The sequence below is a fragment of the Sus scrofa genome, chromosome 15, assembly GCF_054392235.1.
Source record: "Sus scrofa isolate SSC_HxYL_T2T_F1_AM1 chromosome 15, Sscrofa_HxYL_maternal_Yorkshire_Landrace_v2.0, whole genome shotgun sequence".
NCBI classification, from domain to species: domain Eukaryota; kingdom Metazoa; phylum Chordata; class Mammalia; order Artiodactyla; family Suidae; genus Sus; species Sus scrofa.
In genome coordinates this window covers 138,421,514-138,556,271 of record NC_139397.1, presented here as the reverse complement: position 1 = coordinate 138,556,271, position 134,758 = coordinate 138,421,514, and the positions used below count along the sequence as shown (strand labels likewise).

At 41.8% G+C, this 134,758-nt stretch overlaps 1 protein-coding gene across 2 annotated transcripts; it reads left to right on the top strand.

Annotated features, from left to right (window-relative positions):
- The first annotated feature begins 15,070 nt into the window (after positions 1-15,070).
- On the top strand, positions 15,071-114,029 carry PAX3 (paired box 3). Of its 2 annotated transcripts, none has more exons than XM_021075358.2 (9): positions 15,071-15,542; positions 16,804-17,039; positions 18,392-18,518; positions 19,663-19,797; positions 80,496-80,701; positions 90,302-90,467; positions 91,893-92,107; positions 111,749-111,995; positions 112,493-114,029. In XM_021075358.2, exons 1-9 carry the CDS (start codon positions 15,458-15,460, stop codon positions 112,525-112,527), a joined length of 1,452 nt encoding a protein of 483 aa, XP_020931017.1. In that variant the 5' UTR covers positions 15,071-15,457; the 3' UTR covers positions 112,528-114,029. The 2 variants fall into 2 exon arrangements, with proteins under 2 accessions (XP_020931017.1, XP_020931016.1); XM_021075357.2 differs by having other exon boundaries at positions 18,389-18,518.
- The last annotated feature ends 20,729 nt before the right edge of the window (positions 114,030-134,758 follow it).

The window sequence follows — 134,758 nt, the reverse complement described above, 5'->3', positions numbered from 1 at the left end:
ATCACTATGAGAACAGAACACTTTTATTTCAACATTTATTTTGAACGCTTTTATTATCAACAAATGATCACCAACGTTTCAAGAACCACAGTAATCGTTGAGTGGCTCAGCTACCTCTTACAATGACAGAGTACTCTCCATCATATGGAAATGATACTTTGGTAAGATTTATATGTCTACTGTGTGTTCATTTAGAAATAATTTGTAGTCAAACTTGAGAGGTAGAGAGCAATTGCACCTGGTTGCAGTTGGGGTGGGGATTAAGTGTGAAGTAGAAAGTTTTTGTTTGGAAGAAAATCTAGGACTGAACTCTGCAAGGACGAGAATTGTCCCTAGAGCCCATTTCTTATTAAATTCACACACATTAACCTTATTTCCTGATTGCAGCCTTAGAGGAGGTTCTCAACGCAGGCTTCGGGTTAGAATTACCTGGAGAGCTTAAGGAAAAAAAAAAAAAATGCGGAAGCAGGCGACCCACCCCTGCAGACAGTATTTAATTGGTCTGAGAGTGGGGGTGGGGTGAAGAGAGGAGGCGCATCAGTATTTTTAAAAGGCGCCCCAGGTGACTATACAGAGCAGCAAGATTTGAAAGCCATTATACTTCACAACGTTTTTTTTATTGAAAAATGACGCTCCCCCTAATCTTACTTTAATGAACCAACGCTGCCAGGTTTCTTAGAAACCGGGCGACGGTGGACCAATGCCCACAATTTGGAAGTGGCCCCAATTTGGATAACTATTTGATCGTTGCTCTCGTCTCTTACAGGTCTCACTCTCTCTCTCTCACACACACGCACCGAGTCACACTCTTGTTGACTTTGTAGTCCCAGGAAAGTTAGGTAAATATTTGCATCCCCTTTCAGCGCCTGTGATCTTTGCTAAGGTGGCCAGGGTGACTGCAGCGCTCCCGCACCTTACGGGGCTTTTCCATGGGTGCCCCTCTGCCCCTCAAAGTAAGTGTGTGCTTGCCAAATCCCGTGAGTTATCAAAATTCAGTGACAATGTGGGGATCTGAGGGAGGGTTATGTGGGTAACCGGGAAGTCTCGAGATTAACAAAACCTCGCCAGTTGACAGCTATGGGTGTCATCGTCTGTAACAGCAGAGAGTGAAATTGCTGGTGGCCAGTAGGTGTGGACGAGCGAGTAGATCCACCGCAGAGAGTCATGTTTTAAAATATTCACAGGAGAGTTATTAAATTATTTTAAAAGATCCTTGTGAGTAGCGGTTCAGCGTGCAAATTAATTCCACGCTTTTGGATCCAGGTGTAAAGGGATTTGCACCGAAACTGGGCAGCCTGCGGGCGGTGGGAGGCTGGGGATTACCTCGATTTCTCTCCGTTTGGACGCAGACGCCAGGAGTGGCTCTTAGCGCAAGAACTCTCCGAGGAATAGCGGGGGCGCGCGGGGCGTTGAAGCTCCCCCTGCGGTCATTCGCCGAAATAGTTTTCCCAGAGGCTTCTGAGCGGGAGGGGTGGAATCTGCATTATGGGGCTGGCCTGTGCCCGCATCCTCGCAGCCTTCTGAGCAGGAGAGAAATCGAAGCAGCCTAGGGCGACAGGCTGGTTCCCAAACTGGGCCAACGACAACTACTCCAGCGTGTCCCTTTGGCAGCCCCCAGCCCCAATTCCCAGCCTGGGAGCCACTGCATGTGCGATCCCGAAGGGCAGGAACCGGCCAGGGAGAAACCAAAGGCACAAGAATGCTGTCAGCTGCCCACTCATGGCTCTCAGGCAGACCCGCTGGCACGATATCGTGTCACACCGTCTAGCCACTCAACATCGCCGTTTAGCTTGTTGGTTTGTTTTGTCTTTTCATGGAAACTGGCCTTTAGCCCTAACTCCACGGATTTTGCGGCACTCCGATTTCAGGGTCTGAAGGTCTACGATCCAAAATCCACTCCTGGATGTCCCAGGGCCCCTCCCTGCGCCCTCCCCAAGGCTCAGCGTTCGCATCTATTCTTAAAAATAGCAGGGAAGCCCCAAACACGCAGGTTAAGAAGAAAGAGACACCCAGTGCAGTGACGGCGGGGGCGCGGAATTGCTTGCCTGTCCTTCGTTTCTCTGCTGCTTTTGGCGCCCAACCCGGTTTCTCCGAGAATCCCAAACCCTCCGGGCTCTGAAAACCCGGGCCCGCTTCCACAAAGCCTTTCAAAGATGCAAAAGGTGTCCCGACACGCCTTCCCACTGTCCGGGGGAGGGCTGGCGAGACGTGGACAGGAAGGGTTGGGGGCTTGGAAATACCTTAGGCGTCTTCAGGTTTCCTTTTGGAAAATCTTCGCAGTTCCAAGGGGCGGCGCGAGCATCCCACCCCAGACCTTCCACCACCACCCACGAGATAGTCCGGAAGAAGGCAAAGTTCACCACCCAACTAGGCAGGTGTCTAGGAGGACCTCAAGAAGCCCGGCACTTGGCATGTTCCAAATCTAGCGCTGATTCTCAGGAAGGCAGGAAGGTTTGGATTCTGTCTGCAAATGTTCATCAGCTGCCTGCCGCGTGTCCGGCCCCGAAATAGAGGCGGCTGAATGATGCTAATGTGTGTCAGATTCTTCTCCGAATGGAAATATAGGCTAAGAAACTCCCTGAAAGTAAGAAATAGGTTGTTTAAAATAAGCAAAAATTTTAAAGTGAGCTTATATCATGGGCTGTGTTTTAAAAGAGAACTGAAATGGAGTAAATTTCCTAATTATTTTCAATGGAGATAAAACAGACCAGTGCCTCCCAGAGGCATTAAAGTTAACTTTTGTTGAAATTATTAGCAATAAAGAGAGGTAAAGTGTTTAATAAGGCAAAAGATGAGAGATGTTTAACGAGCTCCCAGATCTCATTCCTTTGGGGTGTGATTGAGTGTTAGAAGACTGTAGGACTTTCTAACTGAACATGCATGGTGACACCACATTGTTGGGGGGAGTGTAATTTCTAGTTTAGCTGCTTCCTAGCTGTGTGACCCAGACCAAGTTAAGTAACCTCTCTGGTCCTCTTTTTTTTTTTTCACTTTTTAACTAAACACAATCTAGTTGTTTTGAGCTGTAAATAAATTAATCTTTACAAAGGGCTGAGAATAATGCCAGTACCTATGAAGTGCTCAATAAATATATGCTATTACTCTTAGAGAATCTTATATTACTCGTATAAGTATATAATGATAATGTGCTGTTGTCACCACATAACCAATTTCTCCAATTCTCCCAATATAGTATATTCAAGATGGGGAACACAAGCTGCTGGACCAAGGGGTACCAGGCCCTCTGAGCACCCATGCTGCCAACTGCAGAACACTGGGAGTGTTCTGAGAGAAAGCCCCTGGAAAGTGGGGTTCAATTCCTAGGAGGGAGGATGCCCAGAAGTGGTGATGGAGAGATGGCTTAGCAGCCAATGGTGGTGGGCAGAGGATGGTGGCTTCAGAAAAACCCGACTTCCCCACCCTGCTCTCCTCACTCTGGCACACTGACAACTGATTTTTGAAAGGATTTGTTTCAAGTCTTGATTTTATCCATCCTTGCCCCCACCACCTTACACTTCTATAGTGCGTGAGCTGGCAAAGTCCAATCTCTATTTCTCATTATTTTTTAAAAAACATAAATGAATTTTAAAACCTTGGGAGCAAACTACATGACTAAAGTCAATATTAGGTAAGGATGTGTGTGATGTGCACATAGTAGGGTCATAACTATTGTATTTTTCTTCCTAATAGTTTTTTCTTCATCTCAAACCTGCTGCATCCTGCTCTCCCCTAGAATACAAGTATCTCCCCCCACACGCATAGCCTGGAACAGTGCAATAGGGATTCAAATGACTTCTGTCCTTCAAATCAGAAACAGTTGTTCCTTGTCTCCTACAAACTCCCTTTAACTGACATCAATTAGGATTCTTTTTATTGGAAATATCTTAATCATAGTATTTCTTTAGTATTTTATCATTCTCTTTCCCTCTCCCCTTTTCAGTCTTAAAGCAATCGTCTCTTCTAGGAGTTTTCATTTTCTTCTCTCTCATACTTTTTTTTTTCTTTCTCTGAAACCCTCCATTTTTAAGATACAATCCTGCTTTTTGAGCTCAGAAATCTTAGATTTCTCCCTGCCCACGCCTTCCACAGAGTTCCCAATGCCCTAGGATCTAGTTCCTGCCTTCCTGGGTCCCCATCCTTCCCAGTGAAACCCTACCTTCTGCTCTTCTGAAACGGGGCTTCCTCCCCCTCCCCGACCTGAAAATGTGACTTTGTTCTGAGGGACCAGTGATTATCCGTTTCTATTACAGGGATGAGTCTTGGGATCTCTGGGCTCTCTGAGAACCTCCTCAGCCTGCTTCAGAGATAGAAAACTTAGGTCTGAGGTGCTTTCCACTTGACCTTCTCACCTCTGCTGCAGGTGCACAGTTTCTGTCTCTCTCCCCTAAGTAGTAGCTCCAAAATCTAGCAAAACTTAAAAAAAAAATCTAGTAAAACTTTGCTCAATCAATATTTTTCCTGACAAGTAAGAACTGCTGCCTCTGGCTGAGAATTATTTCCACATACTGTTTTGGGGAAGCCTGTGGCCTGTGGCCACCACCTCATCTGCTGGGTCCCTTGAAAGCAGCAGGTGCCTTCAAAGCCTACCTATTAATAATTCATGAAGCCTTGTGAAGACTTTCTCTTCTGAGTGGTCCTGCTGGTTTCTCTCCCACTTACAAAACCTTTAGCTTGGGAGTGATGATGGTTCGCTAGGGTCTTGGGCTCTCCTGGAGGAGTTCTTCAGAGTGGTGCCAGCTGTCAGGATGACACCCACACCTGCCGTCCCTGTGAGGTGCAGGGCTTTTCTAGTCACCCCAACATTTCTCCTGCCTGGAAGGAATTTTCTCCTGTTTGGGGGATGGGACTGACAGGTGCCAGTGACTGGGGGAGGGGGACTGGACACCAAGGAGTTGGGCCTTTCTTTCTTTATTTTATTTTATTTTTTGTCTTTTTGCTATTTCTTGGGCCACTCCTGCGGCATATGGAGGTTCCCAGGCCAGGGGTCGAATCGGAGCTGTAGCCACCAGTCTACGCCAGAGCCACAGCAATGCTGGATCCGAGCCGAATCTGCAACCTACACCACAGCTCATGGCAACGCCGGATCATTAACCCACTGAGCAAGGGCAGGGATCGAACCCGCAACCTCATGGTTCCTAGTTGGATTCGTTAACCACTGCGCCACGACGGGAACTCCAAGCCTTTCTTTTCTTTTTTTTTAATTCAATGAATTTTATTGTATTTATAGTTGTACAACCATTATCACAACCTAATTTTAGAACATTGCCATCCCAAACCCCCAGTCTCCACCTCCCCCCACCAACCTGTCTGCTTTGGTAATCATGAGTTTTTCAAACTCTCTGAGTCTGTCTCTGTTCTGCAAATAGTTTTATTTATATCCCTTTAAATTTTATTTCTTTTCATTTTGTTTTATTTTATTTTTAAAATTTATTTGGGGGGGCTTCATTTTCTTTTAAATAAAATTGCAGTTTCCAGACAACAGACACTGAGAGGAAGATGCCTAAGTCTGTGCTGGATTTCTGAGCCACAGACATGGGAAGGGAGGGGTCGGGGATATCTGGATCTCCTGACCTCCAATGGTGACATGTGACATGTGCTTCCTCGTAGAGGTGTGTGTGGGGGGGGTGGGGGGTAGCTTCAAGGACGTCCTTCTGTTGGTGGGAAGTTTCAGTAGTCACCATTCCAAGAAGCCTAAACCAAGTACCTTTAGAAAAAGGACAGGGGGAATCATTTGGAGGGACTAGGAGTCCCAAGGGGACCTAACAGGTGCCTCATTCTAGGCAGAGCACCTCTGCAGGTTTGGCTGCCCAGGCCCTGCCCTGAGTTGGACAGGACTTCATGGTGTAATAATTCTTTAAGATGTCCACCTAAAAAGCTCCTTCACTTTCTTCCTTCACCTTTTTCCTTCCTCCAGCAACCATTCCTTCCTACCTCCTTTTTGGGCAGGAACCTCTGCTGAGCCTGCTCAGACTGTATCCACTGAAATAGAAATGCCCTCCCCCCATCCCAGCTTTGCATGCCCCCCTCCCCCCTTGAGCTTCTCCAGAGCTGAGCTGCACCCTTAAAATCTCCTGACAGGTTGCATTCATATTCTTTGGGGTCATTTTCTGGAAAGTAGGCCCTGCCAGGATGAGGGCCGTGGTGTATTCCCACCAAAAGTGCAGCCCCCCCACACCCCGGCCACCGCCCCTTGGAACAGCAAGTAGAAGCTTAGCAAGTTTGTGTGGAATGAACGCTGCCAGAGGGGCAGCTCTGGGAAGGTGGTGGGAAGACAGGCTGACCATTCAGGGGGGGAGGGAAGGGTAGAGTAAGATCCTGACAACTACCCCTGGAAAATGCTTCAAAGGCCAGGTTTGCAAGTGTCTCTGGTTCTGGGGGCAACTCGTGAGTAAAGGACCTTTACTGAAAGGAAATTTTAATGAAAATTTTCACAGGAGGGAATGAATGATTGAGAGAGTGTCAGACAGAGAGAGTGCCCAGCCTCCACCAGGAGGAAGCAGCAAGAAAGAGGGCACCGCTCCAGGTGAACCTAAGGCCAGGAGGGTGGTGCTAGCTCACCTCTGCCTCTCTCACCTCTTGGCTCCACAAGCGTAGCCCAAAGTAGGACAGTAGGCTAGGCTTCTCCTCAGGCCATCAGGTCCCCATGGTCGCGTGCCAGTTCTGGGTAGCTCCAGGAACCGGGCTCATGGGAGAAGCTCAGATTTCAGTGAGACTTTCTGCCTCCTGGGGAGGCTCTGAAAGGCCTCTGGGCCAAGGAAGCCCAAGAATGCAAGAGCCCATGGCCCAGTCCTTTAGAGCAGAGTAGGCTGAGGGCCTTCCAGTGCCAGGCTTGAGATGGCAAAACCAAGAGAGGCAACTACTCAGGGTGGGATCTTTGCTGTCCCACTCCGAGAGGCCAAGAAGAGAGCTTGTTCAGCACCTGCCTCATCCACTATGGCCTCGAAATAGTTGGGTTTGGGTCCTGAACACACACACACACACACAACCCGTCTTTTTATATTTAATCTTAAATAACTTTTTTTTTTTTTAAAGGCCCACACCTGTGGCATATGGAGGTTCCCAGGCCAGGGGTCGAATGGAAGCTGCAGCCGCCCGCTTAGCCACAGCTATCGCAACGTGGGATCCGATCCTGGTCTGGGACCTACACCACAGCTCAGGGCAACACCAGATCCTTAACCCACAGAGCGAAGCTAGGGATCCAACCAGCGTTCTCATGGATCCTAGTCCGATTAGTTAACCGCTACGCCACTAAGGGAACTCCTGTCCTCTTGCACCCGCCAACGCAGGGGAGGAGTTGGCCTCCTGCGTGCTTTTAAGGCCTTCCCTGCCCCGCCCCCAAAAGGCAGCTCTAAGGGGCGTTCTTTGTGCGGCAGGACCGGTTTTACGCTCTCCACCCCAATCGCTTGGCCCCTGGGGTAAAGTGAGTCTCTCCCTGGATCGCTGTTGAGCAGGGATTTGGGCTCCACAGAATCGATTTCTGTCGGGCCCCTCCCCGGAGCATCCCAGGGAAGAGGAAGGTTGGGAGGTGTGTGGGGCCAGCGGGAGCGGGGAAGGGGAGGGCAGAGGAAACGGCTAGTGGGTGTCTGCACGTGAGTTTCTGTGTGTGTAAACCAGCGAGTGTCCAGATTGGGGAAGTATGTGAGCGAGGGACTTGCAGGCTCCGGTGGGGTTCTAGGAACCGTCGGGTAGGCGTGCAGCAGGTTCTGGGCTCTGGCAAAGGCCAGGCAGGTGTAGCCCGGAGAACAGCGTTTCCTCTGGCCGCCGCCAGCCGGGAAAGGTGGACCGATGCGCGCGAAGCCTCCTTCTCCTTCCCCAAGGGCGCCGGGGAAGGGATTACGCTTCCGCAGTACTTTCGCTTTGGGCCTGATTAATGCCAACCGCGCACTGAGGGCTGCGTAATTAATAAAGATTACGCCGGTTTTGTCGAAACGTCTCTCTTAATTAATGGAACGGAGGACGGGAAGGGTGATTTACTTGCATTTGGAAAATTCCCTTGGCGGTGCGGGCTTTGCGGTGGAGGCGGCCGCTGGGACCCAAGCCACAACCGTCCTGAGGCGCTTCTCTTTACGGATCGAAGTGTCCCCCATCCCGTTCCCCTCGCCTCGCGGTCTCGGGGACCCACTCCCTAGCGCTCAATGTCCACATCTCCCCTCACTCCCCTCCCCTGCTCTGCAGCCACTCTAGTCCCGGGCGGTCCTCTTTTCTCTCGAGAGCAGCACTCCCCTCTCCCGCTCCTCCCCGCATGCTCCCGGCTGCGCCTCCTTACCGCTGTCCCCTGAATGGCCGGGGGCGGGGGTGGGGGGTGGCGGTTGGGGATCTCTGGGAGCCGGGATCACTAACTCTGACTCCGGGGCTCTGCCGGGGCTCCCGTTGGTGCTCTTGGAGAGGGGGCCTCGGGAAGGAAAGAAGCCCCAGCTTCGCGTCCCTAAGGCTAAGGACGCGCAGGGAATTCTCCCAACACACCCCCTTGCTTGTGAATGTCCCTGTGTGAGTGTGTCTGTGTGTCCATATATACCTAGGGATGGATTTTGTGTCTCTGTGGCTGTATATGCCTGTGTGTGGATTTCTATGTGTCTGCGCGTGTGCGAAGGGGTGCGACTGTGTATGTCCCCGTGTGAGTCTTCTGTGCTTGTGATTCTAAGTATCTCAGTGGTGCGTTTTGATAAAATACCACTCTCTCTTTCTCCCTCGCTCTCTCTCTCCCTACTGTCCACCTGCTACAGCCTACGGAAAGAAAAAAAAAAAAAGTGCCTCCTCTCTGTCTGGAGCATCTACCTCTTAAATCACTCTGGCTTCAGCTGGTCACTTATCCTCTGGGTGGGGGACACGTGTATCCCAACCAGCACAGGTTCGGTGCAGGCAGGTGGGGGACGCTGAATGCAGGAGTGGAGGGCCAAAGATCCGGGAAGCAGCTTCAAAGGTTTCGGTAACGACTTTTCAGCCTTTATTTATGCCCCTATTAATACAATATCCATCATGTAGATATTGATCTTTATCCTTTAAACTGATACGCTGAGAATCAATTAGCCATGCAGATTACATTTCCTACATATCCAAATGTTAATCTTTCAGACCCTGGGCCAGTGATATATATATTTGCAGCCAGATAGTATTAAATTTCGTTTAGAAATGAAAAGAAGAAGAAAGGCTCTCTGAAGCTCATACCTCTTGGGGCTACTTGTCTTAACTCTTGCTCAGGGCTGGGCGATAGGGGTCCAGAGACCCAGACAGTGGGGGTTGGGGGGGAGGCCACATTGGTAACCCTCAAACAGGGCTGTAGAGAAAACCAGGGGCAAATTTCTGTGACAGGGCTCTGGGCAGCCGGTTAGCACTGCGTCTGCACTTTTGTCCAGCACTTGCTCTAGTTCAGCCTTTGGGTGGCCAGCTCCTTTCCATCACTTTTGGAGTCTGAGATGGTCAATTTTCTTCTTTTCAGAGTTTTCTCTCAATGTTCTCCCATCTGAAGTTCTAAGTCAAAATATTTCTTCCACTTCCTGTCCCCCACCAACCCAAGATTAGTTTAAAGGTTCATCTCCAGAAGGACAAACTTTGCTTAGAAGAAGAAATAGATGTTTTCCTGTGGGAAGGGTGTTGGAGAGAAAGTTTAAGATCTAGGAAGGAATTTAGTGCAATCGTTACTACCTAGAGATTGGAAGGGATAAGGCAAGCTATTTTGGTTGTGGTGATGAAAGAGGGAAAGAAAGAAAGAAAAAGAAAGAAAGAAAGAAAGAAAGAAAGAAAGAAAGAAAGAAAGAAAGAAAGAAAGAAAGAAAGAAAGAAAGAAAGAAAGAAAGAAAAAGGAAAGAAGGAAGGAAGAAAAAGAAAGAAAAGAAAGGACATCACATTTGAAAGTGTAGAGGGGGTCAGGAGAAGACCTCAGGGGGTCAGGGACCCCCTCCTCTCCTTCATACCTGATCAACTCCCAGAGGCTGCCCAACAGGGTGAGGGTGGTTGGAAGGCAGGGTGCATGCAACACTCTGCCCTTTTTTGGGGGGGCCATGCCTGGGGAATGCAGAAGTTCCTGGGCCAGGGATTGAAACACTGTATCCTTAACCCACTGCACCACAAGGGAACTTCTAATAATCTCCTAACTTCTAATAATCTCTAATAATCTCTTCTAATAATCTCTTATTAATAATTATTAATAAGGTAGCTCCAGTCCCTACCTGTGCTCCTCAGGACTTTGGTGAAATCATGCCCTGCACTCAGTTGGTGGAGACCTGGACTTCTCCAGCTCCCCTACCTGTTGCATTTACTCTGCCAAGTTGGCTGCATGGTCCCCGACTCTGGAAGCACTTTTAAAACCTGAGGACCACAAGTTCAGGGCTCACTCACAGCTCTGCTGCCCTAGGCTCCTGGGACTCCATTGTGGCTCAGCTGGAGACCCTGGGTTTGATCAGTTACCCAGATCTCTCTTGCTCCTTATGTCTCCTGCCTCTCATTTCTCCCTCTGAAATCCACCTGTGTGATTGAAAGGAGTCAGGCAGGGAGGCAATGCACTGGGACCACGTGGAGTCAGAGAAAGATTTGGCCTGATCAAAGCAAAGGCCTATTAATTCACTGCCCACCGTCTCCTTCCCCTCCCACCCCCTTCACTTCTTTCCCATATCCCCCCCCCCCCAATGCACAGTCTTGGTACTGCACGGCCAGAGACCCAGGCATCCTGAGGCAGGAGTTCCTGAAGTGGTCATTTGCCTTTCTGCTCCAGAGGTCAAAGAAACTCAGCAGACCTCCCATGTCTCTGAGCAGTCACATCCATGTTCCCAGCTCTGCTTCCTCCCCACTTCAGATTCCTGCCTGGTCTGCACACTTCCTCTTTTCTTCAGGACCCAGGCTACCTAACCCCAATACCAGCCAGCCCTCCTTCCCAAGACTCCTCAATCTTTACCTCCCCCCCACAGGATCCCTTCACAGGGCCCTGCCTGCTGGCATAGCAAACACACCAGCAGAGCAGTTACTGAGTTTCTTTTCTAAATGTCAACACCCCCCCCCCCATACTCTTACTGAGTTGGGCAGAATATTTTTTGAAGATGAGAAAGTACTTATTCTTTTTTAAAAAATGTGATCCCCCCCCATTAGGCTCAGACATCTTGTCTTCCTTATTTGCAAAAATACAATTTTTGTTGAACCAAATGAATGCCTATAGGAGACAAATTGCTGTGAAATTCATTCTCTCTCTCCCTCACTACCTTTAAAAAAAATTTTTTTTTACATCTCTCTTTCTCTTCCTTTTTGTGTCCTTTCCTTTTCCCTTCTTCCTTCTTTTCTCACAAACCATATGTTCTTTATTGAGAACCCACTCATACGTTCTGGGGCAGCTCCCCCAGCTGCAGCGGCACCGCAGGGACAAAAACCACTGCGGCAGCCCCACACCACATTTCAGTTCCTAAATCCGACCCCATCCTGACGGATTTTCCAATGGGGGAGAATAGCGGCGCCAAAGCTTTTGACAAACAACTGCAGGGGGCCTGATGACAGTCGTTAAGCCAGGCACTGGGAAGGGCCATGGGTTTAACCCGAGCAATCGCCAATCCGGTATGGCCAAGAAGCGGGTGGTCAGGACCCAGCATTTTGATTTCTTCCCATTGAACGAGGGAAAGAAAGCCTTTCTGCGGAATTCAGGTTTTTGCTCAAACTTCGGACTTTCTCCTTAGAGTGAAGTCTGGGGTCAGGCGGGCAGCTAGGTGCATCCCCGAGGCTCTGCCCTCCAGACAAGGCAGAAAGACCAGCCAGGCAGCAGATGCCCCCCACCTCCGGTGCAGGGACATTATTTTATATAGATTATAATTTCCTCTTAAGGCCCATGTCTGCTTAGAATGAGGCCATCTCTCAGAGCCCCAAGAGGTCTGTGGGCCATGAAATGCTTATGTCTGGGGCCCACAAGTGTGGGAGCTGTGTGCTGAAGGATGTTCCCTGGCCGGAGGAACAGACTCCACTCAACCCAACTCCAATGGACTGGACCGACACATGCAAAGTGGCTGGGAGGGAGAGCCTTCTAGTGAACCAGGCATTCTTGGAGGAGCAGCTACTATTTCACTTGAAGTGCCTCTGAAACTGGGGGCAGAGAAAGCAGCCACAAGTTATTTTCCTTTTTTGTCAAATTATTCTGCTATTGTCTTCATTTTGCACATGCATTAGTGCAGGTGGACACTGCATTTGTTCACAAAACTGTGATGGAGACTCTCCTGGCTGCTTTCTGGGTGACATGTCAGTCTAGGAAAATGATGCAGCCTCCCAAACCCAGGCTCAGGGCTATGGGCTCCGGCACCCGCCTTCCAGGCCCACTGCAGTGTTGCTCCTTTGCCAATTAGTGGACTGGGTACTCAGTGGCCCGCAGGTTCTGGGAGGGGGAAGAGGCATGCTGGATACTCCCTTCTAGCTCCAGGAAGTTGGGATGTGGGAGTTAGTTTTGGCTTCAGGAGGGAGTTTGGAATGAAGTGAGGGGACATCCAAGTTTCCAAGATAAGGAAGGAGTGGATGGAAGGGAGAATCGCTGTGGTGCGTTTTTCAAAACCAGTCTTGGAAACGGAACCATCAGTCTTCTGGTGACCTGTTGCGCACAGTGCCTGAATTCCTGCTCTGGGCCTGGTCTGGCCTGGCTGTGACTGGGTGACACCGACTAGGGAACTTCAGCCAGCATCCCTGTCTTGGCTCTCTGAGGTTGGATTTCAGGGATAACAACCTCAGGGAATTTGGACTCTGGGGAATTCAGAAGGGATCCCGCAGCCCTACCTTCCACCCATCTCTGGGTCTCGGGCCCTCTGGCTGCTGCCAGGGTGGGGAAGGGCCGAGTTAATCTTCTGGCTGCAGGGAGAGCTCAGAGCGCTCCAGTAGGGGAAAGGCCGGGAGAGGCTCCTGAGCTGCAGGCCCCCACCCCACACAGCCTCGTCTACGTTTGTACATTTTATAGCAAGGGGTGGTGGATTTTTGGATGCGCGGAATGGATCGGCACTCAGGGACACCCGAAAGCCATTTCGCCCGCAGTACTCTGTTCAAAGATCCTCCTGACTGCACCACTTCGAGGACGCGAAACCCGGGAGAAAGAGTCCGGGGCAAGCGCGTCTCTTCACTCACCCGCAGGAAAGAGAACGCCCGGCGGGAAGAGCGCCGGGTCTAGCGGGAGGTCTTGGAGACGCAGCCCTCCGCTCCAGAACAAATGAGACTCAGCCCTGAACGTTCCTTAACCCGTCGCTGCCGCAGTTCCTTTTAACTGAGACGCGCCCTCTTGAAATATATTTTAGGTACCTCCCTCCTCTAACAAGGACCGCTGACCCTCGAAAGCGCTCTGGCTGTTCCCACTCAATCTTTGGAAATAGAAAACTTGGAAAAAGCCTAGCTCTCGAGAAGTAGCTTAGGAAACAAGACAGAGGTTTTGGTGGCCCTAAGTGTGCAAAAAGGAAATGAGACAGTTTTCTCCTTGGCAAATTCAATCATTTTATGCAAAACCAGGTTAAGCAGGGCTGCATTCTAAGCAGTGTCCCTCCTGTGTCCCATGAATGTATGTGGGGCCCTCCTGCTTGGTTGGGTGGGGGGATGAACAGGCTTTTTCGGGTGTCTCCAGAGGCCTGCCTCTGTTGCTCAGAGGGTCAACCAAAACTTTTAACTTTGGGCAGAGAAGAAAGCTGCCTGCTTTTTCCTCTCACGAGTGGATTTTTAAAGAGCCAACTCACAGAATAGCTATACTCCCCTGCCCTAATCTTGCTTTCTTAGTTTTCCTTAATTAGGGGGTGGGGAGTTGGAGTTGGGGGCCCGAGTTCATGTAAAAACTGTCAAGTGAGTTGGGGGGCGGGGAGAGTGGAGAACTCCAGCGCAGAAAAAATTCAAAAAATCGTAAAAGGAAAAGGGGGAACTTGAAGCCCAGAAGTCATTGTTTTCTTTATTTCAAAGGGAAAAACCTGCCTGATTCTCATCCTTTTGATTGATTAAGGCCCTGAATACCTCACAGCCCCGGAGTGACAGTCCCTGAATAGACTCGAGCGAATAAAGCGCAGTGCAGAGTGCGGGGCTGGCACTCGGGGGTGTAAAGGAGGCGAGTTCGCTGGCACTTACCAAGTTATAAATAAAAGGCTATGCACAATAGCACCTTCTCTAAGGACAGACAGTCTTTACAACACTCCTGGCGTCATATCCTGCTGGGGACACTTCAGCTCCTAGCCAAGACTTCGCTCCTTTTATTTTTCCAGCAGTTTAGTCTGAATACCATAATAAATTCCTGAGAACAAACGCTGCAGCCGGGCAAAACTTTAACATATAGACGCATCTCTGCTGAGGCATTGGGGGATCTATACCTCCAGATTTAGAGCGAGGGCTTCCTAGAGAGTGTTTTTCAGTCATGGAGAGGAGATGCCTTTCTCCCACTTTCCTCTTCCCCAGCCTTCCACTAGCCAGTCCTGGGGCCTCTGGCCACTACCTAAACTTCACACCATCCCTGCCTCCAGACTGAGAGGACAAAGAACGTATCAGCACACCCTGGACTCCTTCTAGGAGAGATTTCATAGGGAAGGACCCCCCCCCCCCCAATAATAAGCCTAGGCCCAGGGCCATGGACCAGAGGAAGGAAGGCTAAACCTGTCTGGGGGCTCCAATGCCTTCTTATTGGAATGCTGCTCCCTTCATTGGCAATAAGCCAAGAAAAATGAGAGAGTCATGAATAGAAAAGTAGACATAGAGACACACAGAGAGATAGAATGAAAGAGTCAGAGACAGAGAAAGACACAGAGATACACACAGAGAAATAGAAAGTCCAGGAGAGAGACACAGATAGAGCGACAGCCAGAGAGACGAGGACCCCTCTCCGGTCTCAGCAGCTGCCCGTCTCCCTCGGACTGTCTCTCCGGGTTTCCGTGGGTCTATCCTTCTCTCCCCGGGGAAGGGGCGCAGCGCGGGTTCCTCTCCGGGCCGGCGGAGGCCTGGGCACCGCCGGGGATGGGAAGAGAAAGTGGCCGCTGTCGCCCAATCAGCGCGTGTCTCCGCCACCCGGGACGGTCTCCCCGTCGGCCAATCGCAGCTCAGGGCTCCTGACCAAGCTTTGGGTGAAAGAACTAATAAATGCTCCCGAGCCCGGATCCCCGCACTCGGTGTCACGACGGGAGGAGACTCAGGCCGGCCGCGCTCCCGCCCACACCCCTCCTCCCAGGCTCGTAGCGGCGCTCGGAGCCCCCTCCCCAGCGCTCCCTGCCGCTGGGCCGCCCGCCCAGACTCGCACCAAACTTTTCCGCCCTGGTCTCGGCATCGTAGACTCGGGGGCCTCCCCGCCCGCCCCTTTCCCCGGTTCCACCTCGAGCCTCTCCCTGGACTAGGAGCGAGCAACCCCCCTCCCCGCGTCCCTCCCTCTCTTTCCATCCTTTTTGGGGAGGGGCTCTCCACTCGGGGGAATTGCCGAGGGTCACAAGCTCCGCGCTCGTCTTTCTATTTCGCCTTCACCTGGATATAATTTCCAAGCGAAGCTGCCTCCAGGATGACCACGCTGGCCGGAGCCGTGCCCAGGATGATGCGGCCGGGCCCAGGGCAGAACTACCCGCGCAGCGGGTTCCCGCTGGAAGGTAAGAAAGGGCCTCCGCGTCGCCGGGATCCCGAGGCCTCGGCCGGGCTGCTCCACCCAACCCGGAGTCTCCACAGGCTCGTTCGGCGAGTCCAGGAGCCCATTCTCAGGATACCCCCACCCCCAGAAGGAAACAAGGGCGAGACCACTTGATTTTCTCTGAGCTAACGAAGCGCCCTTCTCTCCGCAAGGGCCCGCGGAGCTTTGCGGCCCGGCCTGAGTCCGGGCCGGTCGCCTTTCCCCTGTTGTTTCGGAAATGCCCTGGTAGGGAAGAAATCAACCGGCTTCTGAACAGCAGAAAGAAACTTCTTAGCATTTTGTCCACCAAGGATCTTGCAAAACTGTCCCAGCTGCTCCCGGTGTTTGCTAAACTCTTGTTCATCCCAAAAGAATTTTCTCGCCGGTGCAAAGTTGTGGTAGCGCCCGCCACTGCAGCATCGTGCTTGGAAATTTTAGTATTAATTGACTCATTAATTAGAATTCCATTCATCTCCATGGTCCTCTCAAGTGTTCAGAACCCATTTGGGGAAGGACCCTTCGGTCAGCCTGATGGTTCTGGAACCCCAGCAAGGCAGGAGAAGGTACAAGCCCAAGACTTTCTAGACCGTTGGCGAGGTTGGGGCGCCCGAGGCGGGATGCTGACCAGGCGACGTCTGGCCCTGGACCTCAGTCCAGAGTAGAATGTACCCAGAGCACCAGCCCAGGCGAGAGGGCCTGCCAGGGGACTCTTGCCTTTCTTCAAGGTGTAACAGGTGACATGAGCTGCCGCCCTCGGCCAGCTTTTAGAACCCTCTTGACCTTTGGCTGAGGCACTCTTAGGTGGAAACCTGAAGGGCTGTTAGCTCCTCCAAGTTGCTTAGAAAGTAAGCCACCCCAACTAGAGAGAGTTTGAGAAAGCCAGAGCCCCGGTGAACTTCTCCATGCCTGGAGGCTGTTCCTTGACCAGCCTCAGGGTCACCCACCACAAACTGTCCCCTCTCCTGGGCCCAAAGGAAAGGCAATTTCACTGGAGCAAGTTATTGTGCCCTGGTTGCTCCCTTCATACAAGATTATCTGCCCCTAAACTGCTGACTAATTTGAACAAATGTGGTTGAAGTAGGGTCTGGGGCAGGGAGCCTGAATCAAGCAGTTTCAGTGCTGAGGCAGTCACCTGCCAATTGGTCAGAAGAGTGCAAAATTAGGTTCGTTCATCTTTGGGGCTGCTCTCTGTGCTCCCAAAATGACACTCTGTTTTTGCCTCTCTTTTCACCTCCTGCTCCCAGTGTCCACTCCCCTTGGCCAGGGCCGGGTCAACCAGCTCGGTGGTGTATTTATCAATGGCAGGCCACTACCCAACCACATCCGCCACAAGATCGTGGAGATGGCTCACCACGGCATCCGGCCCTGTGTCATCTCCCGCCAGCTGCGTGTGTCCCACGGCTGTGTCTCTAAGATCCTGTGCAGGTATCAAGAGACAGGCTCCATCCGGCCTGGTGCCATCGGCGGCAGTAAGCCCAAGGTGAGTGCGTGGCCTGTCTCTGGAGGCCTCCTGGCTGCAGTGTCCAGAGTTAGAAAAGGGTGGCTGAGGGCAAGGACTACCATCCAGGGCTTCCCAAAGAGTTTTTTTCTCACATCCAAGAAGGTGTGTGTGTGTGTGTGTGTGTGTGTGTGTGTGTGTGTGTCTGTTGGGGGTGAAGGGAGGGGGTTAGAGAGCTGTTTGAGCTGGTGCTCCTTGATAAATGCTAAGGAAAAACTATAGCCTTTTTATTTTTATTTTGCAAAGGAGATAAAGCATTTGTTTTTATGCCTTAAATCCCAGAGTCCTCATCAAGTTATTTTAATAGGCAAACACCTCAAGAGTGCAAGGCGTATATGCCCACCTGTTGCTTGTTTCTTTCCTAAGTATCTTTCCAGCTCCCAGCTACTGCACTGCCCTTTCCAAAACTAACCCAAGGAGCCTCTTTTGGTTTTCTAATGGCTTCTTTCCCAACTCCCATCCTCAATCACCTCCCGTGCGAACTGTCCTCGAGGAGTCAAAAGCTAGGGTGATTTGTTGCTTATGCAATGAGCCAATGATATGGCTTTTAAAAGTTTGGTGCTATCCTCCAACTATTTCAGTTCTTCTTAAAAAAAAAAAAAGGGAAAGAGAGTCACACTGGTTAGGACTAAGTAGAAGGGGATTATATAAGGTCTGCCTTTTCTTCTGGATGTGGGGAAAATCTAAAGTAATTTTCTAGTTGCCACAGTGCAAAATTAAAAGGAGAGTTCTGGTAAACTGAAAACTTCCAAACAACAGCCTCTCCTCCCATGCCAACCCTCTTTGAATCTCTGAAAACGTTTTTTATTGGGGGAAAAAAGAGCCAGTCTCTCAAATGATCCATATTTGCTATCCATTCTAATACTTAAAACCTAGATACTCACCTTTTGCATTTCATTTTGCTCTTCACTTTAGCTAAAATCTCGTGCACCTTTGGAAAGGCACAAGTTACAGATTTCACTGGATGCTTCTGCCCCTCTTTCAAGCGTTCCTTTTTTAGTTTCGTTTTCCAGTGGACTCAGTGTAAAGAGTTACATTTCTTTATTCACATGGATCAGAAGGTACACCCCCTGTAATGTGTTGTACCTTTTCTTAAATTATCCTAATTGTGGGAGCTCACTGGGGGAGAAGAGTTCCCAGGCTGCTGCAGGCTGGGATGGTTTTCTCTCTGCCCCTTTTAAACTGCCTTGGGGTGTCAGGGTCCTTTTTGCTAACCAGGGGGACCTTCCCAGGGGTTGCAAGGAGCATCCCGTCAGGCCCGCAGACAGTGAGGCTTCGACATCTGGCCCAGAGGACTGGGTACCAACGCTTGCCTGCCTGTTCTCTTAAAGCAGGTGACAACGCCTGACGTGGAGAAGAAAATTGAGGAATATAAAAGAGAGAACCCCGGCATGTTCAGCTGGGAAATTCGAGACAAACTACTCAAGGACGCGGTCTGTGATCGAAACACCGTACCCTCAGGTACGAGGCCCATTAAACGTCTTCCTGAGACAAGACGTCAGCCGCCGTTCCCAGCCGAACCATAATCACCCCGCTGGTCGATCTGGGGATAGGCGGGCAGCCCCTCCCAGGGCTCTGAAATATTTACGAACTAGACATTTTTGGTGTTTTATGGAGGAATGATGAGCTGCTTGTCCTGGGGTTGAGAGACTGCCGCTGAGGGCTCCCCAAAGAGAATTTCTGTCGTGCAGGCAGGGCAGGAAACGCGAGGCAGAGGCCAAACGTTTATTAATATTGATGTTCCCTTTTAAAAAGAAACAAATGTTTGGGTAACCCCAACTGAAGGGAGATGGGGCCGCGCCAAAGGAGACTTCGCTGGGTGCTCATAGGAAGGAAGGCTTCGGCAACCGCCAAGATTTTTTTTCTGGGAGAGTCCCAGGGATCATCCGGCGCCCCCGGCGGCCAGGGGGAGGCGGACAGAGAAGAGGGGCGAGTGCAGGGCGAGCGCGAGGGCGCACGGGTTTGTTTTTAATTAAAAGGAAACTCCCTTACCCCCCCCCCTGCGAGAACGAGATATTTCAGAGCATGGATTTGTTTACCAGACTGGAATCTGGAAAAAATAAATGGGGAGAGTGCATTTTCTTTTGATTTTTACAATAGGAAACGATTCCGCAGTTGAAATTTAAACCCTTTATAGCCTCAAAAAAAGTTGAATTGCAGGGAACGGGTCCTCTCTGGTTCTGCCTCCCTTAATGTGAACTGTGGGGCGCAATGCTTTCCGGCTGAGGGGGTGCAGGATGGGCCAGTGGGAGAATTTCCTTAGATTGGAGATCTAGAGACCTGTCTTTGGAATCAAGGAGGGAAACGCTTCCTACTGGGGAGAGAGGACGGAGACGGCGGTCCCTGGCCCTAACTTGAAGGCTCAAACTTTCCAGGCTCCCGGTTCCCTGTTCCCTAGAAGCCGATAAGGCGACGGGGGATTTCAGGAGGGGAAGAGTCTAGAAAGGTGAGGATGCCCAAAGATGCTGGAGGAGACCAAAGCAAGCTGTTCATGGCAGGCCTTCTAGGCCCCTCATTCCTACCCCGACTGGGGACTGGTGGGCCCCTTCCAGCAGGGCCCTACAAGTCTCAGTCCTATGCGCTCCCTTCCTCCTCCCGCCCCCAGTGAGTTCCATCAGCCGCATCCTGAGGAGTAAATTCGGGAAAGGCGAAGAGGAGGAGGCCGATCTGGAGAGAAAGGAGGCTGAGGAGAGCGAGAAGAAGACGAAACACAGCATCGACGGCATCCTAAGCGAGCGAGGTAAGCGGCGGCGCGCTGGGCGGCGCCCTGTCGTCCTGCGCCTCGGCAAACATCCGCGCTCTGACGTTGGGGGCCTTGAGGGCAGCGCAGCCCCGGCTCGTGTCAAGGTGCCTCCTTGCTCATATCTACTGCATCCGGCTAAGAGCATTCAAGGGAAGGACCAGAGACGCACTTGCAGGGAACACAAAAATCTTTTAGGGTCTGTTTTTTGTCTTTTTTTTTTCTCTTCTATTTTATCTATTTTCCTGCCGCACCACTCTCAGTCCTTGGGAGTCTGGAACTGCGAATTGTGCTCTAGGTGTGGGGCTACTCTCTCGCCCTCAGGCATAAGGCACTGGGCATCTCTGAATGGGGGGGGGGGGGGCTAAGGGCAGTCCGTGAGCCTCCGGAGATTAAAGGGACTTTTGCGCCCTTAGGAAAGGCCCGGATCTCCAGAGTCTTTCCCACAGCAGAGTAGGGAGGGGAGCGAGGGAGAGAGGGTGGGGGACAGGGTTCTGGAGAGGAAGAGACTCAAAACTCTTTTAGGCAGAAGGGTGCCAAAGTTGTATGGCGCTGACTGTCATAGATATATATGTGTAGATTGGCTTTTTTTTCCCTTTTAAATTGGTTTCCAAATGCGGTAGGATTTGAGCTGTGTGTCTCTGGAAAGTAAAACAAGCCTAAGCTCTGGGCTACAAACTGAAGAGATCCGGGTTCTTGGGCACGCGGTGCTGGCACCCTTTCTCCGCCCTGGGGAGCGGACTAATGGCTTCTTGTTGGCTGCGAACTGCCAGCCTCAAGAGAAAAATCTCCCCCGTGGAGCCATAAGTGCAGCTTGCTTCCCTTTTACCAGCTGCGGGTTATCTCCAGATTCTAAAGGTAACCCCCTCCCACAAAAAAGTCGACCCTTTGGGAACTGAACCCCAAAGCGTTCACAGCCTCAGGAGAGTCTCAGCACTTTCGGCCTTGGGGAAGATTGCACCTCTTCAAAGACGCAAAGTGTCTGGAGTCGCGCCCCCCACCCCGCCCACGCGTGGCCTTCCCTCGCCTGGGGCCGAGACTTGGTTAGACTGAGTTGACTTTTGAGTTCACCAGGTGAGCTTGAAGCGGTCACCCACTTCGACCAATTGGGTCTCAGACCCCAGCCAGTGGCGTCCGGGGCAGGATTGTGGGTAGGGAAGCCGATCATTTGCCCAACCACGGGGCGAACCGCTGTCCCTCCGGGGCAGCAGCTTTACAAATCAATGCAAACTCTGTACACGACCTCGAAGGGACATAGATTTAGATGCAGCGTGGAGATGCTGGGGAGGGAGGAGGGCGAGAAACCAGCCCACCCCAAACCCAACGGACCCCAGCAGGCAGCGGGGCCATAAGCCCAGCGGGTAGGGGAGGCTCAGGAAGGGGGATGGAGGGTGGCAAGGCTTTGCTACTTGTTGCTGGAGGCGCCTGCGCGGCAGATCGGCAGCTCCCTCGCAGCTACCGGCAACCGAGGCCCAGGAGACAAAACGCCCCAAATGAGCTGGTCAAACATTTGTACAACTTTTCCAGCTTTTACAAAGAAGGCCTTCTCTACACAATCTACACTTGGAGATGAACTTGGGAGACAAAGCCTGGAGAGTCCATTGAAACTCACACTTTAGCTCGGCCCAGACAAAGCTCCAGCTCGCAGCAGCTTGATGTGAACAAAGGAAGGCAACCTTTTTATAATTCAAGGAGAAAAGAAGAGAAAACAGCCCCACAAAGGGCTGAGAATAGACATTATGGGCTTGCAATGAGGGATGAATTATTCAATGAGCCCCAATAGCTGCTGCACCAGGAAGTTTTATGGACTCTCCAGCGTGGAAAAAGTGGCCATTTCACCTACAAAATGTTTCTAGTCTTTTGGGCCATCTAGTCGGGCCCGCTGCCATTGAAGGGCAATTGCTACCATTTAAAAAAATCAGAGTATTTTCCCCAGCGGGGGCTGAATCGTTGAAAACACATATACACACACCTCAGAGGCGAAGTCTAATTTAATTTGGGCTTGTCAAGGACGATGCAGCGTCAGTCTCTCCAGCGCCTCTAGCTCCCTTTACAGATGAGCCCTGGAGGGCAAAGGCGGCCCAGAGAAAGGAGAGAGTGGGGTGGAGTTTGAAGAGAAGTTTAGAAAATTCAAAAAAAAAAAATTCCCTCCGTTGTTTGGGCTTCAACAATACCAGGGTGCCCTGGTATCAGAATGAAAGTTGATAAAGGGCCCTGAGCCTCAGGCGGGGCGGTTGGGTGTTCTGACCAGGGTGTCGCGTTCTCAGTGGACGTTCCAGCTTCCTTTCCGGTCTGTCGGATGTTGCTGAGACTGGTTTTCGCAGGTACATCTTTCTATTTGTCAGACACTAAGACACAGGGAGAGAGGTACCCTAAAAGAAGTTAGAACCGCCCTCACTCTTCTCTCCGGGGTCTCTCCCATTCTTTTCGCCCGCCCCTTTCACCTTCCCAACTTTCCCTTGTCCCTCGCCCAATCCTAGAGCAGCGCGACAGGCCGACCGGGTGCGCTCAGCTGTATGCGCCGTGGCGCGCAATAGATGCTGTGCGCCACTCCTGGGTTTATCCTTCCAGCTCTTTCTCCCGAGTGGAAGGAGAGAGAGTCGGGTGGCCAGGAACCACCCCCTCCACCCTCCCAGAACTGGCCCCCTGCACCGACCCCGCAACACCCTCCTCCGCCCCTAGTCAGCGCCGAGAGCAGAGTAGGCGCAGCCGGAGGAACCAAGCCCCGGTCGGGGCAGCGGGGGCGGTGGGCACGGCCCGCGCTGCGGCCACTCAATGGGCGCCTCTGTTCCTCCCCCGGCGCGGCAGAGCTGGCCCGCGGGCGCCGCCACAATGGGCCGGCCCCCACTCCTGCGATCTGCGCCAAAGCGCCGCGCCGCGCCGCCCCCTCCCCTGCGCTCCGGCCGGCTCGCAGCTTAGCTCGCCGGGCTGCAGCCGACTCAATTGCCTCCTTTATGTCCTTCTTACTTTCATCTAGACACAGCCCGCCTCCCCCCTTCTTCTCCTCTTTTTTTCCCCCTTCCTTGCCTGAGGCTCACATTAGTGAAATTTCTGCAACCTCCCCCCATTTTTTTCTTCTTATTTTAAAGAAAGCCCTTAACACAAAAGCAGTGACTAATCAATAGAAACTGCTCCTTCATCAGCTCCTCCTCCTCCTCCTTCTCCTCCTCCTCCTCCTTCTCCACCACCACCACCACCACCAGCAGGGTGACGCTTTTCCTGTTTGTGAGTTTTGGGAAACATTTTTGCTTTGTGCCGTAATGGAATTAGAGGACAGATGAGGACTGTAAATGGACACGCGACTGCGAGACTCTCGCTTAAATATTTGGATGCAAAGTTACAATTACTGACTTGTTGCAGAGGCTTTGAAGTGGCAGTGCGGGAGTGCAGGGGGAGAGAGGCCAGATTGCCAAATTGATGTTTTGATTGGGGCTGGAGATACACTTTCATAGGACTCTACTCCTTTTAAGAATCATCAGTGAGCGTGGGAGGTTTGCAACAGTTTCAAAGATTGAGCCAAGAGACCCGAAGCATAGGTCGGTTGGAGCTTATCTTCCTTTCATATCGCTCGCTTTCAATTGGACATTTAGGAAAAAACGTGTCTTTTTTTTTTTTTTTGAGAAAGTAAAAAATGACAATTTGCTAGGGTTTGTAAACTTAGGAGCTTTTCAAACATGAACGAGGACGACATCAACTTTTCAGCAGGGCATAAGAGAAAGCCATTAAAAAGGCGCAGGCGTTTTAAAGGTCCCGGAAGTATTTCATTTCCAGTAGAATCATAAAAAGAGCATTTTATCATTAACGGGAGAGCTACTGAAGTCGAGGGGAAGGGAAGGCTGTTTCCCCCCACCCCCACCCCACCCCCAGTTAACCGGGAGGGACATTTTGGCGCGAGGCTAAGGGCGCGGGGGACAGGCGGTGGGAGGGGGGGAGGAACTTTCCCACAGATTAAAATCATGGGCTATAAGATCTTTTAGGTTTGTGGCATCCGAACCTTTATTAAAGTGGACAGCCCACTCTCCAAGTCCATTTGTCGGAATCACGAATCTGACCCCAATGTCGTCTCTAGTCTTTTTGGTAAATTTTGTGTTTTCTGAAGCCCTTACAATACTCAGCGAGGAACGATCACCCATTTTTAAATGTACTGGAAATATCAGAACTTGAATTAAATGAAAACACCACGCCGCGTTCTTTTCCAGGATATAGCGGTTACGATTTTTCTGTTGGACTGATTAAAAAGGAAACGGCAGAGTTCGGGTCGTAGCTTTCCTTTTCCGCTGGTTTGTTTGGTGACTGCTGTATGCTTACTTTCTAGCCTCATTGGAAACATGCAGATTTTCTAATTAATGCTTGAAATTGTATGTTTATTTTGAAGTTTGATTTGATTGTTGATAGCACCGGAACGGGGATGTAAGGGGCTTCAAGTGCGTAATAATTACTGAAGGGTCATTTAAGAGTCCCCAGGGCTGAGCATAAAACCCATCGGGGCGGTGAGGCGGAACCAGCAAGTGCGCCTCGGTTCAGGGAGTGGAATATGCGGAAATCAATCAGGTGACTAGGGGAGATGCCACTGAACCCAGGTTCAACGTTCATGAATAAGTATATTTTGAGGACACACACACACACACACACACATCCACCTCCCCCAAAACAAACAAAAAAAACAAAAAACCTTCCTAACCTTGAGATTAAATGTTTAAGTTGTACCTAAATAAACAGTCAATGAATATTAAAAGCAACAAACAAATGGTAAGAAGTTCATCCAGGGCTGGGACAGAGAAGGTTCAGTTTGGGGAGGGAGTTCCTACAGACAGGTAACTTATGCGGGTAAATAAAGATTAAAGAACCATTAAGAATGTACATACATAACTAACAAGACATTAAAAGGCAATTAAGCAGTCAGTTTAATGCCTTATCTCACTGGCTGTTGGGGGGTTGTTTTACAACTAGGAATTAAAATCTGAAAAGAAAGTTTTCAGCAGCTCTGGCCAAATATTGATTAAGTAGCTGTTTGTTGATACCATTGTTACGCATTAAAAGGCCAGGATCTCGGCCCCTCAGTGGCCATCTTCCATTGTGAGGGATTCTTAACCACTGAGATCAAAGCGGGATCATTTCAACTTATCTGTCTTGGAAAATCCTCCTTTTCCTCTGAAACCTCTAAGGAGGATTGACCAAATTCTCTTTAAGAAATAGGAAGCGAAACCAGTTACATGTCCTATGTTTGTAGAGAAGAGATTCATGGGGTGTTTTTAATTATCCTATGGTGATTTCTTGTTTGGAACTTAGGCTAAGATGGTGAATTTATCATCAAATATATTCTCCTTTGGGGGAGGTGGCTGGAGGCATGGAGAGTAAGATCCGCATGTCACTAAATTCTTAAATATGGAAGTTTCACTGGAGTTGCCTTCCAAGCTGGAATGATATAAAGGAAAGCTGTTGAAGTTTTATGTAATACTAGGTGGGGAATAATTAAATACACAGGACACTGGGAGTTATACTGACTGCATTTCTCTACACATGTTTCTGTAATTTTTGTGTTTATGGATGGTTAGATGAGTCACATGTATATTTTTAAATGTCCTATAATGTAGAAGCAGATATGTGTTTGTTTGTGTGTATACTTTGTGCATCGTTAAAGTTTATTTATAAGTCAGTCACTATGAATTATCCTGGCAGTAAACTATACCCAGTTGCACATACACAAAAAGGTTTATTTGTCCTATGGATTACACTTTTTAGAGTTATCAGAACTTGAGGTAACATCGCAGCTTCCCAATTCATATTTAGCTTTGCGGTTGAATACTGGAAAACTAGTTTCCTGAATAATTTAATGACTTTTGGGGCTGCTGATTTTTTGATGAACTATTAGGCTTTCTTCTTCTCGCTCTCTCTTTGGTTTTAGAATTCAATATTTTTGGATAGATTTTCCTTTTATTATGCTGAAACTCCTGCAAGGGCTCTTTTGGAAATACCATCTCTGTGCTTAATTTGCAAATTCCAACAAATCACTCTGAGGTTGTGAAATTTATGCCAGATTCAGGCTTTGAATATTCAACTGAGCATCATGGAGCTGCCCGTGTGGGGAGGGGTTTCTGAATCCCTTTCTCTGACTCTGCTCATTTCACTACTAAATAATTGTGCATTAAAAATTTTTTTTGTTTTATTTTTTTACTATTTCTTGTTCACTCTTGAACAAAATGAATCTTGACATACAGAGTCAGGATGAGTCGCAGGTATTTTCTACTATAATCTCCCCAATAATTAATAGTCTACCTGTGCTCAAATGCTCTTTGAAATAGTCCCAGCCAATGCAATGTGGGACAACTGCCTGAAATTGATTAAGCTGGAAGTGTGAGTCAGCTCAGATCTATTATGATTACCTTGTCCTGGGTCCAGATGCAGCATTAGAGAGTTCTTTGTTGCATTTTCCATGTACATGTATATTTATATACATGCAGAGTTAAAGTGACTTTTCCCCTTTGGGTATCAGGCTATGTGTTTTGTATAGTCCCAGGGGGACAGCAGAGTCATGCTCTGAGTGGGGTCTGATCTCAGAATTACTGACCCAACAACTGACTTATGTCAATTACACCTCAATAAGGCTGGAAGAAATAAATTAAAAATTGATATTATTGTAAAAACATAAAACTGGCTGCCTTTAGCTGGGAAAATGTGATCAAAGAAAGTGAAAGGGAATTTCACAAGTTGCCATTCTCTCGGTACACTAAAATGGGAACAGAGGACTATCTTCTGCTCTGCTGGGAAAGATTTTCTTACCTCCTTCATTCCAGTCTCTGGTAGAAAGTGGCACAGCTCAGCTGTCAGCACTTCCTTGCAGTGTTGGGCCAAACACTGAGCTCCAGTAGTATTAAGCCTTGATGAAATGGGGATATCTTTCCTCTAAAAGCTTTCCCTCACATTATCTGTGATGGTCTTATGCTCTCAAATAACAGAATGTATATAATTTCCAGTTTGTAACTAGAACAGACACCATTATAAGAATGCTTATTATCATTATAAAACATTTACTTAAGAGGGATGAGTTAGAAACTTCACCACTGGCAAAGGAAGCTGTAAACACATGGGAAGTCATTGTTGAAGACACTTGAGAAATAGTAGGCTTTATGAAGTCTTATCCTCAGTGTCTATTTTCCTCCCTTCCTGATGAAACTAAGAAGAGACTGACAGATAATTTCTATCATGGAAATGACTACTTTTCTGTAAAGATATAATTGTATTTTAATAAAGGGCAATAGTGTAAAATTTAGAATTTGATTGGATGCACATTTCTCTTAGAAAAAAAAAAACCTGAGAGTTTTACTTTGCACATTGCATATTGCAAAATATATTAGCATTTAGGTTTTTGCTGCAGGATTTTAAATTAAAAAAAGACAAAAACAACAAAGAACCCCTTTTCTTTTGTTGAAGCAACTCGATCAGAGTAAGTAGTCTGAGATTTTATGTCCTTCTTATTGAGGAATGAATCTTCCCCAAACAGATTTGAACTCATGATAGGCAATAGCAAACTAGCTGTATTTGTCTCCTTAAACCCATTTAGTTATTCCTTGACTCTTATGTACTTTTATTTGGCCAGATTTACTGCATCTACAATAATATATTATTATAAACTCTCTAGGAGCCAATTTCCCACTCATTCTGGATTTAATTCCATTGGATTCTATTTTAAAACCTCTGATCAAAATGCTTTGTGACAAGAATGGGAGACTCTTTTTGGCTGTCTAACACAAGATTGAGGAAGAGGAAATACCACTAATTTTCAGCATTTCAAAAATTTCCAGGATCATATTGAGAATTCAAACAGTGTAGTTTTATGGAGGCTTGCTTAAACATAAGTTTAAAAAAATATGTAATTGAATGGTGGACATATTTCAGGAACAAACTGCACAATTAAATGTACTGACCTTATGTCATTAGATGGAAACAATAAGTGAGTTAGGACAGAATGGCTAAGAAAGTTAATTGCTGTGTGCAGTTGATCTTGAAAGATGGAATTGGTTTTTGTATACTTTCATAGTCAATGCTTATATGGTCACATACAAATTTACATTTTTAACAGAAAGCCTACATTTTTAGGCTTGTGTTTTCCACAGGTACACAGAGAAGCTAAAAGTACAGCCACCATACCCATTATATCTTACTTTTTGGCAAACCCTAATATAGGCATTAACTTACCCAGTCAATGGTCACTTAGGCATTGTCCAGGGGTATTAACATCATTTTTGTTTCCTTTATAGTGTCTATCTTTAAAAAAAAAAAAAACCTATTTTTAAACAATTGTAGACTCATAGAGCCTATCTTCAAATGTGTATTTTCAAATTCTTCCAATTTTCAAATATCCTACCATGATTAAGAAAATCTTGGCCAGAGGATGAGTGCATGTATATGTCTCTCAATTACTGTGGTTGAGCACAACCTGAACTAAAGAAAATTAATTATTCCAATTCATTTTATTATAACAAAAGCAACAGGTTCTTTCTTTCTGAATCCCTACTTGGCTGGTTTCCTGATTGAGGTTCACTAAAGCAATTGAGTGTTACTTGTATGACTTAAAACACACCCCCAAAGTCCTTTTTCATGTTTTTGCTTACCTGATAAGAGCATAGCACGCAAGGTAAAAGTGGTCTACTTGCATCACCAATGTTACTCTAAAATTGAGACCAAGCACATTTAAGGTGCAACCCCTTGAATTTCCATTTTGATGTCTGGTAAGGTGGGGGCACATCATACCAATTTCCCAGGGTAATTGGGAAAAAAAAAAAAAGGAGATGTAAGTTACATGCAAGTTTCACTTATCTCACAGGAAAACTCAAAATCTTGGGGGGAAAAACCCTCTGAACATGCAGAAAGTGACTAGCCTACCAGCAGATGGGCTCTGCCTAAGGGCAGATAAAAGCTTAATTCAGGCTTAAGAGCAACAATAAAGACCAACACCCATACATGCACACATGCACGCACGCATGCTCACACACACCACAAAGTCTGCTTTCGCTGAGCCAAAAGATTGAGTTTATAAGAAACTCTTTAATAGAGTTTATTGACTTAATAGAAATGAAAAAATAAAATTTGAAAATCATTCACTGAGATATCAAAAGATATTTTTAAATTACTTTCTCTCCCAGTCTGTAAAGATGGCTTTTGTCTCTTAGACTAACTTGGTTATTTAAGACGCTTCTACATTTATCTTTTCTTTGTTTTGTTTGTGTATTTGTTTGCACAAGTTTTTCTTCCCATGGGATTGTCAGGCACGTTGCTTTTTGAAAACAGATCTCACACAGGAGTTCTTACTCCTGCAATCCTGGTACAATCCTTCATCTCATAGAATCGGGTTGGTATAATTTCTCATCACATCCCTTCTTCAGCTTGCTTCGTTGCTTTAAATGCCTTTATAGCTCCAAACGGGAGATTGTGTGCGTTCTTCTTTCTTTCTGCAGGATTCTTTATAATCCCTCCTTTAAAATTTGAATTCAGAAACATTAAGGAAACTTTCCAGAACAGCCTTCATTAAGCTGGAGGATACATTTCAATGATCTCTCTATTCAGTTTCCCCTCTCTCCAACCCTCAAAGCTTGGGACGTCTGTGTGGTTGTGGGTGCGATCCGAGGTTGAAAAGTAAGTTGCCTGGCTTGTAAGACTTGTGGAGGCTGGAGAGCTCCTGCCCCACAGTTCTCCCGCTGGAACAGCCGCTGGAGAGAGGGAAGGTTGTTTTCTTATCCCCGCGTGCACTGGGCTGACCTGTCTCTGAAATAGGTCAGGCTGGGGCACCGCCAGTTTATGCAGCTGTCACGGCTTAGGCGTCGCAGCGGGCAGCCTGGGCTCCTTGGCCAGGCCAGCCCCCAGTGAACTGATAAAAATTCGCTGGCGAGCCCTGGACCTTCCTTCTGGACTGTGCTGGCCCCCTAAAGGCTTTTAGAGGCAAGGGGACTCCTGGATTACAGGGGGCCAGCTCTCAACCTCAAAAGGGAAGAGTTCTTTTATTCCCAGGATTGCCCTCCTGTCCATCCAAACACTCAAGTGAAAAATATGTGCTTTGTCAGATTGTATTTGTAAAGCATCATATTTATTTTTTGACTGGGTAAAACCTTCATTCGGCGCATAATTCAAAAGATAGAAGAGAATGTACAGTGACAAGATTTCTTCCCATTTGGTCCCTCGGTACCTTGGCTGTCTTTCTAGAGAGTTTTTTCATAAACAAGTAATCATATTTCTTGCTCTCTGTTAAAAGTACTCTCTTTGCATAAATGCGAAGCCCACTGTAGAAACTGTTCTGTGCCTTGCTTTTTTTTTTTCTCCACCTTAGAATATATCTCTGCAATTATTCCACATTAGGGCCTGGGGGACTTTCCAGCCTGTTTGTATAGCTGCATAGTATTCCATCCCATTGGCAAATGATGATTAATTTACAGCATTTAGTGTTTCTCATCTAAAAGCCCCATTTGGCACATATGTCCCTTTATTTGTAAAATAATTAATCTGTGGTGGAGACCAAGGGAATGGCACTTGTGATTTTGATAGCTTTGGTGGAATTTGGGTTCTGCCTTGGGAACAAATGGTGAAGGAAAGCTTAGTAAACAGGGAGTATGCAGATGTTTGCCTTTGTACTTTGGCACACAAGTACATAGGTAGGAGCATAGGTTTTGAAATTTCTGCTTAGGAAATTCCTCCAGTATTTCAGTATTTCTCCAAACGCAACATCTCTAAATCCAAGGAAAGCTTTTTGCTTTGACTTCGTGATTCCTCTTTTCATTCTTTTCTTCTTACTTACTATTTATTTCACTTCATCTCCATCAAAAACAGAATATTTATATTAAGCATTCTTACCTGTTTTTCTTTCTGTGATGGAAAATTTGGGGATAGTTTTAGAACAATTCATAGACAACTTATTCCTTAGCTGAAAAGGAGAAATTGTCTTTCAGGGTTTACAAATTATGTTCGAACTAGTGAGAGAGCAGATTATGAATAATAAAACATAGCTTTCTATTTCTAATTTTTGAAAAGCGCTGGCCTGATGCTCTAGGGGTTTCTTGAGTTTGCTAAAGGCTAACTTTCAATTTTCTGAACTTTGAGGGGGCTTGTATCCACTCCCTCTAGGCACAAAAGACTTTTTATGTTTTTGCACATACCTTGCCTCCCTCAAATCATTTCAGCCTATTTTCCCTTAAATTTGATGCTCAGGAATTCAGTTGTTGATGCTACTGAGTACCTGGCTTACCTAAGCTAGAAGTCGGAGGCTGCGAAATGAGCCAGAAAGAACCGTGTTCCAACTATGTGAGAAAAACAACCCTCTCCACCCCCAGGCCCCCACTGAGAAAACTGGAGATATGAACGCCAATAAATATTATAAAGTCAATATTTCAGGTCGTTCCTTCTTAGGACTGGGCCTTTCAGAAAGAGGAGAACAAGTTAGGGGCTAAGAATTTATTTTTTGAAAATCAAAATCTTGATTTCGGTTTTAAAAAAATAACAGAAAAACAAGTCTTCTTTCTTGACTGTTGCTGGAGCCAGCTCCACAGCGTGTAGCACTGTTTTATCAGGCACGAGGCAGGAAGGTGCATTCTGCTAATGCTAGAACTTTTGTTTGTGCTTTGAGAGAAATAGCTAGCTGAGTGCTTTGCTTCTCCTTCTGCTTCCCCTCTGATTGGCTTATGGCACTGTAAAGGAGCCAGTTGGGGATGTAAACAGGCTTGGCATTTAGATCATCTGCAAAGAGCTGAGAAGAATCAAAAGAAGCCCCCCCCCAAGCCCCAGCTCTGTGCATAATTTGGATTGAATCAGGCCCATAATTTGTGACATCTGATTACTACCTGCAAAAGTATGCTGCTCTCCGAATAGGAAGAGAGGTCTTGGGAAAGTTAATCCCAATGGGGAAAACTGTGATTTGTTTGTCAGGTTGCTGTGATGTTCCCCACAGAAATTTAGACCATATAAAATAAGTGGTTTTCGGGTCCATATCAACAGGGTAACCACACTTTAGATTTTCAATGCACTCTGTCATTTTTTTCATCACACAGGTGAAGGAGTAGCAGGCAGAGGCATTCCCTGGGGAACTGAGTGACCATCAGGGAGCAGGGGTTTGAGTAGGAGGGCGGCCCATTGTCTTTTGATATTTAGATATGCAACTTTTTTAAATAAAAAGAGACCCATGAATTCATACAGGGGAACACTTCAATTTTCCATTGCAAGATTCCCAAGTGAATGGGATCTCAGCGTCTGGAATTGTTGGTTATATTTTAGAAATTTTTAGAACTTATCCTCTCAGACCATTTCTAAGGGAGCTAGGGGGTCCATTTCAGGAGGTCAGGGGGATACCTGGGGTCTCCTCACAGTGCATCTGGGCAACCTTCAATAAGCCGGGGCAGAATATGATCTGGGGAGCTATGGGGTGGAAACTTTCCAGGTAGTAGATTTGCTTGGCTGGTTTGCAGACGGGACACATCCGGGGCTTGTATGCATGCAACACACATTTATCAGAAGGCGGTAGAAAGGCAACCTCTATAGTTTCTCACTAGAAGCCAATGTCTGCTTGTGGTCACAGGCCCTGCCAAGCTCTCAATACTTGTCGAATTGTCTGAGAGAAGAAAGCAAGTGGAGGACTAGGGGTTTAGCATCAGCTCAGAAACTGCAAAGAGCCTGGCTTTGGAGTTCAGGGACCAGGGAGCTGCCTGGGTAGTGGAACATCCACTGTTCTACAGGGAACCAGCTCTGGGTAAGAAGACTGGAGTAGAAACTCAAGGCCTGGCCTATTATGGATTCAGTTTCTGGGCTTTTGTCAGTGAACTTTTTGGGGCCTTGACTTCTTTCTATGTGTCTTCTTCCTGTGGAAAGTGATAGCTGGGGTTTCTCTGAGCAGCCTGCATGCAAAGCCCGTAGGGGGCTGGGAAGGCCACCTCATCTTGTTTTCATCAGAGGCTCAATCCCTGGTCAGAGAATGCAGAAATACAGATTTTGTCGGGTTAAAGTACTCATTCCTTGGCACCTTTGTGTCATGTGGTCTGTCCTTTTTAGAAAAATTGAAATGAAAAGCCACTATGGCAGGCTTTTATTCCTGTGGCACACTAGCCCATACCTTGGGCAGATAAGGAGAGGGACAATATACTTACTATAAAATACAAATAACATAGAGAACCAAATTTGGTCTGAATCTTTGCTGGCTGGTTAACTTTCATCATCTTATTGAATTACTATAATTTAATGTTATTCATTTAAAGTAATGATTTTTTTCCCCCTGCAATGAATCCTTTTTATTTATTTATGTTTAAAATTGAAGGCCCAAATTAAATTCATCAGAAAAGACAATGGCTGTCTTTCACATTGACATTTCTGGTACTTGGAAAATCCTTTTGGAAAAACTGTACGAGGTGGTTACTCAGACGGTAGTTTATAGGACATGATGTTACCAGAACAAATTTGTTTTTTTTTTTTAAGGGGAAATTTGAACATTTCCCTGTCTCCAACCCTCTGTTCCCAAACCGTTTCGAAAATGTTTTTCCCACTTTCCTTCTACAGGGGGCTCTATGGCCTGACCTTAGGTAAAAAGGTCTGTCTTGGAGGCTGTACCCTTCCTGTCTCCCTGTCACTGTGCTTCTATCTGCCTTACTCTCCCCTTGTGCAGCCAGTTTCACACACACACATATCATTGCTTCCACAGAGCTATACCTCATTCGCATTAAGAAACAACTGGTTGCCCTTCTGCAGGATGTTTGCAGTTTCCAAAAAACCCCTGGGAGCTGATCATCTGGCATGGAAGAATGAATCCCTAATGGCAGGACTCTAGGGGCCCAAATAGGAAAGCTTTTTGGTGGGGGCAAGAGATATGTTTATTTCTTTCTTCCTCCCTTCCCTGCTCTGTTCCTCTCTTTTCTTTCTTTTTTCTTTTTATGGCCTCACCTGCAGCATATGGAAGTTCCCAGGCTAGGGTTCCAACTGGAGATGCAGCTGCAGGCCTACACCACAGCTGTGGCAACATTGCATCTGAGCCGCATCTGTGACTTCCACTGAAGCTGCAGCTTTTCAGCAATGCTGGGTCCTTCACCCACCGAGCAAGGCCAGGGATTGAACGCACATCCTCACAGACACTGTCTGGTTCTTAACCCGCTGAACCACAACAGGAACTGCCAAGAGTTAGGTTTCTGATGGCCTTCAGATCACACCCCAGTGGATTCCAGCTTCACTGTGCATGTTTCTGCTATAAGGAAGCTCTCTGCTGGCGAGCACGACCTGCCAGGGTTGGTATCCCATTGAGCTATCCAGGAGGAAGCAGAGCCAGGCAGGGGTCCAAGAGCATTCTCCCTGGCGGGTAGATTTTCTGCACTTCCTGGAGGCTAGGAAAGGGCCTTGTTTGTGTCCTTTGGGCTTCTTGGCAAAAAGTAGGGCCAGAAGAAGGACATACAGGGTCTGTTCTGGCTTAGAGCCATAGACATGGAAGGCACTTTGGGGGTTCATCTTCTTTCAGAACTCCAAAACTTCCCAGGGAGCAGAGATCTGATCTGAGTATTCAAACTTCAAGTGGCCCCTAGTCCATTGTCAGAAGTCAGAAGTGAGGGGCATCCATGATGGATGTGCTGGCTAAGAGAGCTTCTGGAAAGTGATCTGAAGCACTTCTACAAGACTTCTGGAAGGCCAGAGGCTCCTGAACTCTCAGTGCTGGGGTCCTGGATCGTCTCAGAAACACATTGCTTTGGAGGGTATAAGCCACTAGGGTCCCAGGGAAACAGCAGGCATTTATTCTACCTGTGATAGATGGGGTACAGGGACAGTCTGCTGTATTTATAGACTCTAATAATCTTGTGTTCCTGCTGAGTCCCCAGAGTTGGCACGTAGACTTGACTGAGGATTTGTAAGCATTAGGTAAAGAGAGTAGACATAAGCATCTAGAAATAGCCCGAATCTGCCCCAAGCCCTCTCAAGTAGAGGATGGAAAAGGAGTCCTTCGGTGAAGTGGTTCACCATTGAGCTAATGAACCTTCAGTTCCAGGGTGTCCCTTCTCTCCCTAAATTATAGAAGCTTTAGGCCCACAAAACTCTATCTACCCTTGTCCTCATTCCATTTAGGGTGGGAAAGGTAGAGGTGAGGACACATGGGCTCCTTGTGCATGGAGTATGGGTCTGGCACACTGTGTGTGAGAGCAAAATTGATAATAACAAAAATGATGATAACAACAACCACAACAATAATAACGCTGATACTCAGTTACCTTCCAGCTGTGTCTTAGACTTTAGAGTTTCCAGAATGCTTCCCCATTTCTTAGGTTCTTATTTACTTACAGAGCCAAAGTCTGGGTCTGACAACCCAGAGCTGCTGAGAATCTACCCATGTAGCCCACATGCTACATAGCATCCTCAGTCCTTGCAAGGATCCCCTTAGGGGAATTATGGACCAATTCCTCCCAAGAAGATAAGGAACCTCCATCCACTTATTGGATATGGGCAGGTGGCTAAGACCCTTAATTCTGGGGGGCGTTGGTTCCCTCAGCTGTGAAGGGTATATTAGGCAATTTTGGGATGTAGGTCTCTGAAAGTATCACTGTGACCAGGGTTGCTTTCCTTCTCTCCACCTCATGCCCCCTTCCTCTGAAAAATGGAAGGACCGGCCTGGTGAAGGTACTCCCAGCTCTGGAAGGCTGTGGCCACTATAGCCAAGCCTGGCTCTTGGTGGATTTTGGCAAGCCCTAGGCAGCTGTTGGAGGAAACAGTGAGGCCTCAGGCCCTTGGGAATCAGGGCAAGAATGGAGAAGTCTGTGGCCCCTGGATGTCTTAGAGGGTAAATGACCCCTACCTGTACTGTCTCTGGGGGAAGGATGCCCTAAGGTGCTGGAATAGTGAGGGTGGGGATTTGCTGGACTCTTGGACAGGCGGACACACTGGCTCTTCCCCATCCATATGAGGAAATGCATGCTTTTCTACATCTCCCTCCCATCATAGCAGGGGCTTCCAAATGAGGCTGGAAAGGCCTGGGGGTATTAGTTAGAGAACTCCTTAAGTTAGAGTTGCTGAAGCAGGATGGTAACATTCCTTCTTTCAAATCATCTGTGCCCAGACATTTCCCCCTGTGTCCAGAGAAGGACACACAGGATTTCTGGCAGCTGATGGAGTCAAAGCTAGAAACTATCTGGGCTCGAGGAGAGAGAATCATTGGCGCATGCACTTTTCACTGGATTCTGTGTCCTATCTTAAACTTAAATTAGCTCCCTCACTAGTAGTTCTCAGAAACTCATTTGGATAAAGTCCCAAGATTTTTTTTTTTTTTTTGCCTCTAAGTTAAAATATGTTCATAGACACATACAAATTTTAAAAATTGTATTTGAATCAATTAGAAATTTTCATGCAACACAGAATTTGTGAGAAAACTCAAAGATTAAGTGGGAGAAAATTTCAAATTTAAAAATGTTTATTTTTTTTTTCTAGAACTTTGTTAGTAAGCATTTTAGGAAGTTGAAGAGAATGTAAGAAATATTTTTTGTTGCATTGAAAAGTATTGAAGGCAAGGTGTCATAGCCTAGCAAGAGGAGATTTTGTTATTTTTTTCTTCACTTTTTTCCTCTATTATTTTTGTGGAGGAAAATTATTTCAAAAGTCAACATCTACTACACATCAAGTTTTTAATATATATTCTGCAAGTAGAAAATGGTTCATTCAAATGCTGCAGTCCTTAATTACAAAGGCTAAATTATAAAATTAAGAATGTAGAATGCATTGAGAAAAGTCTTTTTTTTTTTTTTTTTTGTTGCTGAGGAATTTGTAAAGCAGAGAAAATACCCAATCTAATATTTGCATGCAAAATTTTTCTTATGTATCTGATACCTGTGACTCAAATGTTGTAGTTTTCTGTATTTTAAACAAATAGATTTGTGGAAAAGTAGTAAGCAAATACTGCTACAAAATATCTATCAATCTTTAAAAATAGAAGCTGAACATTATAAAAGGAGAACATCAGGAAGAGAAACTGTATCCCTTTATACATTCAGGGTAATAACTATTACTGTTTACCATATGAAAGAGTTTATTTCTATTTTTCTTAGTGATTATCCTGTACTCAGATCAAATGCATTGCAATTTTGAACGCTGAATCACAAATTAAAACTTTTATTTGATAAGAGAGAAAGTCACTACTTGACCTAAAGATTAAAGAAGAAATCTGATCTCAGCTACTTTTAGTCAACACTAGAATTTTTGTTGAGTAACTCCATACAAAGCAAAACAATTCAAATTATTGACTCCCCTTCCTGTAGCCATAAGCAAACCTCTGACTTAGACTGCCACACGAATTGGGTTCCAACAGGTTTGAAGACGTTGAATTTGTGAGAGTTGTGGCCTTCATTTGTGTAATACAGTTTGGATAGCAAGATAACTTTATAACTTTTAAAATGGCAGGCATGTATAATGCTTTGCCAAGTTTGGGGTGGTGAGCAGTCCTCGATCTGAGTATTTGATTTCCTGTACTTATTTTTTTTTCATGTTTTCTTAGGGAAGTGCTAGTTGAGATTCGAAGAAGAGTTGTTATTCTGTTTAACTATATAAAAACATTAAAACATTTTAGGGAATGCAAAAATACATATGCTTCAGGTTAAAATATTGAGACATCTTGGATATTTTAGTAACATTTCCACCATAAAGTTGTAAAAGCAGACTTTTTAAAAACTTCCTTTATGCAGGTTACATTTGCTGATTAAAGTAATTTGAATACTTTGAAAGGACACTTCAACTTTTTGGTGGCTAAGACATTTATTGTTTTCCATGTTGCTGTTAAAATAAGCTTTTTTTTTTGTGTGTATTTACAGGTAGAGTGCCATTATGATTATTTTTGTAATTGTTCATCAAGGCAATTTTTAAAAGTCAATGTGAATGCAAATTTATACAAATTAAAATGAAATCAACAAATGCTGAAACTAAACTGTAGAATGACATCTGATCATACAAAGTAAATATATATTCCACTGAAAGTATTTATATGAATGTTTAAAGACTTTGTTGTACAGTTCAGTTTGGATGCTTGAGATTAAAAATATCCCTTTAGAATTTGTAGAAATTGCAACAGTTGCTATTTGTGAGGCAAGGGACCAGCAGAGCAGAACATTTTCTAGAGAGTACTTATTCCAAGTTCTTTAAACACCAAAAATTCTGTATATTTTATTCCATAAGCGCTTTGTGAAGCTGATTTCTCATGTTAAGATTTAAGAGGTAATTTCCTCAAAACCCCCCAAAAACAAAAAACAAAACAAAATAACCCCCAAACCACCAAACTCCAAATTCACTTGCAGGAGAGATTACAATTTCGACTTGGTTTTATTCAATGATGAGAATTTTCTAATGAAGGAAGTGAGCTGAGGAACACATTCAAGAAATTATAGCACCTACTTTGTTATATTGTGGTTGAATCTTTTTTCTATTACAGTCCCAAGAGCCGTCAAATTACCTAAAGGGAACAATGAGTTTCTCAAACCGGGGGTGGGGGGGTGTGAAAAAAAAAAATTACCCAGAAATGCTGCAACTTCCAAAACAATCATTCTTACTAAGCTTTGTGCAGCTTTAAATACACTTGAATATTAATTCTATCAGACTTAGTTGACTTAAAAGCTAGGATGAATCAGGAGCTGATTTTTGGCATTCCTTCATTTTTCCACCCTTTTGTTCACTTGACACACAGCTTTTATACACCGGCTTTGCAGGAACTACTGGCGTGATCTCCGAACAATCTGTAGGAGGAGGAAAAGCGCTCCTCCAACCAGCAGTCAGGGTTTTAATTAAATACTGTGCATCCTGTCCATCTCAAACAGCTGAAGAAATAGCTGTGGGCGTCAAGGTACCAATGAACTTATGTTCTCCGGTGCTAATAGGGCACCTTCTTGATGGTTAAAGAAACCCCTCCGAAATCCCCTCCCCTCAACATCATGTGATTATTATTTTTTAAGTGAAGAAGAATCTCATCGAAGCAACAGTTCCATTCGGTGGAGCTAGACTCAGTATCACGTTGAAAGGGACATGCGGGTTGAAGAAATTATTTTGTTTACTAATTCAGGTTACATGTCCTGCCAGGCTGGCTGTATGAGAAAGGAAAGAGAGGTGTAACTTTTAAGCACACACTGATTTGTTCTTATTACATAACAAAAGTCTATTTCTTTATCATGTTATCATTCAGTTAATAAAAATTAGCTACAATAACAGCATCAACTTAAAAACCCCTCAAAGTCCAGGGGATTTTCTTTCACAATGAACATGAATACTGTTCAGAAATACAAACAGTCAAAGGATAACTTTAGGTCTGAAAGAGAAACCTGGCAAGGGTAATTGAATAAGCCTGGGTCCCTTGACTGTGTCATGGTGAGGGCAGTCAACATGTCATAATTAGGTTTATTGAGGGCCATTCTAACAATCTGCTTCTATTCTTCCTGCCTTATTGTCCACAGCTAGGCAAATAGCCAAGGGACAAAAGGAATCAAGTGCTGACAAAACATGAAAGAGGAAAAAGATTTAGCTGCTTTTATCAAAGAAACTGAGAAGGACTTTGTGTAAATAAAATAAGTGACTGGCCATCCTGCATTTAGGCAATGCCGTTTTCATTAGAATTAATTCTTGACATATTGGAAGAGTTCCAAGGGAAGGATTTCTACTTCTGACAAGTTTAATTTGTAAATTAAAAACAGTTGGTTAAACATGAGCCTCCATCAACAAAACTTAACCAAAGCCATACACGGCAAAGGGCTAAGCAGGTGAAAAAGAGAATGACTTTGAAAACAAAGTCTTCCCCAAAATTATGCAAATTCTTATTACTTCATAACAAATGTTTCCCATTGAAGCCTACAGCAGGATGTCTGCTCAGAGAGGTTTGTTTAGATCACATTTTCTTCCCCTTTAAGCCTCTTTAGTTGACATAACACTTACTCCTGGCTTGGGTATCGTGCTGATTCTTGGGAGACGTGGCAGCAAGAACAGAAGAGGTAGACTGACATTTTTAAAGAAGTCAAGCTAATGCCACTTTTGTAAGTCTATGAAGTTCAGCACAGCTCGCTCTGATTTTTCTTCATGGAAGGTGAGAGATTCTTCCAAGTGTGCTTTTGATTCCTAATGGGAATAAACAGTGGAGACTACTATGCAGTGTTTTCTGAACTGAATAATCGTCAGATCGCACATTAGCGTTGTCTGCTTGGAGGGATGCTGGCAGCGTTATGGTTAGGAGTTGATGACTAAAGAAAGTGAAAACCTTCAGGAGAGAGATTTAGCCGGCATCTGGACAAGGCTTTCTTTTAAGTCTAGAAAGCCCTTTAATAAAACAGCTATTAGTGAAGTTGGAATACTTTTCCTGTTGCATTTTTTTTTCAGCTTGCAGTTTAAGTATCAGAGAGGGGTCTTTAGCATGGACTTGAATTCAGAAGCTGCAAATGAGAAGGTGGCTAGAAAAAAGAATGCTATCATGAAAGATTTGTCCCTTGGGAATACAAATTGTACTTGGGTATCAAGTGCCCCTTGGTTTTCTTGAGAGTTATGTAGGCAATAAGAAACCTGTTGCTTGGGTAGCTTCAGAGACTAGGCTGTATAGATTTGAAAACCTCACATTGCTTTACTACACCTGACATTATATGCCATATTCCTTGGCATTTGAAATTGAAGTGGAAAAAAAGTTTTTTCTTTTTTCTCATTGCAAAGAATCCTTTAATTTCATCGGATAGTGGGAATGGAAAACACTTAAAAAAATTTTTTTTTGTCTTTGCCTTTTTCTTGGGGTGCTCTCACGGCATATGGAGGTTCCCAGGCTAGGGGGTCTAATCTGAGCTGTAGCCGCCAGCCTACACCAGAGCCACAGCAACGTGGGGATCCGAGCCGCGTCTGCAACCTACACCACAGCTCACGGCAACACTGGATCCTTAACCCACTGAGCAAGGCCAGGGATCGAACCCACAACCTCATGGTTCCTAGTTGGATTTGTTAACCACTGTGCCACGATGGGAACTCCAAAACACTTTGAGAAGAGTAAAGCCCTAGACAAATGCAAGATATACTCATTATCATCAACAGTAACATTATCATCAGCATCAGTACCAACATGGTTGCTGTGTTTGAATGCAGCTTATCAATGGTTATATTTATATGACTGTAGCATCCTGGGGAAGCATTGAAATATATGGTCTGAACACTTTTCTTGTGGCTCATTAAGCCGGATCTGCAGCATCTTAAAGTTTATTCCACTTGCGGATTTTGGTAATGAAACCACAGCACATTGGACTGCCAGTCTAATTCTGCACCAGATGTAACTGTGGTTTTATGAAGGGTTTTTTGGTTAAAAGACTGTGTTTGGTCTCAGTTCAACCTCTAGCTAGCTGTGTAATGAAGGGAAACTTACCAGCCATTCTGAGCGGGATTCCTCCCACGTGGGGGTGACAATAACTTGCTCCACTATTTCAGAAGATGGTTGGGCCATATTAGTGACCCTGAACACATTTGAAGTTCCGAGCAAGCAGGGAGTGTTCTCTACTTAAAATATGTCCATTGTTTTTTTGCTCAGTGAAACAAGATTTTGTTGCTGATTTGCCTCAAGGCTTTCTTAGAGTCAAATAAGAATTAAGTGGATCTTCCTGTAATCAGTCCAGACTACCCCAAAGTCATTCTGTATCCAGGACCTACGGGACCTTGTTGCTGGGGTAGCAGTGCCTTATTGCGAAGCAGAGCGCTGGTGCACATCTAATGGAAAAGTGGTATGGGAGAAACTGCGTTTAAGGGCTTGGATGTGGGCAAAATAAGTCTTTTGATTTCCACATTGTTCCAATGCCTGTTGGCCCATGTCACAAAATCGGAAGGCCCAGCAGGCCAGGAAGGAGTTTCTCTGGAAGGAGCTGGAGATTTATGCAGATTGGCTGCCTCTCTGACATTTATTTGCTGCCCTTTTCTCACTCTATTTTGGCAACTCTGAACCAGATGGACAAGCTCATGGAAAAGAAGGCCAGTGAAGAGAAGATGCTTTTGATTTCTTCAAAGATAAGGGAGAAGGCTTTCTTTCTTTCTTTTAACATAGCAGTGGCGATTTTATGTGCACGAATCCAAAACTGGCAAGTCACTTTTGGAGACTGATTGAAACATTTGAACAAGGACCTTCCTTGTTACGTCATTGAGAGTAACATACACTCTGTTTACCCAGGCAGCCATGAAGGGCGATGTCCAGGCCATGGTCCAAATGTTATGTCTACCCGAGGCCAACCATCTACTTTGTAGCTGGGCACCAAGAATGTTGTCTGAGCTTTAGCTAAGATGATAATTCACCAGGACTGAAATCCTTCCTTAATCACCAACCTCTCCAAAAGGAGAATGATGAAGAGGGGAAGCAGGGCTTACTGTTTCACTCTGTAATCATTTATGATTTGAGCTGCATTTTACCTTACGATGACCTCCGGTGCTGTGAGTTATTATTCACTCTATACTTGCAGCTACACTATTACAAGGGGACCATGAAGACAATGGCCACTAAATGGCGATGTCTCTGGGAGAAGTGGAAAACATAGCCTTAGTGCATAAAGAGATACATAGATCTGTTTTACTCTTCTAGGCTCAAACGGGATTCTCCCTACTGAAAGATGTAGTGAATAATAAATAACCTAAGCACAAAGGTTCATATCCAAAGTCATTTTGGCTTGAGCACTGGGACATTTTTGGAAAGTGACATTTCTTTCCTGCATTGCAAAGTCGTCACGTTGTCCCTCTGCGTTACCCCTGCAGAAAATACAAAATACTTTATCGCAGGCATGTGGCTGAACCCTGTGCTTGGAATTTCAGTGTTGAAATATGGGATTAAAAATGGTGAATGGATTTGCTAATTAGGTGAAGCTTTTCTTTTCTTTCTTTCTTTTTTTTTTTTTTAAAGGGAAGTATGGGGGGTGCGTGCAGCTCCTGTTTTTTCGTCTTATTATTTATTGTACGTTGTCGCTGTCTGTGGACTTTTTCTTTTATTTGTTTACTCTTGTTTGTTTGAACTAATCACTGCTTAAGGAATAGTCCTCTGCGGACGGCCTCCTCTTCCCGATGCCTGTAGCCGCGGTGACCATTCAGGCATAAAAACGTGCTTATCTGCAAATGAATGGTAGCTCTTTGCTTCATTAAAGCCCCTTTCTCTTTTGGCACTCGCATTGTGACCCTTTGATATTAATTCAAAGGGCAATTAAAGAATGCGGCTCATCTTTGAAGTAAGGCATTCAGGGCAAGGGTAGGGATGAACCTGGGCCTCTGATGGACTGTGTGTATTCAACAGGCCTTTTCAAGACAGTTTGAAGTGAGTCAAAGAAAATGGGCAGGAGAAGGTCAAAGAGAAAAAAAGGGCTAAAGAAACAGTCTGTATTTGTTCGGAGTATTAGCCAAGCAAACTGCAAATAGCAACAAAATGAAACAGTTAATAGAGCAGCCAGACAGAGCCATGTCAATCACTTAACTTGAACAGCATTAGGCCTAGGAAGCTCCCTCCACTGTGTTACCTAATTATCTTGGGAAAGGCAGTAACTGGAAGTAATGGTATTGTATTTCTTTCTGCTTACTGCCCAGAAAAGGTGATAAATACTCACTGCTCCATAATTATGCAACATATATACATAAAGGAGTAGGAGGGGGTGGGAGGGGGCTGAAGGGGGGCGGGGGCTCACTGGGGTTGCAAAGGACCAAATATGGCTCAAATATGGCATTTTCAAACATTAGCATGCTGGAGAATCACTTAACTCGTTTCATCTGGAGCTGGCTGAAATATGCATGATTTCTCTTTTAACAACCCTTAAAGACAAACACGTTTACCCATCCAAGAAAGTTCTTTTTTAGGAAAAAAAAAATTAACCTGCAAAAGCTGTGCTGAAATAATGTGAAGGACTGAGCCGAGAGTCCCCTTTGCCTCCTTGGAAGCCGAGGCCGGCACTTGGATCCCAGCTTTCCCCACCGTGCCTGCTTGTTGACACACCCTAGCAGGGAGGCGTCCAGAAAGCCCTCCTCCAACTGAGCCGAGAGCTCCCGACGTTACCTAGACCCCGGGGAGGAGGGCGGGGGTGAAGGCAGGCGGCCGGACTCCGAAGGGGGGTGCGCGAGAGGAGGCAGCAGGACTGGGGACCTGATTGGAGGCAGGATCGGTTTCTCTTCGTGCGGTTAGGACGGATATTTTTGGATTCCACTTTTATTGGTCATTATAAAAAAAACAAAAGAACAGCATCAACCACACGCTTCTTAGAATGCGTGAGCAAACCGATTTTAAAAAAGATTTCCAGCCCCCTCAGGGGTGTATGAATAAGAGATGGGGAGACACCAAGCACCCCTGGGAATGTCTGCAGATAGGTCGAACTTCCCCTGAATTGAAAAACCTGGCCGCTTTTTAAAGGGGCCCCGAGGGAGGACTGCACATTTGCAACGTGGGCTGGAGCAGCTTGCTGTTTGATGTCGGGTTTGTGCGTAATGGGTTTTGTTTGGAGGGACAGTAATAGATCTGAAGGGTCTGTTATGCAGCTTTTGGACATACTGTTCCAGAATGTATCTATTAATATAAAAGTTTCTGCCTTTGTAAAAAGCCCAGGATTGAAGGAGGACACCATTGCTCTGCGCTTTCACACACCAGTCCTGCACTGGAACTTAACTTTCTTCTTAAAAAAAAAAAAAGTGATTTGAGTGTCATCCAGGGTGAATTGTATACAAAGCTAGGAAAACAAATTATATGGTTAATTTTTGAACATATTAATAAGACCAGCTATTTAGTAGAGCCAATGCAGACATTCCCTCCTGCCCTGTTTAATGCTACATAGGACAGAACAGTGTTTGAGAAGTTAGGCGGTATTTCTACTCCGAAGCAAAGTTAGCAGAGAGCAGTAGGTGCTTAAGGAATTGGAATTCCTTAGGTGTCCTGGGAGAAAAGTATCACCAAATGCCCAAAATAACAATGAAAACCTAAAGAGTAATTGTCAAGTAAGGGGAAAATCGACCAATAGAAATAGGACATTTTCACCAATAGACACGATGGAACCTTTTCCAATTATACAAAGAGGGACTTTTTTTAATACTAATTTTTTTTTTTTTTTTTTTTTTTGGTCTTTTTGCCATTTCTTGGGCCGCTCCCGCGGCATATGGAGGTTCCCAGGCTAGGGGTCAAATCGGAGCTGCAGCCACTGGCCCATGCCAGAGCCACAGCAATGCAGGATCTGAGCCGAGTCTGCGACCTACACCACAGCTCACCACAACGCCAGATCTTTAACCCACTGAGCAAGAGCAGGGATCGAACCTGCAACCTCATGGTTCCTAGTTGGATTCATTAACCACTGCGCCACGACGGGAGCGCCTATACTAATTTTGAAAAGTTGTTTTTATCTTAGTTTTAAAGTTTCAGAGCTCATTTTTATGTTCTTTTACTGGATGACTAAAAACGCACAGGATCTGGAAATATTAGGAGATGTCCATGATCCTAGAATTCTGAAAAATTGACATAATTTCCAGACCAAAATTAGCTCGAAGTGAGAAAAAAGACTGGGAGCATTTTTGTTATTCTTTGCGTTCTTCCTACTGCTGGGTGATTTGCAAATTTCCACCAACTTTTACCCTTCTAGCCTCTTTTTTTCCCCTCAAACCCTAACTTTTTGTTGCACGTGAAGGCTGGGGATCAGTGGAGGGGAGGAAAAACTGGGGTTTCCTTTTGTTTCTCATGTTAACTTTGTCCATCTTCCTGAACAGAGCACAATCTCTAGGCAAGACTGTGGTTCAGAAGACACAAGATAAATTTTATCTTTTTCTCCGCCTATATCTGGGAGACTTTGAATTGCAATGGCTGAATCTAGCTTACACAGCAGCATTATAGTAATTACTCCTGTAGTTCTGTTCAACGCCATAACCTTTCATCAGTTTACAGTGCAAGGAACCCCGTTCTGTCATTCCCTGAGCTGCTTCCTAGAAGTACGCAACACCTGGAATCTGTATGATCTTTGGGATTTCATGGTTTTAGTGATTCCCCCCAATCAGAATTGATCCTTGGATCAACAGTCAGCCATTCAAGGGCGAGACAGAGAACAACAAGGCAACAATGTAATGTACTTCCTATTTTCTTTCTAAAGAGTCAGAAGTTTAGAGAGGATGAGTAACACAGCTTGTAAAAGCAGAGCTGGACACGGAATCCTGAACGTGCACTCAACTGCCACACTGTGTCACTGAGTTGTAGCTTCCAGGAAGGCAAGTGATATTAAGAAAGTATTGAGAAGAGGATCTGTTTTCAGAGAGTGTGCCTAGCAGCTCTGCAGCTGGTAGGTCTATGAAGTGGGGCCAATAGCAGTAGTTGCCTTATAAAATAGTGATAAAAACTATGTAAGAGAATACACAGGGGCACAAATGCCCCTCAATAAACATCAGATATTGTCCTTGTTAATCTTCTTTGTGGAGTGTAGCTCAGAAGTGGATTTCCCAGGAAGCTAATAAAGCTTCAAGTTGAGAGCTCTTACAGTGCAAGAATGCTTGAGAGTGCTGGGAGTTTGCTGGGGGCTGTAGAGTGCTTTGGGTGGGGAGAGGAAATCAGGCTGTGTTTCTCTGTAAGCTTTCCTAGTAAGTCACCTTGAGAAATGAACACAAAATGTAGCTCCAGTAACTTGCTGAAACTTTCCCCCATTCCAGACAATATTTAGGACTTCCCTTTTATGGCTCACAACATAACTATGAGGTGCCTTGCTTCTGCAGGGACTGTGGCTCCACCCCTGGCTCAGGAACTTCCAAACATTTACTTTGTACCTGCTGTTTGCAACTGTAAAATTATATTCTTCTTAAGACGATCCCCCAAACCTGGATCAGCTACTTCCTGCAGCCCCACTACTGAGGTGTTGGCTGTGCTTTAAAACCCTTGGAGAGAGATAACCTGTCCAGGCACTGGTCAGTCAAGGTCTGGCATGAGGTAGGAGATGGTTACTTTACTCATTGGTTAGTGAAGAGTTTGACTCATTCATAGACCTTAACTGAGAATTCTACCTGTTCTGACAGATTCTATGTGCATGCACTACAGAAGTCACCATCTTATTCTGGAATTGTTTGAAGTCTGGCTTGCTAAATGCTCTAGTTCCCAGTATCCTGGAAGACTTGGAGGAAAAATCTTGCCCCAAGTCTTAAGAATCCACAGGAGGCTGACTTAGAACAACTAGGAAAGTATAGAACCTAGGGAATTGGAATTCATTTTAAAGCAAAAGTAACAGATTCTATATGAGTAAAGAGATAAGCACTTGTTCAGAAACCAATTCAGCCTGTTTTATGAGAAACGCACAACAATCAGCACACACCAACGACACTTACCAAATGCCTACTAACTTACCGTAGAGAAAAATGATTAACAATATCCCCCCGCCGCCCCCCTCCCCACCCCTGCCCTCTTCTCCAGCAGCTTATAGCCTGGAAGAGAAGACAGTGCATGAGCAGATCAAACCAGTCTGAGGTGTTGAAGTGCTATTAAAGTCCAGGACACCAAGGGAATACAGGGCAAGGTCATCTTCAGGTTCAGAGATGCTTCCTGGAGGAGAAGATCTTAGAGCTGAGTGTGAGAGGATGACTAGGAGTTGATCACCATGAGAAGGACCAGAGGAAAGGCATTGCAGGTAGAGGGAACAGCCTGAGAAAAGGCACAGAGCAGTCAAACCTGTGGTGTATGTGGGGATTGGCAAACAGCTGAAGACAAGTGTCCTGTCACCAGATTTGCTCAGTCTTGAAAGGCAAAATAAGCCCCCCTTTCATCTTTCTCCTGTTAAAAATGAACGAGCGATACAGCACAACCACCTGTTCAAAAGGCTAGGTAGGTTGCTTTTCCCTCGCCCCCCAGCTTTATTGAGATATATTCACATATAACACGGAGTGAGTATAAAGTACTCAATATGTTGATTTGATACACTTATATGTTGCAAAATGATTTCCACCAAAGCCTTAGCTAATGCCTACATCACATCACATAATTAATATTTCTTTTTTTTTTTTTGTGGTGAGAACATTGAAGATCTATTTTCCTAATAACTTTCAAGTATACAATACAGGAGTTCCCGTCGTGGTGCAGTGGTTAATGAATCCGACTAGGAACCATGAGGTTGAGGGTTCAATCCCTGGCCTTGCTCAGTGGGCCCACGATCCTCTGGCGTGCTGTGAGCTGTGGTGTAGGTTGCAGACGCGGCTCAGATCTGGCATTGTTGTGGCTGTGGCGTAGGCCGGTGGCTACAGCTCTGATTAGACCCCTAGCCTGGGAACCTCCATATACTGTGGGAGTGGCCCTAGAAAAGACAAAACAAAACAAAACAAAACAAAACAAAAATCAAGTATACAATACAGTATAGATCCAGAACTGCTTTTTCTTTTTCTTTGTTTTCTTTTTATGGCCCCACCTGTGGCATATGGAAATTCCCAGGCTAGGGACTGACTTGGAACTACAGCTAAGGCCTATGGCACAGCCACAGCAACACCAGATCTGAACCACATCTGCAGCCTACACTGCAGCTTGCTGCCATGCTGTTCCTTAACCTACTAAGCCACAATGGGAACTCCGTATTCTTCTTATAAATGGAAGTTTGTACCCTTTGACCAAGATCTCCCCTTTCCACCCACCCTCCAGCTCCTGGCAACCACCATTCCAGTCTCTCTTTCTATGAATTTGGCTTTAAAAAAAATTTTTTTTAAAGATTCCATACATAAGTGAGATCATACAGTATTTGTCTTTCTCTGACTAATTTCACTTAATATAATGCTTTCATGTGTGTGTACATTTTGTCAAAATCGGCCTCTGTAACATTTGTTATTAAGTGTTGTTCGAAAAGAAATTGTATTTCATATACTTGAGTTCCCTTTTTTTATGGAATAGAAAATTTTCCCACTATGCATGACCATTTTGTAGAAGTATTTTTGGGAAGAACAGAGCTGGATGCACAGAAGTGGGTAGCCCTCTGGAATGTAACAACCTAACTCTAATTCTTCCTTTACACTTTGTACAAGGATGTGATCTGAGCATGGAGTTATACAGCCCTACTTTTTTTTTCTAGATTCCCTCTTTTTGTGACTTAACTTTGTATTTTGAAATTATCATATAATACAATAGGCTTAAATTTTTTATATCAAGGTGAAGTTCATATGAACCATTTATTTATTTTTTGGTCTTTTTGCCATTTCTTGGGCTGCTCCCGCGGCATATGGAGGTTCCCGGGCTAGGGGTCGAATCGGAGCTGCAGCTGCCAGCCTACGCCAGAGCCACAGCAACGCAGAATCTGAGCCGCGTCTGCGACCTACACCACAGCTCACGGCAACGCCGGAACCCTGACCCACTGAGCAAGGGCAGGGATAGAACCCTCAACCTCATGGTTCCTAGTCGGATTCGTTAACCACTGTGCCACGACAGGAACTCCATATGAACCATTTTTAAGTGAACAATTCAGTGGCATTTAGTATATTCACAATGTAATGCAGCTACCAGATCTACCTAGTTCTAAAACATTTCATTATCCCCAAAGGAAATCCTGTTCCCACTAAGCAATTGCTCCCCATTCCTTCACCCCCCAGATACCACCAATCTGTGTTCTGTTTCTATGGATTTAATACTTCTGGTTATTTCATATGAACAGAATCATGCAATATGTGACCTTTCGTGTCTGTCTTCTGACCTTTAGCATAATGTTTGAGAGGTTCATTTACATTGTAGCCTGTTTCAGAACTTCATTCCTTTTGATGGCAGAATAATACTCCATTTTATGCTTATGACACCATTTATCTATTCATCCACTGGTGGACCTTTGGGCTGTTTCATCTTTTGGCTATTATGAATAGCACTTCTATGAACCTGCATGTACATATATTTTTCCTTTTTTTTTTTTTGGTCTTTTTGCCTTTTCCTAGGGCCACTCCCTCAGCATATGGAGGTTCCCAGGCTAGGGGTCTAATCGGAGCTGTAGCCACCAGCCTATACCAGAGACACAGCAACGTGGGATCTGAGCTATGTCTGCAAACTATACCACAGCTCACGGCAACGCCAGATCCTTAACCCACTGAGCAAGGGCAGGGGTCAAACCTGCAACCTCATGGTTCCTAGTCAGATTCGTTAACCACGGAGCCATGACGGGAACTCCCCTATTTTTCCTTTTTGAAATTTTAACACGAGTCTAAATTCATGTAAAGACCATTATAATTAGCATTGGTATAGTTCCAGCACCTCTCTAAACACCCTCATGCTGTCTCTTTGAAATGACACCCATCTCCCACTCCCAGGTCTTGGCAACCACTTGGCAACCAATCTGTTCTCTACTTTTGTTCTCTTAAGAATAACATAAAATTGATTGGAGTTCCTGTGGTGGCTCAGTGGTTGACGAATCCGACTAGGAGCCATGGGGTTGCAGGTTTGATCCCTGGCCTTGCTCAGTGGGTTAAGGATCCAGTGTTGCAGTATGTTGTGGTGTGGGTTTCGGACATGGCTCAGATCCTGCATTGCTGTGGCTCTGGTGTAGGCCGGCAGCTACAGCTCCAATTAGACCCCTTGCCTGGGAAACTCCATGTGCTGCAGGATGGCCATAGAAAAGGCAAAAAGACAAAAAAAAAAAAAAAAAAAAAAGAATAACATAAAATTGAATCATACAATAGGTAACTCTTTGAGTTTGTCTTCTCTCGTTCAGTATAATTATTCTGAGATTCATCCAAACCATTGAATGTGTCACTATTTCATTCCTTTTTAATTGATGAATAGTATTCTATTGAATGGATGTGTCACAGTTTATTTATTCATTCATCTATTGAGGAACATTTAAGCTATGTCCAGTTTTTGTTCATTATCAATAGAACTGGCATAGACATTTGTATAAGTTTTGTTTGAACACAGAATTTCATTTCTCTAGAGTAATTTTGTTTGAACACAAAATTTCATTCTCTAGAATAAATTCCACTCTTGGGAGTGGAATTGCTAGGTCATAGGTTGGTTGGTTGTTAGTTTGTTTGTTTTTGGCTCTGGGTATTTTGAAGTTCCCAGGCTCGGGATTGAATCTGAGCCACAGTTGACGTACACCACAGCTGTGGCAACTTGAAATCCTTAACCCACTGCACTGGGCAGGGGATTGAACCCATGTCTCTGCAGTGACCAGAGATGCTACAGTTAGATCCTTAGCCCACTGTGCCATGGTGGAAACTCTGCTAGGTCAGAGTATATATTTAACTTTATTAAAGTTAAATATTAACTTTAAGTATATATTTAACTTTATAAGAAACTGCCAAACTTTATAAGAAACTGCCAAACTATTTTCCACAGTGGCTGTACCATTCTGTATTCCACCAGCAATGGATGAGAGCTCCCATTGCTATGCATTGGTGCCAACCTTGATATTATCAGTATTTTTAATTTTATCTACTCTGAATAGATGTGTAGAGTTATCTAATCATGATTTAACACACTTTTCCCTAATGGCTGATGATATTGAATATCTTTTTTTGGTGTGTTTATTTATCATTCATGTATCTTTTTGGGTGAGGTATCTTTTCAATTGTCTTGCTCATTTGAAAGTTACATTGCTTTCTTATTGTTGCATATTTGAGTCCTTTTTATATTCTAGATACAATTCCTTTGTCATATATGTGATTTGCAAATATTTCCTCTCAGTCTTTAGCTTGTCTTTTCATTCCTCTGACAGTGTCTTTTACGGAACCAAAGATTTTGATTGCAATGAAGTCAAATTTGCTACATTTTTCTTTTATGGTTGTGCTTTTGGGTATCATGTCTAAGAACTTTGTGCATCAGCCCTTTCTTTTATAGGATTTTCTCCTGTTAAAATATAGATTTTACATTTAGGTCTGTGATCCATTTTCAGTTAATTTTTGTATGTGGTTTTATGTTTAGGACAAGGTTTATTTATTTTTACCCATGGATATCTAATTGTTCCAGCACCAGTTGTTGAAAAGATTGTCCTTTCTCCATTGAACTGCATTTGCACTTTCGTCAAATTCAACTGGTGGTGTTTGTGTGGGTCTGTTTCTGAACTCTATTCTGTTCAGTTGATTCATTTGCCTATTCCTTTGCCAATACCATGTCTTCATCACTGTAGTTTTGTAGTAATTCTTAAAATCCAGTAATGTGATTTCTCCAAACTTATTCTTCTTTTTCAAAATTGTTTTTAACTATTCTAATACTTTTCCACCTACATTTTAGAATCAGTTTACCTATGCCTATCAAAATTCCTGCCGAGAAAAATTTAATTTTTGAAAGGTGTTTTGTTTTTGTTTTGAAGAGTTTTGGAAATAGGAGAGTGATAGTAAAGTGAATCTATTTCTATTACATGCAAAATTAATGAAATTACCTACCAAGTTGAGGATCTTATTCTGTGACAAATTCTTCCTCTATATAAGTGCTCAGTTTTAGTGAAATGGCTGGCTACAAGTCAGAGAAATCGAGCAAAGTCATGTCTTCACCAGAGATAAATTTTGAATCAACACACATTTAACCTGCTTTCTGAATTGGTCACGCAAGTCTCTAAATCAGTCTCAGAGAATAAGGAAGTCATACGTAAAACATTTAATGTATGTTCATGAAGAACAGGTCAGCCTGCCCTTGGCTTGTGTGTCATTTATTTAATTTATAAAGGTTTAGGCCTTTGGGTCCTTTCAAAAACGTTTGCAAATGTGCAATATTATAGGGTTTTCAGGCCAATGTTCTGTCCCATGAATTAAAAATTAGAATATTGAGAACTCAGGGAGGAAAGTAGAAAATAGGAAATTTTACTTTCTTTTTCTGCTTTGAATGAAGAAAAAATGCACGCCCTGCTCTGCTTCAGAAGGGGATACTTAGATGCCATACTCTCCTTGGCACCTTTTCCTCTGAGTTTAGAATTTCACTGCAAAGTTCCAATGTACTTTGATTGCCATGTCGTAATGTTTTATACAAATTGACGTGTGTGTCAGGTATTTAGAATGTTTTTCCTACTCGTTTTCTAACATTTAGAAAAAAATTAACGTTTAACACTTACAAAATCAATGTGAGCATTATGAAAAATTAGCTTAAAATATCATCAAGGATTCAACAAGTACATCTCAAATTTGGCAGAGGTTGCCTGGAAAACTCTTGATTTTCTGAAGGATGCTGTTAAAATCAGTCATCTTGGACCCCTTGGCAGCTCACTATGTGCATACCAGCTCTGCCACAGTAGTTCAGTTTGTCGATCTAAATTTGGAAACTTTGGGTTAGAGTCTGCTTATTTTAGGTTACGCCTTAAAAACTCTATATTGAGATGAATAGCTAAGGTTAAAATTTATCAGTTAAATAATTTAAGGAATTTTGCATTGAGACTGCACTGCACTGAATGTCCATTCAATGTGGCTGAACATTTCTGGCTACTTGAGTTTTTTCATTATTTATACAAAGCCTGAGGTGGCTCTAAGTAATTCTTCTATGGTTACAAAGAGAGGGTTATTTTTAAATTTTGTGCTTCCAGAAATATTTTTTTCATTCTTCCATCAGGACCTTATGGTGATTACACGTAGCCATGTGTATATGAAAGTTAGTTCTTTGATTTCTTAGCTAAAGAACAGATAGAAATATTGGTCTGCAAAATTAACACAATTCAGCAAACAGCAATTATAGTATTTTATTTTTCTACAGATCTTTTATAAGTAGTTTTTATTTGCCACTTCATGAGGCGTGGCGTTCCCTACCTCAGATGAAAGCAAAGCCTCAGAGAAGTGGCTGATCCAAGGCCACTGAGCTGGTAGAAAATAGCAGAATCAGCATGAGAATCTCATTCTCCTCAGGCCATTTAACTTTTAGAGGAAACAAATCCCCACCATAGATCTGTGAGAAGAGGGGAAAGATAACTCCAAGGTACTGAACTTTTGATTCTAAGGCAAAAGTAATGAGATAGTTTTTGATTTTTTTTCCATTAAAACTAAAAGAAAAGACAAAAATGCTGGATTCTGTAGCACCAGCTCTGGCTTTGAAATATTAAAAAAAAAAATAAATAGGGATTTGCATTTATCTTTCTCTAAACACAGTGTTATTTCCCGGTGTAATTTCTCTGTTTGGACTAGTAATTATAAACCCTTGCATTTGGATGTTCTTAATAGATGTTGATTGATATCATGCTATGCCTAATTTTTGTATTTGAAATATCAGAAAGTACCTGCAAAGTGCTTATTTGCTTTGTACAATCTTTTGGTCTTACTTTTGATCTAGATATAAAACAGGCAGAAGCAATGTGATTCCTGCCTTTAATGTAATAAGATTCTGGGAATTAGAAATTTCCATTTCAGAAAGTATCAGGAAGTGGGGAATGGGGTTATTCAACAATGATGATCTGGATATGTTGTGTTGGTTTTCGTGTGTGTGTGTGTGTGTGTGTGTGTGTGTGTGTGTGTGTGTGTTCATTTAGAAGCAGTAAGAGTAGGTTTTCCCTCTCCCAACAAACCGGTCTTGGAAGGTAGACGTTAGCAGCGGTAGAAGAGGCAACATATAAATAAATTTGGTTTAGGAAAATTTAAAATTTAAGATTAAAAAAGGAAGTTATAGACGTGCAAATCTGCAGGACGAAGTTTTCTTATTCCAATTCCCTGTTGAGGCCGGTTTAGCGGCTCACTTCGCAGTATGCCTCAGGGTTTGAGATTTTTATAGTGTGTATAAAATCAGTGCCATGCAGTCAATCCCAGATTTGACCCAAGAGAATAAGATTCAGGTGGAAAAAAAAAAATCCCTCAGCATTACCATTAAGAGAACTTTTAAAAAGTACTGAATTTTAGATCCCCACTTTAGAAAGATACAGTTAGCACCCAATAAAACTCAGATTAAAAAGACTTCTCCATCTGCCCCAAATATTCTCTAATTGCAAACAATATGCAAAGTTTAGGAATCAAGTCCAAAGGTTAAAGGTTCTTGCTGGCAAGTGAAAGAGGGAGGAAAGAGGTATATTGATGTATGTCAGTTTCCAGATTCTGGGGTCAAGCTCTCCTGCCGAAAAGGAACAAGGCATCTTTAGAAAAAGTGTGATTATCAAACAACAGGGCAAAGTTTATCTCTAGGTCAATGAAAAGGGGGGAGGGTCATCACTCAGGTTCTGAATATAAGCTTTGTTTTTAAATAAATTTGCGCAAGATATTGTTTTTAGAAAATTGCCCTATAGTGTTTATTAAATATTATTTAATAATGCAATCAGAAAATTGTTCTTATAATTAATATGGAATAATAATAATAATAATACATTTTCCATACATAATTTAATCCTCAAAACAGTGCTGTGAGGTACATATTAATATTCCCACTTTGTAGGCTTGGACACACACGTACCTCTTCTAAGATCATAGTAAGGGACAGATAAATTTACTGTTTTTTTCCACCACTATTCTTCAAAAAAAAAAAACAAACAAACCAAACAACTAGATGGTGTGATAAGAATTAGTCCCAGTTTGATTCAACATAAAATATAAATGTTCTCGAGAGGCCATCAGAAAACTACGTTGGTTTTAGGATGGAAGGGTGTCTCGAATATCCCCCTGCCTTGAGGCTGTTCTTCGTGTCCCTTTACTCCAGAAGGGTTTGCTGTCCGTTCGTTACAAAGCCCTTTCTGTCCCCCGCTTGGACGTTGTCCCACCCGCTGTGGTGGTGCGGGGACTCAGAGTTTGCCTGGGACCGGGATGTAGTCAGCAGCGGTGGCAGGGCGATGCGGGGAGGGCCCGCTGGACACAAAAGTGTCCCTTTCCTTTGAGATGTCTGCCCTCCTCTCAGATGCGAATTGCCCTCCACTCTTCAGGATGCCTCCCTGGTTGTTTTAGGAAAATACTGCGGTGGGCGTTAGGACTGCTGATTGCAGACATTCTGATCAGCATTCGAAAAGATGAACAGAGACACATAGTTCATATGATAACTTTTTCTACACAAAATGAGGGACAGTTTTGAAACAATGCCTGGAAAATAGACCATTTCCCAGTGGAAGTCGTTGAGAGGGGAAAGTCTCCACAATTAGGGTGGCAAAACCCTCAAATATTTATTGAAGAAAAAAAATCACAAGCAATGCTGGTTTTAATATTCTAGCAGCTGCAGAGGCAGATAAATAATTGTTCTAGCCTATCACTGATGCTTAAAACATAAAAGCCAATTATTAATCCGCTGTTTGGCTGTATAAGTTAAAAGTAAAGGAAAACGCAGTAGACCTTGAAGTACTATGACGTCATAAATCCAATAGTCAGGCAAACAGTGCAGGACTTAAATATTATCTGGAGGCCTGAAAATGCTGAGCCCTTTCAACAACAAATATTTATTGTGTTTATGTTAAAAGAAAGCACCTTGAGAAATTCAAGCCAAGTGTAGACAATTTAAAATGTATACCTATGTAGAAGTTTATTTTTTTTTTCCTCGTTTAGTAGTTTTTCCTCACCAAAAAAGAGCCCGTGGCATGGTGTGCCTGTGTGTGCCCATTTGGGGAATATTTCCAGATTTTATCAGCATGTTATATAGCACATTATAACTATTACTAGTTATATTTACTACTTCGGTTTGCCTTATTAAACAAAACTGTCTCACAATTGCAGGGTCCACTTCCCTGGTGAAGGTTGCATGGCCATATCTGTGCTTTTAGAGGTAGAGCCGGTCCAGGGACAGTGTAAAATTTCAGAATGGAAAGAGAGCCAATCCATCAAATTCTACGCCTGCCTTCGGAGTTGGAGTCAAGTTACGGTCCCTGAAACAAGTCGTAGAGTTGAAGCATAACTTTAAGAACCCGGCCTTCGCGTTCACGTTCTGACTTTTAGGAAAAGGGAATTTAAAAGATGATTCGTTTAAACGTCGCCGTTACGTACAGTATTTCATTTTGGATTCCTGAGAAATTGAGACTTCCAGGCTACTAGTAAAGAAAAGTTAATTCCCTGCAGTAGAGAAATCAAAGCGCAGTTTCCGAGTCTCCCGGGCTGAGGGCCTGGAGGAGGTTAGGGGGCTTTTGTGCCCGGGGGATTGTCTCGGTGGGAGTGGAGCGGGAGAGGGAGAGATCAGGAAGTGCCTGCCCTGGTGGGAGCCCCAGGGATCAAGGAGGGACCGCAGGGGGCTCTGAGAGGGAGGGGTGGCATTAGCGGGCGCGAGGAGGTCCTGCGCGGATCAGGGAATCTTCCAGGCGATGATGGTGAGCGGTCGGAGGGAAAGAATGGTTTTCTGCGGGCAGAGAGAGTCCGTCGAGGAAAGTCTGAAAACGTTGAAGAGGCTCTGCCTCAAGTCAGTTTGCCCGCATGGGGATTGATTCCGGCACACTCCCGGTCCCAGAAGAAAGAAGAGCGTCCAGGGATTCTGAAGCTTCCAAGCTCAGGTCTGGCACAAGCCACAGGGAAGAGGTTGCTCATTTTCAAGGTGGGCTCTCAGGACACAAGTGGAGAATGTGACCGGGCTGGTCTTTGTTGCGACGTTTCCTTAAGTGCCCATGAGCGCCCTCTGTAAGATAGCACGGCCTCCATCAGGTCTTGGCGGAGCTCTGGCTCGCTTCCTCTGGGTGAGTTATAGGTATCAGAAATGCCATCATCACAACACCACGCAAAATAGGAATTATTACCCCTGCTTTACCCATGAGTTTCACATTGCTGGAAAAATGGCAGATACTGGATCTGACTCCATGTGCCTCTTTTACCAAAATCTAGCCCAGGGTCCAACTTCACAGAACCTAAGAGCCATACCTAGAGAACCTGCATTAGTATATATTTAAATTCTCAAGAATTTTGACCATGTGGTAAAAGCAAGATAAGTACATTATTGCAATTAACTTCTGAGTTTCTTGAATATTTCTGGGATCATCTTTAAGTAATTTTGATTTTGCAGATCTGTGGTGGAGCTCAGAAATCATCATTTTTAACAAACACCTCAGGTGATTCTGATTCAGATGCTGGTAGATGATTTGCATGATATGCCCATTTAATAGTAGTGCTAAGACTTTATCACTTAATGAGGTCTCTGCAGCTGGATACTCCTGCCAGCTTCTTGAAGCCTTGACTATATTTTAGGCAGGGTAGACATTTCCCACCCCTAACCTCAAGAGTAAGACTGCCTCACTTGTTCTCAGTATTAAAGTCAGATCTTATGACTCATGTTTTTGAAGACCATACATACATTCCCTCTTTCTCTCCATGAAATCTGTGAATGATTTTGCCTATTGAACAAAACAAAATCTCTATTTCTCTTAATGGTGCAACTTGCCCAACTGAGTTGAGAATAGAAAGTTTAAGGATAAACCTTTAGTATACAAGAGTTTATGATAAATGCATATTGATATTAACTGAGATATCTTACATACTTACATTTAAAATAAGAAAATAAGATCTCTGAGAGAGGGTCCAGTGGTCTCAGCCAGCCACAATACTTTCTTCCCTCTTAAATAATCATTACCTTGATGGAGATGTCAGTTTAGGGGCAGACCCTGAGATGGCTCAGAGATGCATTTGAGATAAAGTAATATTCAGAGACTCTGGGAAATCCAGATTTCCAAAGGTCTTTCTGGATGTCTAGGAGACCCTGAATTTTAAACCTGCGGAAGAACCATTTATGTCTGAAGCATTGACAATGCTTATTGCAGGAGGAAGCATGTCAGGATAGACAACCATATTTCAGTACAACAAAAGCAATCTAAATGTAAGGTGACAAAAGACTGACAAAATGTAAGGTGAAAGAATATGGTGACAGCCTCCCCCCCCCCCAGGCAAATAATATATCCACTAAACACAAAGTGGGATTAAACGTCCAGCTGTTATCTAGTAAACCATCTAACATGTCTGGCTGAAACTCTCCATTAAAAAAAAAATTGCAATTGGCATTTCCTGGAGATTGGATGTCAGATTTTTAAAAAAATTGGTATTTTTTTAAACTGTGAGCTCTGTTCTGTTCACCTTTTTGCATGCACTGCTTTGCACAGATCTGGACATGGAGTGGGTACTAAACAAATATTTGGTGAATAAATAAATGAGGAGTTAGAGAAAAATTTTGTGATGAGGTTATTAAAAACTTTGACCCCTGTTTTCTTTTCTGGGAAAGAAAATATATGTCTAAATGTATGTACGATGTAGGTTATGTCCTGTTGTAGGGATTCTGGTGGTATCTTTGACAACTTGTTTTATGACTGTTTCTGGTGTGCATCATTGAGGTTTATTCATATAAACAGGGGCTTGGTTAGCATGAAGTTTTGGATCCTGAATCACACCCCAGAATGTCTTCAGTGTTTGAGAAATTAGCATACTAAAGTAAAACCGGGATACATATTTTATACTTCAAAACTATAACTTATTTTATTTTAAATTTCTATGGTACTCTACACTTTTCAAAGTCTATTCATACCCCTGTAAATCTGTTCCTTATAATCACCTACACATCTTTATTACCTCTTAACAGATGGTGAATCTGAGGGTGATACAATCTAGGCAACTGTTTCCTCAAGTCCTTGGAGTAGAATTCCAGTTCTTTCATTTGTGCTTCCTTTGGCTTCCTCTTTACCAAATAGGTAACTTTGCTGCTCTGGTGATGGCCATTTAGATAAAACAGATATGAGGGGTATATGGGGCATCAGGGGGTAAGAGTGGGGAGTGAGGTGACCACTACGGTTCTAGCATTTCTGTGGGTGTAGAGGTCACTGAGTTCATGGCATGAAGATCCAAGACAATCCAAGAATCTGAAGTCAAAGCCAAAGTCAACATTAAGCTAAAGGAACCATAGCAGTAAGACTTCAGACGACCAGGGAAACTGTTGTCCAGTTAGAAGAGTTTCCTGGTTCCCTATCTCCTTGTGAACTGAGTCATGACTTTGGTTCTTGGAGGGTATTAATTCATGAATTAGGTTTGGCACCTGCTCTGTAAAGTTGAGTAACATCATGGGGACCTGGGCCCTCCTGGGAAAAAAAGATCCCCCCTAGGATGGCTTCATTCATGCATGGATATGGGGGATGACAGCAGCAGAAGACAGGGCAAAGCATCCCCCACCCATATTTCGGGGGGATGGGACTTGCATCACGTTATGGGAAAGTGAGAATTCGAGTTTCACATTTTGTCTGCCCCTGGATGATGACAGTGGTGGTGGGTTTTGGTGGTGATGGGGAATGGGAGGATGCAATTTGACATAGAATTCACAAATGCGAGCATCTGCATGAGAAAGATATTATATCAAATCCACTTCCATGCCATACTCTGTGCCTCAGTTTTTTCTTCTGTAAAATGGGGGACAACAATCATGTTATTTTGAAGATTAGATGAATGAAAGCAAGTAAAAATGTTTGATGGTACCTGGTGCTTATAAAATGTTGGTTATTGTATAAACCAGTTACTCTTGTATAAACCTTTTTCTATAAAGGGCTATGTGGTGAATATTTGTGGTTTTATGGATCATTGGTTACTGTTACAACTACTCAGTTTGCCTTCGTAGCATGTAGTCGTAAAAATACATAAATGAGGAGTTCCCTGGTGGCTCAGCAGGTGAAGGATCTGGCATTGACACTGCTGTGGCATGGGTTTGATCCCTAGCCTGAGAACTACTGTATGCCTCAGGTGCGGACAAAATAAATAAATAAACAAACAAATAAATAAATAAATGGGCATGGCTATGTTCTGATAAACTGTATTTATGGACACCAAGGTTTCATTTAGTTTTCATGTGTCGATGTTATTCTTCTTTTAATTTGTTTCAACTAGTGAACAATGTAAAAACCATTCTTAGATCACAGGTCATGCGAAGACAGGCATTAGATCATGTCTGGCTGACCCCTGGTACAGACTTTCACACCTTCAATTTGAAGTATGATTTTTATTTCCTAATACCACATCTGTTTGTGGAAATTCCCATTATTAGAGTTCTGTTGGCAACTTCTGGTTCTGCAGCAAAGCAGGTAATGGTGTGCTGATCATTCACTGGAGATTGGATATACCCACAAAGTAGACCACTTCGAGGAGACAATTGAAGTGATGGGATAGGTGGTCCTTTAAATGCAAATGTACTTTTTCAATTTTGTGGAGTCTTGGCAAAATTTCCTGTTTAAGGAATATTTCTCAAATTATAATGTGTTAGAACTACTGAGATCAATGAAAATTAGTGCTTGATCTAGTTAAGTGTGAAGAAGCATAAAGACATTTAGTTCTAAATAAGTCATTTGGTGTAAAACTGTGTGAGGTCCTATGTCATATTTGGAATTTAAGAAATCGCAGATGAGATTTAAATCAGATGCAATTAAAGGAGAAATGCAGGGTAATATTTTGGTTAGTGAAATCATAAGGCACTTGTCCTGAAACAGCCATTTCATTTAAATAAAATCATTATTTTTCCTTACAGTTTTGTAATTGCCCCATTTCTTCCCCTTCAATTTCTAGAGGACTACATCTGGCCCAAGTCTGGTACAAGTCCCTCTTTCTTTTCATAGTATTTTTTTTCCAAATTTCTGTAGTGCCAATATTTTCCTCTGCAAGATGTGACGACATTAATTAAAATGTATAGAATTTTAAGTTGTGTTTATGATTATTATTCTGATTTTTTTCAAGTTTGAGAGGGTGCTAGTAGTGTATTCTTTTAGGCCCAAAAAGATTTCACATGCTGTGGCTAAAATGTTGAGTTGACTCAAGGTTGTTTGCAGATTCTCATGAAAATACCCAAGCTTTTTGGAGTGTTATTTCTTTTTTGGTTAATTTATTTTAAGATTTTTATTAAAGTGTAGTGATTTACAGTGTTATGCTAATTTCTGCTGTATGTACAGCAAAGTGACCCAGTCATAATATACATACCTTTTATCTTTTTCTTTTTTTTTTTCTTTTTTGTCTTTTCTAGGGCCACTCCTGCGGCATGTGGATGTTCCCAGGCTAGGGGGTCTAATTGGAGCTGTAGCCGCTGGCCTATGCCAGAGCCACAGTGACGCAGGATCCAAGCCTCATCTGTGACCTACACCACAGCTCATGGCAACGCTGGATCCACCCACTGAGCAAGGCCAGGGATCGAACCTGAAACCTCATGGTTCCTAGTCAGATTCATTAACCATTGTGCCATGATGGGAACTCCATCTTTTTCTTATATTATCTTCCATCATGGTTTATCCCAAGAGACTGGATATAGTTCCCTGTGTACACAGTAGGACCTCATTGCTTATCCATACTAAATGTAATAGTTTGCATCTACTATGGGGGTTACTTCATAATACTGGGACGATTTCCATTAATATAAAACTAATACATATTCATCGCAGAAAAAATAATATTTAAACAATTCACAAGTTGTTTGAACTGCATTCCTTTTGAGTGTAAGGAATATGCATATGGAAGAATCACATTCAAGGTAGTGATTTCATGAGGGTGTCACAAACCTCATGAGATTCCCTACCTAGGACATGTTTGCAAGGTATTTCTGTCCCCCCACCCCCCTTTTGGCTACACCTGTGGCAAGCAAAATTCCTAGGCATGGGACTGAACCCGTGCCACAGCAGTGATAACACTGGACCCTTAACCCACTGAGCCAACTGGGAACTCCAAGATATTTATTTAAGGTTTGAAAACAAAGGAAAATGCATTCTGTAATTATCATGATGTGCTCTGGACTATCCATGACTTACATGATTCTGTTATCATTGTTTATAGAATGGGCTTTGCTCATAGGCTGAGGAAATGTCTACTACCCCTGATGGTTGATTTCACTGGAGTTAAGAAAGAAGCCCCATGTCCTCATGCAAGACTTCAGGTAGCTGACAGTCATGAGACTTGTCTGTCCTTGCTATGTGGGGGATAGACCGAGGTGTCATTGCTGTTGTTTAGGGATGTTTATACTATGTGTAATACGACAGGAAGTCTGGACATAGAAAGAGTCTTTCTCTTGTGCACCAAACTTAGGGACTCCGGTTTTACCAGAGGTTCGTGAGCAAAAGCGGTTTTACAGTGAAGTTAACGTCAGAGCCCTTATTGGCAATGACTCCTTCCAAATGGGCCCCCCCAAATGTGTCACATGGACCTGTGCTTTTATCCAAAAGTAAGCGAATGTTGTGTCTCTGTCGTTTTTTAAAAGAACTCTGTTCCTCCTGAACCATAAAATCTTCAGACTTCACAAAACATGGATCTGTATTTTGCAGGCTGGGACTTAAACCTTTTTGGAAGGGCAGAAGAAAAGCATCTTTGTTGGAAGATATGTAGAATTCTGAAAGTTGGGGGTAAATCTTCCCTAAGGCCTAAGACCGAAAAAGACATTATGGAAAGGAAAGTCTTTCTCGGGGAAAAGGGCATGAAGCTGAGCGAGGAGTGACATTGTTGGTATCTTCCTGTCTTAAAAAAAATCAAGATGTTTGAGAAAGAGAAGAGCAAGTGTCTTTAGCTGATCAGACAAGAACCTCATACACTCCTGTTTTTATTTTCTGTAGAAAGTGAAATGCTTAACACAATGTCCCTTTAATTTAATACTGGCTATTAAAGCTTTGTGCCGCATTGTCTACTGTAATAACGATGATGCTATGGCAGTAATGATGAAGGTAAAAACACGTATGTTACATGAATGTTGCAGTTTGCAAAACACTTTCACCTGTTTCTCTCACTGGTAACCACTGAAGCTGAGAGAGTCTCTTTGTTCATGGCCTTTGGATGCCTCCAAAATTAACTGGAATCCTGTGAGAGACTGAGGTAGAATAGTCTCTATGCTCCTCTTAATTATTCTTTCCTTATGTTGTGATAAAGCCATGACACCATTAGTCAGTTTCTCTTCTTTTGTGCCTTCTTCAGCATCAAGGCAGTCAAAATAACCACTGAACTTTGACACACAAAGCCATTTCTCTTCAAATGACCTCTAATTTTTCGCTTGCAAAACGACTCAACTGGCAGGCAGAGAATCAAGTTCCCTCAAAACCTGCTCTTAGTAAGGCGATGTTTGCATTCGTTAGATTCGTCTGTATAAACTTACTGGTTGCTTTGCTGACCTCTGACTGTTTGACCCTTTAAAGGAAAAGGCACCACTGGGACACAACTAAATTTGTACACATTCAAGGAAGTGGTCAATCAGAGAAATGTGTGGTTGAAAGGAGTTGACCTGAAAGTTTAGTCAATAGTTCAATTTAAGAAGGAAACGTGCTGACAGAATGGAAATGATGAAGGACTCCTGCAGTTTCAGAGAAAGGAAAGGTATTTGGGATTGCGAGGTTCAGGGGAGCTTTCATGGAACCGGGGTTTGAGTCCTGCCATTGCGTGAAGATGGGCAGAAAGGGCATTCTAGGTAGGACAGACAGTGAGTTAAGGTGGAAAAGTCAATGTTTGACCTATCCTTGGTCCGTTCTGGCAAGCACATGGGATTCTGGCAAGTAGGTTTGTTTCCATCCAGTGGAAACTTTGAGCTCCACTCAATGAATTCTTAGCAGATATTTGTGTATATGTTCAACTTCATGTTTTCTTTCTTTTTTTTTTTTAAAACTCTAGATATCTGGAATTCTTTATCTTTGAATTTTATTGGGGTGTAGTTGATTTACAATGTTGTATTAGCTTCAGGGTTGACAGCAAAGTGATTCAGCTACACATATACGCATATCTGCTCTTATTTCCCATATAGGTTAGTAAAGAACTTTGAGTAGGTCTCCCTGTGCTATACAGTAGTTATCTGTTTTACATATAGTTAGTTAGTTATCTGTTTTACATATAGTGGTGTATATGTGTTAATTCCATCCTCCCAATTTATCCCTCCTCCCAGGGTTTCCCTTTTGGGTTCCCCTAAGTTTGATTTCAAAATCTGTGAGTTTGTTTTATAGATACATTCTTTTGTATTATTTTTATTAGATTCCACATGTAAGTGATATCATAGGATATTTGTCTTCCTCTCTCTGACTCACCTCCCTTAATGTGATGTGTTAATAGCTTTTGACATTTTAAAACTGATTTACTCAGGAATACATTAAGCATTATTTCTTGTAAACTTGGTTATTAGTGCTTGGTATTTGAATATACATGTTACTTGAGAAAAGAAATTTGTGCATGACGCTAAGAAACAGGTGATCTAGAAATCATTTTTATGCATTTTTAGAGTGAAAAGTATTCTCTTCTTTTGGGGGGGAGGCTGCACCTGTAGCATATGGAAGTTCCCAGGCTAGGGGTTCAATCAAGGCTGTAGCTGCTGGCCTACACAGGATCTGAGCTGTGTCTGTGACCTATACCACAGCTCACAGCAATGCTGGATCCTTAACTCACTGAGCAAGGCCAGGATTGACCCTGTGTTCTCATGGATACTACTCCGATTTGTTTCCGCTGAGTCACGGCGGGAACTCCAGTGTTATCTTCTTAACTCAAACACCTATGCGACTTGCTGAGATTTGAGTAGGTCCTTTTAAACACTCTGAGTATCAATTTCATTTGAAAAACAAGGATAATTATATCTAAATCACAGAACTGTTATAAAAATATAATGACGTAAAGAACTTCAATAATCAGAAACAAAACCAGCATCATATAATGGTTAAGTGTACATATAACGGTTGAAAAGCTAGATGTTACTTTTTCTCCCCCTCTGAGCCCAATTTGAGCCCAAAGTGCTTCATCTCATTTTCATTAATTTTTGGATTCAGTGTGTCTGGGGGGGAGGACTCTAGTTACCATAGTTGATTGGAAAATAGAAGTCATTTCATTCACAGATCCACAGAATATTATGAGTTGATAGTGAGTTACAGAGGAAAGAAGCAGAATTTAGACTTTGAAGATCTAGGTTTGAGATTTAACTCTGCCAATAACAAACCAGGAGATAATAGAGGTATCGTTTCATTCATTTGAAACAGACTTATTATTTTGTTACCTATAAGGTAAAGTGTGGTCTGATTTTTTTCATTATTTTATTTTATTTTTTTTGCTTTTTAGGGCCACATCCGTGGCATATGGAGGTTCCCAGGCTAGGGGTCAAATCGGAGCTATGGCTGCCAGCCTACACCACACCCACAGCAATGCTGGATCCTTAACCCACTGAACGAGGCCAGGGATTGAACCCGAAACCCCATGGCTACTAGTCGAATTTGTTTCTGCTGTGCCACAGGGGGCTCTCCCTGTGATCTTTAAAGTGGTTTCCAGCTTTTAAAATTCTAGGCTGAATGTTTAACACAAAACATGAACAACTCTAGCAAGTAGTGGGAAAAATACTTTAAAGATTCCCAGTCTTTTCCCCTGCCTTTTATATTGTTAGTTACCCAGAACGTCATCTTCCTGTGTTTCAGCTGATTTTCTTTTGTCATTTTTTTTTTTTTTTCTTCAGCCACTGTCTCTCTGTATGCCCAGTCTGATGCTCAGGCATTTACACATTGATCCTGCTCTGGCATCTTATACCAAGAAGAAGAGAGCATTTTAAGGGCCCCTCTTACTCAATTGCATCATGGCTAGAAATGAGGATGAGGATTTGGGAGGATTGCTGAGTAAGGACACCCACCTCTGACACCTCAGGTCTTTGACAAACTTTTTTAAAACTGTGGCTTATTTATTTTGAGAGTGGAGAGAGAGGTGTATGAAGAGGCTTCAAAGCTTGTTTGAAAGAATTATATAACTGCTTTTTGTGAATACACGTCATTTATCTCAGTCCTTGTATATAAAGATGGGCAAATGCTTATTTTTGTGTATTCAAATGTCAAATGTGTTTACAAGTGTAGATGAGCAAATTGGAAGCACCGTACATGAACTCAGAACTCAAGTGAAATTTTTACACATCAACAATACTACCAACCAACCAATTTTTTGTTATTACTGAAACAAAGATAAATTCATTGGACTACTTGCTGTAGGAAATAGTATAAATAGTTTTTTATTGTAATAGCTAATCTGGAAAGATTTTTAAAAAACGTATACTTTGGGAATTCTTGTCATGGCTCAGTGGAAATGAATCTGACTAGCATCCATGAGGATGCAGGTTCGGTCCCTGCCCTTGCTCAGTGGGTTAAGGATCTGGCATTGCCATGAGCTATGGTGTAGATCACAGACATGACTCAGATCCCACATTGCTGTGACTGTGGCATAGGCCGGCGGCTACAGCTCCAATTGGACCCATAGCCTGGGAACCTCCATGTGCCGCAGGTGCAGCCCTAAAAAGACAGACACACATAAATATCAGGAATATTTTCAGACCTTCACTCTCAGCCTTCCCCAGTGCTTCAGAGCAGGCATTCCTAACTCAACAATACTTGTCATCAGAGCCATTTGGAGAAAGGAATGCCTGGGGTCAACCTACTGACTCTGAAATCACTTCTTGCTTTATTACTGTTCTTTGCTAGGAAGGAAAGTTGACCCTCTTCTCTTCCATTCTTTCCTCTCCCCTCCTCCCTCCCTTACTCTTTCCTACCCAGCTCTTTATTCACTTCCTTTCAGCTCTGCAAGATAGTTCCTGGAAAGCTAATATGGAAAGCCAAGGCAATTGCCCAACAATTCACATAGAAGGCTGCTTTTGAAGGAGTTCTTGATTTTTTTTCCCCCTAGAATTGGGTGCCTGATGTATTCACATTGGCTGTGGATCCCAATCAAAATGAGCAGACAGTGAATTGCTCAAAACTACACCAGTGAATTGCTCAAAACTACACTTCACTTTGCCAGTATAGATTCCTATCAGTAGGCAAAAACGAAGATGAGAATTTGCCTCCAAGCAACCATACCCAAAGTTGTTCTCCATGGAAACCAAAATGAATGTTGGTGTAAAGGAGAGACCACATATACTTAATTTCTTTTAGGCTATTTGCCTGATTTTTGTTAAACTCATCCTTCTTGTTTAAGCCCTGAGGTGTTTGGGAGCACAGAATTTATTTACTTTCGTAGTTACCTTAGTTATAGATCCCACAGCACGGACATGTGTCCTGGGCCAGGAGGAGTAGAGAAACCTGGCCTAAATTTTATTTTTTTAAGGCAATTAGTAATGGAGCAATAGCTGAATATCCTTTTTAAGCGGATACATGTATATTGGCTGGTTATGGGCGGGAGCTTCAGAAGAGGAAGAAGACAGGAGATTGGATGATGCTCTTTTCACAAATTCAGGAAATTCTACCAACTTCTTCAAAGTTTTGGTGGTCGTTTTTCTCTCTCTCTGTTTTAGAACATAGAGAACATTTTTCTCATGCCATTTTTTTTTCTTTTTTCTTTTTTTTTGGTGACTGGCGGCGTTGGGTAATATGAAGGCAAAGGGATGGAGAGGGTTGCATTTTCGGAGGGTATCCACACATCTGGAACTGTTCGGTGCTTTAAGAACTCTTCTTTCCTCAAAAGCAGTCTTTGAAGCAGGTGTTTTAAACCACATTTTTACTAATGAAAAGACTATTTCAGAGGCCCCAAATCTGAGAGGAAGAGGCCAGGTGGGCATTTGAAGTAGATTGGCTTGTCTCTAGATTGAGGTCGTCCCCCATGACTCACAGCTTTGTTTGCCCAATTCTTTGGTGTCTCCTCTTCTGAGTTCAATGACGATTGTGGTTCAGATGTAAAGAGAAGAAGACAAAATTTCAAAAAGCAGCTGTCCCTATTTGACTAAGGGCAGTGATAAATTATTCACATCATCTGCTTAGTCATCTTGACTGGTTTGCCAGTTCCTTCTGGGGGTCCTCTGGTAAGCTCTGACACTAACCTTCCAGACCTGAGCGTAATACCTGTGCAGGATGGAGGAGAGAAATCCCACTCTCTTCTTCATTATCCCTTTCTGCCCAGTCACTAGCAAAGTACTGCTTACCCAGTAGGTGTCCCATGAACGATTTCTGATGATGACCTTGATGCGTTTGCCAGCGAGAATTAAGCTCAGCCTTCTTTTTTGCCTTCAGGAAAAGTTTCCTCTTTCATTTATGTTCAGTTATTACCGCTTTCTATCTTCCAACAAGCAATAATTGACCCAGATAAGATTTGGATTTTCAAAACAAGCTTCCTGTGCTGCCCCTTTTCTTCTTTATGGAACCCAATAGAAAATGGAAAGCAAAGAAGCAATCTTGAAATGCCATATGGGAGGTGTCAGTTAAAGCATTTATGTATTAATTTGATCTCTATATTAAAGATCACAGGCTCACAGAATCTATGGCTCTGTTATTTACTGAATAATGTATCTAGGTTTTTCAGCCTTGAGAGACCATTTAATCTTTGTGTTGCTGTGGGGCACAGCTGGTTTATCTTCCATATATACAGATACTTTGCTTTGACTCAGTGGAAAGAGCACTGGAGTGGGAGTGAGGTGATTTGAGTTTTACTTTCTGAGTTTAAGCTCCATGCATTATTCATATTTGCATCCTTCGTGCCAAGGACAGTATCAATCGTATCTTAGGCACTCAGTGAATGTTTTCTGAAACACATGTGATTTGAGGCAACCTCATTTGTTCTCTCTGAACTTCAACTGCCAAATGAAGGAATTGGCCTTAAGTTTTTTCTGATGACTCTGCAATTCTGTAAATGTTTTGCCTGTGTATTTCAGGTCTCTTAGTATTTATCTTCTTACCTTCTTTGGTAGGTTTCTGGCACAAAAGTGTAGTATTTAACTTTCTTCTTAAATCTGCTTTTCTTCTCGCTTCCAAACATCTGCAATCATGCCAATCCTGACAAAGTTTAGCTGTGGCTAAAGCTCTTTAGGTTTTGTGTGTCTTTGAGTTCTCTTGTCTTAATAAGGGTGGCAAAAGCATTCTTTTGTTTTCTACCCTCTGAAAGGCTCTCTGTGTAACTTGTCGCCTCTTTTCTATATTCAGCCTTAGTTTATTTTTTGACTTCTAAATGACCGATACACATAATAGCAAAAATATTTGGTAGTGGAAAATAAAAATGGAGTCAGGATGGCTTTGTCTTTGACCATTGTTCACTAGTCTAATTGTGTCTTCTTTAAAGCTCTGTAAATACAGCTAAGGTTCAGGTTTCATAACCAGGATTCTTTCTTAGCAACTGTACATAACATAATTTCACTTACACCAACCACCATGGAAAATATCACTCACCTTTTATGGTCATAATTTCACAAGTGATTTACAGGGTTGACCGTGACCAGGAGGAAAAAAAAATGTGATGATACTGGCCACAGTTTTTTTTTTTTTTTTAAATCCACGTCAATGTTTGAACCAACCTATTCCTTACAATGTTGATAAGATTGTATATTTGATATATATTTGGGTAGACCCTCTTAGTTCTCACGGATCAGGTAGGCTACATTACTACCTTATTTTTCCCCATCTGTAAGATGGGTCTGACAGTACTGCAGTAGATCTTTGGTAAGGATGAGAGAAAATGCACATAAAGAACTCTGGAAGCAGAGGTTGGCTATAGTAAGCTGTCAGTAAGTCAATGAACAGCAGCTTAAATCATTATTACTAGCATCGAGTTAATTTTACCCAGAGCTTGGAAGGAACTATCACAAGAAGGGTTTTGAGAGATCTGTGTTCTGCCTCAAGTTAACCAGTTTACATAGAAATGACTTCAGAATTAAGTTGTTCTACATGGCAGTGGATGAACCACACTTGGACCAAAAAATGTGGTTTCAATTCAGATACAGTAACAAAAACATAAGCTAAATCTCCTCATAAAGTGGGTGTTTTGCAACATGGTTTTTTCTTTCCCTATTAAAGAAATATTTTTCCAAAGGAGGAGAGGAAGGTGAGGATGATTGGGAAAGTAAGGTGGAGAGACAATTTTTCTGAAGTCGATATTACTGATTAGTGATGAACAGGAGCATTTCTGATATTCTACGATTCTGAATAAACAGGGTACAAATGGAAGAAAGGTATATGCTACTGCATGGAACATGATTGTATGTTCCATTACGTCAGATTTATTTTTTTCATTCATCGCATCTTAGAAATGCATATTTAATCCTGAGAGATTAAAAATGCCCATTGTTCTTTCAAATAGTTTGCTGTGTCCTGATTTTCTTTCCTAACTCAATTCCATTGACTATATCTGTGAGTTGCCACATTTTCAGTAAGGAATAACTGTGTCAAGCTGTGCTGACAAAATATCCCAACATAACTGTTAATAAGCATTGTCATTTTAAGCATGAAACAGTTTAGCTAATGATTTATCTCTTATAATGCAGCACTTGGGGCAGCTGTATGATTTGTCTCTTTAGCAAGTCAAGTAATTTCTTTAACAAAATGTTAAGCACAGATGGGCCATAAGCTGTCAGTTAACTATTATTGTGTCTGCATCTGCTTGCTTTCAATGCACTGTTTTATGTATTCAGTCAGTTACTTAGCTGCAGCTCCGTGAAAAGCTGAACCTACTCTGATTGGCAAATAAAATGTTCATTTGTCTCTTCTTCCTATTGTTTTGTTTTGGTAACACATGTCAGCAGCTCAATTACCCAGTTCATTAACAGCTCCCAAAGGACATGATGGCCAGCCCGTGATAAGAGGGCAATTGTGGCACATATGGTCAATAATGGCCTCTCTCTTGGCAATTGTAAATAAAAGTCACTTGGCCCTTTTCCTTTCACGAGAACTACTGTTTTCCTGTCCCCCTTCAGTGTGCAAATTACCTTTCTTTGCTCCCTGCAATCCAATCCCAGTAAACCAAAACCTAGCTTACTGCTTTTTTAGAGAGTGGAGACTTCAGCACAGAGAGAGCTCAGGCTCTTCATTTTAATTATGAATGACTTTTAAGCTCTTGAGGGAGGAAAGTTCTTATCAGGGGAGACGATTCTTAGAAAGCTGTTAGCTGATTAATTAGTTAACTAATCAGTTTTCCTAATTGAATAGCAACACATTTTCTTGGGGGGCTTCCACCTCTTTTTCTCTTTGAAATCCTCTGGTGGTGGTTACCGTGGAGTTAAAAACAGCAACAACAACAAAACATTTAAAACAAAAAATTGCCAATAGAAATCATTTGCCGGGGTGTGTGGAAGTGTGACTTCATCTTTGCTTGATGAGAGAGATTCATTTCGTTAACGAAATTCTTGTTACACACATCTACGTGTCAAAATAAAGGGGTTACAAAGCCACTGGGTTAATTTGGGTCACTGTCAGGGTCCCCAAAACTAGTGATGACTCCTACCCTTTATGCCTTTGGAAGGAGGTGCTGAAACGGTAGTTTGCTTGGGATATTTTTGGGTGTATGTGGCTACCTTAAAATGTTGCTTGTAAGCAGGGGAGGAGAAAGGACACGAGCATGTTTTTAATTAAAATATCAAAGAATACAGCTACTAAAAATAATCACTAGCAGGGCTGTAATGAACGAAGGAGAAATAAGTCTTTCTGGCTTTGTTGTCACAAAGGAGGCTTTTTAAGTGACTAATGGTAAGGTGGTGGCTCCCAAGTACATTTCCTCAATGGATAGAAATCTATCATGCACCTGAGATTCAAAGTTATTGGAACCTTAGTTTCCAGGGGTCTTTGGGGGCCACTCAGCTCAATGCCTCGTGGCCTTTCGAGCAGCCTCTGCTTGTCAGCCCTTATCTTAAATACACACCCAAGGGTCCATGTTGTGCATTTCAAGTCACTCCTGGCCCTGGAGTGCACGCGGGCCCCTCTGGACTGCCCCGCAGCCCGCCATATTCATAACCAATCTGTATTCTCCTCCCAGGGCAGCAGGGACTCGGGGAGTTGTTGAGTGTCAGGGTTTATTTGTGCTATTTTGATTAGCACCAACCTGGCAGGAGCTTATTTTCCTTCTAATGACCCCGTGCTGTGAGAAGGCGGCTTCCGAGGGAAGGGCTTGGGTCAGAGGGGAGGGGGGAATAGCGTTACGTTTCTGTTCCTACAGACCCCAAATGGGGACTGCTGGGCAGGTGAATGGCTGGAGGGTCTTAATTAGATTTAGAGTTCTTAAAAGAACCTTTCCGAGAGAGAAAGCCAAGAATATCCTTGTCGTTAAACTGTCCTGTTTCTTTTGCACTTGCTAAAAGAGTCTTGGGGGGGCGCATTTGGGGGGAGAAGTTGCAGAGGCAATGAAAACCAAACAGGACCCCTTCCCCCTCCCCCAAGAGGCCACCGATCAGGTTATAAACTAAGTTTCCTAGTTTGTCAATGAACACAGTCACGTTTACTCACATCCGAGTTCTGAGTCAGGAATTCCGGGGAGTTCAGTTGATGGCTTGAGAGTTTGTTAGGTCACTTACACTTTCTAGATCTACCTTAGGGCTTTGCTGTAAATCTTTGGTTTGTTCCTTTCCTTTCTTCTCTCTCTCTCTCTCTCTCTCTCTCTCTCTCTCTCTCTCTATATATATATATATATATATATATATATATGTGTATATATACAATTTAAAAACATTAAAAAATAAGGTCGCCGATTACTTCTTAGCTTGTGAAATAATGTGGAAGAGAGGTTTCCAGGTGCTGAAGTCTCTCAACTGGCTTGGATTAACCCCTACTGTGCATCCATTTCAACCTCCCCCTCCTCCCTCCTCTGGAAAAAAAAAAAAAAACCACAAAACAAAAAACACCCAACCTCCCCTTTCTCATCCACTCCGGCTTTCTTTGTGTCTGCTGCTCCCTGCCAGGCAGGTGTCAGAGCCCTGAATGAGGGTAAACGCTCCGTTGATGGATTCCACAGATGGAGCGTGGAAATCGGTCGAATAGGCCTCGGCCACAGGCCATTTCTTGGGATCCAACAAAAGCCTCCAAATAAGTCAACAAAAATCCCAAAGATCACAAAGGGAAAATGTCATTTGTCATTTACTCTGGGTCTGTGAGGGAATATCAGGCTCCTCCCGGCTTTCACCCGAGTAAACACGAGAGAGGTCATTCACATCTCTCTCAGTGGAAAAGGGCCACTTCAGATCAGAAAACAGTTAGTTGTCCCATTGTCCCCTTCTTGTTGAATGGTAAAACTCACAAACACAGGAGACATTCTACAATTAGCCAAGTAAGTGCGTCCAACTTCAAGTTGACCTGTTAAAGACCTCATGGAATATACTTCTGAAACACCCTTACGCTGGCAGACACCAGGTGAAACCGCCTCCTGGGGCTCCCAGGAACACTTTTTATTTTTATCTTGCTCATTTATCAGAGAAACAGAGCTTTGAGTCCCAATGCAGGCTTAGCTCCGAAAGATTAGTACGGACCGGAAGACCCTCTGATTTTGTCTGAGGCCATCTTAGAATAGATGACCACTGACCAAGGCAGGTTTGGCCTCAAAACCCGCGGGGAGAGATGCCCCCCTACCTCCTCCGTATCTCCACATTGTATTGTCTCTGGGGCAAATGTAGTGTTTGCATAGTTGTCATGTTTTGCCTTTTTTTCTTTTTTCCTTTTAGGGCCGCACCCATGGCATATGGAAGTTCCCAGGCCAGGGGTTGAATTGGAGCTGCAGCTGCCAGCCTACACCACAGCCACAGCCATGCTGGATCTGAGCCGCCTCTTCCACCTACACCACAGCTCATGGCAAAGCCGGCTCCTTAACACCTTGAGCGAGGCCAGGGATGGAACCCACAACCCCATGGATGCTAGTTGGGTTTGTTAACTGCTGAGCCACGATGGGAACTCCATGTTTTGATTCTTTAATTATTTAAAGGAAAGGTCTTGCTGAGAAGAAGGACAGTGTGCCACGTGTAAGCTTGTGAATTATTTTGTTTCTCCATTTGTTTGCCTGTCTCCCATCGCTAAATTATACTGGTCTGGAAATTGATAAGTATAGAGTTCTATGTGACCAAATCCCTCTAAAACTGAGGTAAGAGCTCATGTATAATAGCGTTAACTAGGATGAAATATTTCCTGAGGCTAGAGAAGAGGTCACAAAGGGTTAACGGACAAAGACATACTCTCTAATTCTGTAATTCCTTCTTTAATTAAACTTCATGGTTGGTCCGCTGGTGGTAATACTTCTTTCTGCCTTCTCCCAATTTGATTTGTTTCCAAAGGAAGAATTTGTAATCCTTTAGGGTATGATTGTTGCCTATACTTGATCTTTTTTTTTTTTTTTTTTTTTTTTAAAGCTGAAAATGTCCATTTTCCTAAGGTTGATTTTGGAAGTTAATGTGAGATAATTGGGATAACTAAAATTTTGCTCCTAAGACCTAAAAGTAGCTTGGCATAGAAAAAGAAGAAACGAACTTTTAAAATTAAGATTAAAGCGCAAGAGCTGAAACACTCGGGCATTTGGTAAAATGTGACATTTTCCTGTGATCACTCTGAGGTTTTTTGAATAACTTGTGACTGTCCCCACAGATTTCAAGTGATTGATCCCTGCACTTTTGTCTAAAAAGAATTGAGGTTCCTTGGCAGCTCTTGATATCTTTTCACTAAGGTGCCTTTAGTATCGAAAAATAAGATTTTCATAAAGATATAAACTGAGTGATCATTTCAATTGTTTGTGATCAGTAGTTTTTTCCAGATTGACCCTGGATTTAGGTCCAAGCCTCTGTAATGATTATTAATGGAGACAGCAAATGGCCAGACTTGTTCAATTTCTTACATAAATCCACTCAATATCTTGGAAAACTTTTTCATTCCTTAGTGCTTTATTGTTGTTAAACAACTATACCTTGACTCTATAAAAATTCAGTAAATATTTGTTGAATTAAATTTATTTGGGAAATTGATTTAGTGTTTGATATGAATGAAACTTGTATTTCTGTAAATTTTATTTTATTCTAAGAAGTTTTGAAAATTTGGGACAATTGAAAATAGTAGTGGCAAATAGCTAAATAATTTATGTTGGAATTCCTGTTTTTGGTGTGTTTCTGGTATTCCTCTTCAAAAGGAGTGTGTGTGTGTGTGTGTGTGTGTGTGTGTGTGTGTGTGTGTGTTTGTGTGAGATAAAGGAACTCAAGACCTAATTTAGGATGCTCCAGGCTAGAAGAGAGTTCTCTGAAGTCCCATAAACCTGGGTCAAATCCTAGCTTTCCAGCTGTGTGAACTGAATAACCTCTCTGGGTCTGTTTCCTTTTTCTGTACAGTGGGGTATTTATTTCGCAGTTTATATGTAGTTATACAAGGAAAGCAGAGAAATTCTCATTCTCTTGGTAAGGTTTGCTCTTGGTTCATTAGTGACCTTGAGTTAAAGTATAGCATAAGTCAGAAAAGGGACTGTGACAGGGTTTTAGTAATAGAACCAAAACTTTCAGAGTCTGTTAAGAATGTAGACGAGAATAAAATCTGAGAATTTTTATACAACTTAAAACAATAAAATTTCCACTTAAAAGTCCATGTATTAACTGGGTCACTTTGCTGTAGAGTGGAAAACTGACAGAACACTGTAAACCAACTATAGTGGACAAAATAAAAACCATTAAATAAAAAATCCATGTATTATATATCAATAGGGATTTTCTTATGAGAACTCTAATGGAATTTTAAATTGGGGGACAGTATCTCTATTTAATGAATAGTAAAGCAAACTTTATGACGGCATGTGTAGCATGTGATTGAGCAACTTAAATGTATGAAAGTCTCCTTTTAACATTAAAGTCAGTCAGTAGAAATAGATTGAAGAAATTACATTTAATTTGTTGCTATATCCTGGCAATTTATTAACATTTAGATAACCATCTTGCTAACACTGCGTTTTCAATATTCTACACAGAAAAAAAAATATGGTCTTTCTGTCAATATGTCTGAAAAAAGCTTTGTTTTTGCTTTGCTGTAATATTTAGCAAGATGAGATACTTGGTATCTCGTATCTAATTTGTTCCAGTATCTTGAGTAAAGTTAAATCTGTAAAATAGAAGAACTTCAGCAGAATGATTTAATTTGTGCTATTAAAATGGGATTGAAGTTCTAGATTTGTTTTTAGTGAAAACTAAATGATTCAAGTTCAGGGCCTTGTTGTGAACCATGTTCTGTGTAAATAATAAATTTTAGTTCTGTTGAGTGATTTTAAGAAATGATAGTATTTCCTAGCTGGTAGATTAATCTAGGGTTGCTGACTGAACATTTTTTTAAAGCCCACATCCTTTTGGAGTTTACAGATGGGGAAAAGTTAGAATTAACTTATAATATTGTGGTTTCATATTGGCAAAAATGATCAGTTGGTTCAGATAATTTTTCCAGCAGAAAAATCAGGCAAATCATTTCCTCAGTGACTTTGAAATGATGTGATTTGGAGGTTTTCCTAGTTGTTACCTTTAGATTGAATAAACAGTCTAGAAATACAAGTAGTGATTTGCTAGCTTGTTAAGGAAAATTTTATTTCTGGTAGTAAGCACTGTCCTATACAACTCAAAATTCTGAGTCTTTTTTTTTTTTTTTTTTTAAATCACTGGTTGCTGGTGGTTCTTCATCTCTTTCTAAAAAATCACAGTCCTCTTTGAAAAAAAATGATAATTACTCCATAGAAAAATGCAGACATGCAAATACTAGCAAAAACTTGCGAGTAATTTTTAAGGATTCAAAATGTCCACCCCCAAAGATCATCTAAATGGATGTTGGGTGACTCATAAGAGCAGAATTTCCATTTTCAAGGCATGAAATGGTGGCAGAGAAGTCAGTTTTAGTTCAAAACTTAAAGTTTCCCTTGTACTTCTAGTCATTCGTCATGTGTTTATTGAGCACCTATTAAGTTCCAGCAGTGATTCTAGCAATGAATAAGGCAGAGGAAGGGTCCTGAGCTCACAGAACTTATATTCCACTAGATGTTAATCATTAAGGTGAAACATAATGGTCTTGACCCTCGGAATTAACTGGCTGGTACTTGTACCTTTAAGCAGCCCCTCATCTTCAGAAAGTAGAGATGATTTTGATTAATTGACCTGACAGTCCATGGCACATCATATTTACTTGGGAGGATTTAATAGCCCCAGAGACTCCCAAAGGAAACATGAAAATTTCCACATACTATTATCCTAATGGGATCATAGTAAGAGAAAGTGCAAGCAAAGATTTAAGGTTTTCACAGGCAGAGGCAGCTTTTGGTCAGTTCTTAAATGTGGTTGAGTTTTTCACCTGAATTCACATTAGCTAGAAAAGTCAGGCAACAGAAACTGGAAGCATGGAAGAAAAACATTTTACTGAAATTTATTTTCTTTGTGGGGGAAGGAATAATTTGTTTCTTGGGGAGTATATTATTTATAATTGAAAAATATATAGGTGGAATCAATTTGGGGGGGATAAGTTGTGGCAGGAAATATTTTATATGCTTGGGAATTCTGAAGGGAAAGCAAATAATTAATCTGGAATATTCTGTAGAGTTAGTTCTCAAAGTGTCTGTCCAGGATCAGTAAAATCAGCATCAATCACTAGGGAATGTGTTAGAAATGCAAATTCTCAGAGCCCACCCCAGACCTATGGAATCAGAAGAGGGGACAGCCATCTGGGCTTAACAAGCTTTTTTTGGCGATTCTAATGCTTCAGACGTTTGCGAACTACTACCCTGCAATTATGCACAAATTGCTCTTTTAATTTGTTTCACATTTATTAAAGGTATACACATGTAAGTTGTATTGGCTGCTTTTGAAGTTTATAATGCAATGCATGACGTATTTCTTAGCATGTTATTACTTCTGCAAAATATTCCCATATTTAAAAACTATTTTTTTCTTTAATACTAAAATACCCTAAAATAAGACATTTTAAATTAGATCATTTTCTATTAAATTAGATAACATAATTGAAAAACCAAGCATAATGGCTAACATACAGTAGATGCATTATATGTTATGGTTTCCTTTTGCTTTTATGCACAACTATTGGTTTTCTTTAATTTGTCATATATATTATTAATTCACTTTTAATTTCACAGTATTTGAATGTGAATAAAAGGTAGAAGTATTGACATATTAGAAAAGTTAAAATTACATTTATGGGTTATTTTGGGTGTGTACCTTTTGGGGCAATGTATGATTTATACTGAAGTAGAACGAAACTTTAAATTTCCATACTACAGAATGAAATTTGAGCTCAATAGAAAAGAGAAGCAGTAGTATAGGAGATGCTGCTTTTTAACACTGCTTTTAGCGCCCCCTGCATTTCCCCTGGTCCTACCAGCCTGAGGGTGCAAATGAGCTAACTTGACACTGACATTAATCATTTACAATTTTCTGGCTTTCTTTTCTCATTTGCTGACACCACACCTCAGTTCCTTCCACAGAAGATGCCAGTTATTTGGGGGAGTTTTCTGAGAGCATTTGGATGTGCTCAGGAGTGAGGCTGCTCAGGCTCCCATATTACGCTCAGAGTGTGTGGCCTGGTAGCCCTCTGACAGTCCTCTGCCCCTGCCCTGAGGTCCAGGACCTCTGCAAGAGGCTGCTTTCCTACCCAGAGCCCTGTCTGGAGCATCCTCCAATCACAGAACCATTGGCCAACGGGTACTCTGTTACTGTCACAACTCACAGACACCAAATTGCATCATTAGTGTGAATTTCTACTTAATTTCCTAGCTCCTCCGCCTCATTTGAAGGCAACTGTATACTAAATTTGGAAAGCCTCCTTCCCAATGTGTGCTAATACAAGGCAAATTCAAGCTTTGGTGGGGAGGGGGCTGCAGCAAGTCTGGCTTCAAGGACTTGTGACCTGTGCAGCTGAGTAGGGGTTCATGCTCAGAAGGGCCCTGTTCTTAGTTTTATGCTGTTGTTACCACCTTGAAATTCATAGTAACTTTTTTTTTTTTTTTTTTCCTTTTAGGGCTGCACCAGTGGCATATGTAACTTCCCAGGCTAGGAGTTGAATCAGAGCTGCAGCTGCTAGCCTACGCCACAGCCACAGCAATGTGGGATCCAAGCGGAGTCTGCGACCTACACCACAGCTCAGAGCAGGTCCTTAACCCACTGAGCAGGGCCAAGGATCAAACCCACATCCTCATGGATACTAGCTGGGTTCTTTACTGCTGAGCTGCAGCGGGAACTCCCTGTAATAACTTTTGAATGAAAGGTCCTGCAATTTCATTTTCCACTTTGTTTTTTAAATTAGGCAGCCGTTCTGAGCAGCTGCCTATTTGTTCAGCAGAGATCAGACTCTGAGCTTCTGTTTAGAAACACTTTGCTAGACTATACCTGCTTCTTCTTGAGTCTGTTCTTGAGATTTGCATTAACAATATCTAACCCGCTTTAAAGCATTTTGTAACATCTGGTAATGGGAGAATTAATTTAACATGATTTTTCTTCTTTTTGTACATTGAAGTATAGTTGATTCACAATATCGTGTTAGTTTCACTCATATAGCATAGCGATTCAGTTATACACACACACACACATATTCTTTTTCAAAATATTTCCTTTATAGGTCCTTAGAAAATATTGAGTATAGTTCCTTGTGGTATACAGTAGTCCTATATATATTTTATATATAGTACTGTGTATATTTTATATACTGTACTACCTCCTAATTTACCACTTCCCCAACCTCCTTTTCCCCTTTGGCAACCATAAATCAGTTTTCTATGTCTGTGAGTCTTTTGTCTGTTTTGGAAATAAGTAATATGGTATTTCTCATAGGAGCAGTACAGTCTACAAATTTGTAGGAATCCTGCATTAGTTTATTCTTATTGCCTTTTTTGATACTAAGTCAATTTCGGAATACTTATTTAAAAAATCATTTTTTAACAAACTTCCTCCTGGTGCAAAGTTGGTGAAAATTTATCAGGGACCAAATTAAATGTGATTCATTCATTAGTCAAGAACGAAGTGCCCATCAAATGCTAAGGACAGGGCCAGAAAAATGGAGTAAGGCCTGTCTCTGTTTTCTAAGAGCTCATAATGGGCTTAGAATGACAGATGCAGAGAGCAATTATTTCTGCCTGGGGGGCCTGGAGATGGGGCAGAGGAAGAGATTAAATACCATTTAATCATGTAATACTGCAAGGAGGGGCTTGGCAGTCCCCAGGGTGGGGGGACATGGGAAACAGACTAGGATTCAAAGCATTACAGCTTGGGCAGACTGGCTTTTTGCTTCTCATTGAGTCCCCCCACTTTTTTTTTTCTCCCGTGCTTTTAGCCTCAGCACCCCAATCGGATGAAGGCTCTGACATCGACTCTGAACCAGACTTACCGCTCAAGAGGAAACAGCGCAGGAGCCGAACCACCTTCACAGCAGAGCAGCTTGAAGAGCTGGAGCGTGCTTTTGAGAGAACTCACTATCCTGATATTTACACTAGGGAGGAGCTGGCCCAGAGGGCAAAGCTCACCGAGGCCCGCGTGCAGGTACTGACGTCTGAACGTCCACGGCCCTGCTTTCTTCCAGACAGGAAGCAAGAGTGTCTGTCTGCTCCTCTAAAGCATGTTTCAAAACCAAGGAAGTAAATATATGAGAAATGGTCCTGCATTGTGAACGGTAGCCTCTCACATTGCCAAGTTCTCTCAAATTTCTTTCCTTTATATTTTGCCTTGTTATGATAACAGTAGGAGCTCTTTTTTCTTTCTTTCTTTCTTTTTTTTTTGCCCCCGGGACCTATCAAGTTCCTGGATGGCATCATGGGATCCTTAACCACTGTGCAGGACTGGGGCTCAAACCTGCGTCCTAGAGCTATGGAAACTCTGCAGAGGCCATTGCACCAAAGGGGGAACTCCAACTTCTTTTTTCTTTTTATTTGCATTTGCTTGGTGCAACCCCTCCCCTGCCTCCCCTGATCTCTTTTGCTTTAGGTATGTCTGTTAGGTATACAGAAACATTTTATTTTGCTAACCGGTCAGTATATTTTCTTTCTCCTCTTAATAGGTTGGTAAGTCCAATTAAATGTGTTGATATGATGCACTCTTTGGCTTCTTTTCTGTCACACTTGATACAGTTATCTTATATGTATATATTTAAAATAGTGATCTATTTAATTAGCTTTCTTGATATTCTTAGTGGTTTTTTGTATTTATGAAAACGTGCATTCTTATTTGAGACTTTGGTTGTCATTAAGAGGAGAATGTAATTATACCAGATGTAACACAGAGACATGCGTCAATTCACATTATTCACTCATTGTTTCAGGAAATACTTGTTATATGCCAGGCATTATATGGACTTTGGGGGTGATACATAGATAATAGCAAAATTTTGAGTGATTGCTCTGTGCCAGGCACTGTTCTAAATACCTTACTTAAATTAACCCATGTCCTCATCATTAAAACCCTATTTTAGAGAGATCCCAATTTATAGATGAGGAAACTGAGATTCAGACTACTTAAGTAACTACCCAAAGTCATGTAGCTAGTAAGTGATGGGGGTAATTGGACTCCATACTCTTCCTCTCTGTAGCCTTTTGATTATGAAGATGTGCAAAGTTGTATAACGTAAGATCCCTTCCTTTAAGTCTAGAAGCATCTCAAGCAACCTTATAGTTTTAATAACATTTAAAACTATTTTTTCGATCCTTGGAAGTGCTCTGAACCCTCTAGAAATGCTACTTTGGTATGTTATGTTTCTATTGAGTGATAGAATGATGTTTCCTCATCAACAGTAAACTTTTTTTTTTCCTGCCGGGTAGTAAAGCACTGTTTGAAAGATTACTAATGCCTCAGGGTATCCTGGAACTCCTTACTGCCCCAGGAGTGAAGTTACCTTATCTGGAAATGTCATATTATTCCCAGATACTTGACCTTCATAGTCAGAGTGAGGCTGGGGACTGGTCAATAGTGGACTAGTCAGTTGGTGTGGTCTTTAGATTGATCAACACTTTCTCATATACATCTAATTCCTCTCTTGTCATGGACTATTTTGGAATAGTCTAGACTCTTGTAGTCTGCAGAACCAAGCCAGAGGGATTGTTTAATTCAACTTGACTTTCTATCTGATCATCATAGCACTGGGAAAGTCAAAGAATGTGAAGATGAATTGAGACAAGTTTCTCAAGGAGCTAGTGTTTAATGCAGGTATCAAGTAAACACACAGATAAGTTAAAACAAAGCAGATATGATAAGTACCATAAGAGAGAGACAAGTGTAGAGGGATTGAGAAGAGGAAAGGGTGAAATCTTGTTGGAGTAAACAAGAGAGGATCATGAAGACAGGCGTGTTCAGATGGACTTTTGAGTCCAGATGAATATCTACTGGGCAGGGAGGGTGGGGGACTATCTTAGTGATACAGAATAAGGAGCAAATGTACAGAGAGTTGGAAGCATGTGAGTTATATATCCGATGAATTTTCATTTTCATTCTAGTCATGTTGAGAAAACAGTTGAGAAAACACGGACTAGTTCAGTTTGGTTGAGGGTAGGGTGTGGTGGGTGGCAGGAAAGAATATGATTGGAAATCTAGATTTTAAAATGTGATCTATTTAATTTGCTTTCTTTGTATTCTTAGTGTTATTGGGTACTTATGAAAATGTGTGTTTCTATTTTAGACTTTAGTTATCATTATGAGGAGAATATGATTATATCAGAAATACAGAAGCTTATCAATTCATGGTATTCACTCATCATTTCAGGAATCTTTGTTATCTACCACGCAGTCTATGGATTTCAGGGGTGGTACATAGATAATAGCAAATTTCGAGTGGTTACATAATTCTGTGGAAAGCTTGGGTTTCAGGCAAGGGGGGGTAAATTTGATGGAATGAGCACTGGAGGCTGGGGTCATGAAATAGGCCAGTGGCAGTGGGGACAGAAGGGAGAGAACTCCCAGGAAAGGTGTTCAGAGGTGGAATGTAGGGAGTTGATTATGTGAGCTGGAGACAGGTGCAAGGGCTAATATAGGGATGAGTCACAGATATGCTGGGGTTTGTAGTGCAAATGTCTTACAGCTGGAACAATTCCATCTCTCTACCTATTACATTGGGATATAGTGCTCATATCCAGAAATGACCACCACTAACCACAAATCATGATGCTATGCATATATAAATATTACACTATTTTATAATAATGTTTATAACAATGCTACAGACACTATATAGATCTCAAATCTGTTTGCTTTTATTATAGTTCTGTGATCATCTGATTTAAACATGAAGTGAGGTCCATTCATTCTTCCATCCTTTCAGCAGAATTTTATACAGTGCCCTATTCCCCCTGGCAGGCCAAGCCTGCATGCTGGGTCTGTCCTTTAGATGCACTGAAGATCAGTTCTGAACTCAGAGTCAAAAAATAAACATCAGCTTTAAAGAAGTTGAAGAGAGTGATGGAAAACTGAAAAGAGTGTCCTGTGTTGCTCTACCTCATTTGTTGCTTTTGCCAAAGACGAGGATGAGGGAACAGAATTAATCTCAACTGCACGCAGCTTGTACAGTGGCCAGCACTCGCATCTGGCTCAATGAATGTCAAAGGAAAATAAGAATGGCCCATTAATTTCCAGAGGACATGGGATCAAACCAATAAAGAGTGGTTCATATTTTTCTATAGACTGACCCCCTCTCCAATGCAGGGCCCTCATTAACCTAACAGCTGTCCTAATGTGGCTTTAACCCGGTGACTCTTTACATTCCTCATGGCTTCATTAGTTCCCTTGAGACACATCATGTCTTGAACCACAGCTATGATCTACAGCCTAACAAATTCCCTACAACACCCGGCATATGGATCTTTTACTTAACCCAGCAGGAAAAAGAAGGGAGTAGTTAATCACTGATTAAAATGCCAGAACAAAATCCTTTAGTTTTTAGAAGGATCTGGGAAAGCAGTAGCAAAGTCAACTCAGTTTGAGTGATAGCCAGAGAGTGTGAGTTAGTTTAATTTGGGGCACCTGGGAAAACCCAACACCAAACCAAACCAAACAAAAAACCACCCAACAAAAAAACCCCAAGCATGTCTACATTCCTCCACCCCCTTCCCCCAGGGGAAGAAAAAGTCTAAAATCTTCTGGATAAAGATGAGACTGAAGCTTTAATAACTTAGACCTTTGTCAATATTTGATAAAAATTTGTTTGGACAGTAGCTATGTTACATTCATCTCAGCCAAATCTGAGCAAACCATCTAAGAATTATTGTACAGCAAAGACTAATTTTCTAAAGCACTTCCTGGGGAGCTGTTTTTATGCAAATGGTGGCAAAGACTAAAGTTTTGTGGGGAAGAACGACTTGCAAACATTTGTAATACGTAAAAGTTTTAGTAAATATTCCATCTAAGAACTCCATTCAACAGATAAGTGTCATTCTCTTTTAGCCCCAGTGCTTGTGGAAAAAGTATTTAACTAGGAGTCAGAAGACAAGAGGTTTTGGTCTCAGCCCTACCGAATGTGTTTTGTTGAGCAAGTCAATTTTCCTGTAATTCTGCTGGACTTCAGTTTTTTTTTTTTTTAATTTCAATTAAAAAATTTGGGGTTTAGATCAGATGATCTCAGTCTGGGTCCATGAACGACCAGAATAATCATGGATGGACCTCAGGAGATCTGGAAAACTTGAAATTTGTACACAAATGTGCCTTTGCTTGTGCACGTGTGTGTGTGTGAGTGTGTGTGTGTACACGAGTGTTAACTAGGGAGAGGGCCCTTAGCTTTCACCATATTCTCACATATTACCTCCCTCTGTTCTTTTCTTCAATTAAAAACTCCTGGGATGCATCATCTCTCAGGACCATTCTAGCATGAGTAATTTGGGATTCTCAGGGAAGCCCAATGGTTTAAAGCCATATAACAGATCTTTAGAGTTCAGAAGTTAAGAGAGGTATGAAATATTTGGCCCCGAACTCCATAATGAAGCAAAAATGTGATCTTCCTGCAATCCTCTGCAGGAGTTTGCTCTTGGGGTGTGTAAGGATGCAGCTGAGGATGCTTTCATGTGTATCACCATCCTCTGACGTTCACAGGAGCATTTCCCCTCATAGGCCTTGCCCATCCTCTCCCCAACCTGCTGTCCATACAGTGGTCGAGGCTGGATAGCAGCAAGGGTAGGAGGGCTGGGTGGATGTGATACACAGGGAGAGAGGGAGTGCAGGGAATGAGATGGCCCAGGAATCAAGCAGCTTGTCCTGAATTTACTTACTTGGGAAGTGCTGTAATTGGCGCTTTAGTATCAGCTCTAGTATTTAATGAAACATTTAATAATCTTGTTGTGAATTCTCTAAGGATTAAGTATTACATTCTCTTCCGATTTTTCAAATTGCATTTGAAATAACCCATCTGGAATAATGTAGGTTAGATTGCCTTTGAGGACCACACCAAAAATGTGAACCAGTAATTTATTGATGGGCAAAATTAGGCTTACACCATGGGACAATTAGAGCTAATCCATGAAACTTGGAAGCAATTTGGACCTAAGCCTCCATTCAAGCCAAACTGGCTTTCAATTATTTGAGGTGTTATTTGGGCACTTTCCTGTTTGCTTGCAGGCACAAAAGGCTTTGGCTGTGGACCACAGAGCTCAGAAAACAAAACAAAGCTTTAATTCTTGTATTTCTCAGACAGAGGTATCAATGTGACATTTTTATTAATAACTAACACTATTGAACACAACATCTCTTAGGTATTCTTTTAAGAGCTTGGATTGTATTGTCTTATTTAATCTTGTGAAGAAATTTAAAAAAATTTTTCCCATTTAGCAGATGAGAAAACAGAGGACCCCTGATAATTAAGCAAATTGTTCAAGGTCACAGATCTAGTAAGGGGTAGGGGAGGGAGTTGGGATGTAACTTTTGCCTGGTCTGCTTTGCTTCCCTGTGAATGAAAAGTATTACTGTATCTTTTTTTTTTTTGTCCTTTTAGGGCTACACCTGCACATATGGAGGTTCCCAGGCTAAGGGTCTAATTGGAGCTGTTGCTGCCGGCCTACGCCAGAGCCACAGCAACGCAGGATCCGAGCCGCGCCTGCAACCTTCACCACAGCTCACGGCAACACCGGATTCTTAACCCACTGAGTGAGGCCAGGGATCCAACCCGCAACCTCATGGTTCCTAGTTGGATTCATTTCCGCTGTGCCACAACGGGAACTCCTACTGTATCTTTTAAATAACAAAGTTTTCCCCAACTTCTATTGTTGAGAATCTGAACAAATTGGTTACTTATTTTACTAACAAAGAAAAATTTATAAAAACCTGTTCTTCTTTTGTGATTTATATCTTTTTCCCCCAGCGATCATGATGTTATGAATTTTGCTTCAAAAAAATCATTGGCTATTATATTACTCTAGAATGGATCTAAAGATCGTTTCCGAAAGGCATGAATATGGCTTTGTTGGCTCTGAAGATCTAGAGAGCTGAGAAAATGAATCGGGCTACAGTTCATCAAATGAAATAAAACCTTGCTGCGAGGGAAGGTTTTGATGTAGGGTGATATTATACAGGCAATTATAAGTGATGAACTGTTCCTGATAGTAGTTATCCACCACGTATGCCTCCTTCCCCCACTTCCTTACCATGTGTGTTGTGGAAGGGCCGGGTAATACTGCATGGGGGAGACTAAAATCACCCTGAATTAGAGATTGCAAGATGACATCTAATAGGTACATTGCCAGCTTTGCAAATAAAACTTGTTCTTTCTGCCCTACTGGCTAATACATTGGTGGAACCCTCCTATTCTCTTCTAGAACATCGAAGGCTAGATTGTCTCTGTTGCTATTGCTATGCTTTTCGAAACACAGAGAAGTTTCTGGTAATGGTAACAGCTGAGTCATAAATACCTTTCACCCATTTTGGATAAACTTATTCAGTGTTGGACACGTACACATATCATTCAGTAGATTATTCCTTGATTTTCTCTTAGGAATTAGTGATACAATCTTAGAAGTGTTAGGTAAGACTTTTTTTTTTTTTGGTCTTTTTAGGGCTGCACCTATGGCATATGGAAGTTCCCAGGCCAGGGGTCAAATTGGAGCTGCAGCTGCAGGCCTACACCACAGTCACAACAACATGGGATCCGAATTGCATCTGTGATCTATGCCACAGCTTGCAGCAGCGTGGAACCTTAACTCACTGAATGAGGCCAGGGATCGAACTCACATCCTGCTTTTCATGGATACCAGTTGGGTTCTTAACCTCCTGCATCACAGTGGGAACTCCAATGTTAGGTAAGACTTTTGATTGTCAAGGGAATGATTTTCAGGCAGAGATGAGGTGATAACAGTATCCCAGGGTTATTGCACTTGGTCAGTTTGCATATTTAAAATTAAGGTAATTTCAAGGGCACTTTTTTTTTCTATTAAAAATGGATGTGTGTTTTCAGAGTTTCAAAGAACAAAGAAGGCAAGGACCACTTCTCAGCTTGCAACTTCAGTATATTTTTCCTGTAATGCTTCTTTTGGCAGATTCAGCTGGTTCTAGGAGACGTGGAGGCTGGCAGTGGCAAGATGATAGAAAAATCTGGTTAAATGGCCAGAGGCAAGCATCCCAGTCCTCAGTAAGCCCTGGTTCTCTGAGGAATAGCTCTCTGGATTGATTTAGCCTAAATTTAAACAGCATTTACATTCCTTCCTTTGGGAAACTCTTGAACCTTCTGCTGAAGCTTTGTTTTCCGGTAAAGATTTGCTTCCCAAGTATTTCTCTTCATCTTTTATTGCAGTTATAATGCCTATTTCATTGTAAATATAAAAACTTTTAAATCCAACTCCTGGTGGATTTATTCCATGCCATCAATATTTACTTGTTTGGAAACAAAACCAAAAAACCTTTACGCCCTTAGCCCTTTGGATTTAATCTTTGGGAACAATTTGTAGACAGTTACGATGTTTCTTCGAATTTATTATCTGAGCAAGGACAGTTGGGTTATGGAGGAATTAGCGTGAATGTAAATCAAAAGGAGGTTAAGGCTGATGGAGCAACCAGGCGGAGCCCACCCACTGGATAAATCAGATTTGGTTTACTTATCTAAAGGTTACAGCAGGAAGTTGGCACAGAGAGATTGACAACATGCTCTGATAATGTCAGAAGTGCAAGCTTCTGAGTTCTTCACTAAGGATCTCAGCAGTAGATGTGAGGACAGTAAGTCTAAATGAGTGAAGTCATGTCAGAACTTCGGAAAGTCAACTCTACTCCCAACCTAGTACACAGAGCCGAAGATGCACTGCACATAGGTTAGTCTAGTTAACTGTGATGGACCCTTCACCTGGGCAAGGTATGCCATATTAATCTCAAGGTTTTATATAATCAAGTATGACCACAGGACATGGTATAGTGCACTCAGGAATGGATACAACCCTAATTTCTGATCCTTAGCCTCCTCAGGCTAACCAACTTGTTCCAAGTACTTCCCTGAAAACAGTTTTCTTACCCTGATGCCTCTGGGAGTCATGGTAACAGACGCTTAGACTTGCAGTGAGAAAATACAATTGATGCAGACTTGAAGTTGAGTGCTGGTCGTAGATCTATTATCCCAGGTGGCAATTTATTAAGTTAAGTAAAACTCTAATTCAATTATGTATAAACATGGGAAAATATTGACTTACCTTCTTTTCCTGTTGGAAACTTAAGAAGTATTAAATGCTAGTGTTCTGAGGAAGTTCAAACAGCTTTTCTTTCCAGCATCTCGCTGTATGGCTAGAGAAGACCAAACTCTCTTTTTCAGACAAATGCTTGGGTGGATAGGAAAACATTAAGCAGATGCCCTGTCAAATATTTGTTAAACTGGGCTTCCTTGCTCCAGAAGAGAGAAATTCCTTCTTCTATTCTTTTTAAAATTTTGTGACTTAAACATTACGATGAAGTTGTATAACTGATAACTTTGTTCTGTAAGGAAATCAAGTCTCATTTTTTCTTAGACATGCTGGTCTCTTGTGGTACCACTTCCATTTGGAAAAACCCCTTTTCAAAATTATATCCAAGCTTTAACATGAGTTGAAACTGGCTCCATTCTAAGCTTCCTAATTTTCTGCATTTCCAAACATGGAGCTTCTACCCCTTGTAAGCATTTACTTTGGTGACCTTGACTAACTCTGAATTTCTCTCTCTCTCTTTTTTTTTTTTTTTTGTCTTTTGTCTTTTGAGGGCCACACCAGCAGCATATGGAGGTTCCCAGGCTAGGGGTCCAGTCAGGGCTGTAGCTGCCAGCCTATGCCACAGCCACAGCAGCACCAGATCCGAGCCACATCTGTGACCCACACCACAGCTCATGGCAACTCCAGAGCCTTAATCCACTGAGCAAGGCCAGGGATCGAACCCACAACCTCATGGTTCCTAGTCGGATTTGTTTCCACTACGCCACAACAGGAACTCCTAACTCTGAATTTCTTGAGTATAAGACAGTAAGCTACTCAAGTGCAGGGATCCTGTCTTATCCACTCCTTTATCCCTCCGGTAAAAATGATGGGTGCTTACAGATGTTATGGGAAGAAATATTAAACAAACTCATTATTTAAGAGGTCTTCACAGATAAAATGCTTTCATTTCTTGAAATACTTCTTCAGCATCTATTTCCATCAAGATCAGCACAGTGTCTCACACTTTGGAAGGGGTGGTAAAGTAGCTCCATTTATCCTTCTGGTCAATTTCTGTGACTCTCCAGGAACTGTGCACATAATGTCCACAGAAATCCAGAGACACTGTTAAGACTATTGAACCTAAGAGTTATTATAATAGGCAAGGCCAAGTTAGGACCTATGTCAGGTGGGGGCCAAAGAGTCTCCTGGATCCTTGCTAGAATGTTGTATTACAGGAAGGTGGCAGGGTGCTGATGGTGACAGCAGGGACTTCCTGTTGTCCCCATCCCTGCTCAGCCATCCCTGCTCATGGCTACCCTGAGGTGTGTGGGGGCTCTGCAGGAAAGCCCTTGGAGTCCCTCTACTGACCCCTAACTCTCTTTCCTTCCTTGACAACACAACCCAGAAAGGGAGGGGGTCCTTGTATCTCTTTGCCCTGTCTGTAAGGGGCCTTGAATCTGTTTTAGCATGAAAAAGTCATTAAGAAGGTACTATTATTTCATCAGTGAATTCCTCAAATTTTAAATTAAATCCATAGGTTTGGTTTAGCAACCGCCGTGCAAGATGGAGGAAGCAGGCTGGAGCCAATCAACTGATGGCTTTCAACCATCTCATTCCGGGGGGATTCCCTCCCACGGCCATGCCGACCCTGCCCACGTACCAGCTGTCGGAGACCTCTTACCAGCCCACAGCTATTCCACAAGGTATGGAGGAAGGGAGTCCAGGGGTTAAAATGTAACTCCCCATCATTTTCCCTGCTGCTTATTTTCTGCATTGAAATCTGCGAGGCCCTTGTGGCTGTTTGCAAGTCACTTACATCGCCTCAGGTGGTCCTGAAAGTACCTGTCACATTTCAGAAATATAGTTTGTTCTATGACATGTCTGAATCTCTCTAGATAAACCGTGTTGTCATATAATATTCTTTCAGTATTTTGAAACAAAACAAAACACTGAAACCAAGCAAAACAACCTCCCTGAATAAATATGCAATTTGCTTTTTGTTTATTAAAACTTTACATTTGTGCTCCAGTCTGTAATTAACTAAAGTTCTATGATGGCTCCTAACTGCAGTAGGTAGAGAGGGAAGTAAGCTTTGATAAAGCCACTGTCTGTTAGTGCATAGAGGTGAATGGGATAAATGAAAAGGCTAAATTATTTTTTATATTTTTAATTTTTTTTAGAATTTTTATTTTATTAAAAAAATTTAAAATATATGTATTTTTCTTTTTATGGACACACCTGCAGCATATGATAGTTCCTGGGCATATGAAAGTTGAATTGGAGCCACAACTGCAGGCCCTCTCCGCAGCCATGAAATGATGGATCTGAGCTGCATCCGCAACCTACAGCCACAGCTTGTGGCAATGCTGGATCCTTAATCTACTGAGTGAGGCTAGGGATCAATCCCGAATCCTCATGGACTCTGTGTCGGGTTCTTAACCCGCTGAACCATAATGGGGGCTCCGAGATGAAATTATTTTGCATTATAAAAGATATGCTATCATATTAACATTTAGGTGCTTTGGAAGTATATTTGACAAGAAACTTGAGACTTACAATTTTTACATTGGTTAATTCTTTTTTTTTAGGCCTGCACCCACGGCATATGGAAGTGCCCAGGCTAGCAGTCGAATTGGAGCTGTAGATGCTGGCCTACACCACAGCCAGTGCAACCTACACCACAGCTCAGGGCAATGCCAGATCTCCCCGGCCCCTGACCCACTGAGTGAGGCCAGAGATTGAACTGCATCCTCCTTGATACTAGTTGGATTTGTTTCCTCTGTGCCACAACAGGAACTCCCATACATTGGTTAATTCTTATGTTGATTAATAACATTCACAACCAAAATACATTGCTTCACACTGATAAAGTGATTTCTGAATTCCTTTACTGGGTGAGTGTGCCCTGAAAGTACATGAATAAATTATGTACTTGTGCATACGTGCAGAGACATGGTTGTGTTTGTTATGAACGGGTCTATATTTGCATGTGAAGAAATGCACTTTGAAACTTACATCTGTTTGACCAGTAGATATTGCTGATGGCTTGGTGACGGTGAACTTTTGCACTGGATTTTCTCTGCTGGCCTACAAAGGACCTGTATGGCTGACAGTTTTCTTCCTTGCAGCTGTGTCGGATCCCAGCAGCACCGTTCACAGACCTCAGCCGCTTCCTCCGAGCACTGTACACCAAAGCACTATTCCTTCCAACCCGGACAGCAGCTCTGCCTACTGCCTCCCCAGCACCAGGCATGGATTTTCCAGCTATACAGACAGCTTTGTGCCTCCGTCCGGCCCCTCCAACCCCATGAACCCCGCCATTGGCAATGGCCTTTCACCTCAGGTCAGTCCCGTGTTTCCAGACAGATGATTTGCTGTGTACCAGAACCAAAAGTAATTCCCCGAGGCAGTCATATAATGAATTGCCAAATTTAAACCATAATGTATTCTTTATACAAGCCACATGATTTCAGTTTCCTAGTTTCCTTTCTCTCTACCCTTCCTAGGCACTGTATCAAAAGTTGTAGCTTAGACTTTTAAAATCCTAGAGACTTTTAATGTAATCATGGAGACCTTATGTTTCTTCTTAGTTATCAAGGTGTTCACCTTCTCCACTCCTAGTTCTGGGCTTTGGGTAAGAAGCCCACACACTTTTTTTTTTTTTTTTTTTTTTAATGGTATTTGGTCAGCTGATAGGGTTGTGAGCAAGAACACCTAATAAGAATACAGCAAAGCTTTTATACAACATTTGGAGAGGAAGCTAACAAGTTGTATGGAGACAGACCCAGCTGATGACTACAAAACTCTGGGATAAATGAGTTATAACTGCACAAATTAGGAGAATTACTGCTCTTTGGGAATATATAGATATTTGAACGTTGTAATTGTTTTTCTAATTTGCATTGGACTATGAGCTTTTCTTGAGAGATTATATTAATAAATTGCCTTGATAATTGCATGTCAGAGGGTTGGTTAAATTTCGTACATGTGGCATCTGTCTGAGGTTGACATTATTAGCAGTTGTTTAAATACAGATCGCTTGATTTTATTAGGGAGCACTTGGCCCAGGTGGTGAGGAGAGCTGCCCACTAAATTTGGAGAGATGTCACGAAGGGGTTGCAATCTATAATTGCAATCGAGAATCTCTTCAGGGCTGAGAGTGAGAGTTTTAACAGCTTTATCTTTTCTTAACCCCCTTTTTCCTCTCGGTGGTTAGAAAAACAGAGAGAAGCTCAGAATGACACAAATGAAAAGTGAAAAGACAATTATACTCAATTACACACTAATCACTGACTATCACCGCTGCCTAAGCACCAAGAGGGCATTCTAATAGGCAGAAAATGAGATTTTAATGGCACAAAGGGTGGCCAAAATAACGACTCATATATCTTTGCCTTCTTCGTTTTCTTCAACTTGTGGTTTGCGTCTTGGGAGTGGAGTTCCTGGGCTCTGCACAACGGTGATAACTCTGAGCAGCTGAAAAGTTCAAAGCCCTTGGAGTTGAAAAGAATGAATAGCAAAGGCAATGAAATAAACATTTCTGCCTAGAGGCAAAAGTTCATAAATCCTTTTTTGTAACAGTAAATGTAATTAAGTTTCATAGATTCCTATAGCACATCCTGGGATAAAAAAAAAAAAATTAAGAGGTGGCTTTAAACCTCAGCTGGAAAATAACAACATGAAAACAATGGACATACTTCCTACAGGACTTTAACACATTTAATTTCCAAGTTCTGGCATTTGTGAATGTGATTTTGCATGAAAATCATGGTCTTATATTAATAGATTCATCTTTAAAATGCCTGGATTTATGGCATAGAAGCTTCTTCCACAGCTTAGAAGTAACATCAGAAGTAGTTATCTCTGCAGTTTTGCACATAAGTAGTTTTGGGCCATAGAAAAGCTCTTTATGGACACGATTTGGTTGAAAGTTTCAGTAAAAGTAAACCGCAACTAGAAGCACTTTTTAAAAGTGAGACCCAGGATTCTCTCGGCATTTTGTAGTGTTCGAGTGTAATAAAAATAATGACAAGGAGTCTATATTCTCTATGCGAAGCTGCTAGTTTCTTATGTGTTATAATAAGTGTATTACATTGCATTATATAAGTGGAAGTACTAGCACTTGACCTAAAAACTGTTATCCTTGATTTCAAGAAGCCTGGCTATGATTCCAGAGTTGGTGGTAGGGTGGGAATCATTCCAATATCAAGCAATGGAAAATTCCACAGGCAACTTCTCCTGTATTTCTTGACTATACTCTTACCCATTATGTTAACTACTCACTTATCACACCACAAATATCTGGGATATTTTGCATTTCTACCGTAGGTTCCTCCTCAACCTTCATTGTCTTGGTTTCTATAGCATCTCCAGTGAGTTAGAAAAGAGACAAATCATATGAAGTTTCTCCTATTTCATTAGACAAAGTTGGAAAATGAACGGCTGAGTGGTTTAGTTATCTTACCAGATAGATGTACAAAATGACAGAGTAGGAAAATTAGGAGAATTTGAAATTAGAACTCAGATTTCTCTAGCCTTTGGGGTTACCCACTTCTCAGGAATGCCTCTATTTTAGCATGGGTGTAGGGGGTTATATGTACTACCCTACTTTTGATTGTTTCGCTTTATTAACAATATTATAAACAAAACGTGGAGGAAGGAATCCACGTCTAATAACTGTTTTACATGTTAACTAAAGGAAGGGTGGTGATGCCTTAGTCTTCTTGCTAGAGAGAAGTACTTATTAATATATTGGATCATCTAATATTAAAAATGGAACTGTTCCTATGACTACCGTTTCTCCTCTTCTCCTCCAACTCTTCTACTTCCTCTGCCTCTGTGTGGACGTCTAATATGCATGCAAATTGGCTGAGGCTCAGAGAACTGGACCAGATGGAGGATTCCCAGCTCGTAGTCTTGGGTCTCATTCATGATAGCGCCCAGCTGCGTGAAGAGGAGACAGGTTCCATGAAAAATGGAGGCAGGGGCCGTTGGTCATATTTTAAAATCACTTTGTAGAGACTAGTTGTCTAAACTTTTGGATTCAGGCTAATTAACACTCTTTTTGCTAATACATTCTTCATATGCTTTTTTGCTTTATGCATTTTTCTTATCAAAATTTTTTTATTCTCACCTTTCCTTCCTTCCTTCCTTCCTTCCTTCCTTCCTTCCTTCCTTCCTTTCTTCCTTTTTACGGCTCTACCTGTGGCATACCAGAAGTTCCCGGGCCAGGGATTGAACCCATGCCTCCACCGTGACCCAAGCTGCTGAAGTCAGAATCTTAACCCACTGCACCCCAGTGGGAACACCCTCTTATCAACTTTTTAATTTCCTCCAATAATAAAATGTACGTCATGGTTATGGTAGAAAATGGAAAAAAAATAAAAAAATGTATCTGTAGAGTAGAAAAAAAAATTGCCCTGGGCAGCCACTGTTAATATTTTTGCATATGGATTTTCAGTGCTTTTTGGGTCTTATGCTTTTAAATATATATATAATCAAAGTAGTAAGTATATGTAACTTTGCACCTTGCCTTTTCTCTGCCTTTACATTTCATCATAGGTCTTTCTCTACTTATTAATTTAAATTGAATTGGATCTAAAGTTTTTTGAGTCATTATTATCAATTCATTGTAGATCTCTTTAGTGGACACTTTGACATGTTAGTAATATTTGTGCATTATATTTGAGTCATCGAAGTTGGTGAATCATTCACCATTCAGGCTTGGAAATCATGAGTTTGAATGTGTGTGAAATATTGTAAAATCGGCTTTCTATTTCTTGTCAAGGAATTAATAGACATCATTCTGATAAGCAAATTGTTTCTGTTTGTGTGTGGGCTTTAGGTGATTTTCCTTTGGGGTTTCTTACACATCTGCTCCCCTGAGAAAATATTCTTTCAAATCTTGGAATCAGAGCTATTAGTCAAATGATGTTTCTTAGATGTTCTCAGCCCTTTACTCAGAGAAGTTCTCAGCTTTGGGAGAATGGGTGTGAAGCAGTGACTCAGGAAAAGTTTACACCTGTCCATCTGGTCAGCCTGGAGTAGCAACAGACTGACATGCATCTGTGATATTCTTAGTCTCAGAATACTGATGAAAGCTTTGAGAAACTTTGGTCATATCCCTTCTCAAGTTGCTAAAAGCATCTGTGCAGAATTTAGGCACTAGCAAGTGTATCTTGTTCTGAGGGAGTCAGTAGTAACTGTGTCTGGGGACTATTCCCATTTTTATTTATGCAAAAGCTGAGGCCAGTGCAACACTGTCACATCACACTCAAGGGCAGAGTTAAAATTCAAGTCTATCACTCTTCCAGTTGTTACTAGTTCTTTCATAAACCAAAGGACATATTTCACTTGCTGAAGAAACATAATGCAGTAGAAAGTTTTCCATGGGCTCCGGCACTGATATTCAACTTGATTTTCCTGCCGATACGGTGGAAAGCCTTCACAAATGGAGGGCTGGGCTTCACACTCCTTCAAAGCCTGGATCTGTCAGGGAACTTGAGATTCTCAGTAATGGGTGAGATGGGAATAGGCGAATTTCCTGGAAGTTTTCTCCTTTCTCTGAATTTCTAGGATCATTTGAACTCTATAACCCTTTTAGGGAGTGAGGATTTTATAACGAATAACAAAGCACCTTCTAAGATGAGGACCCTTCAGCTCTCTCTATGCTGCAGTAGCAGCCCCCTTTTGAAAGGCTGAGTTTTCTTGGTGTGGGGACATTACAGGAAGAACACAGGGAAATAGAAGCCATGCATTTTTGCCTCCAAACCCAGCTGGTATGTTTCCAGCACCTTACTGCATGTGCAGGAGAGAAAAAGGAATGCCGCCTTGGAATATGGAGTACCAAGGAAATATTACCATATGCTCAAGACATGAGACTAATTAACATTTGGCCCATGTTCTCCTAGTTAACTTTCTTTTGCAATAAACACTACCCTCACTGCTCCCCCACCTCCAAAACACACATATCCAACCCCCCCAAACAAGGTGAATTAAGTGAAAAAACTTTTATCATATCAAGCTACCTCCCCACTTCTACAAAGTCCCAGTTGTTGGTGACAGCTTCTAATGATTTCTTGAGTGAAAGACGGCATCAGTGGCTTTTTTTTTTTTTAATTGTTATGTAGTATACAAAAATGGGCCAACTTGGCTGCATTTAGGGTTTATCAACCATTGCAAATGATTCTTCAAATGTTTGGGGTTTGGTAAAAACCTAAAACACATTTTGCCAAGCACTTTTTCTCCTTAATTTTTCAAACTGTGTATTTTAGGGAAAATTTGATCCATATGGTTTTGATTCATTTACTCTTATATCATTGACATTTTTTTTTCCTACGGAGCCATTTGATATCCAAGAAGTTTTCTGAGCCTTTCCTACATTCATTTTAAGCATTTTCCTCTTAAAAAGAGGAAGTCATCTTTGCAACCTCAGAGGCTATAAATTTTGAGTACTCTCTCAATTCAGCAATACTTAAAAATACATTTGGTATAAATCTGGATTATTATGAACACATTTTATGTTTAGAGCAGATGGGCAGATTTTCATTTCTGGTTTATGAGTAAAACCAATGATAAAAGAAGAAAATAGGCTTAAATTACAAGAAAGTTTTTTTTTTTTTTTTTTTGACAACGTTTAACTGTTATTAACAAATCCCCATGGTAAGATCTATGCTCAGAGGCCTCACTTCAAGTTTTGTTCAGATCTTGGGTAAGATGTAATTGAATAACCAGTACACCTGTCCTATTTCATGGATAATCTACTGAGGAAAGAAAAAATTCACATAAAGATTTGTGTACCAATTCAATATGCTTGAATGTTTGCTCTCCACTCAGTACCTCAGGAACAAAGATACGTCTGCAGATCTCATCAGGTTTATCAACCATTCTTCTGTTAAGTCTGGTTGAATCATCACAACTCTGTGGGGATAAGATACCATCTCTGGAACAGACCCAAGAAAGAGCAGATAGATCTTTATACTAACAAGATTGTGGTTAATGGTGGAAGACGCCAGGATCAACTTTTGTTCTTATTCCTGTTTTACAAAAGAAAAGCTTTAACTCCCCCACCCCTCCAGTTGCTTTTAAAGAATAATATTAAAATTGAGATTATTAGTGTGTAATGTATGTAAATTGCATATTTGGTGTCAGCTACGCTTATTAGGCAGCTTCTCCGTTTCATGCATATATGTATTAGACTGTCGTGGTTCCATTTCAAATTAGATTTCAATTGCTCAGCACAGTTTCTTTTGACAAACATTTGTTAATCCTGAAACTTATTAGGGAGAAGCATTTAAGTGTTAATATGTGTACACAGAACTCTAAACTGCTTTTGATTTTGCTTGTCATTCTTTGGACCACAGTGCTTACAATTATTTCAAATTCCTTGGCTGCAAGTCAAGATGAAGGATCTTTGTCCATTGAAGATGTAAGGCTTACTATAGACCAGTGTGTTCTGTGGATGGGGTATCTTCATTAAGAGTGATTGTGATGGGTACTTTTCTGTTTTACGTGGGGAGAATATCTTTTCCAGTTGGTGGTATGGCAATTTTTTGAGCTTCTCTTGTACCGTAGATACATGCAATAGCAGTAAGGGCAGGGCCAGCTCCTGTTTTAGGAGAGCTATTTTTTTTCTGGACATTTCAGGCACACATCCAGAAGCTACCTGATGCCAGGCCATTTGCTTTGTCCATTTTATACACAGGTTGCAGACCCTGTGCCCTCAGCCTACCTTCATCATCGTGAAGACCCAGACAAACAGGTGGCCTGCCACCAACTCATTTCCCAACAGAGGCACTTCCTTCCTTTACAATTTCCAGAAATTCATCTGTGGAAGAAAAAGGAGTGCTTTTGATTAAAGAGATTGGTTGGGTGTCAAACAAAGTGTGGACAGAGAGACATTCCATACAAAAGTGGCAGCCACTCCAAAGCCTCGGCTTCTTTCTGTTTCATTTCTAAAGCAGTTCATGAGCTCAAAACCAGGGCTGCAGAAGCCCCCCATGTTTATGAAGGCTCAAGGATGTTTATGATCATACATAAGCCCATTTCAGAATAACCATTGGCCATTTGCATGTTTCCATTCTGCCATATTAGGTTTTCAAGATGTTCTGCTTGGTGGTGAAAACATTGCTGCTAATCCGTTTGTTGAATCAGTGCAGGCTGTAATTGACCTGGTGCCTTTGGTTTTTCTCTGAAGGCTGTGGTTGCTACTCTTAAAGAGTATGAAGAGAGCCCTGGCTTATGTCAGCTCTAGTCACAGCCTCTTGAGTTAGTTACAGATCTGGAGAATTGTGAGAGAAACAAGCACTTGGCCAAAATCTCCTTTTTAAAGAAAGGAAGGGAACAGCCGCCGCCGCCAACGCTTGAATCTCACATTATGTCACTGAAATGAGCCACAAGAAAACCTTTCTTGCTGAATTAAATTTTTTTGGTGTCTGCTGAATTGATTTAAATAGCAATTCCATCAGCTACTTTCTCCTGTACCTTGGACAAATCAAATGTAACAACCCCATGGTTTCTAGGCCCATTTGAATTCCTTTAGCCATTGAGGAGAAAAAAATTGAGTGTGATTGCTTGGTCCATAACTAAACTACTAGAATAAAAAGTTTTTCTTTGTAGTCACTAAAACACAGGAAAGCTATACTTGATTCTAGTGTGAGGCCAATGGTCTGAATCAACCCTTTATATGTGGTTGGAATGCAATGTAAAGCTTTTAATATATTACTGAGTTTGCAAAATGGCAATATCTACAGAAATCTGAATACTTGCATATTTATTCAATTAGAGGCTGAATGTGTGCTTTGTACTGCAGACACAGAAGACTGGATTCAGTCATTAGTTGTGTACTATTTTTTGCTTTTTTTTCTAAAGAATCTGTCTCTGCAAAACAGTCTGGGTTTCATCAGAGGTGTATATTTTTCAATGTGTAGTATCATATTTAAAAATTACTCTTGACGTTTCGCTAGAGTTCAGTAAACTAGAGTTTCTGAGATTAGTGATTGCATTGTCTTCACTGATCAATGGAAAAGTTGGTAAATTGGGAGATCCTTTGAGACAATGCATTTTGTGGAATCAAAGGGTTATACTTTTATCTTGTAGGGAATATTTCTTAGCTGCGAAATGATTGAACAGTCCTCAGCACTGAATTAATGAAAGGTGCACGCATTACTTAAAGAAATAATCATCTTTTTATTCCCCCCACAAAATACTTGTGTCTCATTTCGAGCAGCTGGCATTAAAAAGAAAATCTCATTAAATAACTACAGATTAAAAAATGCTTTGTAGAGGTGACCCTCTATTTGTGTGATTCCATGGGAAAATTTCTTGTTCAATATCAACACTTCCATGACTCTTCCACGCAGAATTTCTTGGCTTAGTCTCTGTTGATGCCACATTAGTGTATTTATACCTTATTAAAACACAAACCACACTGCATTATCTGATAATATATCCATCTGCCCTTGGACTATGGGCTTCTAGGGCATGAAGCTAGGGGTCATAATCATCTTTGAACACCCAGAAACTAGACAGTGTCTCATAATAGAGGCTTATTCCCCAAAGTGAGCTCTTTGAATTGTAGTTTGGGGGAAAGAGGGTTTTGAATCAACAATTTGGTAAATGTTTCAAATTATATCCCTCTATCTTTCAGAGTCCCAGGGCACATTAGCCCTGACAAATCTTGACAAGGCTCTGACAAGTCTTGCAGTAGAGAAACATGTTCATTGAACTCAGGGTTCTCTAACTTAACTATGGATCCCTTTCATTGAGGATCAGACTACCAAGTTTTAAGGAATAGTTCCTTTGATTGCTGAATGAAAAAATGGGTAGAGACCCAAGTCTTGATTTGTCCGTTTCTAGAATGATTCTTTCAATTTTTTTCACCAGTGAATGTTTTCTTTCCCTTTCTTTCTTTCTTTCCTTCTTTCTTTCTTTCTTTCTTTCTTTCTTTCTTTCTTTCTTTCTTTCTTTCTTTCTTTCTTTCTTTCTTTCTCTCTCTTTCTTTCTCTCTCTCTTTCTTTCTCCTTCCTTCCTTCCTTCCTTCCTCCTTCCTTCCTTCCTTCCTTCTTTCCCTCCCTTCCTCCCTCCCTCCCTCTTTTTTCCTTTCTCTCTCTCTCTCTCTCTCTCTTTCTTTCTTTCTGCCACACTTGAGGCATAGGGAAGTTCCTGGGGCAAGGATTGAATCTGAGTCTATAGCTGTGCCAACACCAGATCCTTCAACCTCCTGTGCCAGGCCAGGGGTTTAACCCATGCCTCTGCAGCTACCCAAGCTGCTGCTATCGGAATCTTAACCTACTAGGCTACAGCGGGAACTCTTGTTTCTTCTATTTAATTTCTGGTGTTATTTTCTGCTTCAGTACATTTTCAATCCCTCTGCATATGACTTTAGGAGGAAAAAGAGTAATTTTAAAGAAGAAGCTATAAACTGCTTAATAATGTTTAGATGAGGCAGAGAAAAGGAGTAAATTGGTCTGCAGGCAAGTAAACTGTAAGCTTCTGTTTCATCCTCTCGTTATACTTAGAAGATATTGAAGTGTGTTGTCCCATGAGCTATTTCTTCTACTGAGAAACACAGTACTTAAAAAAATTAAATGCTCTTTATAAAGTGATAATACTGTTTGTTGCAATGGGCCTTTCATTATTGTTTACCTCAAAGTAACACACGGGCCTCTGACAAAAACCCTGTTTTTGTTTGTCCCCAACAAAGAAGGCAAACGGAAAAGCTGAAAAATATCAAAGGAAATGCAGTTTCTTAGTGGACTGGAGTATTTTCAGGTGTCTTATCTGGACGTTTTAAAGACCTAAGGACTCATATTGGTGTCCATTCAGAATGCAGTCTTTGTGATGGACCTGGGGTATGAGTCCTTGGAAATACAATGCACAAATATTGGTTTTGTTTGAAGAATTCAGGTCACAATAACCTGAGAACCCACTACAATGAAAATAAGAGGCAACCATCTTCAGTCTGTGAGGCTAAGAGTGGGGAGGGGGCAGGATTGTCCTATTGTATCTTATTCTTATCTTTTTTTTTTCTTTTTTCTTTTTAGGGCCTCACCCTCAGCATATGGAAATCCCCAGGCTAGGCATCCAATTGGAGCTGTAAGCTGCTGGCCTACACCACAGCCAGAGCAAAACCAGGTCCTTAACCCACTGAGCGAAGCCAGGGACCAAACCCTAATCCTCATGGATACTAGTTGGATTCATTTCCACTGAGCCACAATGGGAACGCCCTTATTCTTGTTTCGATTGGTTGAAATATACTGATGTGAACTCATTTTTGAAAAATCCACAGTCCAGCTTCTAAGATACTAGATACTCACCCAAAGTCAGGAGAATCTGATGAATGTTATACTATCTCTCACCAGCAAAGGAGAGAGATAGCTGAAATAATTGGTACAATGGAAAGATTTTAGAAAGTAAGAGGCAATCCAACTGAATAATTTTGAGAGAAGGGATTAGGAAGTTTTCTTTTCTTTCTTTCTTTCTCTTTTCTTTTTTTGTCTTTTTAGGGCCACACCCCCAGCATATGGAAGTTCCCAGGCCAGGGGTCAAATAGGAGCAACACCTGCTGACCTATGCCACAGCCACAGCAACTTGGGATCTGAGCCAGGTCTGTGACTTACACCACAGTTCCCTGGCAACCCTGGATCCCCAACCCACTGAGCAAGGGCAGGGATTGAACCCTGGTCCTCATGGATACTAGTTGGATTTGTTTCCACTGCACCACAAGGGAACTCTGGGAGTTCTTTTTATCACTAAATTACAAAACCCAGAAAACCCAAAAACTCTATTTTGTCAACATCTGTAGGAGCTGAGTTAATTTCTATAGATCAAAGAATTATGTACGTGGCCTCACTGTGGGCCCTGTAGGTTGCCAGCCTAGTTCAAGTTGCCTAGGAAACAGGAGACATAGCCGCTGCCCAGGTTATGATCAAGGATACAAGTAAGTTTTCAGATGGAAAAGCTTCACAGCATCTTTTCTGGTCCAGTGTTGCTGGAATTGGGAAGGGTAGAGGAATTAAAGAAGGTAGGATTTGAGTTTGGTGGAACTGTAGCTTTTGGTTCTTGAAAGACTGTAGGCTCAGATGTTGTCCAATATCCATAGACTTGTTAGTTGTTACAAGTATCTTTTTTTTATAAATTTAAATTTATTGGTTGTAAAATAAATACATTGACCTACAATGTTGTATTAGTTTCAGATATGCAAGCAAAGTGAATCAGTCATACATATAAACATATTTTTTTCACATATGTGTCAATACAAACTATTGAGTAACTTTTCCTGTGCTATACAGTCGGTTTTCATTCATCATCTATTTTATACAGCAGTGTGTTTATATTATTCCCACTGTTACAAGTTTCCATACATCTTTTTTTTTTTTTTTTCTTTTTAGGGTCACACTCGCATCATATGGAAGTTCCCAGGTTAGGGGCTGAATTGGAGCTACAGCTACACCACAGCCACATGAACTCAGGATCCGAGCCATGTCTGCAACCTACACCATAGCTCATGGCAACGCCGGATCCCTGTCCTACTGAGTGAGGCCGGGGGTCAAACCCACATCCTTATGGATATTAGTTGTTTTTTTTTTTTTTTTTTTTTTTTTTTTTGCCATTTCTTGGGCTGCTCCTGCAGCATATGGAGTTTCCCAGGCTAGGGGTCGAATTGGAGCTGTAGCCACCGGCCTACGCCAGAGCCACAGCAACGTGGGATCCAAGCCGCGTCTGCAACCTACACAGCTCACGGCAACGCCGGATCCTTAACCCACTGAGCAAGGCCATGGTTCCTAGTCGGATTCGTTAACCACTGCGCTGTGACGGGAACGCCAATGGATATTAGTTGGATTTGTTTCCACTGTGCCACAACAGGAACGCCTCCATGCATCTTAAATGAAAGCTTATTCTGCCTTAACACAAGACCTGTGAAACAGGACAGAAAACATTTCCTGAAGGGTAAGTTTATTCTCAAACTTTGTCAGGGCTATGCTCTGCTTTCCTGTGGTTCATAGAAATAGTTTTCCAGATATCTACTCATTAAATCAGTACCACTTGATCTTTCCGTTGGCCTTTTTCTCGGTCCCAAGGACATAACCTTCCTTCTCATGAAGAGGAGGTTAGGGAAGTTTCTCTTCTATACTCTTCACGCATTTAGTAGCTGAAGTCTTATGACACGAACTTTGGGCAGCCACAGAAATATTTTCCTACATCGCACATGTTCTGTAAGAAAGAAGAGATCTCATTGTTGAGCTGGGCAACTTTCTCGTCCTGTAGTAGGCTAGGAGGTCTCCCCTCCTTATTGTTAGAGTATTGGGTGCAAGGGAGAGTTTTAAGGGGATGAAAATATAGCATGGCCCAGTACCTCTCTGCTTCACAGGGGCAGAGTCAAGGCCTTTCAGTTTAAAAGGCAACAGGACAGCTAGGTTCTTATAAGTTTTTTGGTGAAATCTCAGACAGAGCTGGGCAGTTATGATTCAATAAGTTGTGCATTTACAAATGGCTATTAGGATGAATCTGCCCTGCATTTCCTTCAATGCAGGCTTAGGTTATGGGCAATTAGGGAGAACGTTTTGAAGGCCATCTCACTGAAGCCCTATGGGCTGCCCAAGTGTAGAGCTTCTCCCTTTCTACACTGGGAATCCTAGGGCCCAAAAGGCCAATTAATATTTGGTAAACGTGTCCTGAGGTAGTCATGAAATTGCACCAAGTTATACGTTTGATTTTCCACAGTCATGTTTTCAGACAGGTTTTAGAAACGGTGATAGGTTTGAGTGCTGACTCTTCAGAGGGCTACTGTGGTTGTGAGAAATTTCCTGAAACGAGAAGAGTTAACAGCAGGTAATGTCATTCCTCCCAGAAAGAGTTTGAGACGCTCTGTGTTCAGTGATGAATGAGGGTATCTGACCCACATCTGTTTTACATTAGAATGGAACATTGCCCTGACATCGTTAGGAGCATTTGTCAAGATTCCCTGGACAGAGCTTCTGTAAATTACATGCTGCAAATGTGTCAGGGTCAGATAAGAGGATATCATTAACTCGCCCAAGTTTACTCAGGGCTCCGTCAGTCCATCTCAATATGCTAACGGCCAACACTTTTCCTTGAGCTGTTTTGCTATATTTTTCATTCACAGAAGAAAAAAATATGTATGCAACACCCTTCCCCCCAATATCGCACATGTTCTTTTCTCATAAATCATATTAATTGTAGACATGGTCACAAAGCATATTAAATGCAGGCATGCGTAAATGAATTAAAACATATGAGAATTTTATTACAGCCCATGGTGGGTCTAACATAGTCCAATACCAACTGTATTAACTGGCATACTTTCTCATTTAGGTGAAATAAGCTTTCTCTTAATGGGCTTTATTTTATTGGTACTAGATGGACACGATGTGGTTATTCATCATTGTTTAGAAGTAAACTCTCTAGGTACGTATACACGTGTACATGTCTCTTGCAAGCCATTCCTGTGCTAATTCTTTGGGCCTAGATTTACATTTTAAGTATCAGTCTCTGAAGAATATTGCTCTCCATTTAACAGCTTAGGTCTATTGAGAAATAGATATTCTAAAGAGTTGATAGAGTCAAAGTTATTCTGTAACTGGTCCCAGAGCTGGAGATTAAAGCACAAATAACACGTAGAGTTTAACGGAGACAGTACCTATTGTGCTTTTTACAAACAATGCTTGGAAATGTATGCACCATATGAACCACACTTGTCTGGAGCCCATACTTCCTCATGCATGGAACAAAGCTGCTTATAAAATGTTAGCTAAGGATTAAAATAAAAAATAAGGATGCATTTAGCTGGACATTTGCATGCACTGGTTTTCTCTCTGGGTAGGTAAAGGTCAGCCATGCCCTTCCCATAACTCGGGGTGGGTGAGAAGGTCGCCATCCGTACCTTAAGAGAAATTTCTGCCTTTAGGCAACTTCCCTCTTACAGCTTTCAAACAGACAGGGCCAAAAATCTAATTATTTAGATGCTAATCAACTGCAGAATAATTCCTAAGGCATTTGAATCTGAAGGCAACATTTTTAGGAAAGTCTCTGCTGTTCAAATTTAGGTATTTCAGGCTCAATGATACACTTGCTGAAATTCAACTATGACTCCAGTAGCACCCATATGGGAAAAACACACTTGTGTAAACATTTGAATTTTTTATTTGGTTCTGGAAATAAATTATTTCCAAATTTTGAAAGTTTATAATTGTTAGACTTTTGGAGAAAAGGATGGAAGCTGGGGGAAAAAAAAAACTGTTTTACACAAAGCTGTAATTCATAATGGTTTTCTATGCAACTAAAAGTGTATTATTGAATGTTAAATCAGAAGAGTATCTGATTACTTAAGGACAAAAAAGAAAATAAAGATGTGAACCAGAATTCCTGCTATGGAAAAAAAGAAGAGCCTAGACATACACCATAATTTGCTAAATCATTTTAGATTTCTGATAAGCTCTGAGCATTTTCAAGGGATGGCGAAACCATAACACTTACGCCAAGACAAATATTTTCCAGACACATTGTTTTAAAAGTAAATCTTAATTTGGCTCATAGTTTTTAATCTTTTATATTTAATCTTAAAATGGGAAAATTAATTCAAGAGAAATATGGCATGAAGCAATTGTAAAGAGTTAGTTTCTCCTGAACCATATAATCTTCCAATCAAGATATAAACAACCTATTTGGAATTCTGAAACTTGAGAATGAGCTTAAAGAGATCTTCAAAAAATGTCTCTAATAATAGGAAGGACTGAGGAACCAGCAGAAGTCCCAGTTCACAATTCTAAGGCTTGAATTTGTTATTAAAGATTATCCATAGAACAATTTAGAAATGATGTCTGGGAAATGTTTTTGGAGGTAACAATTTACCAATAAACTTAATAGATTTTTTTTCAGATGCTCACCTAAGAGTTTTACTCAATGAAAAGTAAAAAAAAAAAAAAAAAAAAAAAAAAAAAAAAAAAAAAAAAAAAAAAAAATTCTCCTCCCACCTCCCTTCCCAAGGAGACAGAACAGAGATCTTTATAAAAGGAAAAGCGTTTCTGTTCATTGCAGTTCCTGGACATATCTGACATTTAATAAGGATGTGATCGGTGTTCAGTAGACAGAACTAAATAGCCCTGGGTTTATTTCTTTTTCTTTGAAATTGTTTGTGAAAAGCAGGCAATTGTGTTTCTCTTACCTCAGAATAAAATAAAATAAAATAAAATAAATAAAATAAAATAAAATAAAATGGCTTACTAAAGATTTGTGAGGAAAAAAAAAACCCCACTTTGCAACTAGTGAAGATTCTATTTTAGGCTTTGAATTACAAATTGCTATAGGAGAAAGCATGTATGTAAGAAATCCTGATAATATTCTTAAAAAGAAAATATGACTGGAAGACATTCCCTGACCATATTGGGGGAGTTCTAAGAAGTTTGTTTCCCAAATTCATGCGGGAAGAAGAAATTTCCATAGCTTCCCTTGAACCACATGAAAGAGCAAAACTGCTTTTAAAGAAACATACATAAAAGTGTAATGAGACCCTTCCGCAGAGATGTGAAGTTTTAAAATTATGTTCAGAGGAAGTAATGTATTTGTACTGATACAGTTATTTTTCTTTTCCAACGCAGATATCCTTTTTAATTTTTAAATAAGAAGTTATTGAAGTGATATACATTCCTCAAGTTTTCTCGGTGTGAAACATTGAAATAAATCCCTATTATTTCAGTGATTAGTTTCAGTTAATTATCAATTCATTTATTTGTTTATTTAATTTTTATTAGAGTATAGTTGATTTATAGTGTTAAGCCAATTTTAGCTGTACGGCATAGTGCCCCAGCCATATATATATATATATATATATATATATATATATATATATATACCCTTTTTCTCATACTATCTACCATCATGCTCTATCCCAAAAGATTGGATATAGTTCCCTGTGCTGTATAGTAGGAGGACCTCATATCTTATCAGTTAGTTACATTATTTCTTAATTTCCATTTCAAACCAAGTGGAGGAAAGCATTAGTGCCTCTTTCTCCATCCTTATACAATTCTTGAGGAAGAAGTTATGATTACAGTTTGTGACCCCCACAGTGGAAAGGAAAACTCGTGGGTGAATATCGGTCTCTTCGGCTCCATCAGGAAAGTCAAAGGGACCCAGTCCTCATTATTTCCTCACATGAGCTTCCATGAGTATTGGGCTGCTGAGCTAAGGGCAGTTGCTAAACCAGGAGCTGTCACTAGCTTCCGGTGCGTGGCAATATTAATAATGACAGGAAGATCCAACAAGCATCCCTCTTGTTCCATTCATACAGCAGCCATCCTTCCTGACTGGTCATGAGCCAGGATGTCTTCGTGACACTGTATTCTGGCACCCCTAAGGAGCTATCTTTCTCTGGCTCTAGAATATGGCTTTAGCAGATAGTACTATATCTTCTCCATCCTCCACAAGATAAATTTCAAGGTCTTCCTGTCCTAAGGAATTTTCCAATTCAGCAACTGTAAAAAGTTGCTACATGAACATCAGAAGCTGAATTTGGCTTATAGGAAGGACTCATTTGTTTCTTTTAGGATTTTCTTGTTTTCTTTCCCCCCACGACAAAGTTATTGCTGCCTTCAACGTTATGCAAGCAAGAAATGCATGGTAGAGGATTAAAAAAATTTTATCACAAAAATAATGTATGTATAGATCATGGGAAAGTGTGCATGTTTTGAATAAAATTCTGCTTTTACTCTTCAACTTCAGCTGTATATAGAGTATTCCACCTCTTCCTTAAAGAGATATACCATTAAAAGAGTTTCAAGTAAGTATCTTTATGAAGGACACTGTTAATTAAAAATATATTTCCGTTGTATCCAGTACCACTGGATATGTTTCTTCTCTGAATTGATATAGTCACACAATTGCTTTTTTTTTAAAAAAAAAAAAAGACTTAGTACAGATTATTTACACAGTAAAATATTTGTGCCCTGTATCATAATGCCTCTTTCATTAAAAAAAAAAATCTCACTTTTAATATTTTTATTTTCCTTGTTCACTATTGCCCAGTAAGCCAGTAGACAGAAAGGTGCTCCTGATTTGAAAGGAGTGTATTTGGCATTGAGCAGCCTCTATTTTAAAGACTCTTTCCTTCTAATAAGTATTAATGATTTGGGGCCAAAATAAAATATTTAATAAATTAGTGTATCAATTGAGGTTTGTAATTTTTCAAATACATACTGTAAAATCATTTACATGAGCTAAAAGAAAGGTTAAAAAGAAAAAAAATGTGTAGGTGGAAGAGCATTCAGGAAATAACTTAAATGCATTTGGGGTTATGTCTAGGTTTTATTTATTTATTTATTTATTTTTTGCTTTTTAGGGCCGCACCTGTGGCATATGGAAGTTCCCAGGCCAGGGGTCGAATTGGAGCAACAGCTGCCCACCCACACCACAGCCACTGCAACTTGGGATCTGAGCTGCGTCTGGGACTACACCACAGCTTATGGCAACACTGATCCCTGGCCCACTGGACACGGTCAGAGATTGAACTCACATCCTCATGGGTACTTCTCAGATTCATTTTCATTGGGTCACAATGGGAACTCCCATGTTTAGTTTTTTTTTAAATGAGAAAGTGAAGTAATCAACTTACTGTAAACCATGCTGTATCAGAGCTCCATGTTCCGATGACTTTTTATCCTGCTGGAGCTGTGGCTCCTGCTGATTCTTATTTTATTCTTTGACTCTCATTTTCCCCTAATCCCCATTAAACAAAACTATGCTCTCAAACCTAGAGTTAATTTTTTTGAATAGAAGTAATTTTTAGAGATTTTAGAGAAAGTTTAGATCCCTCGGAGTGTCTTTAAAAATGGGGGTATGACTGTGTTGGTTTCCCTAGACACCCCCCCAACACAACCTCCCCACCCCCACCCCACCTGCTCACATGTACAAGAACTTCGGTGCAAGACAAGGAAATGGAGAACAGGGACTGGGACAAGGAGAGGGCGAGCAGGCCTAGTTAAAATGGAACAGAGGAAGAAAGGCTAAGCCATAGAAGGCGGTGAACAGATTCTCTCTCTCTTTTTTTTTTTTTTTTTTTCTTTCTTTTTTTTTTTTTTTTTTTTTGGTATTTTGGGACTAATTGAAGATGGATCAGTTTAAAGCTTTATTTCAAGAAGATTTTGTTTAGCTATAAGGATTATGCAAACCCTTCCCAAAGGGGATTGTGGCCTCATTGGTTTTGGGATCTAATTTAGGAAGCTTTCTGGAATGCAAGTTTCATCTTCCCCTCCCCCTGCTGGTACCCTTCCACCCAGGATGCTGTGGCCTGAATTACCTTGGTGGATAACATAAGGCCTACAGTCAGGGTTGGGTTTCATTACTGCCCTTGCCTTTTGCTGTTATTTGTACACTTTAATCTCCATATGCTTCAAACTTCCTAAAATACAACAGGACTAGAATGGAAATACTGTGCAATGGTGGGCCCCTGCATCAAAATACTTTGTAGGCAGGTGCTATTTTCTGGAGTCTTTACACCCAGCCTTTGATTTCTTCTGCAATTGCTTTTTGAGCCCTGCTGCTGACTTGTATGAAGTTGAGAAAAATCACTTCCTCTCTTGGGTGGCAGTTTTCCAGCTGCAAAATTAATTATCCACTTACTTCCATCACAAGGTGTTGTAAGGGTCAGCGAGCTTGAGTTTGTGAAACTCGTCACCGTGCTAATCAGAAAGTTGTTCTGTTTTCACAGTTTTGTTTTGTTTTTTCTTAAGTTTTCTTGCTCTCCAGGGTTATTTAAAAAAAAAAAAAACTAAACAGACTTCTTATAATGCATTTGCATTTTAGGCTTTTTTTTTTTTTAACATTTCTTAGGAAAATTTAGCTTAGAGAGAAAAATGAAAAGATGAGTTAATGGAGGCAGTGACTCAGACAATTGTTTACCATCCATTCATTCATTCAGCACCTACTATGTGCCAAGCACTCTGTAAGTGCTGGAGATTTATTTTATTATTTTATTTTATTTTATTTTATTTATTTTTAGGGCAGCACACATGGCGTATGGAAATTCCCAGGCTATGGGTCAAATTCGAGCTGTAGCTGCCAGCCTACACTGCAGCCACAGCAACATCAGATCCAAGCTGCATCTGCCACCTACACTACAGCTCACAGCAATGCCGGATCCTTAACCCACTGAGCAAAGCCAGGGATTGAACCCGAGTCCTCATGGATACTGGTCGGGTTTGTTATCTTTGAGCCGTGACAGGAACTCCAGGTGCTGGGGATTTACAGATCGGTAGGTTACCCCCTTCAGAGCTCTCACTATTCAAAGTAGGTGTCTAACTACTGATTACACAGTAGGAGGGATGAAGAAAACTCAAGGGAGCATCAGGGAGGGAGTACTCATTTCTAATTACAGAGGAACAACCAAGATGGGGAGGGAATGCTATGAAAAAAGACAGAGCTCAAAATAAACATAGAGAATTTGATTTGGATTCATTTAACATTTTAAAAAAATGTAAGCAAATGCTTGTTTAAAATGACACATGACCCTTCCAGCTATAATATGTGGTTAGACATTACTCAGTATGAACTGATATCATTTATTCTTCCCTCCGGCCTTCTGTCCCTGTGTGCCTGTATCCTTGCATTCCTTTTCCCTCCCCGCTCTTTGAATTCCCAGTCTGATGTTATCACTAAGGGCATGGTGTCATCTGTCTCTCACCTTCTCTCCTTCCTTCTTTCTCTCTTTCCTTCCTCCTCCACCTCCTTCTCCTCTCCTCCTCTCCTTATTTTTTCCCTGAAACTGTATGTAGTTCGATGCTCTCATTGGGCATGATGTACTAAATATCTCTGCCACTTTGAATGGAGGTCACCATCTTTAGGCCAACTCTTTAACAGTAGATTTCCAAAGAAATACAATTTGGCCTTTTCCACCTATTCTTTCAGCAATAGGCTAGAGTCTGGTCCCCCTTGCGTTCTCACTGCGTCCCCATCTGCCTGTCTATTTTAGGTAATGGGACTCCTGACCAACCACGGCGGGGTACCCCATCAGCCGCAGACCGACTATGCGCTGTCACCTCTCACCGGGGGCCTGGAACCTACCACCACGGTGTCCGCCAGCTGCAGCCAGAGACTAGAGCATATGAAGAGCTTGGACAGTCTGCCGACTTCTCAGTCTTATTGCCCACCCACCTACAGTACCACGGGCTACAGTATGGACCCTGTCACAGGCTACCAGTATGGGCAGTATGGACAAAGTAAGCCTTGGACTTTCTAGGGGGTAATTACTCCTGGAAGGATGAATTTTTTTTTAACTCTTCCTTGAGAAAAGGGAGGTGGTGGCATGGTTGAGGCTTCCATCCGGGTATCAATCCTGTGACCAAAGCCAGCTGGTTGTTCCAGCAAGGGCTTCCTTGTGTAATTATTTTCTTAACCGATGTCAACAACATCTTGCGGTTATTAATTGCTGAGACGTGAAAGCTGATTGCCACTAGGTAGAACACAAGGGTTGGCCCAAATGAAATAACCCCTGGCATTAGAAACACATGTTCTTAATGAGGTCAGCTCAAGGATCATATGGAGCATAATCCTGAGGACACAGAGTTCTGTCAAACTTGTCTCAGGAATAAAAATATTAGCCTCGATCCTTTGATACCACGGTATTAAATATGACATTGTCAGCCTGTAGCTGATTTTGCCCCTTGCTGTGAATTGTCCCTGCCTGACCTGAAAAGCTGTGTGTGTTTCCTTACAGGTGCCTTTCATTATCTGAAGCCAGATATCGCCTAAGTGAACTGTCCACTTGGAGCTTAAACTGGCCCTGCTTCCGGTCTCCACAGCCTAGACATGAAGAATCTTCTCAGAAAAAAAAAAAAAAATCATCCTCTTAGGGGGCAGTCTCAATGGGAGACAAAGGAGAGTGATGGATTTTCCTTCTCCAGTAGTTGGTTTCAAATTCTTTTGAACGTGTTGGACAAAAGCAGTGGAGAAGAGGAAGATCCAGAACGATAAAAGACAAATGCAACATTTTAAGGCAATGATTTAACATGGCTACATATCAAATATCCTGACTCTCTAGTGCTGATGATCAAGGAGCTAAAACATTCCATTTGTGTGTGTGTGTGTGTGTGTGTGTGTGTGTGTGTGTGTGTGTGTGATTTATCTGGTTTGGGCAAGCAGAATGTTCTGAAAGATAGTAGGAGAATACTCAAGAGCATAACATGTTTGACGTCTGATGCTGATACTTCTACAACTTTAAAACTGCTCGCTCCACGAAGCAGGAACAGAGGAGTCCTTGACTGTGACACACTGGAAATGGATATAAAAATCAATGCCACCATTTTTAGGAAGTTAGACTAGATGTAAAAGACCTCCCGAATAAATTATTTGTTATCTTACCCTCATCTGTAACTCAGTTGTCAGTAACTGTCCCAGAGGGACACGTCTTGCTAACAGGATATGGGGGAACTGGAGGAAAAGCTGGTTTTCTTTCTCGTGTGGGGGAGGCGTGGGACATTAGCCCAATTTCTTTTCATTTGGAAGCCAACCTGGGCGAGGGAGGGCGCGGTGGAGAAGTGACGTGCATTCCCACAGCTGCTTATCAGTGTGCAATATTGTGTACCTCACGGAGGCTTTGGCGATGGCCAGGGCCGTAGAAACAGAATCAGAACTATATTTTTGCAGGTGCTTTATTTTTGCAGCCCATTCATCGTGGTAGAATGCAGTGGTTGCCATTTGCTGGACAACCAACATCCAGCTTGCTCCTTTTGATTAGAGACCGTGTTAGAGAATAATGCTTTTAAAACGACTACGTTTACATTCTTCTCTTTTCTAGGAAAGGCAGGGCAACAAGAGAAATGTCCACATGGCTCTCATGTACTTTTAAATTATACAGTAATATTCGATATTAAAAGATGATGGGAACTGAGGTTTACATATGTTTGTGTGGTGACATTTTAGAATGTCAATAAATTTTTTTTGAGCTGTTAAGAGGAACGGGAAGGTGAAAGGCAGTGTTATTTATTTCTTTCTATTCTTGGAACCATGAACGAAGTGGGCACAAATACATTCCTTTTAGGGTTAAGAACTATGACGTAGTGAGTTAGTGAGACTAGACATAGTACTGAGTTTAGTTCCTACGTTGGTCTTAGGGGGTGATGGATCAAGAAAAGAGCTATCTTTGTGTTGCAGCCTCAGCCAACAACAATGTGTTGTAAAAATGTCTTTCCTGTAAAAAGTGCAGTAAATATTTACTATTTATAATGAATAAACAGTTATGAAAACTTGCCCAACACTGCTTTTTTTTTTTTTTTTTTTTTTTTTTTTTTTTTTGCGGGGACTGGATGAATGCAGTATTAATAAGAACTTGGAAGTGGGGAACCCACACACGTCTACTTCACTTCTAATGCCGTTTAGATTAGATTATCACATGGATGAATAAGGTTGCATGGCCCCCAGTGGTGCTCTTTTGAAGAAGCTTGGCGGAACACACTTGTAGGATTGAAGTTTGTATTTTCATAGGTGTGGAATCTAGAAAAGCCCCTCAAGTCCACCGTTCTCTCTCCTTGGTTCTTTCAGGGCTATCAGCTCTCTTCATTGTCGCTTGGAAGAATGTTTTCCCTAAGAGCACTTAATTCCATCTTCATTGCCAAGAGTCATATCCACTGAGATTTTTACTGAAAGCTCTCAGGAGTTCCCACTTGTGGTGCAGTGGGTTAAGAATCTGAGTGCAGCAGCTCCAATTGCTGTGGAGGCATGGGTGCACTTCCTGGCCAGTGGGTTAAAGGATCTGGATCCAGTTTCGCCGCAGCTACAGCTTGGATCCAGTCCTTGGCCTGGGAACTTCCATATGCCACCAGTGTGGCCATTAAAAAAAAAAAAAAAAAAAAAAAAAGCTCTCTTATTTTTTTTATGTTTTAGAAGCTTTCTTTTCTCTTCATGGAAAACATTACTGCAGTTTTATTCATTATTCCTCCCTTTCTCTATCCATTCTCTCCTGCCATTTCTTCCTTCCTCTCCTCTCCTTTTCCGCTTCTTTTCCCTCCATCCCTTCCTTCAACACTTATTTAAACACTTATTTAATGAAAGTCTAAATGTGCCAGACATGGTGCTTGGCCCTGGTGTTATAGCAGTGGTTATAACCTAGTGGGTAAGGCAAAGATGAAAATACATGGCTACAATAAAGCATGAGAACTCTTAACTGGGGAAGGGCTACTCTTTGACGCTCTTTCTTGTATTAACTTATGTACACCTCCCAACACCTTACATGGAGCCGGTGATATCATTAGCATTCCTCTTTTACGTGAGATCTCACCCGATGGCAAAACCAGGCAGTCCAATTTCAGAGCCCATGAGCTTAATCTCACACTCTCTTCTTACCCAAAGCCAGACTGGTATGAGAGAACCTTATAATCAGAAATACCTAAGGGAGTGCTGTCCAGTTTGGTAGAAACTAGCCATGCATGGCTATTCAAAGGTAAAGTAATTAAAAGTAAACAACATTAAAAAGTCAGACCCTCAGATGCACTAGCCACATCCCCAGTGTCCAAGGGCTACATGTGGCCAGAAACTGCCATATCAGACAGTGATAAAGGACATTCCAGAGTTCCCGTTGTGGCTCAGTGGGTTAAGAACACAACATAGTAATCAGGAGGATGCAGGTTCACTCCCTGGGCTCACTCAATGGTTAGGATCTGGTGTTGCCATAAGCTGTGGTATAGGTTGCAGACATGGCTCAGATCTGACATTGCTGTGGCTGTGGCTGCCAGCTGCAGCAGCTCTGATTTGACCCTTAGCTGGGAACTTCCATATGCTATAGGTGCAGCCATGAAAAAAAAAAAAAAAAAAAAAAAAAAAAAAAAAAAAAAAAAAAAAGAACATTCCCATCAATGCAGAGTTCTATTGGTCAATGCTGATCTAAAGCACTTGAGTTCAGGAGTTCCTGGTGTGGCTCAGCAATAACCAACCCGACTATTATCCATGAGAATGCAGGTTTAATCCCTGGCCCCACTCATTAGGTTAAGGATCTGGCATTGCTGTGAGCTGTGGTGCAGGTCATTGTGGCTTGGACACTGTGTTGCTGTGGCTGTGGCTGTGGCTGGGGTGTAGGCCAGCAGCTGCAGCTCTGATTCAACCCCCTAGCCTGGGAACCTCCATATGCCATGGATGTGTCCTAAAAAAGACAATAAAATAAAATAAAGCACTTGTGTTCACCTTCATGTGAACTGCGGTCCAAAATTTTCAATGTTACCCACTATATCTACATTCTCTTACAGCACTGCAAATTCCTGGAGAAGTAGCAAGAGGTTAATATTTTTAATTCCCTTCCTCCTGTCCCCAGTACCTAATAGTAATTGGTACAGGGGGTCTTCAAAACACTTCTACTGAATTAAATTCATTGACTATGTTTTACTGCCACACACACACACACACACACACACACACACACACACACACACCAAAACACTTGAGTTCATTTCTTAAAAATTCCAAGGACTTGATATGCAGGAGATAAAAATGTCCAAATTCTTTAAATGCCTTAAGGTCTTTTTAGCACACACATTCATGCTTCCAGTCAAATATCTTGCCCTTTTCCTGACAATTATCTATCCCCAAAATAATATAAGGAGAGGAAAGGGAGGTAATCCTTACTGAATGCTTCCTTTTCTTCATCTAGCTTAATCTTTACAAAATCCTGTGAGTTGGGCATTATCAGATCCAATTCACAGATAAATGGACTGAGGTCCAGAATCGTTCATTGGTTTGGCCAAGGTCACACCTCATCAGAAATAGCAGAAGCAGGCTTGGCCTTTTGCTCAGCCTGATGGCAGAACCCATTATTACCTTACCTCTGCAAACCTGCTTGTAGGACATACTTCACTTTGTCCACCTATCCTCATGCCAAAGTCATTCACTCCCAATACAGGAGAGAAATGCTACCAGAATGTGGGACTCTTACAGATCACTTCCCCCCCCCTCCTGATCTCAGAACTTGCCTGTGTAGTTCACACCTCTTTTTGATATTCATCTTTATGATCTTCTCTTATTTCTGCATGTCTCTGAAATCTGTCGTTCTGCTCATATTTCTTATATTGAGAGTCTCTGCAGATTATTTTTTTCCCGACTTTTTTGGGGCAACTAATCCATCTCCAGGATAATGGGGGAATCTGACTCCCCCCAGACCTCACACTAATCGAGGTCCCTACTCTCATCCCCTAGGGCAGGCAGCCCTCAGCGTTTTGAATTCTTGCCATTCAACTGAGTTCAAACCTGATTATGTGTGAAGGGCTTCTCCTTTGTCTATATAGTCATGGAATTTAATTTGAAAGCTTAAATGTAAAAAACTGAAAATGAGAGATTAAAATGATCAAATGGTGGATGTATGAATATCAGCTGTTGAGTGGTTCCTTGGCAGGGATTTTCCTAGAAATAGATGTATTTTCCATTTATGATAGAAACCACATATTGTTTTAGGTGTTTTTTTTTTTTTTTTTTTTTTTTTTTTTTAAGGCTGGACCTGCAACATATGGAAGTTCCCAGGCTAGGGGACAAATTGGAGCTACAGCTGCTGGCCTACGCTGCAGCCACAGCAATGCCAGATCTGAGCCGTGTCTGTGACTTATGCTAGAGCTCATGGCAACGCTGGATTCTTAACCCGCTGAGCAAGGCCAGGGATCGAACCTTCAACCCATGGATACTGGTCAGGCTTGTTACCACTGAGCCACCATGGGAACTTCCTGCTTTAGATTTTTAATTAGCCCAATTTGAAAATGTATTTTCCCAGACCCTTGGGTATTTAGGGAATATCCTACATTAGAAGGGATCCTCATTAGTGTTGGCATAGAGAACAAGTGTAATGGGCCAGGTCACTGGCTCATGGTTGTGAGTTTAGAAAGAGGCTTACACGTGGGGGAGAGAGACTAATTGATGCTTTTTGTGTGGACACGTTGTGAAAGAATTAATCCTCAAACTACATAATTGCCTTATGGAACCAGAACCAAAATTGCTGTAGAAGGAAATCTATTTGGGGATGAAGGCTTGGGCCTCATTCATTCTGAGTAAATTATTTTTGGAGTTCAATCATTTGTGGACAAGGAAAGCTGGTGTCAAACACCAAGGAAGAGAGCGAGTGACAAGTGGCAATAGTTAAGTGAAGAGCCTCAGCTCTAGAGAAGCACCCAGGGTCTGGAATTAGAGTTAGATGAAAGGGTAGGAATAGAGAGAGCTCCATTTAGGGTTCTTGCCAAATGCCCGTGATATAAGCTAGTTCTCTTTTTCAGAGGTCCAGGCTCACTCTTTGGTATTGCTGCCCATTATAACCCAACGACCTCGTGCCAAGTCTGATCCTAAAGGAGGGCTCAGTACGTGCCCTCCTTGAATAAATAAGTGAAGGAAGAGTATCTCTCTTATACTGTCCTGACATGATCTTCTGAAGAAGGGTCTTCACCCTGAATAAACCTCAAGGGTGTGTGAACTGGGGGGAACAAGTTTGATATTGTAGTAATCCCTGGGGTGTAGGCGACAAGCCATTTGGCTCATGTAAGATCCAGGCACATTGGATTGGTGCAAAGTCTTAGGAGAAGAGCGGGAGGGCTAATGGAGGGCCTCGTATGTCATGAAAACGGTATTTCTGAGTGAGGCATGTGACACAAGGTGGTGATTTTTCACTTTCAAGGAGAATTAGAATGGAAAAGGGAAACACACTATTGGTCTATTGCTTGGAGCACTCCTTCTCAGCCCTGGCTGTGTAGTAATCTGAGGAATTATAAAAAAGACCAGTGCCTGGGCCTTGACCATCAGACTCAGAATCCAGAAAGATGCGGCCCAGGAGTGTGGATGAGGCAAGGACCCAGAGAGAAGACTTTGGCTGCCTTGAAATCTTGGCACTGCTTGACTAGAAAACTGACTGATGAGTTATCTGCGGCTTGGAGCAGGGGTCAGAGTCATTCACAACCACACAGCCGAGAGAGGCAAGCCATGGACCCTGGAGACTCATTAGCCTGAGCTTGAGCTCTAGAGCCAGAGGGAGAGGTGGGGGCAGCGGGGGTTGGGGGGGGGAGAGCAGCAGTGCCAGGATGCTTCATGAGGCAGAGGCATGGAATCACTCTTTGGTTGGCATTGTGCTATGATCCCATCATATCCTTAGCTGGAGGTCTGCAAAGCTCCACACGAAAGTAGTAGTTCTACCCCCAAAGAGGTGTGTTGATTTCTGTTTCCCAAAGGCTCTAGTGATCCTGTGCCATTCAGTAGAGTTTTAGTCACGGCCTTGAAAACATACCTGCCTCTGATCTGCCTGTGTGGCTCCCCCAACTCCATCAAGACGAACATTCCTATAACTCCTGAGCCTTGAAAATAATCTCCACAATCACTCTACTTGCAGAGTGAGGGAGATAGGCGGTGGTTTTTATTTCCTAATTAATGAACTTGTTGGCTACTCACTGTATGCTGGGCAGTGGCAATTAACACATTTTTTGCTGTCAGAAGACCAGTAAGGAGTTCCCATTGTGGCTCAGCCAGTTAAGGACTTGACATTGTCTCTGTGCGGATGTGGGTTTTATGCCTGACCTTGCTCAGTGGGCTAAGGATCTGGCATTGCTGAATGCTGTGGGAGAGGTTGCAGACACGGTTTGGATATGGTGTTGCTATGGCTGTGATGTAGGCCTGCAGCTGCAGCTCCAATTCCACCCCTTGTCTGGGAATTTCCATATGCCACAGGTGCAACTGTAAAAAGAAAATAAAAGAAAAACATCCCAGTAAACAAAGCTTTGGAACACAAAATGCTATGTGAGGAGAAGTTAGTATGGGAGCCCAAGGATAGAAGGCATAACTCCATCCTACACTGGAATACTTTTCAATGGGAGAGACTCTGGAACAGAATCTCTAAGCAGAAATAGAAAGTCACTGGGCACATGCAGTGGTTAAGGACATGTCAGATCCTTTTTCATATGATGCCAGCTATGGGGTTGCCAGACAAAAGAGCCAGGAATGTCAAACAGGAATGGGCCTCCCAGAATCTCTAGTAAGACAGGGCCACAGATAGAGCTTTCTGGGAATCTCCAGTCCATAGGTCTAGAGGATCTGAGATTAGCCAAAATGGGACAATTCCTTTTTCCTTAGAGATGGATTGAGAGAGTTTCTTATGTCCATCGACAGAGGATTGGGTAAAGAAGATGTGGTACTTCTATACAATGGAATATTACTCAGCCATAAAAGGCATGAAACAGTGCCATTTGCAGCAACATGAATGGACCTTGGAATTATCATACTAAGCACAGTAAGTCAGATAAAGACAAATACCATCTGAGATCACTATAATGTGGATCTAATAGAAATGATACAACAGAATTTACAAAACAGAAACAGACTCAGAGATTTTGAAACACATTTATGTTTACCAAAGGAGAAATGTGGGGGGAGGGAGCAATAAATTAGGGAGTTGGGATGGAAATATATACACACTACTATACATAGAATAGACAGGTAATAGGGACCTACTTCATAGCAAAGGAAAATCTACTCAGAACCGTGTGGTAACGTACATGGAAAAGAATCTGAAAAGGAATGAATATATCTGTATGTATATGTATAACTGATTTACTTTGTTGTTTGCCTGAAATTAACACAGCTTTGTTAAGTCAACTACATTCCAATAAAATTTGATTTGAAAATGGCCTTGGTGGAGCAGTGAGGGACCTGTCTTGGGACACAGAGAGGATGTGGAGCTGACGTGAGCACCCAGGAGAGGGCAGGGTGGTTTTCTTTAGCTGTACTTCGTGGCTCAGGCATAGGGACCGAGTGAACTGGAGACTGGATTGATTCTTATGGGGTGATTTGCTGCATTGCCAGCTGGGAGTGAGTGGTGGAAAGGCCACTAGAGGATGGAAGGGGCTGAGTCTTGCAGACCTTGAAGGCCATTGTAGACATTTGCTCCTAAGTACCTATGAAGCTGCTAGACTAGGGTTTTAAAGCAGGGAAAAAATAGAACCTAAATATGCATTGTTGCAAAGATCATCTTGGAGAGCAGATTTTGGTGCTGGGGACAAGAACTGAGATGGGATCCATCGCACACCAGAGGAGAGAGGACCTCATCTCTGCCTAGATATTCCAGAGATACATTGAGAAGCTCCTGGACAGGGTTAGAAAATATGGGGGACATTCTTCCGAGGTAACCCTCTTCCCCTGACTTTGAATCATCTTGCATTTACACACTCTTACAAACATTATATTTCTCTGAAAGTAGTCTTCTGAAGGCAGAGTAGACTCTAAGGACTCTAGGCCTAGGTTTTAATTTCTTGATGGGCAATTTTTAAATTTTTACTAGCTGATAAGTCATCTAATTTCTCTAAACTAATTTAAAATTCTGTAAAGCAAGAAAAATGATGGTGGTTTCTTTATTGGACTCTATTGAGGGTGAAATATTATCTTGCATGTACCTGGCTGATGGTGAGCAATCAATAAATATTAGTTTTTAATATTATTATTTAATCTCATTTGTCATAAATGTAGATTATAAAATGTGCTCCTGGACTTTTCTTTTTTCCTTATTTTATACGGCTGCACCTGCAGCATATGCAGGTTCCTGGGCTAGTGTTTGAATCAAGAGCTGCAGGTGGAGCCTATGCCACAGCCACAGCAACAGCAATGCCAGATCTGGGCCACATCTGCAACCTACACCGGATCCTTAATCCACTGAGCAAGGCCAGGGATCAAACCCAAATCCTCTCGGATACTATGTTGAGTTCTTAACCTGCTGACCCACAATGGGAACTCCCGCTCCTGGCCTTTTAAACTTGTACCTTAACCTATTCTAGTAGCTAAAATAATGGTGGGATTATTTTTAATGACCACGAATGGGGAAGTCACAAAATAGCTTATTTATGCGAATATAATTTATTCAACAGGTGTATTCATAGTTTTTTCTTTGCCATCTATGGTCATAGTTTTTAAATGATACTTTCTTACCACTGAGAGTTCCCAAAATAATGGGCCTGAAGTCACAAACAAGGAAATGATAAGCTGACCTCTGCTCCAAAGGATCCTTATGGATGATGGCTTATTTATCAGGGCAACTTTTTGTCATAGGACAGGTATGTTTCTAGGATGCAAAGGAAGTACAGTGAGGGTCAGTCTGGGGCTGTGGTCTCAACTGTCCCACCCCCTCCCTGTGCTTAACACACTGCAGAATGTCTCACTTCTTCCCAACAGTATGTGAAATGCTGGGGGAGCTGTTATTGGGGTATCAGGAACTTCTTGGAGAGGAGCATTTCTAGCTCTTTTTGGTTGGGATTCTATAGAATGTGCATGTGTAGAGGGGCATTGTGAGTAGATTCTTTTGCAGGCACAGGTCTGTGAGCTTTTACTCCCAGGGCCCAGGGCAGGAGATGGTCTACAGTTTGCCTACCCAAAAGGCAATTCCCAGCTATCTCTTTGCTGACAGAGCCCAGCTTCCTTCAGTTGTGTCTCAGTCATGTCCTCAGGTCAGTGGAACCCAGTGAAATCAGGGCATAGATGGGGAGGGAAGGAAGAACCGTGTTCCAGTAAAGCCACAGACACTCTTGATGATGAGAGTGAGGCAAATGCTCAAAATTACATTCACAATTAGAATGTGGACTGGGCGGTACTGAGACCTGAGTTCTAACCCTTTTATTCATTTATTTGCAATTCTATGTCTTAATGTAGTGTGTGTGGCATAGAGGCCAGTGGGTTTGTGAAAGTAAAACAGAGAAAAGACGTTAATCCTTGCCTTTTTTTTGTTGTTGTTTTTTTGTTCCGGCCTGTACCATGGCAGCAACCCAAGCTGCTACAGTGACAATGCTGGATTCTTAGCCCGCCGCACCACAAGACAACTCCAGTTAATCCTTGCCTTACGGGGTCTGTTATGGGAGTAGCAATGTCTGTTAGCATGTACCTCAAAACTTAAAAAAAAATTCTGTCTTCATTGTAAGAACACTAAAGGCCCATTAAAGAAAAATTAGCAACCACAGAAAAGTACAAAGATAAACAAAAAACTCATCTGAAAAGCCACAATCCCAAATAGAACTACTGGCAATACTGGTAATATTTTGGTTTTCTTAGCCTCTTTGCACTGGGGGTAATGGCAGACACTACCTACTTCTTAGAGATGCTAGAAGAAAAATGAGATGTTTGTTAAAAATTTCAAACATTTTGGATAAAATATACTCCATAAATATGGTGTGTTGTTGTTTCATTGTCACTTTCAAAGTGATCAAAAAGATGTAAGTACTGGGGTACTCTTTTGGATTGGTCAGCCTTTCAGAGCCTCAAGTATCACCCCAATATGATGGACGAGAAGCCATCTTGAGCCAAAGAACTTTGGTGTCTTATAAATTATTATCCTAGCAGATAAATGGATTTTATGCCTTTTCAATAATTTTTTTCATTTGAGAAACAGGGTTGACCATGGCAAGGTGAAGATATGATGCTTTATTGACGCAGAGATGAATCGCAATTAATTTATTTTCTAGTGATAAGCATTTAAACTGTGTTTTTGACCGCTGGCAACCGGAAGATTTTCATGCACAAAAAAAGAACTGGCTGAGTTACCGCACATACACAGCATCGTATAAAACCCCACTGTCTAAGTGACCAATATCACACCACAGGAAATCGGCACTTGGGCGTAAATGTCTTCCAGTCTTTGGAAATACAGTGTATGTTATCCAGTTACTCAGTCTGTGTCATGAAATATGAAAATAGTTCAGGAAAGGCACATCCCACTTGACCTTTACAGAATGATTTAATAAAGTTAGCTTGATACAAAACTATGAAAGCATGATTGCTGATAAAAGCGGAATTGTGGCTTCCTTCTTTCAGATCCTCCTTTCTTTGGAAACACTTCACAGGCCTTATTAACCCTTTAATGTTTTGTAATTGGTGGCATTTGTCCCTGAGGCCATGTTATCAGCCCTGGAGTTGGGTTCCACTAGAGCAGAGATTCCACATCTCCTAGGTTTTCATTCCCTTTCAGCACTCATCTTGATATCTTTGTCTACATAATTAGGCAAATATGTTTTCAATTGTTTTTACGTGTGTACACATTTCACCCCTTTTACTGCTATCTTGATTGATGTTTTATGGGATACATTTTCAATTGGTGGCCTCCTCCACTTAGGGAGGTGCCAACGTTTGCTTCTGTATCCACTTATGACTCTATCGGTTCCATCTGCAGGTGTAACTGAATATGGTCCTTCCCTTTTCCAAGGAAAGCCGGACTTCCTGGGTTTTCTAACTGAGGGCTCTATTATCCCAAGCTTTCGGTCACTTTTATTTATTTATGTTATGGTGTTATTCTGATTTAAAATGAAATGTGGAGAAAACCTGGAGATTACAAAGACATTTGGAAAAATAAAAAAAAAAAAACTTCCTTGTGGTTTTAGAACTATCATCACAGTGGCAACAAGCAGCTGAAGTGGTTTCTTCCCAGAGGCTTCTCTGACCTCACAAACTAGTTACCCAGTCCCTTCCAATAATTTTATGCAGCTTTATTTTCATCAGAAGACACATTATTAGCTGATATTTTCTTGCTCTCTTGTTTGTCTTAATTATGATAGTGGGAATCTTGTCTATCTGACTTAATGGTACTTCTCCTGTGCCTATATTGGCCTGGGATATATTCGATCCTCAATAAATATTTGCCTAATTTAATGAATGAACCGATTTATATTTTAAAATATTTTTTTTTCCTCTTAAACAACTAAAAATACTAAAAAGTTCAAATGTAATTACTAGGTTTATGTTTTTCTTTACATCAGCATTTCTTTTTGCTGTTGTATCAGCCAGGATAAGCTGGGCAATGCTGTCATAACAAACAGCCTCAAATCTTAGTGGCTTAGAACAATGAAGATTTTATTTCTCACTTTCTCTGAAAGTCCAATGAGCTCTGCTCAGCATGGTCACTCAAACACCCTGACTGACGGAGGTTTTATCTTTGCACATGCTTTCAGCAAGACTGGGACAGGAGAAGGAAATGAATAAGTTTGTGCACTGGCTCTTAAAACTTCTGCCCAGAAGAGACACATTTTATATTTGCTCACATTTTATTGAGCCAAACCAAGCCACACAGCCTGACCTTAAATAGGGCAGAAGAAATGCAGTCCCATTTTATGCCTGGAAAGAATTCTGGGATTATTCTAATTAGCCCTCTCATAATGACTATGTGGGTTAATTGCACATTTGGTAAATGACGAAAAGTAATTACATTTACTACCCGAGCCTCCCTGTCATTCTCTCCCGCCTTTTCACTATTAACAAGCTCTAGCATATCATGCTCAAAATTTCTCTTCATATGTAAATATATATGGTGTATATATGGATGTATGTATGCATCCTTTTCTCCATACTTAATATTCAACAAATGCTCTTCTGTGTTTTTTTCCTTCGTTGTTGGATTGTTTTATTTCTATGTATTTTAAAAACCTTTCTCTCTATATCACATAGTTCTCCCGTGTTAGTGGCCATTGCGGGATGTGCTGTAATTTACCCAACCACTTCTTTTTTGACCGTAGCACGTTCTCTACCTTCTCCTTGGACAGCAATGCTAACGGCACACTTTGATAAAGCTGCTGTGGTGTAGTTTAATAAGATCTAGCCCGGGTTGGCTTCAGAAACCTCTGATTTGGAGTCCCAAATCCCACTGATTAGCTGAATAGGCAGCTCATCAAGTCTTATGGGTCTTGGTTTTCTTAGCTGGGAAATGGAGCAATTAACGCATCTTTTACAGTGCTGTCATGAGAAACCAATGGGATAATTTTTCTGTAACTTTTCATTTGTGAGTGAGTGTTTTAAGTTGTTGAACTTGAATTTAAGGGATTATTCATACTGAATTGTACTGTATTAGTAGGTAACACTAAGCATTCAAGTGTATAGAGGCTATCTATGTTCTCTTATTCCTTTTTTCTATTCTATTTTATAAAACCTGAATTTTTAAGAACAGAAAGGAAACTAGGATTTATTAATTCTATGATCTTAAATTTCCCAGGCCCATAAGTACGAGTAGAGGCTTGAACATAAAAAATGACACCATCATCAAGATCCTTGAGTACAACACACAATAACCGTGGAAGGGGTACTCATGACTGCGACCTTCAGTTCTTTTAATATTGTGTATCTGTTATAAGTTATAAACTGCGATGGAGAAAGAGAACAAGGCAGAGAGGTGTCCATGAGGGAAGCCTAGCATTAGATTACGATCTCAGGATTTTCTCTATTGACTTCCTATGTCCTAATTGAAAATGTAATGTCAACTATCCTGTTACCGTAAATCATAAACCTGCTAGAAAGTTAAATGAGATGCAAGGGAACAAAAGATAAAGTATTGTTTGCTAATACAAGCATTCAGGACATTTTTCTTACAAATGGTCTCTCTTACACTGCTCATCGCAATGGCTACAGTTTTTTTTTCTCCAAGTATACATGTGGTGTCTTTTGATCTATCCTAATCCTAGTCTGTTCTATTCATCTGAGGTGATTCAATTCAGCTCTATCTTAGTTTATCCTATCCTGTCCTAGTCTATTAATTTTATTTCATTAGAAGAATTCTGGACCTGACCTCTACATTAATTTCATGGCCAAGATTTACAATTTGAAAAATCCTGCCTTCAAAATTTTCCTTTTGAGGAGTTCCCATTGTGGCTCAGCGGGTTAAAAACCCACCATGGTATCTATGAGGTTTCAGGTTTGATCCCTGGCCTTGCTTGGTGGGTTAAGTATCCAGCATTGCTTCAAGCTGTAGCATAAGTTGCAGATGTGGCTTGGATCCAGTGTTGCTGTGGCTGTGGCATTGGCCTGCAGCTGCAGCTCCAATTTGACCCCTGGCCCAGGAACTCCCATGTGCTGCAGGTGAGGCCATGAAATTTTTTTTTTTTTTTCCTTTTGTTTCACGGCTTTACTAGCTAGCCATCAAGATTCTGATGAATGTACACATTCACTAGAGGGACACATTTCATTTCTGCTCATATTTCATTACCTAAAACAGGCCATATGGTCATTCTCACTTCAAACTTAATGTATACTAGGTGGAACTCTTTATTCCCTTTCATCACAGTCTGATTCTACAATACTGCTCCTCATCTAAGTAAAGGACATCGCTATTCACCCACAGGGTCATGCCCCTAAAGTAGGAGACATTTTGGCTCCTCTTTTTCTCTCATGCTGCATATCCAAATTATCTGCTTACCCTAGAGTAGCTTTAAAATAGATCTCAAATCTAATCACCTCTTAATACTTCTTTCGCTAACATTTTAGTGTAGCCATTGCTCTTTCTCAATACATAGATCACTAGGTCAGCACTCTCCAACTGCAGTCTTTGTTTCTACTCTTGCCACCCCACCCAAGTTTGTTTCCCACACAACAGCCACAGTGGTTATTTTAAATGCAGGTCAAATTTTGTGCAGCGATTATTTTAAATATAGTTCAAATTTTCTGATGACGTTTTCTTACACCTAGAATAAAATTCAGTTTTTTTCACACTGTGGTTTGTGTATTGTGTCTGTCTGCCTGTCTCTGTCTGTGTACATATATGCAAGCATGTGCTGCTTTGTGATGCAGGAGTGTTTTTCTTACTCTGAGTTGCAGCAAAAGAATCGCCAACTCTATTTTATAATCTAGCGCCTAGATCCCTTTACAACCTCTTTTGTTCTAATCTTCTTGTTTACTCAGCCGTAACCACACTGGCTTCCTTGCCATTTCTTAGCGCTCCAAGCAGCCATTACCTCAGGGCCTTTGCACTTGGTGTTTATTCATCTTGAAACATCCTGAACATCACCCAGATATTCTGCTACATTAGTTTCCTTTATCTACTTAGAAATCCTCTCTGCATTTTTCTTTGTCATCGTCAGAGGACTAAAGGGTGGTTCAAAAAATTAGATTTTAATCTTAGGGGGAGGGAGAAATTAGGAGGATAGGAAGATCATATATACACTACTGTATATATAATAGATTATCAAGGATTTACTGTATAGCACAGGGAAATCCGCACAATATTCTGTAATAACCTATATGGAGAAAAAGAAAACATATATATGTATATATATATACACGCATATATACATATATATATTTGATTCACTTTGCTGCACACCTGAAACTAATACAACATTGTAAATCAATTATATCCCCCCAAAATTTTAAAAATTAGATTCTAGGACAAAGGATCAAAAAATGGATAGGCGGCAAAATTCATGCTGTTTTTCTCCTTATGATTCTTTAGTAATATATGTATATAAAATTCTATATTTCTTATAACAAATGACAAAGAGGCACATAAATTAAAAGTTAAGGATCGGCAATCTCCCTCTAGACTCCCAATATTCCCAATATCTCTTCACTTATTCTTCGTGCTTATACAAATGTATAAACCATATGGAGTTGTTTTTGTTTTGTTTTTTTGCACATTACTATGCTTCGTTTTTTTTTTATGTTGCTACATAATACCACAGAGAGTGGATCTGTCATAACTCATTATTCCATTTTCTAATGGGAAGACCAACATTTAGATTTTTTTTTGCTGGTGAATATACTGAGGCCAACTTACCTATAGATCTCTCTCTCTCTCTCTCTATTTCCTTCCATGTTGGCACTTTTGCTTCTACAGGGTGGATTTCCAGAAGTAGGGTTGCTGCCTTAAGCTGCTTCATTTTCAGTCAATTTCCCACCCCTCTAGTAACCTAGCATCCTTCTTGCCTCAGCTCGAGCATGGCTCCCACCCCCACTGTCCCACCAAAGTGCACGGCAAGATGGCGACCACGGGAGGTAAAGTAGCTATTGTGGCTCCTGACCCAGGTTGTTTGTTTATAGTGACCCCACCTCAGACAGTCTGGCCTTTTGAACATCGTCGAAGGGGGCAATTAATATAAAATTCATGTGCTTTTTCTGGATCGTATTCTGTAGTACCTGCCTTTAAGAGGACTTGGAATAAAACCAACCACATGGTGGAGTGAGGAAATTTTTTATGCAGTTCATGAAAGAGAGAAAAATGCTGCTGCTGGATGTTACTCAAAGTCCCATTCAATCGTGTTGCTGGTATATACACCCAGAGTGAGAACGAATGTATTTAAAAAAATCATTAGAGTACCTAGATGCCATAAACAATTTTTAAATATAATTCCACCACATGCTTTAGAATTTAAATCTGTATTTTTATTAGAGTTCACTTGTCATTAATGTAATAGAACAGCTTTTTAATTTTTTCTCCTCATCCTAGTTTCTCTTTCATGATGTACCAGTTCTCCGTTTTATCTTTTAGAACTTCTAAATTATTTAATTTTTGTATTTTTTGAGCAATTAATATTTGACAATTCAAAGAATTTGTGGTTTAAAAAAAAAAATCTTTAGTTTTAGGTTAACTGACATAAAGACAGCGGCAACAACCAAAAAAGCCAAACCAAAAGGAAATATGTGGACCAGAAAAAAAATAATGAAAAAAACTGCTGTAAATTCACCAGGACTGCAATAAACTAAATAATCTGACACACACACACATTCCATGATGAAATGAATACTCCATTTTAAGATGCTCAAATTAATTTTATCAAATTGATTAATAGACACAACATGACACACTTTCTATGCTTTGAAGGGAATTTAAACAATTCTTGATATCAACATGATACAATAAAAAAGCCAAAAGTTAATGATATAGAAGGACCATTATTACATGGCTCTACATGGCCGTGTTGGCTATCTGGCTTCATTATATCAGAGATCTCAACTCAGGACCTAGGGAATTGATCCAATAAACCTCAAGAAATAAAAGGGGATTTCATGACTTCATTGCTGTTGACTATGTTCTCTTAGCCTGATTTTTTTTTTTTTTCAATAAGAAAATGAAGAATTTGATTCTAGAAGGCAGTGGGGGTGTTGCACAAAACATGCAACTACAGTGCTATCGCTTCTATTCTGATCTTGCTCAAGTTCATCAGGGAAAATTAACCTTGGCAGCTTATTCAGTGACTAAATCTTGATATTTTTCTGGCTTAATTCATAACATAACTGTAAGCTATTGCTCTGTGTTTATATTTCCCATCCATTTCTCACATTTCCAAAGCATGCTGATATGTGATCCGGGCAGTTTAGCTACCATAATTGGCATTTTTCTTGGGCCAAAAGGAAACAAATTCCTTATCCTCCATACTTTTTTAATTTCTGAAAAACAACAAGTAACATGGTTAATCCTCTTTTTGATCTTTTTTCCTTTTGAATTTTCCTTATATTCTTTCTCTCTTTTAATCTTTTACTCTCTTTTTAATCTTCTCATTTTGCCCCACCCCTTTTATTTGGCTTCTTGTTATGTATTTCTTTAAAAGAATTGATCCAGTCTATGGAAATGGGTCTTTAGAGGCTGTTCAAAGAACCATTATCCACAATTAGAGGCCCTACTATTTCTCTAAAGAATTTCATTGCAGCATTTGCCAAGATGTCCAACAGACTATCTTTCACGGTATTAATAGCACATAAATCTTGTGGACAAAATGATGCTCAATGAAGTTAATTTTTGTAACAGAAAGTTAAAATACATTAGATTTTTCACTTGTATATATTCATGAGGGACAGAAGGTTTTCCTAACCACTCAGAAAAATTGGTCATTGATTTAAAAAGCCGCTTAGCTTTTTTGATCAGAAGCGTCCATATACACCTTCTTCTTTAATTTTTGTTAGATTGGCTTGATGACAATGATAACAGAAGGGGACTTTAGTTTCAGATGCAGGTACTGTTGAATTAAACTTTACCTTCTTGCACAATTTTGAAACTTGCATAAGCAGTGATGTTGTTCATTCATAAGGTATATTTTTAACAGTGGCCAGTAGTTTGGAAAGAAAGGAATGATCGTTTGGGAAGTTAAAACTAAACGTATAGAGGCCTTCTACCTAACTTGAAAGACCTTTAACATGAGTTGCCTATTTCTCTTCTAAGTCACATTTTCAAAACACACTCAGAAGATGTTTGGCTGCTGGTCTAATATTACACCTTTCGCTTTCATCTTTCTTTTTACTACAAACCCTTAATGACAAATGCAGGCAAGCCAGTGATACTGATATACCGCGAGCTTAGCATGTGAATTAGTCATCAGACAATCAGTTCAGGGGTCAGGCTTGGAGAAACAGTGCAACGTTTGCAAAACACAGGTCGGCAGAGGTGCTTTCCACTTCAAAGGGGGCGCGCTTGGCCACGAGAAGTCGGATCCCAGGCAGAAACAGCTGGGATTGTCGTTTGTTCAGAGATGGAAGGTTTGTGTGTGTTTGAGCCTGTTTGTAGCTGAGATAGGGTTTCAACTACTTTGTAAAACAACAGTTTACTTTAGGTGGCTGTGCTGGTAAAACACAATTGGCTGTTAGTATCCACGGAGGCCCCCAGTCATTACTATCAAGGCAGGGGACTTGAGCTAGGACACCAAAAGACATCTGAAACGTCCCCATGCAGTTATCTTGCTCAGGACAGTTAAGTGTTTTATTTTCTGGGAAATTTATGAAAGCATTTCCTTTCATAAAGTTAGAACAGGGAGTGAAGTTAGAACAGGGTATTGTTTGTTTGGGAACCGAAGGAGAAATATTAAATTTTGAGTCTATTCTGAAAGTTTTAGAATCTCCTTTTTGTCTATATCTTAAGTTTTTCAAGGGCGTATACACGAAGTAAAAGATATGAATCAGATTTTTGTTTGAAAATACTGTATTGAATATCAATGTGTCCTTTTCCACTTCAGTTTATTTTTCCTGGAAAAAAAGGGTGGCGGCGGGAGGCGGGGGTGGGGGGCGGAGGTCTGCATGCTACCCTAATGTTAAAACTTGTTTTAATTGAAGTTGCAACGAACATTTACATTTGTATTCAGTCTATAAGCGCATTTTGGTTTCAGTTTTAAAAATGAGATTGCTTCTCAGTGTACTTAGGGTTTTAAGATATACCATCCACGATCAAGTAGCCATAATTCAGAAAGTAGGGAAGTCACAACCTTACAAAGAAGTAAATGTACAGGAGACTAGCTTGATCTCAAGCTGAATTAGTCTTTTTTCATTCTTGAGAAACGCTATAGCGTGAATCAAGAGAACTGGATTCTTGCATCTTTCAGTGTTTTTCAACTACTGGAAAGAAAACTGGAAAGCAAAGTAAAAAATGCCACAGAAGAGAAAAAAAAAGCCCAAATCCAAACCATATGACAATGCCTATTTCTTCATTTTCTTTGTCATGTTGTTTTACTCTTTCCTGGCATTAACTGTCTTTTTGGGTTATAGTCGCTCCAAGAAAGCCATTTCAAAGAAAGATCTTTACCAGGAGTTCAATGAGACTGAGCATTGAAATGAGAATGTGACCCGTCCATGGCGGAGAAATATTACTTTGAAGACGAAAATATTCTTTGAACACTGAAACAAGAATACTGTGCTAAATACTTGTAGAAGGCTGCTATCACGGGAGGGGGGCGGGGATGTAGACACCTTCTTTCTGCTAATTCCACCCCGATAAGCCCCATTATTGCCTAAACACAGAATAAAGATGGACTTTGTAAAAAACTTATTTGCAAAAGAAATTTCAAGAAGCTGCATAACTTACAACGGCTTTTTCTCTTTTTATAAGTCAGTCTTAACATGCCACTGATTTATCATGGAGCATCAGCAACAAAAATTTTTGAACTGTGTTCTTTTAAGTTATGGTCAGAAAAAAAACACGTTTGAATCAAGTACAGTGAATAGTTTGAAGGAATTTGTTACTTTATGATATTATCTGGCTATAAAGACCATGGGTTTTTGCTTTCATAGGAAATTAACTCTCGGAGTACATGCAGGATAGCAGAACATGTTTTACCCTTATTTATGAACTAATACTACTGAATATGGGAATATATCAATTCCCTCCTTGCCCCCTGCCTCCACCACCCAGTTTAGTTCATATCCAATGGGAAAATTATTAGCACAACATCTGCAGAACATAATTATGCTGCTGTTTTATATCCTTTTACTGGAGAGCTAGGAGTTGAAAGCTGACATTTTTCCTTTCCATGACTTGAAAACAGTCATAAATCTTGCAACACGAACGTTTCTCTGATTTTCATTGGTGGCCATTATTGGTCATTTATTTCCATAGGGTATCCCCATGAATGTAAAAAAAAAGTGTATTTATAATACTGATTAATCTAATGCAAAAGCACAGTGTATTTAATGTGTATTTATTTACAATGTACCAGATTGTCTAACTCTTTTAGTCCTTATTTCTTTGACACTGCAGATTGATTTAGAGACTATTTGTGTTTATTTTAAACATCAGAAATTTCAGTGGCACTCTTGAAAGTGTTGTAAGACTAGTAACATCATCTATGTCACAGATGTTACAGTGTAAACGTTATTCATAAATAAGGATGGTTTCTGCTATCTACAAAATCAACACAATGTTTGTGTTGGCCAACTTTTAATGTATAAATCCATTAACTGAGTATCTACTAGGGGGCAGTCACACATCCAGGAGCTGGGGATACAAAGAGGTGCCAAAGTACTTACCATCATGGAGATTAACTTCCAGGAGAGGAGACAGACAATAAATAAAAGCCAGATCAAGCTAAAGTGGTGAGGAGAAAAATAACGCAAGATGAGAGGTTAGGTAGGGGGCTAGACCCAGTGTGTCTGGGCAGGTGATTTTTGAGCAGACATGAATGACAAGAAAGAGTTATGTGATGATCTGGGGGAAGAAGATTCTAGGCAAAGGGAGCTCTGAAGTGTGAAGGCAAGGGGGGAAAGGGGAGGAGCTGGGAGTGTTGGAGGAGACATTCAGCCAAGGAAACGTGAAAGGGGAGAGGAGAGGGGGGTACAGGTATGGGTGTGTTGGAAAGGTCCAGATTAGGCAAGGCCTTGCTGGTCACAGAGGAACATCAAATTCTATTCTAGGCATGAAGGGAAGATGGGGAGGATTTGAATTACTCTTTTTGAAAGATTGCTCTGGCTGTTGTATGAATAGACTACAGGGCATGGACATAAAATAGGGAAAAGACAGTTTTTTCAATAAATGATATTGGGAAAACCATGCAGTTATATGCAAAATAATGAAGTGGAAACACTTATACCATATACAAAAATAAACTTGAAATGGATTAAGACTTAAATGTAAAATCTTAAACCATAAAATGTCTACATAGGCAAGGAGCCCTTTGACATTGGTCTTAGCAATATTTTGGGGGGATATGTCTCCTGAGATAAGGGAAACAAAAGCAGATAAGCAAATGGCACTACATCAAACTTAAAAGTTCCTGCACAGCAAAGGAAGCCATCAATGAAATGAAAAGGCAATCAACTGAATGGAAGATGTTTGCAAACAATATATTTGATAGGAGATTAATATCCAAAATATATAAAGAACTCATACAATTAAACACCAAAATAAATAAATAAATAAATAAATAAAACAAAACCAAAACCAAAAAAACCCCCAAATGAGCTAATTCAAAAATGGGCAGAGGGAATTCCCATTGTGGCTCAGTGGGTTTAAGAACCCGACTAATTTCCACGAGGATGTGGGTTTGATTCCTGGCCTTGCTCAGTGGGTTAAGGATCTGGTGTTGCTGCAAGCTTCAGCATAGGTTGCAGATGTGGCTCAGGTCTAGTATTGCTATGGCTGTGGCATAGGCCTGTAGCTGCAGCTCCGATTCGACCCTCAGCCCAGGAACTTTCATACGCCATAGCTGCAGCCATAAAAAGAAAAAAAAAAATTAAAAAAATAAAATAAAAAACTCTTAAAAAAAATTCCCCCAAACGATTTAGTCTTTTCATTTATCCCATTCAAAAAAAGAAAAAAAAAATAGACAGAGGATCTGAACAGACATTTTCCCAAGGAAGACATACACATGAATATAGGTACATGAAAAGATTCTCAACATCACTCATTATAAGGAAATTCAAATTAACATCACAATGAAATATCACCTCGTGCCTATCAGAATGGCTATTATCAAAGAGACAAGAAATAAGTGTTGAATGTGGAGAAAAGGAAACACTTGTGCATTATTGGTAGAAATGTAAGTCGGTATAG

Bases quoted from the DNA above. Each gene is read 5' to 3' on its own strand.
- PAX3 (XM_021075357.2), top strand. From the start codon at position 15,458: ATGACCACGCTGGCCGGAGCCGTGCCCAGGATGATGCGGCCGGGCCCA. The intron at 18,519-19,662 runs GTACGAGGCCCA...TCCCGCCCCCAG, and splicing joins TCGAAACACCGTACCCTCAG to TGAGTTCCATCAGCCGCATC. The intron at 92,108-111,748 runs GTCAGTCCCGTG...TGTCTATTTTAG, and splicing joins GCAATGGCCTTTCACCTCAG to GTAATGGGACTCCTGACCAA.